We start from the raw sequence: 144,179 nt of genomic DNA on the forward strand, positions 1-144,179 counted from the left end.
GGGACTTAACTTCTGAGGTCATCAGTCCCCTAGAAATTAGAACTACTTAAACCTAAATAACGTAAGGGCATCACACCTGTCCATGCCCGAGGCAGAATTCGAACCTGCGACCGTAGCGGTCGCGCGGTTCCAGACTAAAGCGCCTAGAACCGCTCGGCCACATCGGCCGGCACAGTTATTCTTTTCTAGTCCGTTTTTGATCAATTGCGAATTGTTACACAGCTGGAGAATTTGTACCTGAACATGTCTGTAAATCCGGGGATTGGCGCCAAACAGCACTCATTAGGACAGGCTCTAGTGTTTCCAACAAACAAAGGTAATCAATTGTTACAATAGGTTATCTGATCTGTTAATTATGAAAATTTCACCATGGTGTCTTGTTTCCAGACCAGCATTATGGACAAAGTTGACGTTCCATCCACTGTGCATAATTGTCGCCAATGTATTACCCTCAGACTCGTGCAACATCAAAATGATGAGGGCAGTTTTTGTTCTACCATGTCTGCTTCCAGCTATGAGATTTCACGCAATACACGGTGCACAAATTTTACTCTAGTACATTCGTGTAAGGGTATGCGTTACGTCGAAACATTAATTAAGCACATCGATGATGGTGAAGGTCCAACTCGCTTTCAGGACACCTCTAATAATGGACCACTGCTATGGTTTCTCTGTGTCGTGAAAATCTTTTCATTCATTCTCCAATGCTGTCATTCAACAGCTCTGACATTCAATGGATTGTCACAGTCCCTGATGAGTGTCACGTTTTGTAAGCTTTACAGTTACAGAGACCAAAAACCAGCTGCCCCTTCATTTCAGTATCAATGAGTTACGCCGTGATCATTGTGTCCATTTAATATAAGCAGAGAATCGACAACGTTATGAACTATACTAGACAAAGTTCAGAATGATACTCAATGCGTCGAACAAAAGAGGTATCGATAAATCAAATCTATGAGAAGAGGGTATTTATGTTGGGAATAATTCATATAGAAATAAGTATAGTCAATATCTGTAATTGTGATACAAGCAACAGATAGTACGTGATTACGATATTACACAGGGCGAAGAAATAATGCCGCACTTGTCGGTCGGCATGCGATTCCTCATCCCAGTTTAGGACAAAACGGTATAGCGAAGTCTAGTCCCCTCTGTAAGATTTTTAGAAATGGAATTTAAAAACGAGGATCTAGCAACACTGTAACAGCGTGCAGCCCGGCCAAGAACAGGTAGCATGAACCCCGCGCTGGGCTGGAGCTTCCCCGTTCGCTCAGTCAGACGAGGCAGTGCCACGGGGAATGGATACGAGGACTCGCCGATGTTCAAGCCGCGTCCATTCTAAACAAATTTTTAATTTTTATTTAGAGCATCACATTATACCCTGTATCTTTCTGTTACTGTCACATTTATTTAAACATTAAGAGGAAACGTGAACGTATTAAAGAGGTCTGGTTGCGTTCCGACCAATAAATGCTGTTGTGGACGCTGAACATATCTTCGAGAGTGAAGCTAGATTCGTCAGTCCTTATCACGTTATTTATAAAATGTTCGTTATCTTCCACTTGATGCTAAAGCTATTCACAAAACTATAGTGGGGGCCGGTGTGGGCGAGCTGTTCTAGGCGCTTCAGTCTGGAACAGCGCGACCGCTACGGTCGCAGGTTCGAACCCTGCCTCGGGCATGGACGCGTGTGATCTTCTTAGGTTACTTTGGTTTAACTAGTTCTACGTTCTAGGGGACTGATGACCTCAGATGTTAAGTCCCATAGCGCTCAGAGCCATTGGAACCATTTGAAAACGTAATACTTTGAACATAGCTGCTAAGGTTCAGTGACCGTGTCAGAATTATATTAGAACAAATAAGCCCTCGGTCACAAATATTAAGTCAAAATTGACCATGTTCCGACGCTACAATGAGCGTAGTCTTCAAAATTAGACTAACTGTTCTAAAACATATTAGGCAAATAATAGATTAATGTTCTAGAACAATTAGTATAATTCTGAAGACGACGCTCATAGTAGCGTCGAAACCTGGTCAATGTTGACTTAATATTTGTGACCGGGGGCTTATTTGTTTTAATACCATTTGAAAACTATACTCGTCGAATGCGGTCATTTGGCCGCTGGAGTTCAGTAGTAATGGTATGGATGCAGTCCTTCATCGCGGAACACTTCAACGGTCAGTCTTTGAGATATCTGGAACGACGTTGTAATATAATGTATACTTCGCTAAGGTGACTGGCGGAAGGCTTCAAGCATCGAGTCTTCTGTTTGTGGAGTGCGTAAAGTCCTCGGACGACCTCTCTCCATTACTTGTGAACGAAGAATACTATCTTCCGGAAGCCGTTGCTCCATGCGACGAAACATATTCTTATCGGGATGACGCCTTTGAGTGTTTTGCAGCATATGCACGAGTAGCAGGAGGAGCTTGATTATCATACGCACCCAGTGCCAAAAGCATCTCGACGTATTCGTCATTTGTATACTCCACGGGGAAGCCACTCTACACGAACTTGACAGTACCTGTTATGGTCATGGACCGTGCTGTTATTACACACATGAATTCAGTTTAATGGATTCCACTGTCATATGACAGACTCTTCTGTTGTAGCAAAATGATGTTCTGCTTACAAGCGAAGAGAATTAGGGAACGGACGTCTACTCAATGACCTACGATACCCAGTACGGTCGGGAAGGTAATACAAGTTCCTCTGTACTTTCCGATGCGCTACACGATACGAGAGTTTTGCCAGCTCACCATTTTCATGCAAGTGTTTTCAAAATGCTCCCGATCTGATTTTGCTAGATCAGCTTTTGTCTTGGATCTGAATGAAGAATCACATGCCGACCTCCAAGTGTGGAATTTCTTCTTCACCCTGCATAGTGTGCGAAGTAATGTTGAAACACTGTCGATGTAGTATTATGACTATTGTTGCGGATCATTCTGCTTATTAAATCTGATGATAAGTGCGCATCTATATCGTTAAGGCTTCTGCGTACACACTGTAGCAACAAACCGATGACACACTTATTTTACCACGCGAGAGCTTTTAGTACATGTTTTCATTAATAACTAGAAACTCCTACGTAGGAATGTAAAGCGTGCAAATGTGCTAGTAGAAGAAAATGCTACACTGGGTGTTAAATGTGAAAAGCAAACGGACTCTGTAGGATGAAACTAAAAGTACTCCTACGCAGTGGCTCAGATGTCACTGAAAGCACCTGGGGGACGGCAGCGGTGGGATAGCTGCCTCCGGAAGCGTAATTAATGAGGTCGGCCGAGCCGGCGCCTTCCTCGAAGAGGTCGCTGGAAATGCTAGCGAGACAACGCCGCTCAGTGCCTGCAATATTGTTTAAAGTTGCTCCGGTAAGCCGCCAAGTGGTATAAAGCTGCTTTGTCTCTTGCAGGAAATGATTAAACTGTGGGCCGAGACCCTTTCAGAAAACTGCTTTTGAAGCGCTAAATTTCTAATTTCGAAGGAACGTTCTTTCTGCCTCTGGCCTTAGTAAGTTTTCGATGGTACCCTGCAGCAAGGGCGATCCTGAAAGCGAAGCCACAAATTACGTCTACACAAAGATAACATTCAAGCTTAAGTTTTAATATTTTCAGTGGTAAATCCTTCGACCTTCTTCACTATAGCGAAGTATATCTCAGTCAGCTCATGTAAAGATTGTAAAATGCTTCCTTTTTAAAGTAAAGTTGTTCCATTTTTTATATTAAATTGTGTGTATTAATGTTATTAGTGAGAGTATGTCTCTGAATTACAATATTTATATTCGTAAGAGAACACTTCCACTACTGACGAAACTTCAAACTGGCAGTTTATTCATATAACATGAGGAAATAGTGAAAAAAATTTCGAAAACAGGGTATCAACTCGCAGGAAGACGAAAGGTATTGCAACACTTTCCAGAACTCAATCGATATTTGTGCCATTGTTATTTGTTACAGATCCATGTTACAATGCGACCTGCCCTTTGTGTGGAAAACAGCAGATCGAAGGTAGAGAACAAATAATTCGTGTCAAAAATAAAATTTGTTGCCTCTCAGGCGCCTTTATGATCTCATACAGTCAGTTCTGTGATCTTCAAGTTTATGGGTGCTAACGCTACTTGGTATATGAAAACGCAAGTGCTCCTGAACGTACTGTGCAATGTACAGTTGTAGTTCTGTAAATTATTCGTAGCTTCCAACTATACTCAACAACCTAAATTATATTTTACGCACTGTAACGTTAGTCTGTGCTTTCTGATTTTCCCATCTATAATTAATCACCATTTCTCATTAAGTTTCCCTTAACGCCTTATGTTCGGAGGGATTCAGTTGAACTGATCACCTCTGATATTTCCTGTACGCCTAAAGAATCGTAAATTTGTTTTCACCCAAGTTACCTGCTTAAGGGACCTATCCAAATCACGTACAGCTTCTTTCTGTAGTAACAGACCAGCTTCATTTTTCATATGGAACTTTATTAATTTCTAACGCTGGTATCCTAATTCTCAAAGGGATGAATTCAGTGGCGTTTCAGTCTTTGAATTCAGAATTGTTGTTTAAGAGACATTACAGTACTTAGATTGAAGAATTTATCTACTCTAAACATGAAATTCATTGCTGACTTATGCAGAAGATTTGTTACACGGAACTGTCGCATCAGGCTGACACGGTATCTTAGCGTGAAGGAGCTAAAGTAGTTTAACTAAAAATGAGAATAATAGGGAGAGGGAATTTAATTTAAAACCAATTGGATAACTTGATATCATGAGGATAATGTTAAGATAGACAATTAAACTGCAAAAGTAAATTAAGAAAGAATGTGGCCATAAAAACGTCCTGAAAATTCCATTTACGTAAAAAGTATTCCAAATGCCCACCGACTATTGGAATACAATGCTGCAGTCGCTCCTACAAATCACGTGCACACCCATACAGCTTTATATTTATTCCTTTCAGGTTCTCGGTTCATCAGTAAAAACCTGGGAACACTTCTTGTTGCAAATTTTGCATGATATTTCTCGTAACGCTGTTTTTGACTTCTGCATTGCTTAGACAATGAGAGATTATCTTCTACAGGGCAAAAGCATTCTCTTCGATCAGCCATATAATGATACCACTGGAATGAACGTTTGTCGAATCACTGTAAATTATTTCTTGTAGTGTTTGATAATACTTAAATGAATAAAAAGTCTATACTACAAATAATGGGAGGGGGAAGGAATGGACCCTCTTGTCTCCCTCCCCCCTTCTTGCGGACGCCTATGATGCTTACATATTCGCTCGAAAGGATGCCAACTTTTAGCCCTGTGTGCATCGTGCGCGCAGTTGATCAGCAGCTACGGCATAAAGAACGACAAGGAAGGAAAATGATTTCGTGACAGCACCTTATGCAGACGTTCATGTTCAAAGACTCCTTATCTAATTTATTTCTCATTGACACACATAAGACGACACTTGGTCATCGGTGAGGTTGCCAGCTGACGCAAACAGAGGGCGTTATATAGCGATCACAAAGCCGGAACTTTTTTTACTTTGTGGGTTGGGGAGGTTGGGTAGGTAGTTCATCTACGGTAAACATCTAGGGAATCGATGGTGGGTCGTAATTTGGAAGATGTAGAACTTATGAGGGATACAAAGGCAGGGTTCGGAATGCAGAATGCGTTCGCCCTGGCTGGGATACTGGAGTACATAGTGCATTTTGAGTTGAAACTGAGGGAATCGTTGGTGGGGCATAATAGTAATAGCAGTGAAATGTTGTTGAGGTGGCAGTGGATAGGTCTGTTGTTGGAGATGGTATGGCGTTGATTGACTCTGTTTCTAGATGTGGCAAACGGATTGTGTGTGTCACTTTGATCGTGATGAAGCACAACCTTCTGATTCTTAATATTGGAAATCACTCTAAGAACTTCCATTTGAAGCTGTAGCCATTCATTATCATCAAACTTCTCAGTATGTGGTAGCAAACTGTGGTAGAAGAACATTTGGGAGTTTGGTTTCTCAGGTTATATTTTTTCCAGTGCCCTTCAAAAGCCTCAGATCTGTTTTGTCCATTTTCTTGTACTTCTTTCTATGTTGAGTGGCGGACAGAGGTTTTTCCTTTGTTCCAATTGTTACGTTCTGTGTTCTGATGAGGCTGCGAAGGGGCATCAGTTTCTTCCTTGTTCTTTTCTTCTACGCTGAAACTTTCTTTAGTGTCCGTAGTTTGGTATACTTTTTTTTAAAACTGGAGTTCGTCATGAAATATGTACTTTCTTTCTTTGTAGCTTGTGAGTAACTAGTTTTGCTTTCTTTATTGCCCTTTTTTCAGCCTTCGCGAAGGCGTCACAAAATGTTTCCCTCGTTTTATAACTTTCTTAGCTAAAAATGAAAATAATTAATGCCTAGGCCGGGGTGGCCGAGCGGTTCTAGGCGCTACAGTCTGGAACCGTGCGACCGCTACTGTCGCAGGTTCGAATCCTGCATCGGGCATGGATGAGTGTGTTGTCCTTAGGTTAGTTAGGTTTAAGTAGTTCTAAGTTCTAAGGGACTGATGACCTAAGATGTTAAGTCCCATAGTGCTCAGAGCCAGCCAATTAATGCCTACATTAGCTAAAATAAAATACACAATAGTTATTTTACATCACAAAAAATTGTGAATAATAATTCGTTAACTCTTTACATTTTAAATATTTTTTTTTTTTTCAGGTATTAAGCAAGTGGATGTAGTTTCACCGACCTTCATTATTCCTTCAGAGTAGGAATATCAAGGGTGAGATACGTTTGTCGAGAACTGTGGAGTGTTATGCAAAGCGAGTGCATACCTCCCCTTACAAATAAAATGTGACAGACAGAAGCAAATGGATTTGAGCACGCAGCAAACTTTCCTCATTGCATTGGGCAGTAGATGGAAAACATGTACGCATTGTGAGTTCAGTAGAAAGTGGATCTATGTATTTTAATTATAATTAATCAGTTGTGTTAATGGGCATTGCAGATAAGAAGTACCGATTTGTATATGTCCATGGTAGCTATGGAAAAGATTGTGACTCATCTATTTTTAAACAGACTCCGCTGTGGAAATCTGTTGAAAGCAGTTCAAAAAATCTACCTGATGAGAAGTGCCTACCAGGCACAGAAAGTCCGAAAGTGCCACATTTTTTTGTTGGTGATGCAGCATTTCGGCTACATAAACATCTGATAAGGCCTTATTCTGGAACACATTTAACAATCAACAAACGAATCTTCAACTATTGATTGAGCCGAGCAAGGAGGAGCATAGGATGTGCTTTCGGCATTCTTTCTAACAAATGGAGAATACTCCATCGACCATTAAATGTCGAACCACATTTTGCCAATGACATTGTTAGAGCCTGCATTATTCATCATAATTATGTTAGGGATAGAGATGGACACATTGTTGAGGATACAACGTCAGTTACAGGGCTGGAAGATATTCCGGCAGAAAATTCTGTAAGAGGAAGCCTCAAAGCAAACACTGTGAGACACATTCTGTGTAAATATTTTGTTTCAAGTGTAGGAAGCGTTTCCTGGCAGAAATCCATGATATAATGGCATTCCGAACGGCATGATGTCGAGAACAGATAACTGTGGAATAGACCGCCTTCACATTGAACACAAGTATTCCAGTACACGACTTATTTTTCTTTATTGCCTTGCTAGAAGTAAGTTGCAAAAATAATAGTACTTTCTGAAAATGTGATACTGTTACTGCTTTTCAATAACGTTCGTTTTTATAAAATAAAACATTTGATAATAATAGTCCACCATGGTTGTCACGATAATAAAAAAATAAACAATTAAGTCACGAAACGCCTGCAATGTGAAGATCCTGTTACACTGCAAAGAGTGAGCGCTATCACTTCTAGAATCCATAAATCGAGTTTCTTCTAGTACATATATGTGAAAATCCATGTACTTACCAAACTCATTCCCCTCCCTTTCGTCCAACACATTCCCTTTCAAATTTCATGCCAAGCGTTTCTGGTAGAATCTCGGTCTTAGCATTATTTTGTCCCACTGAACAGGCCTTTCTTGAATTAATGAAATTTCAATTTCATTATCTCTGTCTGGATTACTCACGTCTTAAAGAAGAAACCGGTTAACAACTGTGAACACCACGACTCGACTCTGTTGACACTGAACAAAACAGGTGTCGACGGTAGGGAAACCGTTACGTGTGTCAGCGTGCATTTGGTCAAGTGCGGCACTACTGTGGCCGTGGCGGTAGAATTGCCGTCGGCGCCAGTGGCAGCAGGCGGTCACACAGCTACCGCCGACGGCACATTTGCCGCTCATTTTTTCTTCCGCTTAATGCGCAAGCTCTGACTTACTCCTGTGCATCACTGCAGAAACGGCGGTGACGGTCAATTGACCGCTGCGAAAAATCCGCCGTGTGTACAACCGGCCTAAGGTCATGACGACTGTTTTCTGGGACCCTGAAGGGGTTAGTCTGATGATCTCCCTCATCGTGCAACGATCAACTCTGAAAGGAACTGTTCTACCCTCAAGAAATTGAAGAAACTACTTTAGCGTGTTCCTGGCTACAAAAATGTAAATGAAGTTCTACTTCTACATGACAACGCAGGGCCTCACATAAACCTACACAAGCAAGGGGAGCTCACAAAACTTCATTGGACTCTTCTTCACATACACCCAAAAGCCCGGACCTCGCACCCTCCGTCCCCCATATGAAGAATGTACTCCGAGGGTAGAAGCACGTGGATGATTGGAAGGTTTCTGGTGCAGCAAGATGTTGACACCGACGTCGACCACCAGAGTGGTGCCTTGGGGGCACACAGGCCCACGGAGTAAGGCCACGTAAGCCACCACACTGAACGGGAAAGGTATTGAGAAATAGGTTTTTGTAGCCCAAATATGGCGTATTGAAACCTTAATAAAACCTATTGCTTTCAGAAAGAAAAACGTATTGCATTACGTATTGAACGACCGTTGTACATTACTGCATGCTACACGTCTTTCCATATGCTGGTTGAATGTGATATTGTACCTTTTTTATGCTCAGACGCGTTTGCGTTCTACAAATAATCAACATTGTCAGACCACAGAGGTAAGTGAACACACACAAAAAAAACTACCCCGAAGATGAGACAACACGAACAGATATATTGTTATGACCGTGTTCTCTCGACCAAATGAGCGTCCGACGAATGTATCAAATACCGTAGAGTATTCCGAGCATTTGTCTTCAGCACGAAAATCTCTGAATAACATCTGCAGTGCGTACTTCCCACACAGAACCACAGACAAACTGTATTTTCCCTTCCCGTCACACTCAAAATTCTTCAGCTTTGCATGATATATTGCTGAACACATCTAAACCCAAAGACAAGAGCAGAAACAAGAAAGTTATTCACAAATAAAGGTTGCTATCTCGCAAATACACTCCTGGAAATTGAAATAAGAACACCGTGAATTCACTGTCCGAGGAAGGGGAAACTTTATTGACACATTCCTGGGGTCAGATACACCACATGATCACACTGACATAACCACAGGCACATAGACACCGGCAACAGAGCATGCACAATGTCGGCACTAGTACAGTGTATATCCACCTTTCGCAGCAATGCAGGCTGCTATTCTCCCATGGAGACGATCGTAGAGATGCTGGATGTAGTCCTGTGGAATGGCTTGCCATGCCATTTCCACCTGGCGCCTCAGTTGGGCCAGCGTTCGTGCTGGACGTGCAGACCGCGTGAGACGACGTTCCATCCAGTCCCAAACATGCTCAATTGGGGACAGATCTGGAGATCTTGCTCGCCAGGGTAGTTGACTTACACCTTCTAGAGCACGTTGGGTGGCACGGGATACATGCAAACGTGCATTGTCCTGTTGGAACAGCAAGTTCCCTTGCCGGTCTAGGAATGGTAGAACGATGGGTTCGATGATGGTTTGGATGTACCATGCACTATTCAGTGTCCCCTCAACGATCACCAGAGGTGTACGGCCAGTGTAGGAGATCGCTCCCCACACCATGATGCCGGGTGTTGGCCCTGTGTGCCTCGGTCGTATGCAGTCCTGATTGTGGCGCTCACCTGCACGGCGCCAAACACACATACGACCATCATTGGCACCAAGGCAGAAGCGACTCTCATCGCTGAAGACGACACGTCTCCATTCGTCCCTCCATTCACGCCTGTCGCGACACCACTGGAGGCGGGCTGCACGATGTTGGGGCGTGAGCGGAAGACGTCCTAGCGGTGTGCGGGACCGTAGCCCAGCATCATGGAGGCGGTTGCGAATGGTCCTCGCCGATACCCCAGGAGCAACAGTGTCCCTAATTTGCTGGGAAGTGGCGGTGCGGTCCCCTACGGCACTGCGTAGGATCCTACGGTCTTGGCGTGCATCCGTGCGTCGCTGCGGTCCGGTCCCAGGTCGACGGGCACGTGCACCTTCCGCCGACCACTGGCGACAACATCGATGTACTGTGGAGACCTCACGCCCCACGTGTTGAGCAATTCGGCGGTACGTCCTTCCGGGCTCCCGCATGCCCACTATACGCCCTCGCTCAAAGACCGTCAACTGCACATACGGTTGACGTCCACGCTGTCGCGGCATGCTATCAGTGTTAAAGACTGCGATGGAGCTCCGTATGCCACGGCAAACTGGCTGACACTGACAGCGGCGGTGCACAAATGCTGCGCAGCTAGCGCCATTCGACTGCCAACACCGCGTTTCCTGGTGTGTCCGCTGTGCCGTGCGTGTGCTCATTGCTTGTACAGCCCTCTCGCAGTGTCCGGAGCAAGTATGGTGGGTCTGACACACCGGTGTCAATGTGTTCTTTTTTCCATTTCCTGGAGTATATATAGCTTATTGTTTTAACAAAGTGTGTGTGTGTAGACAATCTTCTAGTGTTCTAGTCTGCCATCTTCATCCTCCTTGTTCCGTATAAACCAACAAAAAAAAAATATGCTCCTCACTTACTTTACCTCTTACCCACCAAAACTCCAATAATCATCAGCATCACATAATCTTAATACTTCAATAATATCTCTTCAATACGTCGATACATATAAACCTTATCACCAATATCATGTATCTTACCTCTTATCCAACAAAACTCCAATAATCATCAACATTACACAATCTCAATACTTCAATACTACCTCTTCAGTACGTCGATACATATACCAATATCATTTCACTTCCATAACAACTCTTTACTCTAGTCAGTCTCCTCGAACAAGTACAGATAAAATCCTAGTGCAAACTTCAATTCATCATCCCATACAATCCGAAGACACAATGTCCACACACAACCTCTGTGTAATCCACCTGATCCAAATCTTCCACTCATGATGAATTATAAAATACATTTTGGTTACCTTGTCCATAATTAAATAAAAGAAATACATACATGACCTCTAACAGCTTTTAGTTTGAATAAATTTCAGTAAGTAAGTACGAGTATGGAGTGTGAATGATCGTAATATTTCACAGTGCGTACACAACTTCAAGAATCATGGCAAAACAGAAGCAAACATGTGGAGTATTTCTTGTGTCAAGTGTCACTTCCTGTTTCAATTGCTCACGAAGAATGCAGTGTAATAACTGTCAGTGGTCTAAACCTAGTGTTGGTATGTCATGTCGTTAACTTCCTTCCTATTAGCATAAATTTGTACAGCTTCCATAAAACCTCCATTTCACGTGACTTCAATGACGTTTCTTGTACCAATGTCGTTCACAGAATTATAGAAGCTCATTTTCATATCTTAAAATATAAAGCACTGAGGAAAACATGCACTAGCGAGTAAATGTACCAGTAGAGAACAGAATGTCAACAAGTGGATGTAGCACAATCCCTACAACGAGGCTCTGTCCAGCGAATAATCTATAATTAATAGCATAGTGTGACCTAAACTCCATGTTCGTACACAGTATATCAGCATTTCTATATACCAAATTAAAGAGTTAATCATCTTGGTATTGAAGCTCTTTTTTTCCGTGTTTGCTTTAACAATATATATGTTTTTGTATAGGGTCCGCCTTTAGCAAAACACAGTCTTGTTTTATAACCCAAACATGTTTCACTGCCTCCCTCCCTTTCTCTCTCTGTCTCCCCCTTTTACATACACACACACACACACACACACACACACACACACACACACACACACACACACACACACTAAAAAAAATATATCTCAGTCACCTCTGATAGGTTCAAAACAACCGCCAGGAACACCTTCAACTGTTCCACTGTCAGCCATATTATTTTTACACCTCCAGCTGTTCCACTGCCAGCCATGTTTTGTTTTTATAGCTAATAAACAGTGTAACAGTGAGTGACAGTGACAGTGGCAGTGGCAACTCAATATTCAGTGTTTGACAGTGATGAAGACGAAAAAAGAGTAAGTGAAACACCATGTAAATAGACACTCGCACTCACACACACACACACACACACACACACAAACACATAGAATTAAATAATTTCAGGCATAATAATGACATAGTTCTTCAAATTGTAATTTTGGCTTAAACAATTTATCTACTTTAAGGTATAGGTGGTTGCAGATGACAAACTGTCGGTCACTGTAGAAACACAAGACGTCAGAAAAACCACACCATGTGGTAAAAAGGTATGGATTTTCATAATTTATGTGCTTTTTAAAATATCTATAATTACATTTTTTTGAAACTAATAGCTACATGTATACAAAACAACACAGAACGTTCTTTATCTTTAACAGATGGAAAATAAAAGCCCACTGAGGATGCTGCAACTGCAGTGAAACATGTTTGGGTTATAAAAGAAAACTGTGTTTTGCGAAAGGGGGACCCTATCCAAAAACATATATATTGTTAAAGCAAACACGGAAAAAAAGATCTTCAATACCAAGATGATTATTTCGACGCCCTGCCAGGCATTTCCGAGCAAGCTCTACAACAAATTCCGGAACACTACAGCAAAGTTACATCAAACTATTTTAAATATAAAATTCAATAGACTTTGTCTTTCATATAATGTAATACCTAACTATATACATGTAAATGTAAACAGTATGTCACCTGCAGCTAGTCATGCCAAACACAAAGCTGAAATTGAGTGGCTGAAGCAAGAAATTAGAAACCTACATACAAAAAAGCAACAACTCAATGTTGAACTATTCAAAATTCACCTGGAACTAGGAAACCACATTAAAGTCTCTGAAATATTCAACGATATCATGAATACAGTCAAACAAAACACAGAAACACAAATAAAATCAAAATGGAATAAACAACAACGAAAACTAAACACTCTTTTAAAACAAAACAAAGCTTTTGCACATAAAAATAGAAAGCAAGCAAACCACACATTCCACAAACGTCTGGTAAACCTTACTGACATACCGCTAACCAACCAAGAAATAAGTTTTCTGGAAAAAGGCCCAAAATACAATGTCAACACACACATCACACACAAGACAGTGGAGAATCTTATAACAGAAAGTGAGTACATCATAAATCAACAAGAAAGAAACAATAACCAAAACTTCAATGCAGGTCTGACAAGAGAATTAATCACAGAAGAAAATAATAAAATAATAAAAGAAAACAAAAACAACATATTGACAGGAACAAAAACTGAAGAAGAAAAAACCTCTGGAAAAATATAGGACAAACTTAAAAACAACGAGGCACTCATCACAAGATCAGACAAGGGCAGCACCATGATAATAATAAAACAGGATGAATACACCAAGAAACCTTAAAATTCCTGGAAGACAACAACATAACAAAGCTAACCAGTGACCCAACACAAAGATACCAGAAAAACACAATAACACTCCTAAAAAATATCTCACACATATTCACAAATCAGAAAGCAAAATGGTTGAAACAAAAGAACCCCCAAGCACCCACACTGAACAGCCTACTTAAGCTCCACAAGGATGGCATTCCTATACGCCCTGTAGTCAATTTCAGAAGTGCACCCACATACCACTTAGCCAGAGAAATTCACACATACATACAGAAACATTACATATACACAAATAACAGAAGCATACGCAACGCCGAAGAGCTGGTACAGCAAATCAAAGACATCAACATACCCACAATAGCCACACTAACATCATTTGACATCACATCCATGTACACAAATATCCCCACCACTGAAACCATCAACATCATCAGACAACAATTAGAAGAACAAGCCAAAATTCCCGAACCCCGCATAAAAGAAATAGCTAGCATCCTAAAACTTATCACATAACAAAACTACTTCTCCTTTGACAATCACTTTTACCCACAAGAAGATGGGCTTCCAATGGGGTCACCATTCAGTGGAGTCCTAGCCAACATCTTTCTCAATCACATTGAAAATAATATATTCGAAACAATAGTTAGACCCAAACAATACCGGATAATATATTGGTACCGCTATGTAGATGACATCATATGCCTTATAGATGAAACACCAAGTCGCATCCAACAATTCCACAGTGATATGAACAAAGTACACCCAAAAATAAAATTCACCATAGAAACAGAACACGACAAAAGGCTAAACTTCTTTGACCTCACAATATACAGACACAACAACCAACACCAATTTTCTATATTCACGAAAGCGACCACCACAAGCACAACCATTCACAAAGACTCTAATCATCCGATTACACACAAACTAGCTGGCTTCCAATATATGCTACACAGACTAAACAAAACCTCACTCACTGATAGCAACTACAAGAATGAATTGCAGACAATCAGACAAATAGCAGTGGAGAATGGATATGACACAAACACTATATATAAACTAAACTACAAAATTAAAGCAAAATTAAAAAGGACACCCAACATACAACATCAAAAACAAAAGCCTCAACCTACAAACACACAGAACCCACCAATGAACACACATGAACAGGAAACACCCACAATGACAAACAGATGGTTCACTCTCACCTATAACAACAAAACAGTACACAGAATAGGCAACATACTCAACAAACAAGGGATAAAAATAGCCTACAGGACAGACAACTCAACACAGAAAAAACTAAGGACAACCAACACGAGCACAGACAAACACAACACATCTGGTATTTACCAATTAACATGCCAGGATTGCAAAGCAGTTTATATAGGACAGACAACCAGAAACTTTAATACCAGATATACAGAACACAAAAGAGCATTAAAAAGTAACAGCTGTCATTCCACATTTGCTGAACACCTCATGGACAAGAAACATAGCCCAACAAACATCAACACGGATTTGAAAATTCTCAAATGCAGCAACAGCCCCTCACAAAAACTGATAATGGAAGAAAATTACCAGATACAAAAAGCCATAGTGGAAAGCAAACAAATGATAAATGAATACACAGCTCTCTGCAATGGCACTCTGTTCTCTGCCCTCAAAGAATTTACAGAGAAAACCAACCTATAGACATCTTAAACCCCTCCCCCACACACCACAAAAGAAAATCCTGGAACCTAAAATCTCTCTCTCCCTCCCTTCCTCTCTCCCTTTCTTTCTCTCTCTGTCTCCCCCTTTTACATACATACACACACACACACACACACACACACACACACACACACACACACACTAAAAAAAAATCTCAGTCACCTCTGAAAGGTTCAAAACAACCGCCAGGAACACCTTCAACTGTTCCATTATCAGCCATCTTGTTTTTACACCTCCAGCTGTTCCACTGCCAGCCATGTTTTGTTTTTATAGCTGATAAACAGTGAAACAGTGAGTGACAGTGACAGTGGCAGTGGCAACTCAATATTCAGTGTTTGACAGTGATGAAGACGAAAAAACATATATAAAATTAAAGAGTAGTTATGACAACAAAACAGAAATGTGTAAATATGCAATCAATAGGCAAAGCAGCAAATATATATCTTACGCAATAAACAGGTCATTAGCATCATGTCAGTATAAGCAAATAAATGTTCATATGTAATCTTAATAAGTAAACATGAAGGCGCAAGCAGATAAATCACAAAGTATAACTTACATATATAACCATATCCGCACAACTAATCAGGTGACAATTATAATTTAAATAAATAAGCACAGCAGGCACATAATAAAAAAATGATAATAGTGAAACAGCAGTGCAGCCAAGCGATGCATAATAAACATAATTAACAACGCTGTTCATTAATCAATCATTGTCAAAATCAGTTAACACAAAGTATAAATCACGTAATCGCGAGCAGCAAATTGCGTCTAAAGTACGTACCTAAGTGGAAATATGTTTCCTGAAAAATAAACTCAATTAATAGTTACCTTTTTAGTTTATTACTTTCTTCTTCGAAATTACATTCTTCCTGAAATTTTCTCGATAGCAAGTCCTCTTAACGTCGGACACACACAGAATTTACCTGATGTTCTTAAATATTTTATACAACCGTATCCTGAAAAATACTGAACGTTAATAACATAATTCATCAAGTCACTATAGCTTTATACTGAATTTATTCGGAGAAATTAGACTGTATATTTGTTTACGGTTGTCAGTGCATTCACACTGAGCGCTCGATCATCTGTAGGTACTCGTGATGTAGGAAGTAATTGTTTGCGGTCAACGACTGCCTTGTGCGGCGCGCAGACTTGACTGTTGCTTTGAGTGTGTGCCGCCGCAGGAACACGGCGCGGTATCCTTGTAGTCTCTGTGTGTTTAAGTATAACTGTTAGTTTCTCAAAAGTATGTCATTCCACAAAAATTTTAACGTTCGATATATGAAGTGTTCCCTTAGAGCGCCGAGATTTAAGGGTGTCTGCCCCCATGAACCATGGACCTTGCCGTTGGTGGGGAGGCTTGCGTGCCTCAGCGATACAGATGGCCGTACCGTAGGTGCAACCACAACGGAGGGGTATCTGTTGAGAGGCCAGACAAACGTGTGGTTCCTGAAGAGGGGCAGCAGCCTTTTCAGTAGTTGCAGGGGCAACAGTCTGGATGATTGACTGATCTGGCCTTGCAACATTAACCAAAACGGCCTTGCTGTGCTGGTACTGCGAACGGCTGAAAGCAAGGGGAAACTACAGCCGTAATTTTTCCCGAGGACATGCAGCTTTACTGTATGATTAAATGATGATGGCATCCTCTTGGGTAAAATATTCCGGAGGTAAAATAGTCCCCCATTCGGATCTCCGGGCGGGGACTACTCAGGAGGATGTCGTTATCAGGAGAAAGAAAACTGGCGTTCTACGGATCGGAGCGTGGAATGTCAGATCCCTTAATCGGGAAGGTAGGTTAGAAAATTTAAAAAGGGAAATGGATAGGTTGAAGTTAGATATAGTGGGAATTAGTGAAGTTCGGTGGCAGGAGGAACAAGACTTCTGGTCAGGTGACTACAGGGTTATAAACACAAAATCAAATAGGGGTGATGCAGGAGTAGGTTTAATAATGAATAGGAAAATAGGAATGCGGGTAAGCTACTACAAACAGCATAGTGAACGCATTATTGTGGCCAAGATAGATACGAAGCCCACACCTACTACAGTAGTACAAGTTTATATGCCAACTAGCTCTGCAGATGATGAAGAAATTGATGAAATGTACTATGAAATAAAAGAAATTATTCAGATAGTGAAGGGAGACCAAAATTTAATAGTAATGGGTGACTGGAATTCGAGTGTAGGAAAAGGGAGAGAAGGAAACATAGTAGGTGAATATGGATTAGGGCTAAGAAATGAAAGAGGAAGCCGCCTAGTAGAATTTTGCACAGAGCACAACTTAATCATAGCTAACACTTGGTTTAAGAATCATGAAAGAAGGTTGTATACGTGGAAGAACCCTGGAGATACTAAAAGGTATCAGATAGATTATATAATGGTAAGACAGAGATTTAGGAACCAGGTTTTAAGTTGTAAGACATTTCCAGGGGCAGATGTGGACTCTGACCACAATCTATTGGTTATGACCTGTAGATTAAAACTGAAGAAACTGCAAAAATGTGGGAAATTAAGGAGATGGGACCTGGATAAACTGAAAGAACCAGAGGTTGTACAGAGTTTCAGAGAGAGCATAAGGGAACAATTGACAGGAATAGGGGAAAGAAATACAGTAGAAGAAGAATGGGTAGCTCTGAGGGATGTAGTAGTGAAGGCAGCAGAGGATAAAGTAGGTACAAAGACGAGGGCTGCTAGAAATCCTTGGGTAACAGAAGAAATATCGAATTTAATTGATGAAAGGAGAAAATATAAAAATGCAGTAAAAGAAGCAGGCAAAAAGGAATACAAACGTCTCAAAAATGAGATCGAAAGGAAGTGCAAAATGGCTAAACAGGGATGGCTAGAGGACAAATGTAAGGATGTAGAAGCTTATCTCACTAGGGGTAAGATAGATACTGCCTACAGGAAAATTAAAGAGACCTTTGGAGAGAAGAGAACCACGTGTATGAATATCAAGAGCTCAGATGGCAGCCCAGTTCTAAGCAAAGAAGGGAAGGCAGAAAGGTGGAAGGAGTATATAGAAGGTTTATACAAGGGCGATGTACTTGAGGACAATATTATGGAAATAGAAGAGGATGTAGATGAAGACGAAATGGGAGATACGATACTGCGTGAAGAGTTTGACAGAGCACTGAAAGACCTGAGTCGAAACAAGGCCCCCGGAGTAGACAACATTCCATTGGAACTACTGACGGCCTTGGGAGAGCCAGTCATGACAAAACTCTACCAGCTGGTGAGCAAGATGTATGAGACAGGCGAAATACCCTCAGACTTCAAGAAGAATATAATAATTCCAATCCCAAAGAAAGCAGGTGCTGACAGATGTGAAAATTACCGAACTATCAGTTTAATAAGCCACGGCTGCAAAATACTAACGCGAATTCTTTACAGACGAATGGAAAAACTGGTAGATGCAGACCTCGGGGAGGATCAGTTTGGATTCCGTCGAAATGTTGGAACACGTGAGGCAATACTGAGATTACGACTTATCTTAGAAGCTAGATTAAGGAAAGGCAAACCTACGTTTCTAGCATTTGTAGATTTAGAGAAAGCTTTTGACAATGTTGACTGGAATACTCTTTTTAAAATTCTAAAGGTGGCAGGGGTAAAATACAGGGAGCGAAAGGCTATTTACAATTTGTACAGAAACCAGATGGCAGTAATAAGAGTCGAGGGGCATGAAAGGGAAGCAGTGGTTGGGAAAGGAGTGAGACAGGGTTGTAGCCTCTCCCCGATGTTATTCAATCTGTATATTGAGCAAGCAGTAAAGGAAACAAAAGAAAAATTTGGAGTAGGTATTAAAATTCATGGAGACGAAGTAAAAACTTTGAGGTTCGCCGATGACATTGTAATTCTGTCAGAGACGGCAAAGGACTTGGAAGAGCAGTTGAACGGAATGGACAGTGTCTTGAAAGGAGGATATAAGATGAACATTAACAAAAGCAAAACGAGGATAATGGAATGTAGTCAAATTAAATCGGGTGATGCTGAGGGAATTAGATTAGGAAATGAGACACTTAAAGTAGTAAAGGAGTTTTGCTATTTAGGAAGTAAAATAACTGATGATGGTCGAAGTAGAGAGGATATAAAATGTAGACTGGCAATGGCAAGGAAAGCATTTCTGAAGAAGAGAAATTTGTTAACATCGAATATAGATTTATGTATCAGGAAGTCGTTTCTGAAAGTATTTGTTTGGAGTGTAGCCATGTATGGAAGTGAAACATGGACGATAACTAGTTTGGACAAGAAGAGAATAGAAGCTTTCGAAATGTGGTGCTACAGAAGAATACTGAAGATAAGGTGGATAGATCACGTAACTAATGAGGAGGTATTGAATAGGATTGGGGAGAAGAGAAGTTTGTGGCACAACTTGACTAGAAGAAGGGATCGGTTGGTAGGATATGTTTTGTGGCATCAAGGGATCACAAATTTAGTATTGGAGGGCAGCGTGGAGGGTAAAAATCGTAGAGGGAGACCGAGAGATGAGTACACTAAGCAGATTCAGAAGGATGTAGGTTGCAGTAGGTACTGGGAGATGAAGCAGCTTGCACAGGATAGAGTAGCATGGAGAGCTGCATCAAACCAGTCTCAGGACTGAAGACAACAACAACAACAACTTCGACAGTGTTATCATGAATAATTTTGCGAACCCTATATGGACCGTTATAAAGCAGAAAAAATTTGCGACACAAGCCCTTTCCTTTTTGAGACAAACGATGACACTTAATTAACACCTTTTAACCAACTGACAAGGTTTTTAAACGACCAGGACGTTTAGCTGAGTTCTCTCTTCTAGCAGCCACAGATGCAATATTTTGTAGAGCCAGATTGACAACTTCAGAATGCCGCAGTTTCCGTGAAGGCGGAAAAGGAACGACTTCAGAAATGCGACTTGTCGGTGCTTTATTTTTTAATATCAATATATGCGGCAAAAAAGTTGAATCATTAGGGAGTTCATTCAGAATGTTTGGAGAAATATGAAGATAATGATCCCACGTTCTGTGATTCTGATGACAATAAAGTCGACACAATTTATTGATTTCCTTCATACATCTCTCTGAAGCGTTAGATTGAGGGTGAAAAAGTGAAATGAAAATTGGTTTAATCTTACGCCGCCGTAGAGTACGAAGCCAAATTTTACAGAGAAACTGTGATCCATTATCTGATATAACCTTATCAACATGTCCCACTTTTTTAAGAAAATGTTTGATGATCGCATTAGATACTGAACGAGCTGTTGCTTTGCGTAAAGGTGTAAAGCACACATATTTTGATGTCAATTCCACTGCTACCAAAATGTACGCAAAACCATTAGTAGAACGAACCACTGGACCGAACAAATCGACTGCAGCCATCTCCTTCATTTTCGCTGGAATGATAAGAAACAACGGTGCTCTGTGAGAAATAGTTGGCGGCTTAGCATTTTGACATAATTTGCATTTGGCAAGAACAGTTCGAATACGTTTCTCCATATTACTGAAGTAGCAATTTTCTCGTAATTTATGAAAGCATTTTCTGGGACCAAAGTGTGCATAACTGAAATGTGTATACCAAATCACTTTATTAACCCACTCATCAGGAATGTAAACTAACCAAACAGAGTTGTTGACCAACTTTCGTTTCAAAAGAATATAATTGCGAACTAAATAATACTGTCTAATCGCTACGCTTTCCTTTCTCCTCCATTTCTGCTTAATGTCCTTCCAAATTGGATCCTTGTTTTGCTTCTTAGAGATGTCCTGGAGCGAAGACGAAATAAAATTTTCAAACGCAACACCTTGAATATACATTAAACAAAAATTGTTTTCTTTGCAGTTCTTCTCAGCACTTTGTTTCAAACACATAGGTGCACGTGATAAAGCATCAGCAATAATGTTTAAAGAACCCTGGATGTAAACAACACTAAAATCAAATTCCTGTAGATACAGCGCCCATCGTGACAATCTTCCATGTGTTAATTCTGTTGGCATAAGAAATTCCAGAGCTCCATGATCGGCGTAAACCTCAGTATGTCTGCCATACAAAAATATGAGAAATTTTGTGAAAGCCCATACAACAGCCAAAGCCTCACGTTCCGTAATCGAATAATTCTTTTCTGATTTAGAGGGAACACGACTTCCAAATGCAATAGTTTTCTGTACTACAACGCCGCTTTCTTCTATAAGTGTGCACCTAGGCCTTTGTATGATGGGCCCGTCGCCAAACAAAAATCTTTAGATAAATCCGGATGTGAAAGAAGTGGAGCGGCAACTAAAGCATCACGAAGTTGTTCAAATTCTGACTGAGCTTCCTCATCCCAACACCAGTTAGAATTCTTTCCAGATAGTTCTCATAAACGATTTGTGGCCAAATCGTCCAATCTACCAAAGCGTCTAAGAAAATTACAGACATCAAGGAAACTACGAACACAACGTTTTGTAGTAGGAACAGAATAATTATGAATAGCGTTTAGTTTCTCTGGATCAGGAAGAATACCTTCTGTAGAAATAATATGACCAAGAAATTTCAGCTGAGAACGACCAAATTCAGACTTCTTCCAAGTTCACTGTAATGCCAACTCTTGCTAAAATACGTAATAATGAATCCAAAATTTTGTTGTGCTCACTCCAAGAACGTTTAGCAATAAGAATATCGTCAACATTTGAAGTAATATTGTTACGAAGATAAACAGGTAAAATGTCGTGTAAACTAGGAATGAATGCTGCTGAAGATACAGTAACTATAAACGGTAATAGTCATACCCGGTTATTCTTTACCGACTCTCTAGATAGATTGATAGTTGAAAAGTTGTTTTGATAGACACAAAGAATAGTAAAAGAGTATGCAGCGGTGCAGAAAACTACAAGGGAAATAGCTCCACTATAGCTCGGGGCCCCGTGCACGCTACGGCACATATTCACTTAGTGCAGCGAATCCCCTGAGGACTTTTACATCTTCCGGCTAAAGCAATGTGTCTTATTGATTGTGGCAGCTTAATTAAACAAATGCGAATTAGTTCAGTCGGGCTATAAGGGTTGGAAAGGTACTGATTCTTTCGAATCATGTCTTCAAAGTATTCTGCTGGCGTGCGGAACTCAGACTGTTTAAAATTACGCTACATAATATGACTATGTTTGACTCTGTCTTGGGTGTTTTCGGACCTATATGCCGATAGAAATGCATGATAAAAATCATTTAAATTATTGCAATCTCTAATAAGTGCGCGCATCTCCGTCGCCGGTTCGTTTTCTAAATACCCACACATAAATTCCAGTTTTTGACTTCGTGGCCAATTTGGTGGAAGTGCGTACAAAAATTGGTCTAACCATGAACATGGATGAATGTCATGCTTAGAATTGCGAAAGATCTTAAATTTGCGAACAGTTAAGCAGTGTTTATAGTCAAAGCTTTCGCCTCGTGGCGCCAAAGACCTACCGCGTCTGTCCCCGTCCCAATGTCGATGATTGTCAATTTCGCGCGCCTGGCGCTCTCTTGTTGCTTCTCGTAAATGAAATAAATTGTTTTCTTCAAAGTCCTCTGATATCTGTGATTCTAAATTTCTTCTGCTGTCTTTTCCTACGATGTCGCTTTCAATTTGTTTGACTTGCTTTCGTAACACCTCAAATTCCCTTTTAACGCGTTCATTAAATTTTCCCTGATATTCAACTTGTTTATTTATGTTCTGGTACTCTTCGGTTTCTGCAAATGGCAATGGAGCTGTATCGTCTGAATCTCTGTCCCCATTTAAATTAAGACTTGTCAATTTATCTGAAATCTCCTCAACTCTTTCAGATAAGTCACCTATTTGTTCTTTCTGTTTATTTACGTCTTCCGTAAGTGTCAAGAGTTGGGTTTCGTTATTGACACATTTACTAGTTACCTGTTCATACTGTTGCGTTCGGTTATTTAGTCTTTCATTTGGTACCGATTCTTCGATTCTTTCAATTATTTCTTCCTTATCGCGTGCACGTTGTAAATTTAACTCTGAAAACTTTTGTACCATCACGCGATCTCTTTCTTCCTGTTCTCTATCCTGTTCCTATCGTCTGATTTCTATTGAAATGAATCTATTATTGTGAGCATTCAAAATTGGTGTACTTCTTCTCTAATTTCTCTCTTCAATTCATCTTTCATGTTTTTAAAACATGTCCCTATTCGTGAGTCTAACCGTGTTGCCAATGTTCCCAACTCTGTTTTTAATTCAGATCTTAACTGTGTTTCTATTGTTCCCATATCAGTTCCTAACCGTGTTGCTACTGCTTTTAAGTCAGATCCTAACTGTGATCCCAGTGAGTCTAACCGTGTTTCCATTGTTCCCATACCAGTTGTAATTGTTCCTATTTGTGATCCCAAATTTAATATTGCACTCATCAACTGCTCCAAATTAACTGGTTCGAAACTCTTTTCACCCCTAACATTTCCCTCAAAACCAACTTCTTTCGTCATAGCTGTAAAGCTATCTGTGTTCGATACTATTTCAGAATCTTCTATCGTTAATCTCGTATTCTGTGAATTTTTTGATTGAGGAAAATTTTGAACTGGTTCCGGACTATTTTCCCGATTTATTAAAATGTTTACTACTTTATTATTCATCATACTGTTCTCCTGTGTTGGCGAGTTCGCCAGGTTAACAATTTCGTCATTCTCACTACCGATCATTTTTGCCTTTATCATCGATCGCGTAATCATTTACGAAACATACAAAACTCGTCACTACACGAAAATTACACACAAAATGACACTTTATCACCAACAATACCATTCACTCGAAATGCTTCCTGACAAACACGCCTAACGAACAATTGAAATCCTCATAACTGCACAAAATTGTCCAACCCATATACAAGACATAAAAAATTAAATTCTGCAAACATACCATTAGAAGAGAGACAAGGCAACTACAAATGTTCATTACCAAATCTACACATGCAATATAGACTACAGTTACTAAACTACAAATTACCACAACAATACTACTGTTTGTTACTTTTACTATCAAAAGAATTCCAAGGGACGATCCGAAGCAGCTGTCGCCACGTGCATGGGGGCTTAAATAAATAGAATGCAAATAATTTTAATTTTAGTAGCTGTTTGTCCGGTTACGCATTCTCATACATAACCGGTTGGCCCTGACTAATATTACTCCGCAATCTGGCTGTATAGAATAACAACAAAGAATGAAAGGATCTTTGTGTTAACACAATTAATTAAATTAAGTCCACAGCAACTATAAAAGTTACGAAACAACAAGGCATAAGTATAACTGTTCTGTGTGTGGAAGTGTGATTCAACGTACACATCTGGCACGGTTCTTCCTCAATACGACAAGATGCTTTAAACGCCATTTACAATGCAGTAATTCAAAAACTCAGAAATACTATGATTGCACATAGAAACCAGAATTACAGTCAGATACAAGAACACGAGCCAGATGCTTTGCTGACTGAACCTGTGACCAAGAGGTATTGTTATTTAGGATGTCTAAAATAAAAAAAATTCTTTACCTTCATATATATTGACGAAAAATACGCTTTGATCATTACAACATCCCCAATCGAATAACATATGGTGTCTTGCCCAACAGAACAACTAGTACTCTATCGACGTCTCAACAAGCACAGATCAGGCCTACCTCGAAACTACTACTGCCCTCAGCAACTCCTCAGCGGCTACTGCCAGTGGAGGCGGCTGTGAGTCAGTGTAGCCACCTTTCACAAGTTAAGGTACTAATGGTTCAAATGTCTCTGAGCACTATGAGTCTTAACATCTGAGGTCATCAGTCCCCTAGAACGTAGAACTACTTAAACCTAACTAACCTAAGGCCACCACACACATCCATGCCCGAGGCAGGATTCGAACCTGCGACCGTAGCGGTTACGCGGTTCCAGACTGTAGCGCCTAGAACCGCTCGGCCACTCATGCCGGCTAGGTAAGGTATTTGCGTAACCTTTTTCCCCCTTGGGAAAGGCATGGTTGCTTCCCTTCAGAAAATGGCTCACTTGTGAGAAGTCATCCGGGCTAGCAATATTCCCTTAGTATTCATGTCAGCCTCAGTGGCGAATGGGTTCTTCATATCTTCCGTCAGAGAGACGGCTGCTACAAAGATCTGCACAAACGTATAGTAACCACAAAAGACAAGTCAACTCGAACCCACTAGCCCCTCCCACTAACCGCCCCCCCCCCCCCTCCCACACACAAGAACCGTTATTTAGCTCCTCCAGTGGTCCATACGGGCCACTTCCCAGATGAGCCCTATCCTCGTCGTCCCTTTGTCTATTATCTTTCCATTTAATATCCAACTGCTCTTATTACTGTCTCTAATGATCACATTTTGTCATTGATTCTTCCGTGAGTTTCCGTAGCGATTCCTATCGATAACACTTAATACCAGCTTAAACACCTCCCGGTCAGTCTTCTCACAGCAAAACAATGATCATTTGTGCTCAGGTGACATTGAGCTAATGTACAACTGTGTAAGTTCTCTCGAGCTCTATGGGTGGTTCAGGTGCTCATTCCTCTTCAAGATATCGCCAAAATAATAAGAATATGAATGGAAGCGTGTTGCTACCAGTGGTGGGGCTTTTCTTATATGCCAATGCATCCAATTTTAGAAATTGTTCAGAACATTTCCCTTAGAGAACAGCGGTATGGCAAAAAGTACTTTAAAAATGAGCAATTGATGTTCGAAGCGTTAAACATCTGCTCTGTCCAACGCCACCGCCAACCGTCATGGTATCAGATCGGAAGATGCTCAAACACTGACCCAAACCGGTTACCACAAAATATTTATTTTTTGCTCTAGTGACTGTGTGTACTCATTTTTAACCGTCCTATTTTGCTCCACGGAAAATGAACATATTTTCATAATTTCTGCCTTGAACTGCATGAAAGTGACACATTGTCTTGCGATACGTAACACTTTCGCTATAACCACTCCATTCGGATTGGCCAAGAGTACAGCGCACTGTCTTTAAATTGTGCTACCCAGGCTGTTACGTACAAGTCTTCACGTACGAAGTAGATGAAGAATTTCCTCATCGAGAAAAAAATGCGTCACATCATTGTCCCGACCGTTGATTTACAGGAATCTCGAGGATTGGCATGATTCTCTTGTCATTGTCCCGTCCCTCATCTCCAACGGTGTGCCGCAAGGTTCTGAAGTCACACAAAAACGCCGATATTATCCTACCGTATCCTACTCTCTGCTAAAGGCACCAATGGCTCCATGGCTCACGACCACCTTATATCTTTCCTTAGACTTGCATTGTCGACACTGAGTTTTAGTAACGCAGACTCCTCAATTTCGGAGAATTGTAACAGTTCCATACTACCAGACTTACGAAGGAACTGCCTAATCTGACACGTCGAAATATGCCCCGAAATTTTTTATACAAGAAGAATACACGGAATGAAAGACAATGTCATAATTTTAACTACTAAGACACACTACGAGTATTTAAAAAAATGTTGAAATTTACCAAATTCGTAACTCGCCAGGCGGCTAGAGAAATGTATACCGCCATGGTAGCAGCAGCGGACAGCACATGAGCTATACGGTGGGCACATATCCTTGGGTGATGGCACCTCGGTAAACAGATAAAACACCACAACGCGATCGTAATTTCTAAGGCAAACTTCAGTTCCCAGTGACAGTTTCCCTGGAACAAATGTTCACAGTTATTATTTTCTCCAATTTTCCAATAATTTAATACACATAATAAATATCAGTTACCTTTGCAGTATCAAAGGTTTTTGTTCAGGTCTCAGAATTTTACAGTAATGTGGAATACAATTAACTCTTTTAATCCTACATAGACAAAATATGAGGAACGTGATAAGCATTCGTGATCACCTACTTCTCCTGAAGACCTTTATAAGATTTCTTCATTAGATAATTACTCGGACATTCATTTGAACGATGCCGACATTTCGTTAGAAACTAAGAATCATTAGAAGAAAGAGGAAATAGCCCGAACCATTCCTCGAATCGTGGTTCGAACGATGATTACTGAGTTAATTAAAGTCCAGAACAAAAACAGAGTACCTGTCAAGGCCAAAGAAAACATGTACAGTAATAGCTTTCAGTGAGACAGAAAAAGCTATAAATCTTGTAGTTGCACGAAGGAAGCAGAAAATGCGCGTACTTAGGTAGTTTGAGTAGGCAGTTTCGTTTTATAAAACCTGAACGTGAATTGTTTTAATAGAAGGAAGGTTTACACGAAATACGACAGAAGCACCAAAATGGAACTTGCAAAAGTGTGAAAGAAAAGCTATTCAAAAGATCTAGAACTGGTCACGGGAGATAATGAACCGTTACCGAAATAAATCTACGAAACTGGACGTTCTAAACTGTATATAAAATGAACATTACTGATATCCAGGCTTCTTTCACCTGGTTAAACAGTTTCAGAAAATTATACGAAAAATTATGTCGCAATGTGTAGAGGCTTGTCATAAAAAAGTGATACTACACAGTAATACGTAGCTGACTTGATGACGAAACACTTTTTCATCTTCTAAAATGCTGGGTATAATTATAGCAGTTTTGGGGGTGTATAGGGTACAAAAAGTATACACAGAGCTACCACATCTGGCAGAAACAATAGCTCTAATCTGGTTGCGCATCGAGTTCAACAGAATTTAGATAACAGATTTATGTAGATTATTCCATTCTGCTTCAACTTAATGCCATTGTTTATCAGCGTAAGTGGCTGACAATTGGTGCTGCGCAGTGTCTTAGAAAACCATGACCTTATGGTTTCTGTGGGTGATGTATCTGGAGAGCTTGCTGCTCGAAATAACAGTCGGATTCCATCTATACCGAGGTAGATCAGTACAGCATAAGCAACATGCAGTCTTCAGTTATCTTGTTGAAAGACAAGGTCATGGAGACCTAGAAAAGAATGCAAAGCCACTGGTCTTAGTACCTCAGAAATGTAATGGAAACGACTCCAGTTGGGCGCATAGTTGATGACGAATGCAATCTGCCAATTTTCGTTTCCCTCAGAGCCTCACAGTGGATACGTCCACCGTGGTGCTTCACACAGACCTTTAGATGGGTGTGCCACTGTCAGCGCAGCTCTGTGTACCCACTTCAAGGGAATCCGCAACAATGGTCGCCGTTCTGAGTGTCCACGGGTTCCAGACATCGTCGTCTTGTTGGTGCCAATACCTTGCTGCTAGTTGGGGTATTTCGTTACTCATGTTACGTGACATGGTTCTAGTATTCTGTGTAGCCAAGGGAATAATGTGCCCATGTTCTAGAGGGCTAATCATGTAGGGCGTTTGTGACCCTGTACGACGATGATTACGGGTGTCCTGAACCCATGGACTGACATGACGGTCAGAGGATTCCAAGCAATGTGAGCAACAACATCGTGGAACAAAAAACCGCATTCTGGGTAGGCCATGATAGCGGCTGTCGCTTGTTGCGGCTTCCCTTGAAATTGGAAGTACACAGAGGTGCGCTGACAGTGGCACGTCCAGCTAAAGGTCTGGAACAGGAGTGGTACTACATCGTCTCACCAGACTAGTCCCGGTTCTGTGTTAAACACCACGATGCTGGTGTTTTTCTTACAATGGCTGTATCACGATTTTCTCGCAAATAACCAAAATTAAAATTCTATTTCGGATTGAGAAACCAACTGAGTGCTCTTTCCTTATATACTGAAACTGGTTTGCATTACTTCTAACTACTTGGTGCGATTGCTCTGAGAATGACTCAAATGGTTCTGATCACTATAGGACTTAACTTCTGAGGTCATTAGTCCCATAGAACTTAGAACTACTTAAACATAACTAACCTAAGGACATCACATACATCATGCCCGAGGCAGGATTCGAACCTGCGATCGCAGACTGTAGCGCCTAGAACCGCTCGGCCACTCCGACCGTCTGCTCTGAGAAGCTAATCACTTGTACACTGCTCAAAGAAAGTTTGGAATTCTATCGTAAAATGTAGTCTTCGCTACAGAAGGTCTCACTGACCGAGGCACTTCATGCATTACCTGATTATATACCACAACTGGAAGGTGTTTACTATTGGCAAGCTTTGCGAACGTTTACCAGTCATGTAAACATACCGCTGCCGCAGCAGCGTTCAGCGAGCAACAGCTTCATTCAGTTTGTGTTCAGGAGTGCTTAACATGCCACTTAGAGTCATATAATACTTTGTCAGTCAGGATAGCGGCTTTGCTTTCAGCAAGTCATATAAATCAAGATGTTGCCGATCAGTTACATGCCACTCAATGTGGTGTGTATAATGTGTGGCGAAAATGCAGGGAGACGGTAAATGTGAACGTAGGCGCCAGAAACCAACTGCCAGAGATATTGGAAATGACTCCTCCAGAGGAGCTACACGGATTCTTATCGCAGACCAAACGGTACGTAGAAGATTGTATCTGGGTGGTGTTCATGTCAGAATTTTACACTGAACCAAAGGTACCGATGCTGTCGAAGGACCTGGGACCTTGGAAATAAACATTGGACGATACTAGAATGGAATATTATCATGTTTGCTGACGAGACCAGGATTGATTTGCGACCGGACACTATATATGTTAGGGTTTGTAGAAGCGGTAGACCCCATTATTCGTTTCGGACCTTTTGATATGTATGGAAGCTTACGCATGTCAGTCACATCGCGATTACGGGCAGCTTGGGTTTCACGCCTGAGCCTCAGGACGTGCGCTAGCAGCGCATGTCGCGTCTTAATATCTCGGGATGTAATGGGAACATTGCGATGCAATCAACGCCATTGTGTATGTGCTTTGTCATGCTATGGATTGCTGAAGAAAAAATATAGGAGGTCCATTTAAAAAAAACATAAGTTTGTGGTAAAAAACACATATGCTTTCGTTTTAGAATATTTCCAAATATGTACATTCATGGGCCCCAGCCATACATTGATACCGGTGAAAATCGTTTTCCAATAGCTGTTATTGTTACACGGATATTTTGGGTGAACAAGATAGCTGGGACACCCTGTATATAGAGAAGGAAATTTTCCGTACTAACTATGGACGAAATATAGTATAAAAAGTCAATTCAGCATAGACTGGGAAGCATACACCTCGAGATCAGAATGTTTATGCAACCACAGCCAGAACGTCAAGCAGTACATATACACGCCATTGTCTCGTAGCAAAGACAAAAAAGAGATTTGCACAGATGATGATCTTCATGACATAATAAAACACCAGAACATGTTGGAAGGGCCACCTGCAATTTCACAACGTTCCACAGTAAGGAATTTCGTTCCGTGTCGAGAAACTATAGGACAACAGCAAATAGTTTACATCTCCATTTTCTTTCTTGTGATAGTCGCCTATGGATGGTACGCATTCGTACCAAGTTAATTTTCGTCTCACTGTTCGCCTCAGATTTTCGATATCAGGGGGTGCTTCTGATTACTGGATAGCAGTGTAGTGCTGACCTTTATGACAGATTGGAAAATACCTATCATGTGCCCATTCTTAATCGACCAGTTCACACGCCAATAACTTGAAATCAAAGAATCGTACACTGACATTCATTACAAGGATAGAGGCACTCGCTTCCTTCACCTGTTGTTCTGTCATTGAAGACCGATCCCATATGTGTTGGGGCCCACAGAAACATTTTTCATACCAGCAGTGATTCTTGTATTATTTTAAATACTTTCATTTCGGGTATCCAATAGATTTCCATCCGCTTTTTGAGTCTCACACTATCACCACATTCTGGAGCCACATAAGACAGCCAAATCGGAGCGCCTCTAGAGTCGTTCTTGCTTCCGCGGTAAGAAATTGAACAATATGTGACAAGTCGTAACTACTGCAATATTTCATCTTGGGCACGTAATATGCGCTACCTACTATTGAAATCTCTTGATGGTACAGCCAATTCGATTTTTGTATGTACTGAAATTTGAACTGCTTGTGCCGAGGCAGTTTTTCATAAAACCGTAGCTGTGTAGGTTGTGATGACGAAATTCTAGTTGTCATAATGAGGACGGCTTCCCACCTGTGGACTGTGGTTTCGATGAATTTGCAAGGGCTGCTGGTGACCAGCGTGAGAATGTCACGTGACTGCAGCAAGACAGACGTTGTGCATGAGAACACTTTATTGTTAGAGTCACAATCAGCCTTTATTGTTAGAATCACAATCAGCAGCACCGCCTAGGGCGTCAAGTTGCAAAATTTGTATACAGCGCATATCACCATTAGTAGAGAAAACTAACGAGGGAGAAAGTGTACGTTAGAAAAGGGGGGAGGAAGAAGGTGCCAAATTAAGAGTCGCCTGTACGGGAAAATGGTCTCGAATTAACGCTGTCTTACAGAATTACAGAGAGAATATTCTGCCATGTGCTCAGTTTAGCGTAGTTTATGCCCTAGGGGTATGGAGTGCTGTAGGTTTGGTTTTGCCTAGGATCTGTGAGCGCTCCGTTGGGCTGAAGACAGCTGGAAGGTGGCGGCCTAGGCGATAGAATGTTTTGGGCCCCATCATTCTGGTTGGAGTTTAATTGTCAGGTACTCGACTATGGAATAAAGCGAGCTTGCTTGGAGAACCACTGCGTACCTATATTGTGGACATCATGCTGGAACCTTTCCTGTACGGCTAGTAATATTCTTACCTGACGTTTGACTCACTCCATGCTGGTTTCTTTCGGATCTAGCTGGTGTTCGTGGTCTTCCGTGGTACACTGTTGTGAAAGAAGGCGTTCGTTTGTAATCTTCTGACAGACTGTGCTCAGCTAATTTTCTGGATACGTATTTGCGATTTTTTGTGAATCTAGATTCTAATGTGAGTTTTCATTCCAACTTGCCGCGTTACTGGAGAGCTTGGCTTGTTTGATTCGGCATACAAACCTGCATTTCCTCTTAACACTTTTGTGTAAGCTACTTGTCTGATGTATTATCTGTTCTGTGCTTCTCAGCTTTGTTTCATTTGTTGCCGGCCGGTGTGGCCCAGCGGTTGTAGGCGCTTCAGTCTGGAACCGCACGACCGTTACGGTAGCAGGTTCGAATCCTGCCTCGAACATGGATGTGTGTGTGATGTCCTTAGGCTAGTTAAGTTTAAGTAGTTCCAAGTTCTAGGGGACTGATGACCTCAGCTGTTAAGTCCCTAGTGCTCAGAGCCATTTGAACCATTGATGTTTTGGATTTTATTAGAATAGTGTTTAATTTTGATTATCTGCGTGCGTTAAGGAAAGATTAGCTGTATTTAATAGCTTGTCTACCGATTCCAGGTCGAACCCGGGAAGGGGCCTCAGCCTACGTTTTTGTTGGTCTTGTGACTTTGATCATGTAATTTTTGGTACTTTGTACATATAGGAAGGTGTCTGTTTTTGTAAGAAAGCTGGCCAGCTGATTCTCGTTACTTGTTATCAGCTGTTTTCCGAACTAGCCACCAGTGTAATAATTATCTTGTGGACTTGATGGAATTACACTTTTCTTGAGGCATACGAGTGTCTACTTTATCATTTTCAAACATAAAGTTAAGACTCATATGTCTCAAGGAAAATGTAATTGCTTGAGATCAGCACATCACCTAAGCCTGATGTACAGGCGGGATTTCCCCATTATGTACATAGCTGAGGTGGCATTCCAGTTCTGGAAAACTTCGGCAAGACTGATAATCTAAGAAAGTGTAAATGGGCTGAAGGTGTGAAATGAAGTTTGTATTATGAAGGGCATTGGAATAGGGTAGTCACGCAGCGGTGTTAGCACACTGTTACGGTTGTGTAATGGTTAGCACATCTACCTCATAACAGCTGACCCCGGTTCAGGTCCTGGTTGTGACTCAAATTTCAGATTTAATCAGCTTCTGTCATTATCGAAAGTTATTTTGTGATTTGTTTGTCTCCCGTTGCTGTCCGACGGGCTCACATGATTCTCTGTGTATATTTGTTCAGCTACGGCCATTGTTGGCTTGCCAGTAATTCCCTTCGCCCCCTCACGCCCCTCACCCCCTTCACGGAGATTGTTTGCCCACTTTGGCGATCTATATTTCTCTCTATAACTCCTCTGCTGATATCCATATCTGTTCTAGACAGTGCTTAAATCGTAACAAGCAAAGCTTCTCCTACTTCCAGAAAATAATCTCTGCGTAGGGGAGTAAGAGACAGAGCAGCTGTCATAGGACAGTTCAAATATATTCCCAGGCAAAGTATTGGCGTTGGAAGGGGGGAGGTTGGAGATGGGACGAAAGTGGCAAATTACTGCAGGAGGAGCACTTCTCGCCTCCTTCACTCGACAGGGGCGTGCCGCTTGTTGGCGAGGGCCTGGAGAAGCCGGGGGAATCCAGCGTGTCAGACAAATTGTCGGCTGGAACTCGGCGCGTCGCGGCAGACGCACAATCAGGCGGCGTCGCCGCAGCTATTCGAGGCAGCGAGCCAAATCTGCGGCGGCCCCAACCTCAACCTCAGCCTCAACCTCGCCCTGCCGCGCACGGCCCTCTGTTTCTTGTCGGTGCGGTCGGCGTAACCGGATTGTTTCTTGCAACGGGCCAGAAGTTCGCCCAACTCTCGCGAACAAGATTTGAATCAATCGCCGTCTCCGAGCGCGGCTGGAGGCGCAGCCGGTCCCGCCTGATGGAGTAAAGTTTAAACTCTGTCTCGGCCACTTAACTACCTCCAATTGGGAGACATTACCTTCGCTCGCGGGATTCAATTCGCCCGCTCTGTGTCTGATGTCCGTTTTGCGGAGGGGAATCTGTCTGCGGTCGTCTACTGGCGCCTAACGCCAGCAGCCGTACAGAACTCTGCGCGCGAAATGCGTCTCTCACTGCTGCGAAGTTACAAATCCGCAAGTATTTTTTCCATATATAATCCATCTTACGGTTTCATTTCAGTAAGAGAGACTAGCACAGTTTATCACTATAATAAAAATGGCTGTCCTCTGGCCGCAAATTAACTATTATTTTCTACTATATGATTATTGATTAGGTAGGTGATGCAGCGAAATGCGGTTGGCATACCTGAACACGCCTGTGTTTAATATGTAACTGCCGAAAGTTTCATTATTTGAAAGGTGGCTACACTGAATCACAGCGCCAGAGATTGCGCCAAAGATTATTGTTCCTCCACCTCCACTGGGCGCGGCAGTAGCAGTTCAGCTGATATAGAGTGCAGTTGTTGTTCTGTTGGGCGAGGGAGTAGATGCTGTTCGGTTGGTGTAATGTATAGATGGAAGATTTTGTAATTATCACAGTGTATTTGTGAAAGGAGATGGGCTTTGATTTATGATGCTGGTGTAATGGAAAATTTTCTTCAATTTATAACGAAGCAAAAAGGTATTACAGATTTCTTTAGTGACAATGCCTCTTTGTCACAGATACAGTCAACAAAGCATCTGGCTTGTGTTCATGTATTAGACTTGTAATTCTGGTTTCTATGTGCAATTATAGTATTTCTGGTTTTTCAGTTAGTTCATTGTAAATGGTGTTTAAAATATTTTGTCGTTTTGAGAAAGAAGACGAGCCAGATACATGTACGTTGAGTCACACTACCACACACAGAACAGTTACACTTGTGATTTGTTGTTTCTTAACTTTTATAGTTGCAGGGGACTTAATTAATCAATTGTGTTGATCGAAATTCCTTGTCATTATTTATTTTTACTTTATGCAGTCAGATTGCGTGCTAATACTAATCAGGGCCAACCGGTTATGAGACTTGGTAACCGGTCACACAGCTACTAAAATTATTGCATTTATCCTTTTTCTTTTTAATTAAGCCCCCATGCACATTGTATGTCTGTTATTTATTGTTCACTGCTGTATTAAGTAGAAAGTTGTGTCGGACAGTTTGCGAATTGCGAGATGTCGCAGTTAGATGAGCAAAGTGTCTCCATTACATTTTGCGTAAAACTCAAGAAAACCACCAAATTACGTACGCAGCCTACGACGATGAGTGCTTAAGGCGAACGCAGTGTTGCGAGTGGTTCACACGGCTTAGAAATTGCCGGACGAAAGTTGAAGATAATTCCCGTTCAGGTCACCCTTCCACGTCTACCGAAGATCCTCATCTCAAGAGCGCCAACAAAACTGTGCGTGTCAATCGAAGGCTGACTATCGGAGAGATTGCAGCAGACTGTAACATTTCAGCTGGATCATGTCATGAAATCGTCACACGGAAAACTTGGTGGCAACACTTTGGGTTCCAAGAATGTATCGCGTTGCCGCCAAGTTTGTCCACGGCTCACGACTCAACAACAGAGAGACCTGCGCCACACAATCTGTGAAGTACTTTTGGATGGCACAAAACAGAACGAGATGTTCCTTAAGAAAATCATAACTGGTGATGAGACGTGGATTACGGTTATGACGCTAGGACCAAGCTTCAGTCTTCACAATGGTTCGAGAAAGGCTCTCCAAGACAAAAAACAGCTCGTCAGGTTAGGTCAGATGTCAAAGCCATGCTGAGAGTTTTCTTTGACGTCATGAATTCGTGCCACAAGAGCAAACTGCTAATCGATAGTACTATCGGGACGTGTGACGCCTGCAAGGAAAAAACGAATGAAATGTCGCGAGACAATTCACGGCTCTTACATCACAATAACGCACCTGCACACTCATCCATCTTGGTGCGTGACTAGTCCATAAAAAACGTATTCACTGTGCTGTCTCATCCTCCGTACTCTCAAACCTGGTCCCTGCGGACTTCTTTTTAATTTCGATTGAAAGGACGATGATTTGCATCGGCAGGCGAGATAAGAAAAAAACTGCAGACGGTGTTGCGCGCGGTCCAGCAAGAGGTGTGCTAAGACTGATTCCGGAAGTGGGAACGGCGTTGGCAGCGGTGTATTAATTGTGGTTGAGATTATTTCGAAGGACACCGTGCACTGTAAGTAACAACTAAGTGCATAAAAAAGTTTGGACAAATTTCCGGAATTTTTTGAACAGACATCGTATTGTTGTTATAGCTTAATGAAGTACAGTTAAACTTGAAGTCTTTCTTCTTATTTATCAGTCGTTAAGATTAGTTCCCCATTTTCATTTATTTTTCACGACTCAGTTGGTACACTGGCACTGCACATCGCGAGCTATGTACTGAGAATCATTTATGAAAATTTGTAAGATACCGTCTTGCATTGCACGTCGCACGTACGGCATACGAAATTTGATTTTTGACAGTCACATCTTATTCCTAATAGCAAAGAGTCGCAGAGAAGACGAGCGTTCCGTGCACACAGTTAGGCCAATAAATTTAATTACCATCAAAGTTCGTGTGTACTGTAAGGCACAGCGAATAGCAGAGTGTATGTGTGAAAATATAATCAGCATCAGTTGAGAGGCTTAATACCAGTAAAACGTTTCAGAACTGCTGTCTTGTGAATTTTCAAGCAATTCTATCACAAGGTCATATGCTTTAATTTTTGTGTTATTTGTTTTGTAACAGGTCTTGTATAGCGTTTGTTAGCAGTGCCAAAGATAAAGATTAGCAATAATCAGAGTCAAATTTTAAACTGAGTCATTTTGTTTTGTAGGCAGATGGTGTACCGGTACGTTAATTTCATAGAAAACGGATTGCTTTCTCGCGAATGAATTGTTTGATCTACCGGCTAGTCTAGATTTCGTATAGTATAGCGTGAGGTGCACGTATTTCTGTTCAAAAATAAATATACGCATACATCTATTGCTTTGCACTGAGATTTAGGTATTCCGATTTCTAAAATAAGTTTTACAAATTTCTGAGATAGCAACTTGACATTTACGAACACGATTTTAGATTTATAAATAGCTTTCACCTGTCGACCTTTTCTGCCGAGTTCCGTTAATGCATGGCTGTCCACTGAATTTTTTCAGTCATATAAAGTTTTAAATTTTAATTATAGGCTGTGACTTTAATTTCAAGATTTTTGATGCAACAATTGAAGTAGTCATACATTGTACACCCTTATAGCAACACAGTTTGTTTAGAATAATTAACGCCAGGCAACACTATAGTTAAATTTTCCGGTAACAGTTAAGGTCTGTTTGAGCAGGAATAGATTTCTGTGTATTTTATACAGTTCTGAACATCGCTTTGTGAGAAGTACCTTGCTTAGTGTAGTGCAACTAAGATTACTTCATTTTCGTACATTTTTACTGTCGAATTTGTGCTTAAAATAACTGATTATGATTTAGATTGTTTTTCCTTTCGCTGATGATATATTTCCGTTTATAGTGTTATTGGTTAGTGAGTCTTCAGTTATTATTTGATCCGATAGAAAGTGATTATTTGTGGGGTGTACTACTGTGTGTTCGTTGCTGAATTATACACATTTTACTGTACAGCAATACTATCAGGAGATTAGCTCTGTCGGTAATTTAAACAATTTTCTGCGATCATTGCTACTTATAGAAACTGATTTCAGTAGTTACTTGTGTAGTGTAGATTTTCAGTGTTTTCTGTATTAGTGTAATTGCATTGAAATGTCAAAAGCTACCAGAACCAGTTCAAATGCTATAGCTGCAGCTGATATAACTTTTGGTAATTCTGTACACAGGGAAGGGACAACTGAACATGGATCCCCTCACAATACTGATTTAACTGAGACAGACAGCACAGTGCCGGACTGGATTGATCAGAGTAGTTCTTCGTTACGAAACGGGGAAGAAGAAAGTGTAGTTGGAGATTCTGCTTTAGGCAGCGAGTCAGTAGGATGTAATTTGTCACAGCAGTCCGCTCAGATTCAGGTTTTGCACCTACAGCTGCTAATAAAACTGAGCCAGTCTCTACTCTTTCCGGTAATAGTACCAAAGATAACGACAGTGATCATTTTATATGGTAATTCCGGTGCCATTGTCTCAGTACAATGAGCGCATGCAATGGGTCGCGTTGGAATATGCAATTAATGAACTAATAACATAAGCAAAATCCCACTTTAGAAACCAGTGGAATCTACCAACAAAACGCCTCTTGACGGACAGTTCAGGCCTCTACAAGAAATTGGACTGTGGAATGAACGATTGTTCTAACCAACAAATGGTTCTCGCCTACAACTATGTCATTTGGCAACCGTTCCCAACTGCAACTGTTTCACTTGTGCAGCATTTCAGACTATGGATTACCGCAGAAGAAATTGTCAGCCTTGATACGAACCGCTAGACAGCAGGGTTCTCGCATATTGCTTGCGACATTCAAAGCTCATACTGACAGCTAAGAGTGAATATTTCTTCTGTACACCTTCGAGTGTGGCCTGTCGTACATCGGCAGAAGATGAAAAGGATCGTTAAACAGGTACTGAGTATTGACCATTTAGCCGTTCCGTATAACTCGATAAATCAGCTTTGACAGTACACTAAGTAGATATTGGCAATACTACTGTCAATGATCACAACAGAAATACGGCCTCCCCATTGGGGCTCAGCTGTGAAAGTAAGGTGAAAGAAGTTTGGGGTTTAATGCTCCTTCGACGGCGGTTTCTTTAAAGACGGAGCTCAGGTTCTTGCATTACTGGGAGGGATATCGGCTGTGTTATCTTTAAGGGAGCCATCTCGACATTTGGCAAAGGCATTCAGGGAAACCACACAGAACAATTATCTGTACGGCCCAAGGGGATCTGAATCATTCATTAAGCGTGTCTGTGTGTAAGACGCCAATCAATTGCTTTGAACGTCTTCCTGTCGGGACACCTTCGTTCTAGAAATCTGTACCACGCCACGGCTATTGCCCCGTGCTAATCCATACATCAAATGAGCATCTACCAACTCCTCATTTGTAAACATTTGCACTGACTGCAAAACCACGTTCGTGATGATCACTAACCTGTTGATGCTACGTACTGATGTGCTTGATGCTAGTACTGTAGAGCAATGAGTCCCATGCCAACACAAGCACCGAAGTCAACATTACCTTCCTTCAGTTGGGCCAACTGGCGGTGAAAGGAGGAAGTACAGTACATACTGACGAAACTAAAATGAGCTCTAACATGGAAATTAAGCGTTTCTGGACACATGTCCACATAATATCTTTTCTTTTTTTGTGTGTGAGGAAAGTTAGGCCGCAACTTTTTGTAACACCCTGTATAGGGTGCTTCACGTCTGCTGTTGAGGCAGCTTTTCTCGGAAACACTGCGTTCGACTATCTGCTGTTAGATAGAGGAAACAATGTCAGCTTCAGAATTTCAGGTGAGAACATGGGAAAAATAATCTTCTCAAAACTTAACAGCTTTCATCAACAAGTTCTCGTGATGTGCGGTATTTCAGTGACTTTATGAATAAACTGTTCCTGGCAACCATGAAACGCCACGCCCCTCAACCAACATGAAGGAGACATATTGACTCGTAAATTTCATTACCTTACTCGTAATAACATTTTTCTCATCTAAAAAGAGGTTTTTTGCCGTGGTCTGTAGTTTGGTCACGTTATTGATTCATTAACGGCGAACGTAAACGATGGGTCTCTTATTGTCCTTATGGTATAATGACCACGACGCCGACCTCACCTTCAAGCAGAGCGCTCTAATATAGAGAGAGATACCAGAATCGTCGACGCACTGATAAGCAGCTTTTTGGCGACTGGATGTTAGATTTCTAGAACTGCGTATGTTCTTAGTACAATGCATCTTGACCCACATCTTTGTACAAAAAGCACAACATTCTGTAGTGAGGAAAAGTACCGTCTTCAGAATTATATAAGGTAATTGTTAACATGTTTAGTATCATCCATGTTATTCACGCATTAACGGAAGATGATCTGCAGAAAAAATTGCGTTCTACTTCTGGTTTCTAAATCTCGCACAGTAGACTGATTAATCCACTTTCAAATCTAATGCCGACCTCAATATTCACAATGCTAACTATGTGTCAAATAGACAGGTCTTCATCGTAAGTAGCTGGTATGTACTCAGTCATGATAAGATTATACCCCTATTTTCATGAACAATTTAATGGTGAGCTGGTGTTTTGAGTTCATGCAACATGCGCTGGCAGAATTCCTAGAAAACATTTTACTGGCAACATCATTATTAATGTGACTGCAGCAATATGTGTGGCCAGTACGTCTGTATCGTCACCAGGGTGTCACAAATCAAATTTTTTCAGGTCGATGGGTTATTAGAGGAAGGTCAGGGACTTGGCCAGCACAGCCTCGAAATTTCTCTGCTTGACTGTTTCTTTACGGGCGCTTGTAGTGACCTGTAATTCAAGAAGATATGAAGCATGCCAGGAGCAACGATAATCTGGAGGTCAGATCCCAAGAGGGCGAGCAGTAGTGTTCTTAGGTCAAAGCAGAAACTATTTCGACCACCTATTCCTGTAAACTGAGATAAATAACTTTTTCTAGTTATTTTTTAATTGTTAAAACTGAAAATCAAGCCTTTGGAAGTTAAGGCCGTTCCCTCCTTATTACAATAGGCAGCATTTCTTGTCCAATCGGAGCCCAGAAATGCCAAAGTGGCATAGCTTCTGAGAGATGATCCCTGCAAACGAGGGATGTTGACCATGACAACAATAATTCTGTGCTAGTCACCTGGAAGGATTACGCCAGGTGAGAGCAAGCAGAGGAAGGAAGGAGTGAAGCTGGTTAAACGTGACCTGATGAGCTCGAGGTCACAGACTTGTGTTTGTTTGTGTGTGTGTGTGTGTGTGTGTGTGTGTGTGTGTGTGTGTGTGTGTGTGCGTGTGTGTGTGCGCGCGCGCATGTAATATGATGATGTTACAGTTAATTGTGTATGGCTTGTGACATCATGGATAGTTTACTATCATGTGTACTTGGTGTACGAATCCAACTAATCATTTTGATTCCTGGAGCAAATCTTGAATTGCTGACATTAATAAAAATGAACTTGTGAACTAATCACTATTGCTTGTTGGAACAATAATGGGTGAACCATCCCCAAAGCAAATAAATTTACAATCCAAGGACAACGCCGCTTGTAAAATTGGGCAAGATATAAACCTGCCACAACTGACAACTTAAAGTAGGCACTGGCATTCGAAAATTGGTTCAAATGGCTCTGAGAATTTTGGGACTAAACATCTGAGGTCATCTGTCCCCTAGAAATTAGAACTACTTAAACCTAACTAACCTAAAGACATCACACACATCCATGCCCGAGGCAAGATTCGAACCTGCGACCGTAGCGCTCGTGCGTTTCCAAACTTAAGCGCCTAGAATCACTCGGCCACCACGGCCGTCCATTGGCCTTCGACTGAAAGTTTGTTATTCTACGTTAATGTGCTATTCTTTTTGAGCTTGTGTCTATAGTCCAGCATAAAACCCTTTATTTTCATTAATATTAACATGCAATTCGTCAATTTCTTTTCAGTGCTATTTCCAAAGAACCCTGGTAGTTGATCCTGGGTCTCCCACATGGCAGTCAGCCATACTGACAACTCAGCTATGTACAGGTGACTGCGATACATCTCTACTTTCTAACTAATCATTTTTGCATGTTGGATCAAGTTGCAAATTAGGGGAAAAAATCTCAGTTTCCTTGGTAAACGTCTTGATTGGACTCGCTGAAGTCTTGGCTTGCGCACTGACGCAATCTCCAAGCATGTCGAGTCGAGATAAGTGGATGTGCTAGGTACTGACAGTCATATCAACTGATCGTCATTGCCCCACCGTATACTGTGAGTAATGGTCGTCACTATGTTGGACATGCAGGGTAAGACAGTCACCATGTCCACTTTCCACAAACAGTGTCGCATAAGTTGAGTAACGACAATCACCACATTAAGTGGCCTTGTTTGGCCTACCCAACAGCACTTAAAACACTTACAAAGGAAAATGGTTATAGTGGATAACTGTTACACTGGAAAAGTGTTACACTAGGAAACAATTAAACTCAAAAATTGTAATGCTACAAAAAGTTTACACCGGAAAATTGTTACCGAGGGAAACGATTACAGGTGGAAGACAAGTGCACTGAAAATCATTGCAATATAGGACAACTTGTTATAGTACTGATGTAACATACAGGGAAAATTTTAGTGTTTCAGCGTAATGGGGATGGCAAGTTGTTTTGCTATGACATGGGGTAACTTAGTACAGTTGCACTATAACTTGGAGGGAAACTTGTAATGGTTTTTGCGTCTTGGTGGGCAACTTGTTACAGTGTCACAGTAACATCGAGAGGTGCTTATTTCAGATTCACTGCTACATCGGGTACCTTTCCACAACTGTTTTATAACATAGAGGGCTATTTAATACAGGTGAACAGTAACATGGAGCGCCGGCCAGAGTGGCCGAACGGTTCTAGGCGCTTCAGTCTGGAGCCGCGCGACAGCTACGGTCGCAGGTGTGAATCCTGCCTAGGGCATGGATATGTTTGATGTCCTTAGGTTAGGTAGGTTTAAGTAGCTCTAAGTTCTAGGGGACTGATGATCTCAGCACTTAAGTCCCATAGTGTTCAGAGCCATTTGAATCATGTGAAATAACATGGAGCAGCATCTTACAGTTTTTCTATACTGTGGTGGGCAACGCCAGTAGCAGACACTGGGAGTAGGTGACACCCACTGCACATTGTACATACACACTACAAGTAGGTAAAACCCGATGTCTGTACACACTTTCAGCTACTTCTGAAAGAGTATAGTATTAAAATCCACTATCTAACTCGTGCTGTCAAGTGATGACACATACATGGTCAACTTATGAGACATGCACTGTGAGACTGTGGTTTGAAAATACTGTTTCAGATCTGTTTGTGTCAGCTATTACTGTTTTGCCTGATTAGCATTTTAATCTGAATGTAAAAAAATATGTTGAACTGCAGAATAAAACCAAATACCGTAGCATGGAGCTGGTGTAATATTTATAATATTTATGAGAATTTGATAAAGGGTAGTTGAAAATATGGCAGTCCCAGATATCTATAATATCGCTGTTCATCATGCAATTTCATCAAAGTATCATATAGCCTCTACTTTGTAACAGAGCCTGTTAGCATGAAGAGCAGCTCGTCTCTTTTCATTCAGATTTGATAAGTAATTCTACTGTACAACAACTGATTTAGACAGGGTATTATAGTGTAATTTTTGATACGATGTTACGTCGATACAGTATTTGTATGCGCTGGCTTTATCACCTCTGTTTAATATTCTTTATTTTAGCATCGTGCTTGCTATTTCAGTTTCTTTTTTGGGTGAGGTTTAGCCTTATGATGTGATGAGGATACGGGACTGGAGAGCCATAAGAGCGCCATGAAGAAATCGTCCTCCTGAGGACCAAGGGAGCATATCCTCCGCAGTAGCGAGGGTATCGACAAGTAGAAGCAGCTACTCGACAAGTAGAAGCTATCCTAGCGTTGTCCTGGGTGAAGTTGCCTCATCTGGCATCATACTGGCGCCGAGCCTATTGTACGGTTTATTGCAAGTACTCGATTTTGACAGTCAAGCAGAAACCATTCACTCTGCATGACGGAACTCTGCTTAGCAGGAGGCAAGTGTCCAGACCATCGTAAGATAATACATTCAGCTCATAATCTTGCAGCTGACCTACAAATATCTCTGACATGTTACAGATTCGGAACATACTGCAGAGTTGATGGAACGGTTCAGTCACAGTATTTTAGCTTTACCTAAGGTCTGTGATGCGAATAGCGGCTGGTGAAATTAATGTGACGTCAGAAGGACGTAACGTGCTGTGCGAAGGTTTTAGATTGTTGGTTTTTATAATTTCGCCTGTTCTGGTGGAAGAAAACACTTACGCCATTGGTAGACTAGTATAAATTTAAGAGGACTGGTTTCCGAGACTTTTTCGTGGGAGTAAGTGAGCAGTCAGTCCTTAAATAACTAGAAATTGGGTCTTCGTCCCTGGATTTCGTGCTGAATGCTTTAGTACTCAAAGACTTCAACGTCAAGTGGAACAGCAATCTCCATTAGCTATGTCTGAGTCTATGTCGGAGAGGTATCACCGAAGTTTTTGATAGCAGCCAGACACTCTGTCACTGATGTGCTCATATAGCATGAATGAAAATAGTGAGCAAAACTTACCACTTCGGCATGTTAGTATCATATCAAACTAAGAAGTAAGTATCATGTCTGGATCCATTTCATTCTTCAATGAATTCTCAATTGCATGTGCTTCTTGGTTTCTATAATCAGACAGTCAATCACTGTAAATGATGTGCAGACAGGGCGAGTTAAATTTCAAAATGCGAGGTATATTATCTTGAGCTAATTCTGGCCCCCACCAGATATTTTCGCCAACTTCTCTCAGTAAACATTATAGGTTTGTATTTTCGTTATTTAATGATTGATTTAGATGGTTGCTCATTCTCATGTCATTTTGTAATAACGTAAAGACTTCGCGAAAATAACATCTTTGATTCTAGTAGACTGTCTGTGGCCATATTTATTATTTTTCAATGGTAAATTCGTGTTTCCCACCTTACAGTTCACTACTAGGGCCACGATCTCTCATAGTGTAATTCATTGTTGTGTGAATTTATTGTCGCTCAGGATCTTAAGGGAGTGTCCGGATCATGATTTTTTTTCATTTAGTTATTATCAGCAGAAGTTGACTAGCATTTGTACTGCGAGATAAAGTTAGCACCTATCATTAGGGTTAGTACAATATTTGGCATTATCAGTAGAAGATGGAGAACGTTTTGTAGTTAATGACAAAGTTATTACCCTTCTATTATCAGCAGAAGATGAGCAAGGTTTTGTATTGAATGATGACGTGAACATCCCCGATAGGGATCACTATAACGTTTGGCTGCCTTAACTTAACTTAGGCGTTTTTCGTAGATATGTGCACTTCAAGCTGCAAGATCAGTAGTAGGGGTCGTGTGTGTTTGGTAATGCCATAGAAACGACTTTTACGTACTTTGATGAATTTTAGCTTTGTACAAAGTTCGAACTACATTCACCTATCATCATACAATTTACTTCAGTAGTCACAATAAGCGTGTTGTATGTATCCTGATAAGTAATAGAGGGAATTTGGATGTAGACATATTTAATTCGAAGATCCACTGTGCTTATATAGTGGGATAAAGCTATCTATACAACTGCTGCCTAAAATGCTGTTTAACAGTAGCGCCAATTTGCAAGACATACCAATATATTTAATCTTACAGAAAGTGCCACATGTGTTTTGGACTCGGTATCTTACATATTTTGAGAAGGAATTCAATATAACTTTGTGTAGTTTTGTGTGTGTTTCATCTCTCCCTTGTTCCGCCACTTTCTTTGGTAATGTTGGGTACTAAGCAAATATTTCGTATTATGAAGTTCTCGTTGCGTATTACGTAAACGTGCAGCTGGATCGCAATGGAGATCACATTGAAACACCTTCCTTCATTCGTTCCTGATATGTTACGGCCAGTTCACTTGCTCTTGACTATGTTGAGTGTTGTTACGTCACATATATTGATCGGATTTTTGGCGTTCTTATGTAGTTGGTTATCAAGAATACAGTCTTTAAGTATTTTTAGGAGGTACGTAGCCATAATTCCAATTGGCAAATATTGTATCGTTCCTCCAAAGGTGTTTTTGGACATAACACTGAGTGGGTCTGAAATATTTGCAATAAAACGAAATAATGACCAATCAATATCATCGACTATATTTCTTTGGTGTAGAACATGGCGCATTACCTTCCTCCACCCCTAAAATGGTCTGATGTGAAAAACTACAGTAAACCTTGTAAGAACCTCAGGCGAAAACTGTTCGTTCTACAAACCATCAAGAACTAGTCTCAGATATAAGTGCCAAGATCCATTACCTGTTTTGGATGTGGATCTACCATTTTATCACTTGACAAGCATCATAGCATAATATACAAGCAGAAATATTTATTTATTACACCAAATGTAGGCCTGAAATGGAATGAATTACAATCTTCCAGTAGCTGAGAGTAATTCAGTATGTCTGTTTGTATCCGTGCTTGCCTGCTTATCTAAGTGTTTCAGCTGCCATATGTTTTCAACAGTTACAAACTTTTTCAGATTACTTCTGCTACATTTTCTCGCTTAGGCCTAACACGGAATGGAATCTCAGCTGTCAGTTAGAATTTTACTCATTAGCCACTAGTGTTTTCTAACTACTGAAGCATGAAAATAACATTGGGGCAATCAATTTGAGAGATCAAAATCATGTTGTAGGCAGCAATTTTACATATAGATGTGTGTGTTGGGCTTGAAAAGAACTTAGTGATCCTTATCAAGCATCACAGAACAGTTAATATGTGGGAAATATTTAATTTGAGGGTCGGTTATACCTTCCAGCAAGTAGAGTATAGTAATCGAACTTCGGACAGCCACAAGTTTATGGCATAATCATCTTGTTTGCACGTGTGTGTGAATGTGTGCTGCTGACAGTTGTGAGGGAAGCCAGGATGACTGCCATGAGACTACATTATGGTGGGCTGTTTCATTTCAATGACCTGTATAGTACTGGGATGCGATTGGCCGTTTACTGTTGATGGCTGCCAGCGTAGAAGAAGTGAGTCGTGATTGAGACCATAGATAAAGGTGACATGGCCTGTAACGTGGTCATAATGACGTCATAGATAAGGAGGTGTGACTTGTCATGTGATATATAAGGGCGACTAGAACCTGAACTATGGACCATGTCTGCCAAAGATACAATAATTTGATCTGTGAATGTTAGTAAGCATAAACACTAGCTTATGTTATTATTTATAAATTAATTTACTACATTTACAACATTTTCGCGCCCATTGTGAGCGATTTAGTTTCTTATTAATCAGTTAATTTATTATGATATTGTAGGAAACTGCTTAGTAGATCTGCAACAAGGAAGAACAGTGCTAGTTAAAGCATTCAGAAGTTCAACAGAGAAGAACTCGCAGGACAACTGGATATAATGACATATTTGAAGGCTAAATGAAAGACTTCCTCACAAATGCGATGGTCAGAGTCTCTTGTGACAGGTAAAATGTTTTCATAGAAAGTCAAGTAGAGTGTCCCTAAGGAAACTAAAAATTTTAACGCAAGAGCTACTTATTTGAGCTGACCTGAACGAGCTTTCTTGTGCCCATGGATACGTATAAGTGGGTTTGGATCTGATAAGGGAAAGAAAATGCAGAATATAAACTGATAGTTTCCCTAGTACATCTCGGTATTGGGTACATGTGGGGGAATATGATGTATAAAGGTATTGTCTCAGCTATTGAAATATCGAAAGGAAGTTAGAGAGATTTATGATGTCTTTGGAACGAGTGATATGCACTCTCCTACATTGTGTTTGTCAGATTTTGACTTCTCTACCAGCCGATTACCTCTGTAATCGTGGAACACTAGCGGACGTTAGATGTATGGAACAATCTCGACTCCATGTTGTCTTGCATACCGCTTTCATAACTGAGGGAAGGCTGACGGTTAATGACTTTCACAAAAATGACAAAACCGACTGTACCATCTTGAAGGAAGTCCCTACGAGCAGGAGTTAATAGATTATTGTCACTGATGTCAGACACTAACACAGTAGTACAGGGATACACCGTCAAAGTAAATATAATTGCCGCCTTAATACATTCAAAGAAAGAAAGTGAAATTAATAATAGCAAACACATATGGAACGAGAAAGAGCCTAATATTTCAGAAATCAAAACGCGAAATATGAAATTCATTCAGTCGTCCCTCTTGCAGCCATTTGTTCGCTGTTGTGAACCTTCCTGTCAGATTAAATCTGAAGCTATGATTCGAACCAGGACCCACTGTTTCGCTGTTAACACTCTTACCAAGTAGGCTGTACAGGGATGACTAATGAACAGGTTTCGCTGTTTCGTGACTGAGCCATATTTTCGGAGGAGTATTGGCCCAACGAGACATATTGGATGGAACCTGCAAATTTTGGAAAAAGAAAGTAGGAGCGATTCACTCTCACCAGCTTGACACTTTTACGTAACCTAGTCTCCACACATTGCGCAGCAGACAAAATGTCTATCACGGGTAGAGAGCAAACATCTGCCGATTGAAAATGGATCTCACTATTATCGGCAAGCTATTTAATTTAGTACAAAACACATTAGAGAAAAGTCAGCGATGCTGACGAATGTGCTGCAGCTAAGCTCCTCCACATAAAGGAATGTAATTTTTGTCTCACTTTTAACACAGTGTGTGTTCGCTGATTCATTCCTTAGAATTGTGAATTTAATGTATCAGTTAAACAATGAAACACTGAAACTGCGATAATTACAGTAAAGCAGCGCAGTAGAAACCACACAAACATCCCCTTCTGATTACTCCTGACCAGTTAGCGGTTTGTGCCGTCCAGTAAGTAAAGTTACATGGGATGAAATACAACAGCCTAAGGGAATGAGAGTGTTACACATTCATCTAGTCGCTAACGATATTAGTTTTCGTCGCAAATACAAGCCGTGTTGAAAAATAATGCCTCCGAATTTTTACGTGAAAGCTCTTAAAGCTTTTTAAGGAAAATAAACGTTATTAACATTACTCATCTTCATTCTTCATGTCAAAATATTTATATGTCAACATAGTCACTCGGCCAATGAACATATTTCTCCCAGCGAGATGCCAGTTTTGTTGACACCATCGCTGTACACTCTTTGACATTGTTGACGGAGCCACGCCTTTGCCCCTGCTTGCACGTTTACGCTATTATCAGTGAAGTCTTCGAAGGTGTTCTTTACGTTTTAGAAACAGATAACAATCAGATGGGGCCGAGACGAGACTTCATGGAGGATGATCTATGACAATGAATCCAAGGAGTCGGATTGTTGCAGATGTCGCAGCGTTTGTATATGGTCAGGCATTGTCATGCTGAAAGAGGGGGTACTCCATGTGTGGACGATCTCTTCGGATTCGAAACTGTATTGCAGCACGCTGCGTCTCACATACCGACGTAGTTAGATTATCCACCGCGACTTTACGCGGTACAATTCTGAGCCCCCTAACGCAGAGGTCTGAAAATAAGTAGATGTGAAAAAGTAGAATGTGGATAACGTTTGTTGTATTTAAAAATATTTAAGAGTTTTCACGCAAAAAATAGAGGTCATTAATTTTTAGATTCCCTCGTGGGCCAGTTTAGAGAGTTTTTTAAAATCACAATCCCCCTCATACTTTGTCTCATCCGTAGTTCACCGTTGTCGTTTGCCAGTCAAAAACGATCTCACGCTTTCTGTATGTATCATAGCGCTCCTATACGCTCGTGGCAACGTAGTGACGCCGTTTGAATGCAACGAACCTCAATCGATTACCAAAATCAAGCGGCCGTCACGAGCCGGGGCCTTTAATTACGCCCAGACGGGGAGCTCGGCGAACGTCGCCGACACGCGGGGCAGCGCGCCCTAATCCATTCATTAGCGGCACGGCCTGGCGGCCGCGGCAGGTGGAGGAGGGTGCTGGCAGCGCGGTGTGCGCGTGAAAGGCGAGCCTGCGGCGCCGGAAGCGGGCAGACAACTGTGCGGTGTGCGGCCGCAGCCACGGCCGCTCGGGTAGATCAAAGGGGAGGCCGGCGCAACGCGACCCGCCGCCCGAGCCAGGCGACAGGTAGGCCAGACTGCCACGCCCACCTCTCTGGCTCTCTGTCACTCAGCGGACTCACCGTCACGGCTCAGGCTGAACCACTGAGCGCGTCGCGAATCCAACAGCATTTGCTGCGGAGATCCAGTCTGAGAGAACGATGAGGAATTACGTTGAAGAAGATAATATTTGTAAACAAATTGGGCAATGCACCGATCACAAACTGTTATACAGGGTGTTACAAAAAGGTGCCGCCAAACTTTCAGGAAATATTCCTCACACACAAAGAAAGAAAATATGTTATGTGGACATGTGTCCGCAAACGCTTACTTTCCATGTTAGAGCTCACCAGCGTGATTCAAACACTTTGTTACAGGAAAAGTTCAAAATGTCCACCGTTAGAAAGGATACATGCATCCACCCACCGTCGCATTGAATCCCTGATGCGCTGATGCAGCCTTGGAGAATGGTGTATTGTATCACAGCCGTCCACAATACGAACACGAAGAGTCTCTACATTTGGTACGGGGTTGCGTAGACACGAGCTTTCAAACGCCCCAATAAATCAAAGTCAAGAGGGTTGAGGTCGGCAGAGCGTGGAGGCCATGGAATTGGTCCGCCTCTACTAATCCAACAGTAACCGTATCTGTTGTTGAGAAGCGTTCGAACACTTCGACTGAAATGTGCAGGATCTCCAGCGTGCATGAACAACATGTTGTGTCGTATTTGTAAAGGCACGTATTCTAGCAGCACAGGTAGAGTATCCCGTATGAAATCATGATAACGTGTTCCATTGAGCGTAGGTGGAAGAACATGGGGCCCAATCAAGACATCACCAACAATGCCTGCCCAAACGTTCACAGAAAATCTGTGTTGATGACGTGATTGCACAATTGCGTGCAGATTCTCGTCAGCCCACACACGTTGATTGTGAAAATTTACAATTTGATCAAGTTGGAATGAAGCCTCATCCGTAAAGAGAACATTTGCACTGAAATGAGGACTGACTCATTGTCGGATGAACCATTCGCAGAAGTGTACCCGTGGAGGGCAATCAGCTGCTGATAGTGCCAGCACGCACTGTACATGGTACGGAAACAGCTGGTTCTCCCGTAGCACTTTCCATACAGTGACGTGGTCAACGTTACCTTGTACAGCACCAACTTCTCTGACGCTGACATTAGGGTTATCGTCAACTGCACGAAGAATTGCCTCGTCCATTGTAGGTGTCCTCGTCGTTCTAGGTCTTCCCAGTCGCAAGTCATAGGCTGGAATGTTCCGTGTTCCCTAAGACGCCAATCAGTTGCTTTGAACATCTTCCTGTCGGGACACCTTCGTTCTGGAAATCTGTCTCGATACAAACGTACCGCGCCACGGCTATTGCCCCGTGCTAATCCATACATCAAATGGGCATCTGCCAACTCCGCATTTGTAAACATTGCAATGACTGCAAAACCACGTACGTGATGAACACTAAACTGTTGATGGTACGTACTGATGTGCTTGATGCTAGTACTGTAGAGCAATGAGTCGCATGTCAATACAAGCACCGAAGTCAACATTACCTTCCTTCAATTGGGCCAACTGGCGGTGAACCGACGAAGTACAGTACATACTGACGAAACTACAATGAGCTCTAACATGGAAATTAAGCGTTTCCGGACACATGTCCGCATAACATGCTTTCTTTTTTTGTGTGTGAGGAATGTTTCCTGAAAGTTAGGCCGTACCTTTTTGTAACACCCTGTATAGAACAGCTTCAGTCGCATGAAAAACACTTTTATTCACAAGTGGTGAACGACGACTTGATACCAATGCAAATGCGAAAGCCATACAAGACCTAATCGAATGCAGTACAGCAGTAGCTTAAGACACTCTATCGCTATCAGTAAGTCGTGCCTATCTGCTCTACAGGCTAATTCAGTTGCCCCTATATCCGCTTCAAATATCACACGCTAGATTTTCGTTTACTTCCGTCTGATAAGCCTGAACTATCTGTCCTACACAAAAATGAACACTAACTTGTTGTAGGAAATTTAATTTAGCTAAATTTTGTAGCGGTATAATTTTCGGTAGAGGCTGCAGTTTTCGAATTATTCAAGAAAAACGTAAAAAATGACCTACAAACGGGGTATTCTTGAATAACTCATCTATGGCCTCCAGGAAAAAGTATTCCAGTACAAAATTTAACTATATTAAATTTCCTACAAAGGTCATATTAATTTTTTTCTGTAGCACTAACAATTTACTACATGTACTGAGTGAGATATTATGAAACTCTTGTGCTTGGTATTTGAAGGCACTGCTCATTGCATGAATGTCAACAGTAGGGGCAGGTGAATACATCCTCTGTATCTGATCTTCAATTAATAAAATTTTTTCAAACAGCTTTTTGTAACGAAACACAAAAAAGTGGCTGTACAATAGTCTGTACGTATTACTAAGATGTCTACATTACTGATACTGATCGACAATAGTTGTCTATGTTTTCTACGGTATAACAATATTATGACTTGGGAAGTTGCTGCTCTCCGTATAGCGGAGATGCTGAGTCGCAGATAGGCACAACAAACAGACTGTCACAATGAAAGCTTTCGGCCATTGAAGCCTTCGTCATCAATACACACATGCGCACACACGGAGACACACAACACAAACGCAACTCTCACACGTGACTGCACTGTCAGGCAACTGAAACCACACTGTGACCAGCAGCAGTGGTGGCGACTGGGTGAGCGTGAGAGGGAGGCTGGGGTGGGGAGGAGGAGCAATAGTATGGTAGGGGTGGCGGACAGCGAAGTGCTGCAGGTTAGACGGAGGACAGGGCGGGAGATGGGGATGGCGGCGGAAGTAGCGCTAAAGGAGAGAAATAAAACACTGAGTGTGGTGGTGGAATGATGGCCGTTAGTGCTGGAATATGAACAGCGAAGGGGCAGGATAGGTGAGGACAGTGGCTAACGAAGGTGTAGACCAGGAGGGCTACGGCAATGTAGGATGTATTGCAGGGAAAGTTCCCACCTTCGCAATTCAGAAAATCTTGTGTTGCTGGGAAGGATCCATATGACACAGGCTGTGAAGCTGTCTTTGAAACAAAGGATATCATGTTTGGTAGCATGTTCAGCAACTTGTTTCTTGGCTGCAGTTTGTCAGTGGCTATTCATGAGGACAGACAGCTTGTTGCTTGTCATCCCTACCCAGCACAGTGACCAAAAATTATCCTCCCAACCTTGAACAATAACAAATCTCCCATGCCATATCTTTCCACCACCTCCCAAAGTCCCACTGTCTGACCGTAGAGGAGCATTTACTCATAACTCAGTACCACTGAGGACAGGATCGACTGAATTACTTTCTCCGCCAGGATTTCGGTTATGTCTCGTCATGTCCTGAAATCAGAAATGTCCTACCCCACCCCTCTCACTGTGGTATTCCGCTGTACACTGAACCTAAACAATATACTTGTCCATCCTCAATCCCTTTCCTCATGGCACAAAACCTTGTAATAGACCTAGATGCAATATCTGACCCATACATCCTCCCACTATCATCTACTCCAGTCTGGTCACTAATATCACCAATCCCATCAAATGTCATGTGGTCTACAAACAAAGCTGCAACAATTGTGCTGCATTCTATGTAGGAATGACAACAAACAAACTGACTGTCCTCATGAATGGCCACTGGCAAACTGTGGCCAAGAAACAAGTGGACCACTCCCTTGCTGAACATGTTGCCAAACATGATATCCTTAATTTCAATGACTACTTGACAGGCTGTGCCATATGGATGCTTCCCACCAACACCAGCTTTTCTGAACTGCACAAGTGGAATATTTCCCTGCAATACATCCTACATTGCCGTAACCCTTCTGGCATCAAACTTCGTAAGTCACTGTCCTCACCCATCCAGCCTCTTCCCAGTTCCAATTCCAGCACAACACAGCCATCATTCCACCACCACACCCAGTCGTTTTATTTCTCTCCTTTTCCACTACTTCTGCCCTGCCCTCTGTCTAACCTGCAGCACTTCAATGTGTGCCACCCCCACCATATAATCCCTCTCCGTCCCCACCCCAGCCTCCTCCTTCCCCCACCCTGTAGCCACTCGCATCACGCACTAGTGCTGCTGCACACAGTATGGTTTCAGTTGCCTGAGACTACTGTCAAGTGTGTGAGTTGAGTTCGCGTGAGTGTGTGCGTGTGTGAATACGTGTTTCTATCGTTGACGAAGGCCTTAATAGCCTAAAGCTTTTATTGTGAGTGGCTATTTGTTGTGCCAATCTGCGACTCAGCATCTCTGCATAATATTGTTACATTTCATCCTGGATTTTCCATTGTTTTCTATAGTGTGTAACACAGCATGCAATTTTAAAGCGCTGAAGGATGATTTGCTATCAACGCAAATATGAATAGAATAAGAGGTCGAATCGAACGCAGGTCGACAGTGGCATAGCATGCTTAATCGCTTTCGATAAATTGTTCGCAACTCTAGGAAAACCAACGGCGTCCTGTAGCCCATTTTTGGTGTACGCAAAATCCTGCAGAAGAGTGCCCACTGACGTGTTAACTGATGCTATTGGCTGCTCAAATAACTTCGTCACGATACATAACGTAAAACCTTAATTCGATAACACATAAATCAATATTTACGGATTACTAAACGGTAATATTTTGCATTGTATTGTGGTTAATTTTTGTGCTGTCTGAAATATAACTCTTATGTTGTATGGTCTTTGCTAAAAAATTTGTATTTGTAGGAATCCACCGCCTCCAGATGCGTAATAAATTGAAACATGATACGTAGTAGGCTGTAATGCGATGTTTATTTAATAATGCGATTTGATAATTTCATAAAATGACGGAACATGGCTGCTTTTTACTTGTAATTAAGAGTGATTTGAAAATGACATAAAATACAGATGTTACAAATGTGCTCGACAACGACGCTTCGCCGAAATTAGCTAATCGCACGATTAAATAAACATCGCATTGCAGCTTTCTACGAACAGTGTTTACGTTTATTAACTATTTGCTGAAAGTGCCATAGGGTGACAGGCAAGGGCCGGAGCATCTGCTGTTTAACCACATGACACCGCGACTTAGCCAGTGATTTACAACACTGGCTAATATCCAAATTTTCTGCAGCGTGCCATCGTCCCCACACGTCATCACTTGGTGTAATATCGTATACTTTGTCTTCAACTTATTGTCTGTTATATTTCTATTCATTAGTACTCTAAATTACAGAGTATGGTCCAAAGAAGGCATACATCAAGTCGAAACCGGTCACCACTTGTGATTAAAAGTGTTTTTATGCGATAAAAACTGTTCTGTTTAATGTTTTATTTTAAAGGACAAATCAAGTTTATCATCAAACCGCCGTGACTATTAACCAGCGTAATCGAAATGCTAAAATGAAAGGAGATGCCGATTCTGGTTAAGGCAACTATTTTCACACTGATTTTACGATGCCACTGATACCAACAGAACCAAGCATAATGCTGTGCGTCTGTAGGAGGCTGCCCTAAGAAAGGGGAAGCAGACCCAGAAGGACGCCACAACATTGTTCTGTATCTAAAAGGGCAGCGTGTTGTATGCCTGCGAGGCTAGCAGATATCGCTAAAGCATTTCTCTAAATGGATATTTGTGTCAAGTGCATGTTTCCTTTTCCTTTGAAAAGGCGGGCATTACACAACTGCAACGAATACTGCGAAGAAAATATGCGTTAGCGAATTGGAGAATGCAAGCAAACCCAACATTTGAAAGGACACATCAGGACAAAGTTTTCAGATATCTAGGGAAGTGAGGTACTTCTTTTGTGATACATTGCTGATAGATCAACGTCCGCTGAGAGGTCGCTAGGTTGCACAAGACATTCGTGATGTGTGCAAGCGGTAACAGTCATTGAGCGTCGCTGTCACTAACATCGGGCATCTGGTCACCTGAAACACAGCAGACTTTATATATTAACCACAAAGAACAAACATATGGAAGTCTGGGTATTTTGACATTGGCCTCTCAGTATATATATCCCTCACTGTCATTTCTTGTTAACAATATCATCTTGTTCCCGAAAATAAGTAGCTTCCACTCAGTTAATACTCGACAGAAATGAAACCTGCATTTTCATCGGACTACCTTAACTATTATGCAGAAAGGTGTGGAGTGTGCTACATCCATCTTCAATAAACTACCACTCGAATTCAAAAATCGTAGCAGTAAACCAAACGCTTTCAAATGAAACTGAAGAGTTTTCTCATGAGTTACTCCTTCTATTGTGTCGAGGATTTCCTTGAAAAGTTAATTTTATTTTTATCTCTTATTACAGTTATGTTGTAATTTCATGAACTGACAAGTTCCATGACCTTGGAGATTTGCTCCTCAGCTTGGTCCTACGGAACTTGACACGTAAAAAAATAAATAAATAAATCAGAAAGGGTGGTGGACCATCGGAATCACGAAACTGTATTAGCAAAATCTACATACGTACTCCGCAAGCCACTGTATGGTGCGCGGCCGGGTTATCCTACATATCACTACTAGCCATTTCCTTTGCTATTCCACTCGCGAATAGAGATAGGCAAAGATGACCACCTATATGCCCCGTAGGAGCACTGCATTCTCTTATATTGGTGGTCTTTACGCGTTGTCACCAGTAGAATCATTTTGTATTCATCTTCAAATGCCCGTTCTCTAAATTTTATCAGTAGTTTTCCTCGAAATGAACGTGGCCTTCCCTCCTGGTATTCCCATTTTAATTCCCAAAGCATATCTGTAATGTTTTTGTGTTGTTTAAACCTACTAGTAACAAACCCAGCAGTCCGCCTCTGAATTTCTTCGATATATTCCTTTGAACCTACTTCGTGCGAATTCCAAACACTCGAGCAGAGCTCAAGGATAGGTCGCACTGGTGTCCTGTACTGGTATGTGGTCTTCTTTAATGATGATCTACACTTCCCTAAAATTCTCTCAATAAATCGAAGTCGACCGTTCCCTTTCCTACTGCTTTTAATCAACTTGACAGTGTCAATCAGCACACTAACAGTGCTGTATTCGAACAGTACCGGTTACGCTTTCCTACTCATCTGCATTAGCTTACATTTTTCTACATTTAACGTTAGCTGTCATTCAAAACACCACTTAGAAATATTGTGTAAGCCATGGTGTCTCATTGTATCTTCACTCAACGACGACACCTTCCCGTACGCTGGGCGTGGTGACCGAGCGGTTCTAGGCCCTTCAGTCCGGAGCCCCGCGACTGCTACAGTTGCAGGTTCGAATCCTGCCTCGGGCATGGATGTGTGTGATGTCCTTAGGTTATTTAGGTTCAAGTAGTACTAAGTGCTAGGGGACTAATGACCTCAGATGTTAAGTCCCATAGTGCTCAGAGACATTTTTGAACCTTCCCGTACAGTAGAGCGTCATCTGCAACTCAGATTACTGCCCACCCCATCGTTTATGTATGTAGAAAATAACAGCCATGCTATCGCACATCGCTGGGACACTCCTGACGATAACATTGTCTCTGATGACAACTTGTCGCTGAGAACAATGCACTGGAACATATTGCGTATGCCTGTCTCTTCGTCAACAGTATCTAGGAGTAAGGAATAGAACGTAAGATATCACATGAGAAAAGAGCAAGCTGAGTTTCGCACGAGCGATGCTTTCTAAAACCGTGCAGATTCGTGGGTAGAAGCTTTTCCATCCCAAGGAAATTTGTTATATTCGAAGTGAGAATATTTTCAACAATTACGCAGCAAAGAGATGTTAAAGATATTGGTCTGTAATTCTGCAGATCCGTTCTTTCATCCCGCTTGTGTACTGAGGTCACCTGCGCTTTTTCCAATTACTTAGGACTTTTCTCTGGGCGAGATATTCGCGATACAAAGAGGGGTCAATGATGTAGAGCACGGTTCTCCAAATTGGTGGACCATGACGGCCACACATGAAGTTTTAAATCTAAATGAGGTTCAAAAGGCTCTGAGCACTATGTGACTTAACTATTGTGGTCATCAGTCCCCTAGAACTTTGGACTACTTAAACCCAACTAACCTAAGGACATCAACCTAAGGACATCACACACATCCATGACCGAGGCAGGATTCGAACCTGCGACCGTAGCAGTCGCGCGGTTCCGGACTGCGCGCCTAGAACCGCGAGACCACCGCGGCCGGCATCTAAATGAGGGCCGAATAACACATTTTCTCGGAAATTAAAAAAACAAATTATAACAAAAGACGTTGACGGTTAATGCAAACACAGTATTCAGCGAAAACGTATGGTACTTAGGTTCTCTTCGGTAAACATAGTGAGATGTGTGAAATTTGTCTTCTGAATCCAGAATTTTCTCAGGCATTGTCTCTAACTTCATCAATTGTACGAGTAAAATATTTCGCCCATCGTTATTAGTTACTTTAGTTATTTATATACTTAGGTTTTGTAAATTTCAGCAAAGATAATGTTTGTTCACACCTGCAGTTAGCGCCAAATACAGAAAATAAATCTCAGTTACATTGTGGTAATTTAGCTCTGGAGGAAAATTGTAAAATGGGATAAGGCATTCTTCTTTCAATTAATCGTTCATGTTGTCATCATCTTAAACATCAGTTATTTCCATTTGTAGTGCTGTCTGAACATCTCCCACTTCACAAGAAAAGAGATTCTCGAAAGTTAGGTTCTCCTTGTAATGGGCACCTTGATCTGAAAACTACAAGAGAAGTCATTCTTCTCTTCACCAAGAGACCCCATTGAAAAAGGAGTGGAAAACTTGAACTAAGTTCACCTTTCAAAGTCTGGCAATTGGCGAAGTGTAAAATTTATAAATTTGTGGTAAGATCTTATGGAACCAAACTGCTTAAGTCATCGGTCCCTAAGCTTACACACTACTTAACCTAAATGATACTATCTTACGCTATGGACACCACATACAACCATGCCCGAGGGAAGACTGGAACCTCAAACGGGGGGAGTCAATCGGACCGTGACCAGACGCCTGAGACCGCGTAGCTACCCCGCGCGGTGCACAAATTGTGAGAAAATTTCCCAACTGATGCTGGGCTAAAAAGTATTAGTTCTTGTCTGATAGCATTCACACGTGTGTAAAGGCCTTAAATAGTATTCTTACTCTCCTGAAGCGGTTTTTTATTCGGTTCTTTCCAATGGAGAGCAACATAAGCTACGACAGCTAGATTCCTTAGACATTCTTTGTGCGACATGACTTCCAAAGGATTGTTTATTTATATTTATTTATTTATTTATATTTATTTATTTATTTATATTTATTTATATTTCAGTTTCTGTTCCCTGTAAAACGAAGCATGGCCACAATTTACCACAGGTCTTACTGGCGTATTGTGAGGAGGATCACTTGATAAAGATTCAGATTTTTCTATGGAAGAGTTTAACTGACGGTGCTTGAGCACATGACATCGAATGAAACTGAAGAAGAAGGTTCACCACACAGGGCATATCGACTGACATTGTGTAAAGAACTTTCCGATGAAGGATCAGTGTATTGTAGAGGTGACACCACTAGCTTCACCTTCCGAGATTCCCTTTCACAGAAACTGCATATTTGTTGTACATTTCAGCTAAGAACGAGGAAGGTTGTACTTCTCAGATAAAGTGAGCTGGACTCCTTGTGAGATATTGTCGCTTTTTGTTGCACTATGCAAGAAACCAGATCTGCTAGTTCTTCAGTAACTTCGAAGTCTATGTTAATATCTCTAAAAACAACAGGAATCGAGCAGTATCAGGTGTGTCTATAGATTTTTACATGTCTTTTCTTGCAACTTTCTGATAAATTACAAGCAGTGTCTCCAATCCCACCAGCTGCTGCGTTTATTCAAAAGTTCAATGCTTTACAGTGTCAGATTTTCTCAGGAAACGGGCCTTCAGCTGTCATTAAAACACACCTGTTTACGTAAACGCCGTCAGTGAATGGCTGGCCTCGTTCGGCGATTTTATTATTAAGTCGTTAACTTACCTTGGTAATGAATTCACTTTCTTGGACACGTTTCCTAAAAATGTTTTGTTCAAAACGAATTCCACGTTTGAAGTTTATTTTATGTACCTTCTGTTGCTTAACAAAGTGTGCACCATACGTTTTATCGTAGTGGCGACGAATATTGTATACTTTGAAAACAGCAAATCTTCGTTGCAGGCTACACACATTCGTTTGTTGCCTTTCTCCACAACGAAATATTTCACGGACCACGTTATACTGATGATACGACACTCACATTCCACTTTTATCTTTTCAAGTGTCTATGGGTGTTCGTAATTGAGTGTGTTGTCCAGAAACACGTTATAGTTCATGCATGTCAGAAGGAGCATTGCACCGTGTTTCTAAACAACACAGACACTACAAAGTCGTATTTATTTGCCGACGCCAGGTAAGCAAATTTCAATGAAAGTGTCACCCTGTGTTGGAATATACTTTATGAGTAATCGATGTTGACACGTGGTTGACGACATTTGGAAGCTTAGGTCTGGCCGTGGGTCGTGATCGGATAGCCTAATGATAAGGTGACTGCTCGCCTAAGCGGGAAATCCGGTTTCGAGTCTCGGTTCAGCACAAATTTTCACTGTCGTCATTCCATTATACAACATATGGTTTCTATACTCGCAACAACGAATACATTTTATATATTTCTCTCTCACGTTGTAAAAACGTGGTGCCCTGTGACGTCACCTTCGGACTCGACGCTTCAAATCAGCAAGGTTTAGACACATTCGAAAGGAAGGCCGTAGCATGGAGCGTTACGCAACGTGTAAAATGGGTTAATGATGACACATTGGCCCAAACTTCACCACAATTCGCCACAACACCACTGTGGACTTGTCACACGTTGGGAAGGTCGTCAAAACCCCTCCTACCCATTCTTCATCCTTTCTTTTTACCTCTCTCCTGTGGTGGTTGAAACCGCGACGCCCATTGTTGAAATCTTGATGTTTTCTTAAGAGTGACCGAGAAAAATATTACGGCACTCTACTCGTACCTCTCGGAATCCGCACGAAAGGTCCTGAGGGGTTGGCGGGCGTCAACCCTGATTCCCACACATGCCGGAAACCACAGTTCGCAGTGCCATGACCAACAGAAGACGTTTTTCACAACCTGACACTGCTGACATCTTCGGACGTTTTAAGACATTTTAGGGATATTGTGGAGCTCTATCCCCCTTAAACATGACCCCGCCCGTTTGGCGGGACCGTGAATTTGGCTGTTGGGCGCAGGTTGGAACCACTTGGTACCGCTCAAAAGCATTCGACGAGATATGAACGTGATCTGTGGCAGGAAAGTTTACTTATGAATTAGCAGCCCTCTATCGCGCCCTTCTACGGAGTGATCACGTGAGGTGGTGGTGGGGGGGGGGGTGGTGCAAAATTATGATTTGCATGAATAGAATGACAAAGGTTTCCTCTAAGCCCGTCAGTTCGGCAACACCCTGGGTGCCCGCTCACCCTTCTCCACCTTGAGGACCTCGAATGAACACGTTACAAATAAATGTACCTGACTGAAACTTCGACACACATTCTGCCTTGCGGTTACTCTAATGCCTGAAGGCAAGCAAAAAGCGCATGAGACGTTTCGAAGGTATTGCTGAACGATCAGGCACTAGAGCAGCCACGACGTTTAATTTCTGTCGAAGTTTCAGACATGTACATTTGTAGCGTGCTCACCTATGGTGCGCGTGGGTGGTAACCAGGGTATTGCCGAACCGGAAAGTCTAATCTGCGGTCACGGTGCCCACCAAATGGGTCAGATCACATTTAATGGGAATGCAGCCCACAATGAGCTTACAGAAGGACTGAAACGTCTGAGGATGTCAGAAAAGACAATTGGTGTCAAGAATGCTTTCCTGTGGCTCATCACACTGAGAACTGTGGTTTCCGAGAGCGAAATGTGTGGGAATCAACGCCCTAGGGAACGGGGTGATTTCATCGACGCCATTTACGCCACTCCATAAGACGTTTTAGTGCTGATTCTAAACGGCGATGTGTCTAGAATGTATTCGTCGGCAATTCAGAAGACAACCACTTGATTTTAACGGTGACGTCGTGGTTGTAACCTACGTAGCAGACGCGTCAACAGAAAGGTTGAAATATGGTTAAGAGGAGTTGTAACGACCTTTCCATCGTGTGACACGTCCGCGGTAGTGCTGGAAAGAACTACGTCGAAGTTTTATGCCAATGTGGTGTCCTTAACCCATCTTACACGTCACATGAACTTACGAGATGTAGCCTTTTCTCACATTGAAACGTGCGCCACTACTGCCAGCTAAATAAAAGATTCAAACTACTGAAGGCACTAACTACTGATAGGCATAGTTAGCAAATGAAAGATTTTAATAGAGAACAAACAATGTATTTACCTTAATATCATCAAAAGTGATAATATATATAGCAGTTCATGACATCCAGTCTCACAAATTTCAAAACTCCGCCGTCTCTCTCCCCACATCCACCACTGCTGGCGGCTCACCTCCAACTGCGCAACGCTACGCGCCGCTAACAGCCAGCTGCCGCTGCCCAACACTACAATGGCGAGCATTACAACAATGCCAGCCTAGCCACAGACTGCGCACAGCACAGCCAGTGATTTTTCATACAGAGCGCTATGTGGCGTTACCAATAAGAAAACCTAAACAGCCTACTTACAACATGTATGGACTCCTTGCTGTTTGAACCGTCGTTGTGTCCGAAGGTGACGTCACATGGCACCACGCTTTTGCACCATTAGATACGAAGGTCGTAAGCACCATTGAGCGAAATTTCAAGCTTATGCGTCGGAATGGGTGGTATTTGCGGGTTTCAAAATAATGATCTATTAATTATGTTGCGCGACGTAGAAACGTGTGACTTACGTCAGCCCCTCGTCCTGATGGTATCTCCAGTGAACAACTGAAAAACTTAGCAAGAAAACACATAGTGTTGCTAACACGGACATTTAATAACTGTCTCCTACGACAATATTTTCCATTTCTGTGGAAAATCGCCGATACTGGAACCAGAGACATACCTCTAAATTCCACAAAATGACCGAACCATAGATCCCTGCCACCTTCACCAAAAGTCTTTGAGAGGATAATATCTCACATAGACAACCGCTTGCAGAACGTGGAATTATAGGACTAGAAGAGATCGCATTTCAGACAATACTTGCGGCAGAAATGAAATTAGTTATAATATCCGAAAGCATCGCATACAACATGATCTGGACGAAACCGCTGCGGTTTTCCTGGATTAAGAAAAGCTTATGATAAAATTTGAAAAGATCGACTAACAGTACACGATTTCGTAAGAATAACAGACTATTACATAAAACTAATTGACAATTTTCTTAAAGATAGCATAATAGTTCGTCAAAAGTTGATTTACACGATGTCAGAAGGAATGCCACAAGGATTGGTACTCTCTCCAGGACTGTAGTTCATGTATGTAAATCACATTTCCATATTACCGCACATAGTCGTGGTTGTGTTTAAGGATGACACTGCCGTACTCAGACACAGCACAACGCCCAACGCTGCAGTCATACTCATGAAAGTCAACTTGATCTTACCGAATAATGGGCGAAAGACAATGATATGAAATTAAATGATACAAAAAAGCGAACACTGTATAAATCAACTCTCCAGTTGTGTTGTCCGGTTGTTCCTAATGGTGTGTGACATATTATTCCTATATCAATATATTGTAAACGATACAGAATCATTATAAAAGCACCTTGCTGGACCAGATAATACGAGATGCATCAAGAACTGGAAATCCGAACCATCCAACCACGAATCAAAGAAAGAACACGGAAATTATTAAAAAAGATAGAGAGGAAAAGATCAGCCACATGATACCTCAAATATGCCAGCACTGTGGACCCAGAAGCGTGGCACAGCATAAAAAACCCCAGAGATATCTTAGGGAACTAATAAGCAACGAGAGACAATTAAATGGAAATTACTAGAGGAAGCGAAAAAGACATTACCTCGACAATCAGGTGAAGCAAAAAAATAAATTAATTAATTAATTAAATTAAATAAGAAAAGGAAATGTTAACAACTATAAAAACAGGAAGTCCAGCCACTAAAGGTAACACGTCTTCTGAAGAGAGAGTCAGAGAGCGGGAGAGAGGGGGAAGGAGGGAGAAAGAGAAAGAGAGAGAGAGAGAGAGAGAGAAAGGAAGCTCGGTTGCCACGTCTTGCATGTTCCGTCTCGGCGGTGCACCGAATTTTTCAGCTGCTCTCCTCGGCGCCCCAGAGAAGGCACCCATTTGACGTTGCTGCTTCAGCTCTGTATGCTAATGTGTAATCTGCTAACAACTCTGAAGCAACTCCGCTTCTAGCCTCGGCGACTAGCTGATACGCTGGCCGTCTGGCAGACCTGGCGACACTACTAGACGCGGTGGGACTTCAAATGTGCCATAAAGTAGATAATTCACGGCACAGCGTGAAACAAATACATTAAGGCACACTTCATCAACTACAAGGAATAGAAAACGACAGTTTGTCTATGAAAGACATAACTGAAAAATTCCATTAATGAGTAGCAATGTGACTCATCCAACCGAAATTAACTGATTGGTTTGGATATTTCATGCGAAAGAGTGAAAGGAATGACATAAAGTCTGAAGGAACTAGCGACCGATAAGATCTTCACAAAAAATCGTGAAGAGTAAGAGATGTCTACTTTGAAGCTTCATGAAACGGTTGTGAAAAGTAACAAACGCTCCAATAAGAACACATTACTGTAATTGCAACAGTAGGACCTGCCAATGTACATGAAATTTGGGAAGTTTATCTGCGCTTTTGTCCATTAATACATTATGGGACACAAAACACTCTCCCTCTTTCTGTACTTTGAGGAAGACAGAAATTACGTAGTGTACTCTGCAATATTCACGGTACGTATGTATTCTGTACAGTAACCCAAACACACCGATGGAGCCAAGCCGTTTTTCTTCTTTCTATACTTTGATGTAGACAGATATGTACTGGTGATATATTCAAGGTGACAAACTATGAGTTCAGTCCAGTAATCCAATACTGGTACGACAGTTTTTTAATGTTCACTTAACTTCGCAGGCATCAAGTCTCAGTGCTACATCCGACCCGTCTTGCCTTACGAGGCACAGTCTCCCCAAATGTGTGTAAAAGAGATAAATAAGTCTACATATACTCGAGCTGTAGATAGGTGCATACTTGTACACTGCTAGGCACAAACGAGCAACTCTAATGAGAGGAAATAACGAAATTTTACTTATTGTTCATGTATATCATACTACAAAAATTTTTTTTACATCTGCATGACTACAGTTCACACGTGACTGACAGAGTGTTCATCGCACCACATTCACACTTTACCGTTTCATTCTCTGAAAGTCCATGGAGAAAAGCGAACATTTAAAGCTTTCTGTGCGAGCACTGATTATGATGTTATTACAGTAATCGGTTTTCGTATGGGTATCAAGAAAAGATTACCGCATTCGGGTAAGAACTTTGGAGAAAATAGATCTCGCCGCAACGGAAAACGCCTTTTGTTTTAATGATTACCACCCGTACTCTCATATAATATCGTTGACACTTCCAACTCTATTTTGGTATAACACCCAACGAACTGCTCTTCTTTGAAATTTTTCGATGTCCTCTGTCTCAAAATCGTGTATGCTAAGGATCCCATAGTGCACAACATTACTCCAGCAGAGGACGAACAAGTGTAGTGTACGCAGTCTCTTTAGTAAAGCTGTTGCATCTTCGAAGTGTTCTGCCAGTACAACCCAATCTTTGGTTTTCCTTCCCCATCAACGTCATCTACGTGATCGATCCTGTTTAAGCTGACCACCGTTCTAATTCATAGGTACTTAGAAGAAAAGACAGCCTTCAGATTAACATGTAACCAAAATTTAACGGACTCATTTTAACACCCACGTGGTTGATCTCACATTTTTCATTACATTGTGTCAATTACCAGCTTTGGCACCACTCACGTATCTTGTTTGAATCATTTTGCAATTCGTTGTGAACTTCTGATGACTTTAGTAAACGGCAAACAATCTAAGATGCTTGCTCAGATTTCCTCCGAAATCCTTTATATATATTAGGAAATGCAGCGGGGTCTATAACACTTGTTTGCGAAATACCAGGTATCACTTATATTTACTCGATTACATGCCATCAGTTACTAAGAACTGTGAACTTTATGACAGTAAATCATGACGACTGAAACGATATTCCACAGGAACGTAACTTGATTATAAGCCTATTTATGAAGGGTGTTATAAAAACGTTTTCGAAATCTAGAAATAATAAATCAGTTTGAGAGCCCCTCGTTAATTTGTGAGAACAAAGTGCTATTTGTGCTTGAAAAGAACGATATTTTCTAATTAGTGGTAACTGTGTGTCAACAGATCGTTTTCGGCGGAATAATCCATAATGTTCGAAGACAATGTAAGTTCCAAAATCGTAGTACAAATCGACGTCAGTGATATGGGTCTATAATTAATCGGATAACTCCTACTTCCATTCTTGAGCATTCGTGTGATATTCAGGTTCGAATCTTTCGTCGAGCGAGTGGCTGTACATGATTGTTAACTACGGGGCTATTGCATAAGCATACTCTAAAATAAATGTAACAGGTGTACAATATGGATCGGAGATTTCGCCTTTATTAGATGTTTGAAGCTACTTTGCTACACCGAGCATACCCGCTTTTATGTTACGTCGGCAGTAGTTCTTGGTTAAAATTCTTCGACTTCTTTAGTGAAGAAATTTCCGAAAATAGTTTTAGTAAATACGCTTTAGCATCACTGTCATCGGTAACATTACTTTCACCATTACGCAGTGAAGGTACTGATCGTGTTGCAGCTGGTGTAATTTACATAAGAACAAAATTTCTTTGGATTTCATGATAGATTTTGAGACAGAGTTTCTTTGAGGAAACTATTAAAAGAATACCTCACTGAAGTTCGAGCTAAACTTTTGGCTTTTGTAGAGATTCGCCAATATTGAGAGTGTGGCGTTCTTTTTAAGTTGGCATTTTTTTCGTTGTTTCTGAAACATGTTTTGACTTGTTTTGTGTACCATAAAGTGTCAGTTTATAAGGTGGCTATAATTTCGTACTTTACAAGCGCTCAACTACATACTGTGCCGTGATTCACAATCGGAATTAAGTATCATTTGATAGGTTGTACATTGTATATATGAATATTTAAAGAAGACTGACATTGTCACGAAAACCTATTAAATGGTTGTTAACGTTTTTGCAAGAAAGATGATGGGTTGTCTTTATTATGAAACGGCGTAATGAATGATTGCCTATACTAGTAGAGGCTGGAATGCCAGTGGGAATGAAACTTCAGGCGTAACTCAGGCCCTGGGTGGAAAAGCCTGCACAGGTGTGTTGATCCTGCTTAACAGAGGAAGTAGCCCTAGCCGGACGGTCGGGGAACCTGAGCGCTGAAGCCGATATTGTAAATAGGCCGTAAGTATAACCGGAAACCCTGAAAATCTTGGACACCACAGAGAGGGATGAACAAGCGTTACCTCGGAAATCACCCAGGCTAGGTTATTTCAAAGGATTTTTACTCTAACAAGCGTACCTTTGTTAGAATTCCTAATTAATGGGTACAAGTATTTCCTCGCATACTTTCCGCACTGGATGACGAAAGTCCAAAATGGGGTTGGTTGGCTTTCGGGAGAATCTGTAGAGTGGGAGAATATTCCGTGATTTCGAGAATATGATTCGCCTTCTGCAGTCACGAGGGAGGGGAGCCGAGCTTTGATGGGAAGCCAGCAGTGGAGAGAAAGAGGTTTTCAGCGCCCATTTTTCACGGTAGTTCAGTATCACCTTTCGTCGGTACAGACGGACTTGCTGTCTTTTGCTTTATAGTTACAACCGTTAGACAGTGTACTGTTGCGAATTTAAACGAATCTGGACTTCGCCTCCAGATAGGGAGCCGTCGTTGAGTATCCAGCGTACAGTGATTGAGGGCACTTCTTTGTCTATAGCATCTGAATTCCGTCCTCGTGGCTTGGAGTTGGCTTGTCTTGTCTGTAGAACACAGAGAGGAGAAAACAGTATTAGATTATACTAGTCAGAGGACCGCCTTCTGCCGTCCTAGTGTTTGAAAGAGTTTATTTTGTGGCAGGAGTTCTTCCACCGTCACAGACATGTACGAGAACCATCACTCCGATGCACCGGACGAAGTTCATATAGTTATTTAATAACTGCTTTGGCTTATTAGGGCCATAAAGCTAAAAAGCTGTGATCACGTAAGTTTTATTTCCACTGAGGTTGCATGCCACTGTAGATCACCTTTGAAAGTAATATCTTCTAGTGTTTGGTATACAGATGATGTCAGTAATCTCACCTTATTTACATTACATCGCATAGCCATAAAAAGGCACATTTGTAATATATACATGTCTTCTTAATCTACAATAAATATATACGCAGAAACAACATTTATCGTTTAGTAGCTACTAGTTTCCTTAAACATTCATTTATGTTTATGTTGTAATTTATATGTTAAATAGCAAGAAGGAGGAAATAATATCGCAATTAAGAGACCCTACGATCTTCTTCAGGGGGTAGTCAGACAGGGCCAAATCTGTATTTTTGCGTTCAGTATTTTCCGTTGTTCACATTTAATATACACCTGCCAGGAGTAGCATCTTGGAAGTCATTTAAATATTGAAAGGTGTGGAAGCACACATGGGAAGGAATTGAGTGCAGAGGCTGCAACCCTTGGCAGTAAGTGCTCCATGGCCATGAGCTTGGTTGACGGATGTGGGTGTATCATTCCATGCTACTTCAGCTCTATGCCACAGTTGTAGTACCTGGCAGCAACTCACGACCAAAAGTTTTAAGTGGGCGTGAGATATAATAAAACGCTGACCACAGCAGAAGGCCGACAGCTGTGTCCGAGCGGTTCTAGGCGCTTCAGTCCGGAACCGTGCTGCTGCTACGGTCGCAGGTTCAAATTCTGCTTCGGGCATCGGTGTGTGTGATGTCCTTAGGTTAGTTGGGTTTAAGTAGTTCTAAGTCTAGGGGACTGATGACCTCAGATGTTAAGTCCCAAAGTGCTTAGAGCAATTTGAACCATTTCAACCACAGCAGAAGTCTCGAGTTGGGTCAAGACAGTTCTGGCAACATAAGATCTTGCGTTATATTTTTGAAAGATAATGTTATGGAGACCTCGAGGATAGCGCAAAGCTACTAGCCTACCCACGCCAGAAATGTAACGGCTGTTGTCCAAATTACCAGATATATGTGACCTAGGCTTGATCACGTTGAGTAGCTAACGCTACTCGGAGATGAAGAGGTTGGGACAGAAGAGGAATTGGCAGAAGGCTGATGAATTCGGACTGTCCATATGGACAGATGTCTTTCTGCTAACAATGCGTTCTCTGACTCAAGGTACGCAATGTGACTATTTGAACCTACACAGCCGAGTAATATGCCTTCTAAGGCAGTAGCAGCGTAGTATAGTCGACATTCTGTGTAGGGGTGATTGAGGCCCCTCTGAGCCCCTCAGCTATACATTCATTTGACAGTCGTGGTACCTCGATTACCAAAAGCAGCTATATCGTGGTCGGATAAAGCACAGTTACCATCCAACCGAAATCAAATGTGTGTTAACATAGTGCTTCCGTGATTCGCGAATGACATGTGCTGATTAGCAGACCGAAATGGTTGTGGTTTTTATGCAGTTCCCCAAACCAATTTAGATAAGTACTGGACCAGTACATTGCGTCTCAGATATACACATGATAAAGATTCATGAAATGCTCTCACATTGGCACACGAAATTTACTCTAGACGCAGACAGGAGGAGTACACAAATTCGTCCCTGGCGGTGGGGAGAAGGGGAAGGGTGGAGGGGGCCAGTCGTGGCCTGAATAAGAGCATGTGACCACCAAGATTTGGCAAGTTATTTTGCAATGTGGTAGGGACCGGGTGTTGAGTGGAAGGATCTGGCCCACAAATTAATTGACACATTTATAAAAAACACAAACGAATTTATTAAATCACAGATAATGATGCAAGTCAATCTGAGCAGCTACTACGGAATTAATTTAATTAATTTCCAACAACATAGCTGTTGGTATATATTTCCTAACTTTCAGAAATGACAGGATGAAACAAAAAAATTATTTTATCAGAAAAACATTGGGTTGGAAAAAATTTGTAAGGGTTTTTTACAAATTACCGCTACCAGTCACAAACTTTGTCAACTATTGTATTACTTATTTATTTAGCGACATGTTTGGAGGTAAACCCCTTCTTCAGGCTAAATGGCGTCATAAAAACAACTTTAAATGTGGCCATACTGACGTTACATAGTCTTTTCGTAAATGTCGTGGTCATCCTGTGGAAGAAGAGAAAACTTAGTAAGAGGTGCTGTCAGTTTGGAAGCTAGACTGATGTTTGCAGGAAAATGTTTTGTAACGGTCACTCACTTTTTTTCTTCTGGCGTGGCAGTCTCGTAGTGATGTACTGGGGTGCCTCCATTTAAGTGCATCTCCTGGACACTGTTCACAAATTCCCACTAACATAGCAGTAACTTAGTAACACGATCACAAACAGTTCTGTAGTGCAGTGGACCAGAAGGAGGTCGAAATACAGCTGGTTGCGATTTGACTATCGATTTGTCGTCTGTGTGGTGTCAGATGTTTACCTGTCTTCTGCACGTCTTGTTATCGTATTACAGACGGAATACATTACAAATTGAGCACCTGTTACAATATTATTGAACACATCATGATATAAACTATTTATTTTACTTATTTCCAAACTGTTGCTGGGGCTACAGTCAAACGACTTTGTCAGTAACATAGCAGTCACTTGGAAACACGATCACAAAAAGCTCTGTAGTTCAGTGAACAGATGCCGGTCGAAATACGCCTGGTTTCGAGTTGACTATCGATTTGTGGTCTCAGATGTTTACATGTCTTCTGCACGTCTTGTTATCGCATTACATGCAGTCGTTGCATCACATATTACATTGGCCAAATAGGAAGAAATTTTAGAACCCATTTTAAAGAACACACAGAGTGTTTCGGACTTGGCAATCCGAATAAATCAGCTATAGCGAAACAAATAAATGAAACAGCACACAGTGTTACATTATACAACGACCTCAAAGTACTACATAACTTAGAAAAGAGCTGAAAAATGGAAATCTTGGAAGAAATGTAAATATTTATCAATGGCCACATGAGGAATAACGAGATCCAGAATGAAATGACAGACTTCAAAAATTCACATTTCTTTTCCAATTTCAATGCAGCACTCCTAGAATAAAAGATACGTAACATGACAGTCGTTTGACTGTAGCCCCAGCAATAGCTTAAAAAAATGTAAAATAAATTAGTTTATATCATGATGTGTTCAATAATATTGTTACAAGTGTTCAATTCGTAATGTATTTCATCAACCTATATCTGTAATACGATAATGAGACTTGCAGAAAACATGTAAACATTTAACACCGCATAGATCGATAAATCGATACTCAAATCGCAACCAGCTGTATTTCGACCGCTAGCTTGTCCACCGCAATACAGAACTGTTTGCGATCGTGTTTCTAAGTTACTGCTATGTTAGTGGCAATTTTTGAATAGTGACCAGGAGGGGCAATTAAATGGAGGCACCCCAGCGCATCACTACGAGACTGCTACGCCAGAAGAAAAAAGTGAGTCATCGTTACAAAACATTTTCCTGCAAACATCAGTCCAGCTTCCAAAGTGACAGCACCTCTTATTAAGTTTCCTCTTCTTCCACAGGAGTAGTTTTTGTAATTCAATTAAGCCTGAAGAAGAGGTTTACCTCCTAACATGTCGCTAAATAAATAAGTAATGAAATAGTTGACAAAATTTGTGACCTTGTAGAGGTAATTTATAAAAAACGTTTCCATATTTCTTGAGACAGTCACGGTCGAAAAAATAGTCAAAATGGCTTCAAATTCTAGAAAAAAATTGATTAACGAATAGCGGTGAGGTCTAATCAGATCACAAGTCTATAAAACTAACCTCCACATTCCACATTATAGTCTTTAAAAACATATTGAAAATAGCTAACAGGTCATTAACATGAGCCATCCACTATTAAGTAACTGTTATCAGATATGTAGAAGGTAGCCACTGGTTCCATGCAAGCGGAATAACCTGATAACATTAAATTCGAAGTGTTATAAAAGTGGGAAGTGCAAAGCGTATCAATTTTTAAGTGTGCATGGCGATCGCCACCAGAGAGTTAGATAGTAAAGGCATTTATTGTACCCAGGCGTCCTTTGCTATACCCAGAACGTAAACAACAGATACGTCAAGCTATTCTCTCAGATAAAAACTACTACCTAACAATTTGTATTTACAGCACAAAGAGACAATGTAAATACTCCTGGAAAAGGTGAACGATGCGGGCGTAGCACCTGAACCCAAAATAAAAAATAAAAAAAATTATTTACAGGTGCGCCCAAACTTGCAGCCAGACAGCTCGAGCACAGAAAAGTAACTTGAGTGAGGTCATTTAAAGTATTCGCCAATGAATATGTTTACATGTCACGATCGATAATCATGATAGCGAGTTAGAATAACCTCTACGCGGCGTAGCATAATCGTGCAAATGGTAACCTTACGCTCCCCATAATTTCTTGCAGATCGATGCGTAAGTTGAGTACCGGTCGACCACGGGTCGGCATCAAGTAGGTGTTATGACGAGTCTGCTAAAAATCAGGAACCAATGGATGCTAGCACCAGATTCCCCCTTCACCCTGTTCTTTAAACTGGTAGACAGGAAACTCGGTACCACAGTGTACAGAGACTTCTTACAAATTCAGACGTCGAGAACACGTCGGGTTCCGTGCGTTGGGCAGAGATAGCTTTTTAAAAGAGGAATCTTCACAGCCCCAGCGGACAGTCAATTCCATCGAATCTGCAGTGACCAAAACCGATATTTTTAGCAGCGGACGAAGGATACTGTCGGCCATGCCACCACGGCTTTTACTCCAGCTGCTGTCAAAAACACCGCTCAACCTGCCATCACTTCGAGAGCGCTTGCTGGCCGCGACAGCTCTTGATGCCGGCGAGTAATTGCTCGACAAGCCTATTGCGGCCAGACAGACTAGTAACGAGCGGAAACTGTCGATATGAAGACATTCCCGCACGGTACCACCTTATAACAATGACGATCTGTGAAGTCTTGGGAAAATGCAAAGAAGAAGATGTAGAATTGAAATGCGTGGGCTAGCAGGCCAGAGCGGATGAGGTTGTGGAAAGGGGCCAAAATGAGGTTGCTGTCAGTTGAACTCAAGATACAAACTTTATTTGTCGACGCGCATAATTACAACATGGATGCAGACACTCAAAACCTTAATTGACCTCCTTTTATTAACTTTAGATCGGCCGGAAGCCACACTCAAAATCCAGGACACGAGGTCTAAGCAAGGAATTGAAATACGAGGTTACTCTGTAGGATTTTACAAAAATATTTTCTAAATCTTCAATCTAAACAGGCTGAAGGCCTTAGTAATTTAGTTTTAATGGAACTTGGCTGGAAGCCGCATATTAAGCAATAAGAAGAGTTTCAATCCAACGGCAGAAGGCCTTATCTAAGAACAATAGAAGCAAATTCGGCTGAAGGCCCCATACAAAACATCAAAATCGTATGCCTTAAGGGCAAGACAAGAACATTAATTTAAGAGATATTAAAACTCAGCTGAAGGCCACACATCAATACAATAATTTAATGGCTAAGGCCTTAAAAGATTTGATGTAAAATTCGGATGAAGGCCCCTAAAGAATAACAATCTCATGCCTTAAGGGCAAGACAAGAACATTTATTCAGGATACATAAAACTAGGCAGAAACAACACATCAACCAAATAGCTAAAACTCAAACACGGTTCAAAAAATGGGTCAAATGGCTCTGAGAACTACGGGACTTAACATCTGAGGTCATCAGTCCCCTAGAACTTACAACTACATAAATCTTACTAACCTAAGAACATCACCCACATTCATGTCCGAGGCTGGAACAGAACCTGCGACCGTAGCGATTCCAGACTGAGGAGCCTAGAACCGCTTGGCCACAACGGCCAGCCTCATACACGGAAGTTAATATGTAACAGACAGGGAACGGAGCTCAGAAGTTCAAAGGGGCTGGAATTGTAGCACTAACGTCCGTTTGGGCGAGACAGGCAGCCTGACCAACAACCTTTTCCAACAGCCTCTTAATCGGAAGGCAACTCAACCGAGAGACAGCCGACCGACCAATCAAACAAATCAGTTCCGCTCCGCGCAACCAGCTAAACGACAAGATTTCAATACAACGACACACAGAATATTGGCACCCACATCGACCAACAACACCTCAGCTGTCGAATTAAACAAAAAAATGTAAACTGTTGGGTCTGGATAGTTCGTTAAGTGAGGACTCAACTTTCATGTCCACGATCGGTGGGCGACGAACTTCGTAGCACTTGCAAGGAGCACCTGACACGCCTACAGCACGTCCAAGCCGCCAGCCTCTCCAGCCCGACTCTGCGCAATAGGGGCTTGCTTTCTGATCCACGCCAACTGACCAACTGGACCGCTGGTCCGTGCGCAACTGCTGCTCTGCTGCGATTGCACTGCTGGTGCGTCTCGCACTCACTGACTTCCTTCGGACGAACGACGTCCCGGAGACACTGGCTCAGACCCAACCATACAGAGAGAACACAACTGACATTTCTGACAGTAAGGGACCGACCCAAATAACGTCGTCGATGCGACGACCGACCGAACGACCAACCAACGGTCATCCCCACCGGCACTGCTGTGCGAACCTCTCTGGGGCTCCATCTCCGACTGCACTGCTGCTGCGTTCCGACCGCATTCCTCGTCCGTCTCCGTCGCTTCAGAGTTGGTACGACAGTGCACTTATCGATACGCGCTGCTGCTGCCGCTCACGGGCAATAAGGCAGGTAGTTAGTAACGCCAGTAAATGGAATAAGAAACCGAGGCGACATTACCGTAATAGAAGATGACAAACAATAAATGGCATGAACATGAGCCGTGCACAGCTCAAGAATGTTACTGCCGTTACGTTCTTACAATGAAACGCTAATCATTTGGGTGTTGAAGCATCTAGTATCTCTCATGTCAGGTACACGTTAGCTGTATGCCACCGTCACGGTGATGCAGCATTAAGGACTATCAGTGTTGCGTCAGAATACGTTACCGTGGTATTTGTCCGGTCAGAGCAAAATTGCTTCGCACCCCTGAAAGGTCGGAGATCTGTATTACGAGTCGTAGCTGATTTAAAGTCGACGACCAGAGCAAATTTTGTAGCACCGGTTGGAGCCGTATGCTAATATTGTGCATCTCATCGGCCGAGTGATCTGCGGGACTGAGCCCTCCGGTCGGCGTGTCGAATATTCTGTAGAGCGCAGACAATGGCGCAGCGGCGGCTGTGCGGCCCGCCCTCTGCTGCTGCGCCGGGAGGCAAGTTTCCGGCGCCGAGTGGCTCTCGAAACTCGCGCGCGCGCCCGCCTGCCCGCCTGGCTCTGTTTGACGAGGCCGGCCGGATATGAAGGGACGGCGCGTGCCGGCCGGCTCTGCGCGAGGGCCGCGGGCGGCAGCCGCCGGCGGGCAGCGCGCGATGCTGTGCGTCTGCTCCCGACCACTCTGCGCTCCGCGTGGCCCACTTCCAGTATTTATTTTAGGCACGAACCGTTACTTTTTAAATCTGTAACACACGCTTGGCTATTAAAATTTGCAGCACCATCAAGACAGACAGGAACAAAAGTCACATTGGCCTGAGGTTCAGTTGCAAGTTAACCTCTTAATGTTAGCGTTTTGTACCATTTCCATCCCTCCTACGGGATGTTTATGTGCTTGTGTGAGTTATTAAAACTTTTAGTAAAGTAATCTGGTGTGTTGCAGATTTGCTCCAGTGTAGTCTTTCAGAGGTTGTTGTGAGTGGTCGTGACTACGGCCGTGTCAAAAGGGAGCGGCACGGTTCTCAGCCAGAAGACTCATACTGCAAAAAATTTGTTCTTTCTGCCTCTGAATAACTTACAACTTGATATTTAGAGGGTGATTTTTGACTTCCTGATTATAATTTTAAATCTGTTTCAAAAAGAAAAGTTTTTAGGAATAAAATTTACGTTTGTTGAAAGAAATTTGATTTGTTTCCATCAGTTACCCACTGGCAACTTCTTCCACATAGTGTGATTAAAAGTGTTAATGTTCTTGACGAATCGCTAGTGAATAAAGTAAATTCTTAAGAAAAGGTTTAGAAAGTAAATTCACAGTTCAGTGTACTACACGTCTGGAAATGCAAATCGTTAGCATCTCAGTATTCCCACAGAACGCGGGCAGAAGTAACGCCATACACATGTTGTTCGCACAGTCTCTCAAACCTTTTGGGTCAGACTGAAACAGATGATAGGGGGTACACAACCGATTGTGTTGAGACAGGAAAATGAGTATTTCTTGTGTGATGACAAAACACAGCGTACACCGCATAACAGTAACGTAGCTAACAGTAACTGTTAAAAGTGACGACAGCCTGACTCAAAGCATGTACTGCAACGACACGTGCAGTTATGTCTCACTGTCTGTTGTACTCTGGAACAGGCAGCGGGTAGTAAACACCATACACATCTCATCATCAAACATTACTGTACACAACTTAGCTCATAGAACGTGTGACATGTGAAGATCGCATACATCGCACAGGCGCATTGACCAGTGCCGCACTATCTCTGCTGGCAGTTGTCCACTGAATCACACGGCTTGTGAAATTCCATGGTGATGTTCGTTATTATGTAGAGTGCGCGACACGCAGTCAGAAATGAGACGTTACTTGTGACGAGAGTGGGACGACATACAGTTGACCACCCAGTATTAGGCACCCGTTAACTCGCCCATGAAACGCACGCTTCGAAGGGTACAGTGGGGTGAGTACCGGTGGTACAGCTACTTCACCTGCGGCTATATCATAAAGAAAGTGTGCAAGCACTGGGACCAACGGATTCTGAGCGCCGTCTTTATTTCTGTCAGCGAAAATTCAACTGAAAATCTGCAATGCCGAAATGATTCATCCGCAACATCCCCGTGTGGAGTGAAGATAACTGCCACGCCTCCCACATCAGTGGCCACACCAACGGTCCTGTTTCAATGTATGGGCGAGCATTGTCCAAGATCATCTTCTAGTACCTTATTGACTGGCTCCCCGTTTGACTGGTCTACATTCCCTGGTGTTCCTGTGCCGTATACTACCACAATTGATGGAAACTATACCCCTTAATGTCCGCGAAAGGATCGGCTTTCTTCTCGACGGTGCACCATTTCACTTAGATGTTAATGTCCAAGAGTACCTGAACAACCTGTAATACTTCTGGCTTTAAAGCCATAATATTCGGCTACAAGAAGCTCTCCTTAGAGCAGGTTGGAAGGCAGCTGACGTAATGTGGTGTGTTGTACCGGTGACAGATGTGTTATCCGGTATCGTGAGAAAACCGGCCAAATGGTGTTCCTTCTCCGCGATTGGCTGCTTCATTCGGAATTTGCGCCCAGAAAGACAATCTTCTGTTATCATTATTAGACAAACTAAACAGTGTATTTGCTTGCATTTCAAATTAAAGCACCTCTCAATAGCGTACTATCATTCCATTTTTTCAGAAGTATTAATAGGCAGCAGAATAACAATCAACCGCTAAACAAAAGGCAGACGTAGCACTTCGGTGATCTTCAGATCGCGCCTAGCTTGGATGGCGGGTGAAGTGGTTCGGCTGTAAGGTCGTAGCTGGTTCAGCAATGTCGGAGGATAAACATGTTGTCTGCCGCAGTTGGTGTCAGTTAAGGCTTTGTTAGCAGTATGGTTATTTGAACATGCAGTTAAGAACGGTGTGACAGTAACTATTTAAATATGTAGCATAGTATTCTGTTGAAGAACAGAAATTATTAGAGACTCTAAAGCGGAATTCAACTGAGAAGTTTCTCTTGATGCGCTAGTAAAGGGCGAGTGGCATCTCGCATATTTCAACTGTTTTTTTGTTCAGAGGACAACAACTGTAGAAGACTCCACATGGGTGAACATTTATTAGAAATTATCCATTACACACAGGGAGGTGGGAGCAAATAGGCACCTCGGGTGTAGTGCAATCTTAGTACAAATGAGATCAGTGACACATGACACTTCATCATGAATAACATAGAGGATGTATGAAGGAGATAAATTTTCGAGGGAAGGGGTTTATCATACGCACGTATAAATACCTATCACATCCCTCTCTTGCTCTCATTTTCAACTTGCCGTACATGGCATCGCTGACCGGAATAAACTCTGAAATCGCAGTTCTTTTGAATCATGTGGCTAAATTTTATTATGGAGAACCACGACCTGTAACCGACCAGCGAACTGTGTAAGGACTGTAATGCTGGTGAACTGTAAATGAGCGAGAACTGCATGATAAGTAGGTTGTAAACTGTGTTTGATCTGTTTTTAAACTTTAGTTGAACTAAAATTTTTGATGCCGTAAAACAAAATTTTCGGTTACAATGAAAGTAGTATCCGTAATTGAGTAACAAGAAATGCTGAAGATCCAAGATGCTACTCCAGGCGGGTGTAAAAATGAATGTGCGCAACGGAAAATAATACACGCTAAAAAGACGATTTGGCCCTGTCTGAATACCCCCTGAAGCAGATCTTAGGACCTCTTAATGCTCCTTTTTTTACATATAAATTACAATCTAAACACAAGTAGTTAATACTACTAAATCAGAGACGTTACTGTTAAATATATTTTTATTTTAGATTGAAATCAACCCTTCAAGTACAATTCTCTGTATTTCCTAACTAAAATTATTAATCAATTGCCCAACTCTGCCCCTTATTATGACTGAACGGTCTCATATCACTAACGCGAAATTACTGGCATCATCTACGTACGAAACACTAGAAGACACTACTTTCAAAGATGATCTACGTTGGTGTGGAACCTCAGTGGAAATAAACTAGCGTGATCACAGCTGTTTAGCTTTATAGCCCTAATAAGCCGAAGCATTTTGCAATATCACCGTGTGTACTGTTTCCGGTGCATCGAAGTGATCATTCTCGTACTCGCCTGCGAAGATGGAAGAACTCCAGAGACAAAATAAGCTCTTTCAAACCCTAGGATGGCAAAATGCGATCCTCTGACTAATAAACTCTAATACTGTCTGCTACTCTCTGTGTTCTACAGATGAGAAACGCAAACTACCAGCCACAAGGACGGAGTTCAGATAGAGTCTCAACGTAAGTATAGGCAGAAGAAGTGCTTCCAATTACTGAACGTTGCATACTCAACGACGACTTCCGACACGGAGGTGAAGTCCAGAACCGTATAGGTTCGCAACAGTACAGTGCCTAACTGCTATAACTATAAACTCTCCTGAGAGCAAAGACAGCAAGTCCGTCCGTAGCAACAAAGGTGATACCGAGCGACTGTCACACACGGGTGCTCACAACCAAAGACCTCATCTCTCCACCGTTGGCTTCCCAGCACGGAATATTGTGCCTCTCTACACATTCCTCCAAATGCCGACCAATCGTATTTCAGACGTTTGTCGTCCAGCGCGGAAAGTGTGTAAGGAAAAACCTATACTCGTACAATGCTACGTTTCTGAGAAAAACACCTTGGAAACAACCCAGCCTGCGTGGTTTCCGAGGTTCCGCTTCTTCCTTCCTCTCACCTGCGTCCAAAATTAGCAGACTTTCCGGTTATCCTTCCGGTCGTGCTAGAATAGTCCGTCTAGCTACTTCCTCTTTTTAAGAAGGACCAACATCTAAGCGGGTCTTCCACCCAGAGCTTGAGTTGTGCCTGCCGTTTTATCTCCACTGGCGTTGCAACCTCTACTAGTATAGGCAATCATTCATTACACCGTTGTGTTAATAAAGACACTTCATTACCTTTCATGCCATAGGCGTTAACAATTATTTACAAGGCACAGGTGACAATGTCAGTCTCCTTTAAATATTCATATATACGATGTACAACCTATCAAATGATACCTAATTGTGGTTGCAGTTCACTGCAAAGTTTGCAGATGAGTGCTTGTAAGGTGTGAAATTATAGGCACCTAACAAAGTGATATCAGAATGGAAGTTAACGTTGTGTGCGCGGTCCATGGGAATACGTTATTAATTATTACCATAAGATTTTTAACGCAACAGGACGGTGCAGCGTGCAGAGCAGCGCGAGGCAGCCACAGAAAACAGTTGCGGCGGCAGTAAGCAGCTGCTCACGCAGTTAGCAGTGCGGGACGCGTTTGAAGTTGCAGTTTCAACACACGCCGACAGCGAAGTTGCAGCCAGCGGTGGAGCCTATATCTACGAGAATCAGCAGCAGTGCGCTAAGGAAGAAAAGTGGTGTGAATGTTGCGCTTGCATGTAGTTTTCTGAGACTTGTATTTCGAACATTTTCATAAAATGTGTGGGTGAAAGAAGTAAGTCATGGTACAGCATCAGTTGACACTTTACCAACTCTGGATGATCAGGATAGAAGGCCCATGCTAAAATTAATTTTGCAAGAAGAAAGAGTCGCACAAAAGAAAACAGATAGGGGATTAAAGGAAAATAAGGGGAATTAAGAAAAGCAAGAAAACAAAATAAGGAGGGGTTTTAAAAAGGTAAGGTAGAAATAGCTAAAGTTATCGCTAATTTCGATGTTTTGGAACAAAATGTTACAAATCTTGACGCTAAACCTGAGGGATGTTGCAAGAAAATAGATTATAAAACAAAAGAATGGAGTAAAAATTAGAAGTTCCTAAGACAGGAATGAATCAAAAGATCGACCATGAAACCAAAAAGATAGATAAAATTTTGCAGGATCAAATTGGGATGATAGAAATAACAGTTGATGAAATTAGTAGAGAAGCTATCAAAGCATGTCAGGATGGAATAATTTACAGAGTATCAAAAATGACCATAAAATACATATCTCTAACATTTCACATGTAGTATGCTCTTGTAAAGACAACACAAGTGCGTTTCGGGGCAAACTCAGAGAAATGGAGCGAAAAATACCTACTGAAATGTAACACAAAATAGAAAATAAAGTTAAACAAAAAGTAATAATTTGATGTGAACAAGAAAGAAAGAGAAGTGCGGTTCATGGAAGTGACGTAACAAATTACGCTGATGTGTATATTCCGCCATTTCTCTAGTAAGGGAACTGTACGTAACACAGAGAAAAAAAAAATAAGCTGAAGGCTGCAGAAGAAGTGGACGGCACTAAACCAGCTAAGTGAATACGGCAATGTACAATATAAGCTGCTCTGGTGGCAAAAATAATGGAAATAGTTAAATGTTGTCTTGATGACATAGAGGGCGTGTCAAAATACATGAATCGTTACTCTTTAGTGTGAACTGAAACGGCGAAATGGTTTCCGCTGTAGTGAATTGTGATCTAGTGTTAGGCTAGGAATAGTCCTGCCAACGAGATTAATGGCAAATGGAGAGTTATGATTAAAGAAGACTGAAAAATAGCCAACTGTTTACGAAAAGAAAAAAGAGGTAAATGGAGGGTTATAGATTACGCGACAGTGAAGTCGGCCAGAGAGAGAAAGGTGAAGTTTTGTTATTAGGCGACGAGAAATTCGACCAGTCACTTATGAAGAGTAAGGGACGAAAGGCAATAGGCGGCGTGTAAGTCGGCCGTTACGTAGTATTTATGGGCGAAGTGTTTTCCGCTAGCTGTTTTGTGAAGTACAAGGAAGAAGACTTATTGGCAACATGACACAACACTGCCATGGAAATCTCATAAAAGACGTAAATAAGAATTAAACAGAACGCCACGTAATATGAAGTACAGAGAGTAAAACATGCACTGGTTTTAAATATGAGAGAACGGTTGAATAACTGTCTAGCTAAGAATAATTAGCGCTTACACATTGCAAAGTTGTCGTATATGAACGTTAGTAGAAAATAAACTGCAATTATGTGAATAGAGTTCTGCTAGTACTTTTTGCAGCAACAGTGACACTCATATACAGAAGGAATGATGTCTCATGTTGTGGAATGAAGCAAATAATTGATAAATGAATGTTAGGGCATTATGTTTGAAGCAAGATTCTAAAATTTTCTCTCCAACGAATCCGCGAATCGCAACTGTAATCCTCCGTAAGTAAGATTTAAAGAGCATAGCAGGTGAAGCCGGCCAGCAGCGTGAGTCATTAGTGAAGCAGATTCTGCAGCAGGCAAGCACAGAGCTCTTAAGAGTGCGAAGGGCAATGCCTCAGGTGAATGTAGCAACAGCCGTGAGCAATATAAAACAAAATACCATTGATGAACCACTGCAATAGTGAGACGTAAACATTGGATTTGTTTATAAACACCCTAAATCAAAACAAAGCATTACGTAATAAATTGTAATAGTGTATGAAAACATGTTTATTTAAAATTTGCTTAAAATTATTAGAAATCTAATTTAAGGCATTTTTCATTGTTTCGTGGAATCCAACTGGAGCTGTATGCTAAAGTTAGAGCTGGGAGAATGGACTGACAGTTACTAAACTCAGCATCGCTTTGGAGAGTCTGGAGTTCTACAACGCAAGACCACACACGGACAACAGAATTATCAGTATGGGTTGCTGTTGTAAGCCTCTTGCGTATGTTCTAGTAAAAGGTGTGAGTGTAATGTTCTTCCGTCTCCAGGCATTTGTGAAATGTATATGTGTTTTGTTTTATTTACAACCATGTGAAGTGGACGTCACAGCAGAACGGAACAGTGCAGATGTAATAGTGAGGAAAAGTGGAAAATGCAAAGGATGTTTTATCGAATTGAAAGGACGGCAGTGCTTCAATAGTAGTTCTATAACAGGGTAACTTATGAAAAATAATTGGTCAATTTAAGAAACGGCCGTGCGCCGATAGTAGTGGCATAGCAATTTAAGTTCCTGTGAGAAATCCTCTGTTGAATTTAATGGACAGCAATTCGCGGATAGTAGTTTAACAGATGAATAATATATTTATTGAAATTGGCTAGGAGATAGCGGACTGCTCTAGAATATTCTATCAGAAATAGTAGACCGTAAATTAACAAAAAGACTGTCAACAACAAAAAGAAGCTCGATAATACTGGTTTGAAAATCGTTACTATTAGAAGTATAATGTAATTACTATAGATATAAAACTGTACAGGAATTTATTCAAATTAAACATTAGTTTTCTTTAATCACAAAATAATTAAGTCTATGACTATGTATGTAAATTAATAATCTGACAATGAAAAAATATAAAGTACATTCTACTTTTGAAAAAAAATAGAACTTACAAGTATAGTGGAATGGTGTGGCCCTTGAGATATGATACCTGAAAAATTTAAAAAAATTCAAATCAAAATTTCTTCATTTCCAAAATTGTTTGTTGCCTGCGAGAACCTCCCAAGTTTTGGAAATCTCAGAAGGGGGATGTGTAATACTTACGGCTTTACATCCATCATATTCGGCTACAAGAAGTTGTTCTTAGAGCAGTGGAGATGGCAATATGAAGTAATGTGGTGTGAGGTATCGGTGATAGATGGTTCATTCGGTACCATTATCGTGAGAAAACCGGCCTAAATTGTGGTCCTTCTTGGCGATTGGCCGCTGCATTCGAAAGCTGCGTGCGAAAATGAAAATTTTCTGTTATTCAAAAATAGCTCTAAGCACTATGGGACTTAACATCTGAGGTCATCAGTCCCCTAGACTTAGAAATACTTAAACCTAACTAACCTAAGGACATCACACACATCAATGCCCGAGGCAGGATTAGAACCTGCGACCGTAGCAGCAGCGCGGTTCCGGACTGAAGCGCCTAGAACCGCTCGGCCACTGCGGCCAACTTTCTGTTATTAATATTAGATAGACACCTTATTGCTTGCATTTCAAATTAAAGCATCTCTCAATAGCGTGCTATCATTCCATTATTTCACAAGTATTAATAACCAAGAGAATAATAAATAACTGATAAACGAAAAGGCAGACGATGCGAGAGGCACACCGTATAATTAAAATAATTGGATATTTAATCATTCCCTTATAGTTACTTACAGTCTCAAGATAACGGATTCACGACCGAAGTGTTGTTTTCTGCGCAGGGGACAACAACTGTTGAAGACACCAGGTTGGTGAACATTTATTAGAACTTACGCATTCCACTCAGCGCGGTGGAAGCAAATAGGCGCGGCGCGTCTGCTGCAGCCTGAGTGCAAATGTGATCAGTGACCCTTCATCTGTGGTAACACGGAGGAGGTGCGAAGGAGAGAAATTTCCGAGAGAAGGGCTTTATTATTGCACGTGTGTATCACCCTGTGCCTCCTCCGTGACTCTCTCTTTCAACTTGCTTAAACCGTGTCCTCATCGGCGGATATGAAGGGGAGGTCCCGTCCCATGGACCGTGCGATAGCCGGATCTCACACAACTGGACTTTCTCCTCTGGGCCTACGTCAGGACGTTCGTTTATGAAAACCCAGTAGAAACGACCTGCTTATCAAGGTCCAAGTTGCCTGTCTCTTGGTACAACAGACACCAGGAATCTTTGAGAGAGTGTGATAGAACTCAATGGCGCCGTTTCCATGGATGGACTGATCGGCAGTCGTCACTTTGAACATGTACTACGAGCTTTACTATTTTCACGTGGTGTCCTATGGACCCACAATACCTGTTTAAATTGACCAAAAAATTTGAGATATCCCGTATAAGGAAAAGATGTCGCTATGGGTTTCTTTGAACAATGTTTGTTGGTGAGGAGCTCCAGTTTTAGTGTGAGCAGGAGAAACATTCCAAAGCTGTGGTGGTTCTTTTATGTTTCTCGGGTGCAAGTGTTGGATCAACTGGCTGGACTCAAGAAACCTGAGTGGTGCTTCGAGATGTAGTCATGCTCAGAGAGGTGCCACACAAAACGGGGATTTAATATAAATCCCTATAACTAGCACGTTTTATTAGTCATTACTAAGGCATAACTGGCGTCACTTACACCTGACTAATCAGAAGACGTAAAAGAGGGGAAAAATTCATAACCTTGACAATGCGCGGAAACTTGACCAGAGTCAAAGAGTAATCTCACAGCCATCGAGTAACTGAAAGTGTCATTGGCTCAAACATTTCTCAGTTCTATATCAAGAAGGTTTATAATTAAGTTGGAATTCAAATAAAGACATTGTACCTCGTAACAATTCTACAAAGAAGTCATCCAAGTCCAAAATGCTAATCATTTGCAGTAGAGTTCCAGATCAACATCTCTTTAATTTCTGGTAATGTATAGATCTAAGCGCCCCTTAAAATCGCTAGCTATATTTCAGTATCAATGCAACAATCCAGAAGAAATTCACAATTATAGCATTTTGCTGTATAAGTTATTGCATGACCTAAAGTGACACGCATCAAACAGCTCATAATCGGATCGGTCGAAGACAGAGAAGAATAAAATATAAAAGCAGTGTTACGTTGTATCAGGTCATGTACGAATCTATACAGTGACATCGCAGAATTGTGAATTTGGAAATTTGTGGTAAGGTCTTATGGGACCAAACTGCTGAGGTCATCGGTCCCTAAGCTTACACACTACTTAATCTAACTTAAATTAACTTTCGCTAAGGACGGCACACACATACCCATCATGCCCGTGGGAGGACATCAACCGCCAAGTGTAGGAGGACGGGGGGGGGGGGGGGGGGGGGGGGGCGTGACAAGATACCCCTGACCGCGCGGCGGCTAGCCCCCGCGGCCTTGTGAACAACGTCTTCTTGAATGTTATATTGTAATTGAGATCTGGTTACAGGTCTTAATTGGTGCGTTGATGTTTTCATTCCCAGAAAACATAGCTACAGTGATATTCAATTCTGTTGCAAGTGACAAGTGGTTTGGAGTTAGGTGCCTTCTTGTTTTGAATGGTTACGAGGTCGTGATTTTAACTCAAGCTTAATTTGAAACCTTATTGATATAGAATTAAGAGCACTTTACGCTAGTGACTGTTTACTTACTCGAAGACTGTGAGTTATTCTTTGACTGGTGAATTTTTTCGCGTATTGTTATAGCTATGAATTTTCCCCTGGATTTCTTCTGTTTGGTCTCATTTAACTGACAGAAGTCACAACTTATTAACGATTATTAAAGTAGTTATTGTTACGGGGATTTATAATAAAGACCGATTCTGGATGACTTCTACTTAAGTCGCTGACTCCACCTCGAATCACTCAGGTTTCCTCTGGCCAGTCAGTTGATCGAACATCTTCAACATGGAATATAAGTGTCTGCAGGACAAGAGAACCGCCATACTCGTAATCCTGATAATATCGGATATTTTCTTGAGGTGAAGAGAGAGGTGTGACGCAGCGAGTCTAGTCGGTGACTGGTGGCGACGCGGGTCAACGCCCATCGCGGCCTAACCATTGTGATGTGCGTCTGCGGTTTCGTTGTTGAGCTCCCAAGGGAAGTCGGCTGCGCGGATGGTCGACCGTGAGGGTCCGAACGCTGCAGCAGCAGCGAGGGAGAGTTAGACAGAGGTTACTCGGGCCATCCTATATCCAAATCGCTGCTCAGCATTGTGCCATGCCACGACGAGTAATTTAGTCCGAGTCAGCGCTGAACGTCAGAGGTGGGAGCAGCCATCGCGGGTAGTTACAGTCGTCGGCAGCTTGAGGAACATTGTGCCGGCCACCAATGCGAGTAGTCACCGAGAGGGGCTGGTCGCAGCTCGACCCTCTGCGGTTCCTTCGGCATCCCAGCGAGCACCGTCGGCAGACCTCATCGCCACTGACACTGCACCGCGTGCGGCTCAGTGCAATCTAAGTACCGGTATTGTCATATTACTGGACGATACATTACGACATAACGGAGAAGGACAAAGGTTAAGGAGATGACATTGCAGTAGTCAGGGCTGGGATTGGCAGTGAATGGAGAAGCGACGAAATGGTAGTAAATGCCAGAGTTCTTGAAACTGGTGACACTGTGTCCACGGGAGCACAAGTAGACTAGAAAAGAGAATTAACTCTAAGGTATGGAGAGCTTCACAGTTGCGAGAGCCGCTCAGAGACTGTGGAAAGCAGGAGTGAAGTACACTTAACAGATAAGAATTCAGTGGACTCCAAAAAAGAGGAATCGGTAATCAGTAAGAGAAGTGACTGAACGAGAGAGTACGAGACTGTTTAGCGCACTTTGTAATATCTTGAGAGAATCATAATTTTAATCAACAGTGTGAAGCTATAACACTACTTTCCGTTACTGCTAGACCATAACCTTAAAGTTGTAGGCAGGTCGTGAAACCAAACTATCTTGTAAAACCTATTATGGTATAAGGCAACAGAGCAGTGATACCCTCTCAGAGGAATTTTGTTATGTTTACGTGTTGCACCTAACGTAGGTGGTTTATCGGAAGTGAAAGTCAGAATTACAAACAATGTTTTACCTATCGACACTGTTCAAAGAGTAAGGAAAACGGTCGCCAGCCTAATTAGGCAAGAGAATTGTTGACATTCTTGTTTAAGGTCTCTGTTGGATTCCTTTCATGATAATTTCTTAAATCTGTTGTCATTTACGGCATAAATTCCTCTTCTACATTTACTGTGGTGTTTCTGACTATCTGGGAGGAGACTGAGCAGTGAAACGTGTTACTTTTACACATAAACAAGAACGATCTGTCACACTACTACACTTTAAAACACAGTTTATATGTAATTCATGTCACATAGTCTCATACGGAATCTACATCCGCTTTCTTTTATATAGTATATATGATAAGATACTGTCATCCCCCTTCCCTTCTGTGTGAGAGGATGAATGAGCAAATGTATTTCTAGTTGCATGCTGGATGGTAGCAGACAAGCCTGTCTGCTAGAGAACAGTAGGACCAACGTCGGAACAGGTAGCTACGCTTTCTAAAAGCAGAGAGGTTTCTATTCTTAGTATGGTCCTGTCCGTCCCTTGTCATGTTGGTATAGGAAGCTGCCTGTCTGGTCACTTCGGTTTGTATCTGTGAGGCACCTTCAGGAAGGAACCACGGCCAATGGCTCTGAGCACTATGGGACTCAACTGCTGTGGTCATCAGTCCCCTAGAACGTAGAACTACTTAAACCTAACTAACCTAAGGACATCACACACATCCATGCCCGAGGCAGGATTCGAACCTGCGACCGTAGCGGGACCACGGCAGTCTGTCCGCGGCGAGCGTCGGAAGTGGTAAGATCTCCGGCTAATCGTGTGTCTGCTAAGTCCGTAGAACAATGGATTTCTTAAGTTCAACCTAACTCAAAATTTTATCACCTTTATTTCAGGTTTAGAACTAAAATATCTAATGTTATCTTAAATTGCAACGCAGTGTAATTCGAGTGTGAAGTTCAGAATATCTTCCAGTAGTTTTTTGTCAATACTTTGTGAGTAAAGTGGAACCACATGTGGATGATCCATAACTCTAACTAAGATCTTAAATGCGAATGTGCGTCAGATTATGGCGTCTCGTCTTGTCAATATTATTCAACATAGCAACTTTTCTTTATGTTCAACCCACGTGGGGTGTACTTTGTGAGACCAGTACCACGTGCTTATACAATTGTTTGACCCATCAGGTTAATAGTAAGATGATAGTAACCAGTTCGAGGTTTTTCTTTTGTAAATTGCGTTTCGATGTAATTTATTTTAATTATCAAATTTATTGTGGAGTTACACTCTTTCTGTAAACCAAGTTGACCACGTGAAGCATGTGGTGTAAGCCTCAAAGTAGCCTTCAGCTATTCTTTTGTGGAAGGTTTCACAGAGAGTTAGTATGAATTTAGTACACCAGTGTGTGGTAATGTCATGACGGACAGGATTGCGCTACGAACGTTACTTCTTTGGGTGAAAATTTAATCGGTTGGTTGTGGTTAATTTCCTCTTGGAATGCTTTAACGTTCTTCGTGTGTTATTTTATGAATGCAGTGTTGCATGTAGTCTCCCAATCTTGGCTCCTTATTTGATGCATTCTGTAAGATTACAAACTCACATTTTCACAATCATAAATAAGGCAGATGTTTAGTTATGAATCAGGTTTAATATGCTGAAATTTCAATGACCAATTATAAAATAAATTTCCAAATATATACTGATTTATTTCGTTTTATTTAAATTCTCTCACCGATTGTCGTATGACTTTTAAAAGATTATTATTAATGTTAGTCTGGTTGGGAATTTGGTAAACTAGATTGGATACCTGGTGAAACAGTTGCTCAGTAATACGAGGTTAATTTCCCCAGACAGCTCACAGCTTTTAACCCACTTTTATGGTCTTGAATTTCTGCACCGCAAACACCACAAATTAATGCAACAACGTTACAACAAAACTTATATTTTGCTGCACGCGAGTGCAATGAAATCTGACACCTGCATATGTTCACGTTAAAGAAATTGCTAACAGTTATAAGATAACATGGCTATTTGCATAATGGTAACAGAAAACGACATATACTTTTCCCTTCAAGGCTTGTTCAAACTGAATGGTCTCATTAATATTACTATTAATATTCACTGTAGGATAATAAAATAATTTGAGTACACTAAACATCCAATGCTCTCATCCTTCACTGTACATTACTGTAGTGTTCCGTTACAGTGATTGCGCAATTTGGTGGCAATTGCATGTTGGTAGATGGCTTTGCAGGTAGAATTGCCCGACTCAGTCATTTCTTGGCAGCGATGATAGGCTCCAATTCCTGAATAATTCCAGCTCTTTATCCATCCATCCGAGGCATTGGAAAGGGCCAGGAAAATCCTCTCTCAGAACCAACGCAATACCCAACTTTTACATGAGCAGTTGGCTGTTTTGTAGCTCGTCTCCGACTGACTGTAGGTTCCACCTTTTCTACCTAGGCCAACCACAATTTGCCCGCACTACACAGTTCCGTTCCCGAGGGGAAGCACAACACCTTTTACGTACAAAATAACTAAGAACCCTAAGTGAAGGTCGGCAGTTTACATAACAGCAAACAAACATTTTAAATAAAACAGAACATTCGCATATATAGGTAGTTCTACACAAAATTATTTAAATAAAAATATTTAATTTCAAATATAACCAAATAGATTATATGAGGAACACAAACCATATAATTTGCTCATAAATTACACTTCCTACACTCTAAAAAAACATCACATTTTGTGTTATCGATTCAATCAACCACATTTACAGAAGCTCAAAGATGTAACATTAAATAGAACAAGAGGCAAAATAAATCAGTAGAGCATTAAAGCTATTGTGTTACAAGGCGGCAACAGCCATCTGTTCTGGAAAATCAGTTAGTAAAAGCAGTCAAGATGGGAGAATATTTAATTTATTAAAATGGCAGTTTATGAGCACCATATGGCTGAACCTGGTGTGGTAGTGAACAGCTGCTTGTGGTCACAACGTTACAGCCAGCTCCGGCGAAATGGTGTTCATAATCTGAAGATGGCTAATTAAAAGTGCCGAAACAGACCATTTTAGTAAATGAAATATTCTCCTATCTTGAATGTTTCTACTAATTTGGGGTTCAAAGGATTAGACATCAGAATTATGAGTTGGATGCTAAACAGCTCCGTCGAAATGGTGTTAATAATCTGAAGATGACTAATTAAAAGTGCCGAAACAGACCATTTTAGTAAATGAGATATTCTCCTATCTTTAATGTTTCTACTAATTTGGGGTTCAAAGGATTAGACATCAGAATTATGAGTTAGATGCTAAACTGAAAATTCGTATAGATGAATGGCATCCAAGTTTGAATCTGGTATCAGTCTATAAAAGTCAAATTTGAAATCTAGGATTAACAAGCTGAGATATCATGGTAGGGAATTGTGAACCACGATAGAATCTGAAAATTTCTAAATTAGAAAATCATAAACCAATCCATGTCATTTTAAGACCTGGCCTTCAGAACCAAATCCCGGAAGTCAGGAGAGAGGTCAATGTCGAATTAAATTCGATACAACTCATGATTCAGGGAAACCAAACAGAAGTATTCGATTGAAGACTAAAGAATCCTAAAATAAGACAGAATTGTCCGAGTTGATGATTATATGAGGAGACTAAACAACTGATAAAGAAATGTCAGATACAGCGGAACTGCCTGAACTACAGTCTGAAGTAACTAAACAAACACAGCTTTGCACCTTAGGTTAAGTTTAAGGTATCTTCAAAAAATTCTACACTCCTGGAAATGGAAAAAAGAACACATTGACACCGGTTTGTCAGACCCACCATACTTGCTCCGGACACTGCGAGAGGGCTGTACAAGCAATGATCACACGCACGGCACAGCGGACACACCAGGAACCGCGGTATTGGCCGTCGAATGGCGCTAGCTGCGCAGCATTTGTGCACCGCCGCCGTCAGTGTCAGCCAGTTTGCCGTGGCATACGGAGCTCCATCGCAGGCTTTAACACTGGTAGCATGCCGCGACAGCGTGGACGTGAACCGTATGTGCAGCTGACGGACTTTGAGCGAGGGCGTATAGTGGGCATGCGGGAGGCCGGGTGGACGTACCGCCGAATTGCTCAACACGTGGGGCGTGAGGTATCCACAGTACATCGATGTTGTCGCCAGTGGTCGGCGGAAGGTGCACGTGCCCGTCGACCTGGGACCGGACCGCAACGACGCACGGATGCACGCCAAGACCGTAGGATCCTACGCAGTGCCGTAGGGGACCACACCGCCACTTCCCATCAAATTAGGGACACTGTTGCTCCTGGGGTATCGGCGAGGACCATTCGCAACCGTCTCCATGAAGCTGGGCTACGGTCCGACACACCATTAGGCCGTCTTCCGCTCACGCCCCAACATCGTGCAGCCCGCCTCCAGTGGTGTCGCGACAGGCGTGAATGGAGGGACGAATGGAGACGTGTCGTCTTCAGCGATGAGAGTCGCTTGTGCCTTGGTGCCAATGATGGTCGTATGCGTGTTTGGCGCCGTGCAGGTGAGCGCCACAATCAGGACTGCATACGACCGAGGCACACAGGGCCAACACCCGGCATCATGGTGTGGGGAGCGATCTCCTACACTGGCCGCACACCTCTGGTGATCGTCGAGGGGACACTGAATAGTGCACGGTGCATCCAAACCATCATCGAACCCATCGTTCTACCATTCCTAGACCGGCAAGGGAACTTGCTGTTCCAACAGGACAATGCACGTCCGCATGTATCCCGTGCCACCCAACGTGCTCTAGAAGGTGTAAGTCAACTACCCTGGCCAGCAAGATCTCCGGATCTGTCCCCCATTGAGCATGTTTGGGACTGGATGAAGCGTCGTCTCACGCGGTCTGCACGTCCAGCACGAACGCTGGTCCAACTGGGGCGCCAGGTGGAAATGGCATGGCAAGCCGTTCCACAGGACTACATCCAGTATCTCTACGATCGTCTCCATGGGAGAATAGCAGCCTGCATTGCTGCGAAAGGTGGATATACACTGTACTAGTGCCGACATTGTGCATGCTCTGTTGTCGGTGTCTATGTGCCTGTGGTTCTGTCAGTGTGATCATGTGATGTATCTGACCCCAGGAATGTGTCAATAAAGTTTCCCCTTCCTGGGACAATGAATTCACGGTGTTCTTATTTCAATTCCAGGAGTGTATGTCGAGGTGGATATACGATGGTATATGACACTAAAACGAAGTCATGAAAAATGTTTGTCATGAACAAGAGGCTGAAGATTTAAACAGTGGACTTGTATGTAAAGGAAATCAGAGTCCACTTAGCGACACTAATGTGTTAAGTCTTATCACATTAAGTTTATGAGCACCAAAGGTTATTTGAGGAAAACCTTGAGTAATGACTATGTATTGCATAAGTTTTTAGCTGTATTATTCTCTGTGAGAGGAATAAAGTTTGGTTGTAGTAGAATTGGCAGTGTATACGCATGTCATGATTTGTAGATGCGGTGTATCCTCTAACGAACAACGTATTATTTAAAGAAAACGTAGGACGAGAAGATGGGTTTCCACTTCTGATCCCGGGAAGGCGTATGAGGTTTAGTTAACTGAAGATATCAGTGAGCAGTAGTGAAAAGATGTCTATCATGTGACGTCGTACCCGACTGTATGGACACTGTAAAAGGCCAGTTGAGATTTTAGCGTAGTGGTACTGTTAATGAGATTTGGTTATCAAGTTCAATTCTGTCTTTACTACTTATTAGTAGTCGGTAAAGGGAATCGTATCGGTGATATGTCTGTAACGTAATGCAGACGGGTTCCATTGATGATGCTACGGGGCTAATCCTGCTTGGCTATCAGCCTTAAGAAGTGTGGGGCGGAGGGAAAATGTTTCATAATGAATTCGTCCCCGTCTTTTACAGGAGCCATAAAACTATTTTTGCGGTTTGCCGGAAAGCGATGGAAAATAAACAGACCATAATTTCAATTCTGTAAGTCCACGTTTTTCTTGTTGTCACTGAAGTACACGTTTCTATGTCTCTCTACTCAGTGGGACCAGGAACTACGATAATTAATAAAAATTTCTAGTTCTTACTGATTCATATATTCAGTGAATGTAGCAATATTCCTGATAATAATAATGTTCCTATCGTCAACAGCACTATGAGTAGTTCAGAGGCGACATCTAGCTTCAAATGGCTCTAAGCACTGTGGGACTTAACATCTGATGTCATCAGACCCCAACTACTTAAACCTGACTAACCTAAGGACATCACACACATCCATGCCCGAGGCAGGATTCGAACCTGCGACCGTAGCAGCAGCACGGGTCCGGACTGAAGCGCCTAGAACCGCTCGGCCACAACGGCCGGCCGACATCTAGGGTAAGTTCCAATTAAATGGTCCTTCGCCCTGACTTCTAAGCATCAAAGTTAATTGGTCGCCACAAAAGTGAAGAATAACCTCACCACTTGCCAAAAGGTTTTGTCAACATTACGGGCGGCACACAAACAGTTACTTCCGTGAAATATAAGTGATCCAGAGCGGTATATAGTCCTCGTGAGCTCTCTACATATTTGTACCGAAAACGTTTTTAGTAGCAGCCCTAGCTGTGACGTCATCCGAGGCAGAGCGTAAACTGACGTTAGACTGACGCGGACAGAGTTACAGTTCGATGCGTAGTTATGTCCCATATTGCCTCTCCGGCCGTTTTAATATATTGGCGAAGCGGACGGCCGCCTGGAACATCCGCTGTCAACCGTTTATGTCCATGTAGTAGCACCTAAATGGCCGCTTCCTCGAACGTATACTATATAGTAACTCCGTTATGAATCAGTTTACAGTCTTCATAAATTTTGTATAGTGAAGTTGAGCTGGCTTTAGTTACTGAAAAACTTTTAGCTGTACAGCATTTAAACTTTTCCGGCTAGAAGTTTTAAAACGGAACCGACAGTAGAAAATGGCCTCTGAACTACATATTTAAGACACCTTGTATTTATTGTTATTTAAATTAAAGTCTTGAAACTTGTTATAGCTTTATTATTTAATGAATGTAATCATGTACCGTAATCAGAATTTTCTATTATTATTATAAATGATACTTAATCTATTACAAATAAGAACGTTTTTGTTGCAAACTTAGTTTTCAGTAAATTATTTGGAAACTATTAGAGATAGCTTAATGGGGTCGCATGTTTAATGTTTTCAAATCAAACTGAAGCATTATATGAATTTTCATCTTTCTGAGCGTAATATTTAGCGCCTTCAATTTTTCGTAAAAACGCCGATTTTGCCCAAAATATTTGTCCGTTCAAGTTGAGAATTGTAACAGTTGATTGTGACATACATTTGCACATTGTGAATTTTTTTGGCTTTCTAACTTTATTATTTAGCGCTAGTTGTTTCTTTCTTAAAACAATGTATTTGTTGAAACAAGTTAATCTCATCATTCTGAGATTTAACAATTTTGACAGTAATAGACTGAAGCCATATATTGCCAAAATTTTGGGAAAGCTATTTCAATTTTTGATTTCATTGTTAGATTATGGCGCAATACTTTGTATGCTACCCAGAGGCGGGTTATGAAGACGTGGCGCTAGTAGCAGTAAACTGGCGTTATGTCCCGAAACACTCGATCACCTGTCTATCTATCAAATGATGCAGCACTTATTTCGCCACAAAAGGAGCTCTGCCTAAGACCTGAAGAGAGAAAAAACATTAATAGAAAAAAATGTGCTTCGCTAGTAGCGAAAACTCAGCACATTATCATGCTTCACACTGTGCAGGACGAGCGATGGCATTCAAAAAGCTTGCTGTCGTGTCGGAGTGGATAAATTCAGGCCCGTGTGGTTTTCAAGGGAATTTATACCATTCTTCAGCATCACCGCTCAGCAACAAACATTATACTTTGGGATATACCTGATTAGCCAAAATTGTCGCATAGTACTTGACAGTAATGTGACCTTGCAGAGTAACCATGGAGCCTGTCCAGTACCAGGATATAACAGCCGAAAGCATCACCGACCTCCCGCCATTTTTATTCTGAAGTCTGACAGAATTTGAAAACGGTGCCATTGCTCAACAGTACAGGTTTTATGGTTTCAGCACTACGATTAGCGGGTATGGACACTTGAATCACTGATGAGTGGTTCTGGAACACCACATCGCCTTGCTATTCCCTGCTCATGCATCTCTCTTCGTGTTGTTTTGGTACTGACAGGGTTCACGAGTGCGACATTCAGTTCTGCAGTAATTTATGCAGCTGTCGTCCTTTCATTCTTTATCACACCCTCCTTCAATAGCCGTACGTTATGACCACTCAACATACCCTTTTATCCGCTTTGTGACTTAGCGGATGATTTTGAGACGTGGTAGTCAGGGAGAGGCAGGATAAGGCAACGACTGTGGATGGGACCGTAATCAGCTACCGTTGGTAAACACATACAATTTATTTGAGGAAAAAATTTCAACAATCATTTTAAAGGAATTTACTAAGCTGTTGGCTGAAGACCTTACTAAGAAAGAATTCAAAGTTACTTGTCGGTTGAAGGCCACAAGCAACTTTAAAACACACAACAGCTGAAGACCTGAATTACAAGTGAGGAAAACATATACAAATTAACAAATACTAAGATATTTTCCTCTTAAACTATCAAAAAACTGCAAAAAGTTGTAGTAACGGCTTAAGGCCTTGTTAAGAAAGAATTGAAAATTAATTGTCGGCTGACGGCCACAAGCAATGTTACACACAATCAACGGCTGAAGTCCTGATTAAGAAAACATTCCAAATTATTCGTCGGCTTAATGCCACAAGCAATTTCAGAATACTCAATGGCTGAAGGAATGAATTACAAGTGACGACTGCAATTACACGTTAAAATTACAAAAACTATTTTTAAACAAACTCAATAATCTGTTACAAGCTATAGTGACGCTGAAGACAGGATTGAAAAGTCTTTGTCGGCTGAAAGAAACAAACAATGTTGCAAACAATTAATGGCTGAAAGCCTGATTAAGAAAGAATTGTAGATTATTTGTCGGCTGAAGGCCACAAGCAATTACGGAAATATTCAACGGCTTAAGGCCTGAATTGCAAATAAGGTAGTCAATTACACGTTAAAAATATTAAAACCTTTTTAAACAATCTCAATAAACTGTAACAGGCTATAGTGACGGCTGAAGGCCTTATTGAGACAGAATTGAAAATTATTTATCGGCTGAAAACCACAAGCAATGTTGCAAACAATTAACGGCTGAAGGCCTGATTAAGGAAGAATTCAAGATTAAATGTCGGCTGAAGGTCACAAGCAGTTTCAGAAATACTCAATGGCTGAAAGCCTGAATTAAAGTGAGGGAGGCAATTACACGTTAAAACATGAAGGTAAATTTTAAACAATTACAACAACTTCTCGAGCGTTTGGGATCCCTATCAGGTCGGATTGAGGGAGGACATGGAATCAATTCAGAGGCGGGCTGCTAGATTTGTTGCTGGTAGTTTTGATCATCGCGCGAGTGACGGGTGGGAGTCTCTAGAGGAAAGGAGACGTTCTTTTCGTTAACCGCTACTGAGTAAATTTTGAGAATTAGCATTTGAGCCTGACTGGAGTACAATTTTACTGCCGCCAACTTACATTTCGCGAAAAGACCACAAAGATAAGATAATAGAGATTAGGGCTCGTACAGAGGCATATAGGCAGTCATTTTTCCCTCGTTCTATTTGGGTGTGGAAGGGGAAGAGAAGATGCTAGTTGTGGTACGAGGTACCCTCCGCCACGCACCGTATGGTGGACTGCGGAGTATGTATGTAGATGCATGTAGATGTAGAACTTGACCAAGTAAGACGGAGTGATCCCCAGACAGTGCTCCAACGATCGACCTTAGGAAGGTCACTACAGCTTTGCAAGCAGTGAGACTGCCAGCCAAGAGTAATGTTCACATAAGCTGGGCAACTGGAACTAGAGACGGTTTAAATTCCGATCAAACCTCTTACCAAATCCACCTAACGCCAGATAACCAGTACAATGATGGACTAATTCAGGCAAAGACAAAGTGATAGACAGCACTGAGTCTCCAGAATCCAGTGATTAAAACACCAAAAGGCAGAAGGGATCACTATAACCAAGGTAGACAAGGAAAACAATTATCCATACCCCAATCAAGGAAGCTGTCAAATTACAATTCATGCCGGACAGCATTGGCAAGACGAGGAAACGTTCACTGCCGCAAATTACGCTAACCTCCAGGGAAGGTAACTGGAGCATTAACGGCCATTAGGCAGTAAGATACCGCTGGTTGCACTTCACCAATAGCAACACCAAGTTCAAACTAATATCAAACAGTAGAAGGCAGCTAATAGCTTCTGCCAACCTGACAGTCTCCACTCGGTCTCACTGACCATGGGAGCAGCAACATGCAAACAACAGAGAGATCTCAAACAGTGGAGATTTTACTACTGGATAAGTAGGACTCAACTTCAAACATCCTGGATTCTCTCTCTGGCTACAGCCCCTCGGTCCGACAGTGCCTGCACTCCACCAGTAGTTCTGGCCTTCCCGCACGCTACGAACCTCCTCGCTGCTCTGTCCGAAGCTGAACTGCCTGACACACACGACGACCTGGAAATACAAGCGGTCTATAACCCCTCTGCTGCCACTCATGGACAAACAGTACTAGCAAACTCAGTGGCGTCTTTAACACGAGAAAGAAACGAGATGCTGCTACCACTATTACAAGACGCCAAGTTATGAACGGCAAAAACCACGCAAATCACACGGCTCAGATTTTTTTTCCGCTCTCCATGTATGCTTTATAAATCTTGGGCGAGGTGCCTCTTGAAACACCAAACACTTCGGCTACCTTGATTGCGGAGGCAGCCACTGTATGAGCAGCAGCCATCTGCTCACGTTCGAACTCACTCAGCTCCGACAAAATGCACCTACAACTAAACAGAACACTTCTGACCACGACTGACACTGACAACTTTTTGTGAACATGGAACAGATGCCGTCGTGGTCAAATAGAGCAGCGCAACCTGCAGATTTGGCTAGCAAAAAAAAAAAAAAAAAAGGATTCCAATGGCTCTAAGCACTATGTGTCTTAACATCAGAGGTCGTCAGTACCCTAGACTTAGAACTACTTAAACCTAACTAACCTAAGGACATCACACACGTCCGTGCCTGAGGCAGGATTCGAACGTGCGACCGTTGCAGCAGCACGGTTCCGGACTGAAGCGCCTAGAACCACTCGGTCACAACGGTCGGCCCTTGGCCAGCATCAGCATTTGTGTTGAAGCATGTGCTTCTCCCAGGGTTTCCGTATTGTTGTCTAGTCCCTGTCTATTGTAAGCAGTAACGTCACTATAGTACTCCCTTGGTGTACCCCTGAAATTACCTTTAGTTGTGTCGGTTACGTTGTCTTCACTTAAGAAAATGCGCAAGTACACTACAGCACCAAGTGTACCCCATTCCTGGTTAGAGCTACCCGTAGGACTATAGCTCTTTATCGTCATAAAATATTGGCTGTTTTGCCTGATTTCAGTCTGAGACACATCACCTAGATCCCATTTGTCGTTTTGCGTATGTAAATTTGGAGCAATTCAAATAATGTGGACGTTATTCTCTGACTACATAGATTTTATCTACTTGTCGTCATTGGAACATTGCTTACAGACTAAATAAGTAACGACTGTGCAATCCCGTCAGTGAACGTAGGATGCAATACGATTTCATCAAATGCGAGTGAAATATTAATGTCATAATAATAGACATTATAAATAACTCAAATACTGAAAATGCGTTTATGTTAGTAACAACACTATTCCTGCGATATATATTACTGTTATCTGCAAAGCATTGGTTGAATAAACTATAAATCTGTTCTCAACCGGAAAATTGGTTCAAACATCGCAGTGGTTTAGTGGGCATGGTCCAATCAAAGGTGGTATGCCCCAGCTTACTTCGCTCTTAGAAATGACTTCCGCAGCGAGCTACAGGCGGTCCTACTTAACATACTTCACATCAAAATAGCGTTTCCAAGTGTGAGAGAAGCTATGAGTTGAAAAAGTATATAAATTAAAAATGTCAGGCTGTCCAAACTTTGAGCCTATGTACTCTTACAGCAGAAACAACATTCTTTTTTTAAAAAAAATAATACAACAAGAGCGCTAATTCAGCACAGTGTGGTAGCCAAGCCTGCTACATTACTTCTCTCTTTCGCGTTCCAGACACAGAACCATAAAAACCTTTCTTGCACAACTTATTGACAGGCATCCAATGGAGAATGTATATGAATAGTTTACCGGATTATCTAATTTCTATATCTGCCTTTCGGACCCATAGTCGGGAAACGAGTTTTGCCAAAATGATATCTGTACTGTAGTGTACTACTTGCTGTCGGAATGCACGGAGAGTTGCCCGGTAAATGCCAAAGATCTTCGTTCCTACCTTGGTTTGATACGAGGCTCAGAGCTGTCAGTAAGTTTCGTAACTCAAGTAATTTATCAGCAGAAAGCTACAAAGAAACTCGACATGCTGACAGCGTCATCGGTCAATATTTAATCGCACCGCAGCGCCCGACGCCATTGTCGCCTGGTGCGTTGGCGTGACACTGGTGTGGACACACAAAGCGAGCTCTCCCTGGGACGGGGGATCCCCGCTGCCGCCGCTGGCCGCCAGTAACGCGTGCCGGGGGATCCCCTGGCCATCCGCATGCAGCCAACGCCGCCTGCGCGCCCTCTGGGTAAATAACGCCCCGGCTTTAACTGTCACGGCTGTCACTCGCTGATACGGCGCTGCGTGTCGGGGGACCCCCACGCCGCGCGTCGCGTGAGGAGCTGCCTGCCTACGTAACGTCACACCCAGGAGGAGGATAGGGGGAGGAGGACAATGTGTGGCACTCTAGTTATTGTCATCTGAATAAGGGCCAGCGGCCGGGTCCTGCACCCAGAAATCAATCACCATCGATCGTTGGATCCCCTCAAGTACTATGAGGCGACACCTAGGACAACATTTGAGAAGCAGAAGCGGCGCGGAATTACTTATGTGTACACGGTGAGTCATCTCAGTTATTAATACCAAATATTTAGGGAATTGTTGACTGGCCTTTTTACTGTATGCTCCGAAATTTCTGAAATACTGAGACTTGGATGCCATTGTTCATTTATAAATGTAACTTTTTACGATATTTGATACCTGTCGACAACGGAAATAGATTGCCGTAAGAAAAGGATGCTGAAAGAGCTAAAAACTAACAAACAAGCACTTGTCCTGCGACGCCGTGAGATGAAATGAGCTGCTGTCCAGCTTTATCACTTCTTATATATGCAAATAGTTTCATTAAAAAACACAACGTTAAGTCATATGTTGTGTATACTTAGAAATAACTCTGGAAGTTTTTAAATTAGATGCATAATTCAATTTGAAAACACCTTGGTAATTATTGTGGCAGATTAAAATGGTGGGACAGTTACCCACATCCACCCACATAGATAGACTATCATGCCGTTCATTACGATGCATTACTACATGATTTCTTTTTGCAGATGTGCGATAAGTATTGGATAGCAACAGCTTACACGACTGTTCGCTATGTAGTTAGTTTCAAGTTATAATTTTAATAGCTTTCTTTGTTTTTCGTTATTTGGCGTGTAACAATAAACATTTGTTCCAAAAATACGCCGGTGTCAAAAATTAAAGCAACAAATCGCCATTTTCATGTATTGTTTCTAATTCGCGGTATAATCATACAAAATATCAACACAAATCCGCACAACAGTGTGCTTCACGGAAGATGGCATTCCGGTCAGTGGACAACCAAGTCAACGATGACGTCAGGCACATGTCAAACGGGGTACTGTGTCCTGGGGAGCCCCACACCCACAATAGCTGTGAATACAGTCACAGACAGTGCATTGTGGGACAAATGAGACGCCTACCAGACTGTGGTGGAGGGCCATAAGAAGAATGGAAGCAGGACAGTCGCAAACTAACGTGGCCCGAAGGCTTTATGTGAATCTTTCTGTTGTTTCTCGGATGTGGTGAGAATTTATAGAGGTGAAACGGTATGCCAAAGACCAAGGCAGGGCTGACCACTTGCTGTATCAAAAAGAGAAGACCGTTACTTGGAAGTAAGAAAACGACGGTACAGCCTTAGTACCGCACGGCACGTGTCATCTGACCTCGCAGCATCCACTGGACGTGTTGTATCGAGGCTAATGGTGTACGGAAGTCTTCATCAGAGTAGCTTTACTGTCGGAGACCTTCAGTATGTGTACTCCTGATGCGTCTTCACAGAAGGGAAAGTCTAGAATGGAGTCGTCAACACGCCACCTGGACGGTCGAACAGTGGGCCAATGGTTTTTTTCGCAGATGAGTCCCGATTTGGTCTGGAGAGAGATTCTCGCATCTGGAGGGAACGTGGAACTCGATTTCTGAGTCGAAACATTGTGGAAAAAGACTGATATCAAGTAGGATCCTTAATGGTGTGGATAGGAATTATCTTGACCAGTCGAACAACTCTTCATCAAATTGTACGGGTGAATCGGCAAGTTTAACTGCTGTCAGGTAACGCGACGAGATGTTGTGACCTCATGTCTTGTCGTTGCGCGGTGGTGTGGGCCCAGATTTCGTACTGATGACGATAATGCTCGACCTCACAGAGCACAAGTAGCTGACCTTTACTTTGAAATGGAAGATACTGAACGTATGGGGTGGCATGCTGGTTCTTCCGATTTGAATCCCATAGAGTGTGTCTGGGATGAGCTAGAGAGACGGCTTACATCACCTCAGCATCCACCGACAACTGTCCAAGACTTGCGAGCAGCTCTGAACGAAGAATGAGCGTTATTGCCTGAGCATGAGACTGATGACATCACTCTCAGCGTGCCCCGTCGTTGTCAGGTCTGTATTTGCAGCCAGATTTGGTAACACCCCATGCTGAGCACATTAACCAGATGTCGGAATGTATGTGCAAATCGGTTAAGTTGGAAAAAACGTAGAATATTTTTGTCTACCCTTATGCACGTTGCAGCTGTTTACGTTATGTGTTCTTTACGTTGTTTCTGCTTCACTATCACCCGTTTACACTGTTTTGTGGTAAAACAAACGCAACCTTGCAAACGTTCCGTTTGTTGCTTCAATTTTGGACATGAATGTATATACGCAATACTCAGGAATGCCCAGAAAACGAGGTCTGTAAGATGGAAGGAATTTACCTGTGCACTTTTCACATAGATTATAAAAGATATTCGATACACTTATACACTTGTTTACACACATGATGCTCTTTAGCCAGTATGTTGTGCCTGGTATATTGCAGACTGATTTCGTGGTATGCAGCTTCTTAAGCCGTCAATTGCCGTCTGATATTAACACAACTATATCGTGAGTAAAATCATAGTGATATTGTATTTCCCAGAATAATACTGATTCTAAGTAATAAGACTGGACGCATATTCACATTACAGCACGACAAATGTACTCGCAACTTGGTGGTGATTATGGTAGAAAAGACAGAAAGAAAAATTTGACTCTATGTAAACGGCATTTTCTGACGAGCCGCACCAATTCAGCAAGATTATGAGTACCAATTTTTTTAAAGGTTACAGCATCATTCGAAAAGGAAGCAGATGGTTTAGTGTTTTCAGAGTAGTATTCATTGATGTAAAAAATGGTTCAAATGGCTCTGAGCACTATGGGACTTATCAGCTGAGGTCATCAGTCCCCTAGAACTTCGAACTGCTTAAACCTAACTAACCTAAGGACGTCACACTCATCCATGCTCGAGGCAAGATTCGAACCTTCGACAGTAGCAGCAGTGCGTTTCCGGACTGAAGCGCCTAGAACCACTCAGCCAACGAGGCATTAACGGAAACAATTATAATATCTTGAAGGACGAAGTCGATTTCGTTCCAAAGACACTTATTGTAATGTGGACCTTGTGATGATTTCAAACTCGTCCACCAGCAGACGGAGCCGAGAATCATTCGTTTCTAGCCTTTAAAATTATTTCCGCTGTTCTAAAGTTCGGTGTTGTGCAAAGGCATACAGCGAACAGTCACCTCAATGTCATAAAGACGCATTCGTGCTTCCCACAGCCAATCGAACAAGTTAGATAGAGATCTTTCGAGTGGCGGGATCGTTCTTCCGGACAGTCGTCACCCAAGTTCGTCGTACTGAATCAGTTGTGCAGCGATGCTGGCAACAACACTTAGACATTCTCACACTTGTAGAATAGGTTATGGACATCCACTAAGTGCAGACGCCCGTCAAGATAGTCGTACTGTATGATCACAAGTTACCAACCACCCACCTTCTGTAGCACAGTTAAGAACGAGTGTGCTCCCTAAAGTGCCATCATGATGAGCAGCGGAAGGGTTACTGGCAGTGGAGGTACGGGTAGGTTCTTCTGTATCTCGTCTTCCTCTCACTCCATTGCGTCGTCGAACCCCCCGACTTGTACCGACTTAGGGTGGAGTACGGAGGTTGGAATGGTGGAAGCAGATTACTCATGCATGCCATTGATAGTTGTTCTTACATACAAACTAGACTTGCTAGTCTTTATAACGTCGTCGTTCTTTTCAGAGTTCTGTACCTGAAACGGTAAAAAGGAACCCTTATAGAATAACTTTATATCCGTTTGTCTGTCTGTCCGACTCCTAAGACCCCGCTTTCCAAGGAACCGGTGGAAGTATCACGTTACAATTTATGTCACGTAGTAAGGACTACGGCTCCTTGACCGAGTGGAAAATTTGGGCTTCCAAGTCTATACAATCAAATGATACGGATTTTATATCTCGTTTTTCGATAGTCGCAACCTCATTCCGATCGTTGACCCACAATTGCGAAACGCGACGTGGAGCAATGTAAAGTACAAGTTAAGGAAATGACACGAAAATTGGTAATTTGTAAATGTATCACGTGAAAAAAATATTTTTTGACATTTGTTTTTCGTCTGTCTGTATTCTCGCTGTTAAGATCCCATAGTCTCAGGAACGGGTAAAAGGTATCAGGCTGAAATTTATGTCAAATACTAAGGTTTATAGTTCCTAGGCGGTGCAAGAAATTTAAGCTGGTTTGTCAAAGCATCCAAAAAATGCGGCCATATGTTTACTCGCAAACTCACTCATCAAAACCTGTATATGAACTATATGTAAACATGTCGTGCCAGATGGTAAAGCGGTAAAGCCCGTACCTGGAAATCGTGATGTCACGGGATCGATTAACGGCGGGCCACGGATATTTTAAGCTTTGTTTTAACCTACTAGCATTCACCTCTCAATTCAATTCAGTTCAATTCAATTCATTGTTACGAATTTTAGGTCTGTTATCTGAAAACTCTGAACAGGTGGTACACATTCGTTAACCTTGGTGACATACAATGTTTTATATTATGTATGTAGTAGTAAATCATGTCAACAGTAACCATTGTTAATATTCATGTAGAACTAAAACAAAGCACTGAAAAATAGTATCTGTTAAAAAACATAAAATAAAGGAATTAACGGAAGTTACAGGTGAATAAGTCCCACCTTAAATTAGTAGATATGTTACTGGAACTTAAGGTTTGCCGCCTAACTACAACTATACCTACTTCTAAACCGATCGTTGCTATACTAGTCTGCATCATACTCAGTGGTATGTGCATCCCTCGGCAATCCACGTATATATATATACAATGAAGAGCCAAAGAAACTGTTACACCTGCCTGACATCGTGTAGGGACCCCGCAAGCTCTCAGGAGTGTCGCAAGACGACGTGGCAAGGATTCAACTAATGTCTGAAGTAGTGCTGGAGGGAACTGAGAAGAATCCTGCGGGGATATCCATGAATCCGTAAGACTACAAAGGGTGGAGATCTCTTCTGAACAGCACGTCGCAAGGCATCCCAGTTATGCTGAATAATGTTCATATCTGGGGAGTTTCGTGTCCAGCGGAAGTGTGTAAACTGAAGAATGTTCCTGGAGCCACTCTTTAGTAACTCTGGACGCATGAGGTGTCGCATTGTTCTATTGGGATTGCGAAGTCGTCGGAATGCACAATGGGCATGAATGGATGCAGGTGATCAGACAGGATGCTTATGTACGTGTCACCTGTCAGAGTCGTATCTTGGCGTGTCAGGGGTCCCACATCACTCCAGCTGCACACGCCTCACACCACTATAGAGTTCCCACCAGCTTGAACAGTCCCCTGCTGACATGCAGGGTCTATAGATTCATGAGGTTGTCTCCATACCGTATGCGTCCATCTACTGGATACAATTTGAAAAGAGAGTCGTCCGATCATGCAACATATTTCCAGTCATCAACAGTCCAATGTCGATGTTGATGGGTCCAGGCGAGGCGTAAGGCTTTGTGTCGTGCAGTCATCAAGGGCCCACGAGCGGGCCTTTGGCTCCGAAAGCCGATGCCGATGATGTTTCGTTGAATGGTTCGCACGCTGAAACTTGTTGATAGCCCAGCACAGAAACCTGCAGCAACTTGAAGAACGGTTGCACGTGTGTCAGGTTGAACGGCTCTCTTCAATTGCCGTTGATCCCGTTCCTGCAGGATCTTTTTCAGGCCGCGAATTCCTGATATTTATGGTACACCCAAGAGATTGATCGTATGGGAAAAACCCCGTTGCATTGCCTACCTCGGGGGTGCAATGTCCCATCGGTCGTGCACCGGCTACAATACCACGTTCAGACTCACTTAAATCTCGATAACCTGCCATTGTAGGAGCAGTAACTGATCTAGCAGTACAGGGTGAGTCACCCAACATTACCGCTGGATATATTTCGTAAACCACATCAAATACTGACGAATCGATTCCACACCAAACGTAAGGAGAGGGGCTAGTGTAATTGGTTAATACAAACCATAAAAAAATGTACAGAGGTTTGTTTTTTTATCACAAACCTACGTTTTTTAAAATGGGACCCCGTTAGTTTTGTTAGCATATCTGAACATATAAACAAATATGTAATCAGTGCCGTTTGTTGCATTGTAAAATGTTAATAACATCCGGAGATATTGTAACCTAAAGTTGACGCTTGAGTACCACTCCTTCGCTGTTCGATCGTGTGTATCGGAAAGCACTGAATTACATAGGGATCCAAAGGGAACGGTGATGGACCTTAGATACAGAAGAGACTGGAACAGCACATTATGTCCACATGCTAACACCTTTTTATTGGTCTTTTTCACTGACCCACATGTACATTTCATAGGACGTGGAGGACGCATAAATTGGCCAGCCTGTTCTCCTGATCTTACACCTCTGGACTTCTTTCTGTGGGGTACGTTAAAGGAAAATGTGTACAGTGATGTGCCTACAACCCCAGAGGATATGAAACAATGTATTGTGGTAGCCTGCGGCGACATTACACCAAATGTACTGCGGCGTGCACGACATTCATTACGCCAGAGATTGCAATTGTGTGCAGCAAATGATGGCCACCACATTGAACATCTATTGGCCTGACATGTCGGGACACACTCTATTCCAATCCGTAATTGAAAATGGAAACCACATGTGTATGTGTACCTCACCCCTCATGGTAATGTACACTCGACAGCAAAAAAAGTGGGTCACCCCTGAATTCCAACGTGTAGGCTGCACCTGAATGTATGCAACCAACATTGCATATCTGTGTTGCACGTCGTCGTGACCCTCCACAGTACAGTCGTTATAAGATACACAATGGGTACCGCTAGAGACTACTAGAGAACATTGGTCTTTATGACAGTCCGTCCAGATTTAAAGTAATACCATGATAGTACAGAAGAGATCAGACAGTCCTTAACGTTTCAAAATAAACTTAATTACAATATGTGACATTTCAAATGTTATGGGACAACTAGTTTTGTCACATAAATCGTTCACTAATCCTTAGGCACAATTAAATATTTGAGAAAGTATATGGATTTATAAACTAGTATGGCAATTGGAAACAAAGTTCTTTGCTGTCTGAAAGGTTTACGCAACACATGCTGAACGTCGTTCAATGTTCAATGGGGAGTGGATTCGCATCAACTTTATGTAATACTAAGCAGTTAATAGAAAACGTGATTAACGGCGGCAAGCACTCTACGGAAATCCCAAAATTTACAGCGAATCACAAGTAATATCATTGTTCACATAACTCATCAACAGTTACTTGTATACGAAGTTCTACTTTAAATGACATGACCAACGTCTTTGTTCTGGATCCGGATGCGAACCCAGAACGTGAAGCCATTGTTAACCAAGCAAAGCTTTGTGACTTATCGAGACTCGATCACTAGGCAGAAAGAGATCTCAAATACTGACGTTTGCACCAATATCAGTAATCAATTCTCAACTTGAATGCAAATGACGATAAATTTTGTACAGAAGCAGGAACCCTAACATCACAATTACCTTTTTGGTAATTGACCTCGAAAGACGTTGTATAGTGTTGCATTGTCAAGGAATAAAGGATGCACATGTTTAAAATTTAAATGCCATCATGTAATGCTGGGGACAAGGATGTTACTCCAGCACCTAATCGGATTGTTGAATAAGTACGTAAAATCAGAATGTAGATATCACAGTTTGTCACCAGCAGTGGGGTTGGAACCTTGAATAAGTACGTAAAATCAGAATGTAGATATCACAGTTTGTCACCAGCAGTGGGGTTGGAACCTTAAATGACGACTGAAGTTGTATTGCCTGACCGGGATTCGAACCCGGCGCATAACGCCGTCGTTGTCTAACCAGGAACAGACGAGAAATGTCCAATGTTGGTCCACCATCAGCAAGATGTGCGCACGTTTAACTAGAAATAAAGTGACAAAAACGTCTAGGCTGACTGAAAGTCGAACGCCGCACACATGGTTATGAATACACATGAACAATCCACTTCATATTCAGTAGTAGCTAGGAGTAGCATGTTTAGTTGCAAACCTTAAGGCCTTACTCATCACTAGTAACGTGTTGCCTAATATCTGCGTTATCATGATGTTAATTTACAAGTGGATTGACTGCCGTAAAGAGCAATGTTCTCTAGTAGTCTTGTATCATTGAGATGTAAATGAAGTGCCTGAGCAGAAAGTAATTTCCGTCGTATTGTTTCTGAGACACTGAGTACATGTTATAAGTGCACAAAACGTGTATTATATAATAAGTATATACTATTATTTGGAGGAGATGTCGCCAAACGTGTACTTTTACATTCCGCTTAGTTGTCGTGTTTGAATACAGGTTTTCTTAAGGCTACATCTAAAGCACAGCGCTTACAAGAAAGTATAATTTCCTGCATCATGAAATATTTTGTGGTAGCTATGTTTAAAATGAATGTGTTTTTGGAAGTATTGTTTGTCAAATACTTGAATAAATCGCCAACTGTAGGTGTGCCTGCACATTTTATAGCATAATAGCTGTAGCTGCGTTAGTTTGTACTACAGACGGGTAGGTTAGGTGTAACTTTTGATCCTTCAAGGGGTGATTGTGGCCATACGGCCCGGGTCTGTAGTAGCTGCGGCTCGCGAGCTACGGGCCAGCCATGCTGAAGCCGAGGCCAGACGCAAGTGAGCGAGCTGGCGGTGGCGTTGGTGGGCCAACGTCTATTCGAGGTAGAGTCAAATAATTGTTCAAATAGTTCTGAGCACTATGAGACTTAACATCTGAGGTCATCAGCCCCCTAGAACTTGGAACTACTTAAACCTAACTAACCTAAGGACATCACAAACATCCATGCCCGAGGCAGGATTAGAACCTGCGTCCGTAGCGGTCACGCAGTTCCAGACAGAAGCGCCTAGAACCACTCGGCCACTCCGGTTGGCCGAGGTAGAGTCGTCGCTCTCATTGAGGAAGAAGGATGTTCCGTCAGAGAAGCTGGCAGACGGTATGGCGTACCACACACCACTGAAACGAGATGGTGGAGGATCTGCCTTGAAAGAGGCACCACCAACAGGGCTCCTGCCTCAGGCAGGAACAGAGTGAGCTCACAGCAGGAGGACCGGGACCTAGTGTCTAGGAGCAAAGAAAATCCCTTTCTGAATGCGAAGCAGTTGCGGCCGGAGACCAACTTCTCTGGCTACAGTGACACGATTCGCCGAAGCCTGAGGGTTGCTGGACTGCATGCACGACGATCCGCTGTGAAAAAAGAACTCAGCGAAGACGACGTTTTATATCTGCTAGCATTTGCGGAGCTCCATCTCAGGGGGTCGTGGGACAACGTCATTTTCACTGATGAGAAGGTGTTATCCACCAATAACGACGGTCCACGAATCGTTTACAGGCCGCAAGGGACTCGCCATCGACGCGAATATGTAACCACGACGAGAAGAAGTGGCCAGCTGTCTGTTACCTGCTGGGGTTGGAATTTTGCGAGAGGGGCGGGAATTCTTCACAGGATAGAAGGAACTCTGGACAGCGCGCAGTATGCCCACATATTGGAAAATGTGGTGCTTCCGTCAGTGCGAATGTTGTACGTATAAGGGGACGTCACATTGGAAGAGGACCATTCTCCCATTCGCAAGTCTGCATTTGTTCAGCACCCGCTCTCCACGACTGGCGTCAACGTCATGGACTGGCCGCCACGGGCGGCTGATATGAACTCCATGGAAAACATGTGAGCTGAGGTCGCCAGAACATTAACAGAGAACTCGCCACGAAACCAACCAACTACTGCGGACGCTCTTTTGGACTGCGTCCTGGAAGCCTGGGAGGAAGTTGCTTCTTCAGGCTGTTACGCCCGTCGGGTTATACATTCTATGCCAAGACGCGTGATAGAAGTACAAAATAATGAAGGATTCTGGATAAAATATTAGAGTTCTTAAAATCTTTTGTATGTCTTCTTTTTCGTCACTTTTCCTGATTGGGAGCTAGTGGAAGATAGCGTGGCAACAGAAAAGATACAATATGGGTTAGCTTTCCTCTGAGTTGCTCTTTTAATTCAAGTGGGTTAAATATTCTATTTTGATTTCATTTATACTGTGTCTACATACTTACAAACTAATCAGCCTAGATGGACTCTGTCACAATAGTTTTTGTTATTTCAAATACGTCTTTCTCATCCCCTCCATCCTCCACGCAATACGCCAACGATTTCATATTATATTTACTCGCCACGCGCTATTAGCCGAGCGGTCTTAGGCGCTGCAGTCATGGACTGTGAGGCTGGTCCCAGCGGAGGTTCGAGACCTCCCTCGGGCATGGGTGTGTATGTTTGTCCTTAGGATAATTTAGGTTAAGTAGTGTATAAGATTAGGGACAGATGACCTTAGCAGTTAAGTCCCATAAGATTTCACACACATCTGAACATTTATGTTTACTCGTTGTTCATATCTCTTCTATTCTCTCTCACACTCTACCTCTCTGACACTATCGCCACAAGTGCCCTTCTCTTACACTCCTCCAAAACTTTGTAAACAAATCTTGCGGTTTCCAGTGACGCTACATTGTCTCTTTTAATTGCTATGAAACCCTATTCTTTGATCTTCCCTTCCCTGTAACCAATTCTTCGTTCTGAGAACAGTCATTCCTTATCTCTCGGTCCTAATGTAAAACGAACTGTGGCACACATCTAAGTAAGCAATACTTTGCAAGCATTTCACGCTTATATTTTGCACTTCTGCACTTCTGTCCATTCCCAGATCCCGCCCTTCTTCCTGTTATGCGTCCCTTGACATCTGCATCTACATATAAATGAATACTCTGCAATTGATAATTATGTGCTTGACAGGGGGTTCTGTGGTCTGATGAATTAATCTTGCATTGATGTGTAAAACGTGTAGGTTCATATCTCACGTCAGTCGTAGATTTTTAACACACACAAGTATCTCTCCTTCACCCCGAGTAACGCCAAGTGCAGAACGCCAGTAAGCTCCGTAGTTCAATATCCGCAGTAAAGATAACATCCCTTCGCTGCCGACTGGAGCAGAGTGGCATTCGTTTGAGCTGTGACAGATGGAGAAACCCCGTAAGGCAAAGACTGTCACCAGCAAGCCGTAGTAAACTAGAAAACGTATTTCATTTAATGAAACAATGGCCATGTAAGTTCACAAGGCTCTTACTTTATTTGAAACTGAGGCGTTGAAAATTGAAGTGCTGGACTGGGATTAGAATTCGATTTCACTGTGTTCCCGAAGATTGCAAACTCTTCTAAGCGTCCTCGAAAGTCATCTATCTGTTTTCGAATCCTGATCAGCACAAAATATTCATTATTTCATTTCAAGCCCTAGCATGTGCACTCCGAACTACTGGTGAAAAATAGTTGCATTTTCAACGTCTCTTGGTTCGTTGTCAGCTGTAACGTGTTCGTTTCAACTCACAGCCACATGATGAGCTTTTTATCATAACATTACAAGTTAAAACGTTTCCTTACATCTTTTCAAGTCCAATCCTCTCCATCCTACTGCTGAAAACAGATTTGGGTTTGACGTTGTGTTCGGTGTGATCACCAACGACGACATGTTGTGGATTCAACGTCCAGCCAGCAGAGTATTTTCCATCACGTCATTGAAAGTACAAACATGCCCACTCCTAGCTATTATTGGAAAAGAATTTGATAGTTGAAGTTTCTTCATGACCACGTGTGCGGGGTTTGAATTCCATTCAGCACAGAACTTTTGGTCGCCTGATGTCTAGCTAAAAATGCGCCCATCTAGCTACTGGTGAACCAACAATAGCTATTTATCGTCTGTTCCTGGCTAGAAAACGACGGTGCCAGATGCTGGGTTCGAATCCCAGTCAGTCAAAAACAGTTCTATCGTCAATTAAGGTTCCGGCATTTCGCTATTGGTGAAAACATTTGGTATTTAACTTCTGATTTTATGCACAGTCATGCTCAACAGTATGCGAACGACTAGAATTGCATTTCACCTGATTCCCATGCAAGCTTCATAACGCAGCTGTCTAGCAGGTCTTCAAATCACTCCTTGGTACAGTCGTTTGACTATTTAAAATGGTTCCAACAAATTACAACTAGAAAACACAGCTCCGTTTCGCAATAACTGAAGATGTAAAGTAATACCATGATACTACAAATATCAGGGAACATCTCATCACAGATAAGACTGTCCTTAAGGCTTGTAAGCTCACATTTATTGCAATAAATGACATACCTGAAATGTTAGCACTCTCATTATTATGTGAGATAGGTAATGCACGTAGTACGTTCGTCGTATTCATGATTTCCTCTTCAAAGTAACATACCATACTTGTAATTTTAAACAAAATGTCATAAAAAATTTACGTTATTCACGAGCAGCTAGCTGAGAATATGTATGAACTTCAAATGACACGACGAACCGACTCGTTCTGCATATGGATTCAAACCCAGGTCATGCAGGTTACGCCGCGGTTGCCGTGCGGTTCTAGTCACTTCAGTCCGGAACCGCGTGACTGCCACGGTCGCAGGTTCGAATCCTGACTTGGGCATGGGTGTGGTGATGTCCTTAGGTTAGTTAGGTATAAGTTGTTCTGGGTTTTAGGGGGCTCACATCCTCAGATGTAGAGTCCCATAGTGCTCAGAGCCATTTGAACCAATCATGCAGGCTAAGATTTCGTGGCTGACGGAAATTAACTCTCATTCCTGACTAGGCATAAAGTGAGTGATATATCTCATTTTTGGATAGTATCAGTTAGCAAATATCAACTTTAAATTACATAAGGTAACATTGTTAACGGACGCGAATTCCTACCCAGCATCTATTGTCCCTGTTAACGAACTACGAGAGATGTTAAATATTGCTTCTTCACAAGTAACGTACTTGAAATGCAGTGAGGTAAAGCTTTGTGTTGGACAGGGACTCGAACCCAGAACCTAATCGGTTTGTTATCGAAGCACAATCAACTTTCACATATCGGTTTTTCTCAGCAGTAACTAGATGTATTAAATGATATGACGAGACGAAACATTAACTTTTCCTTCCCGGGACTCCAACGCGGCACATATCGCTGTTATATTCTATAGAAAAGGAACGTTAAGTATGGGTGTGTTACACCAGCAGCGACATGTGAGCATGTTTGAACTAGAAATAATATGACATAGTTATCAGTGCTGACTGAGAATCGAACCCCAAACATATCGTTGTTGACTACACACAAACAGACGTCAGCTACCGAATTTTTCTCCACCAGCAGCTCGCAATAACATCCTTGAACTTACAGTGATATTGCAAATAGTTCTGCGTCTCACTGAGAGTCAAAAACGTCAGATATCGTTAGTGCTCACCACGAATGAAAATGTATTACAAATAAAAATTATTAGCCGCCAGCAGATAGGAGTTCTCATGCTAGAGCTTGATAATACATAGTGAAAAGTTTGGTGCTGGGCCAGCATTCCGACCCATTCATGCGCAATATATTAGGAATGTTGAGGAATCTGCAGTTTTGAACAAACAACAAGTTGTAGTCGAGCTGTATTGTCACGAAGGGATCAAATTCCGCGTTAAGGGTGGTCTGAGTTGCATTACGAGTTAAGAACCAGTTTTATCGCCATACATAAGCTGAAATAAAAGATGGAATATGTGTCCTGTGACCATACACAGGGTTTGTTTCGTCACTAGCAATAAATACTAGTATAAGAAAGGTTACTGGTGATGGAGTTTCTACATGCCGCCACTCCTTACTTCATCATAGTTACACCTAACGTCTACTTGGTAGAGAAGGAATATCATGTTCAATGTGATTTTCAGACCACAATGCCATTATACCTTCTTCACTTGGAGTAGCCAAAAGAGAATAGAATCTGCCCCCGCCAAAAAAAAAAAAAAAAAAAAAAAAAAAAAAACATAAGCTGGAATCGAACCGAGACCATCATCATATGAAACTATCATCAGTGCACCAGACCAACAAAGCCTTTTTGCTATGAACGACTTCTCTATCATAGCACCGTTGCAGCACACAAGATGAGAATTCTGACACACAGGCTCCCTGTAGTGGTTTGCAGGATGTTCAGTACATTCATTTACTTGGTTGACCGAATCGCCGTGAGCTAGCTGCCTTGGCTACCCAGTGCATACATTCGACTCTATTTTGTAATCACCGAAATAAAATAACGTAACTGCCACCTACACAGAACTGCCAACAGTGTAGGATGCAGAAATTTAAATAGGAAATATTCCTTTCCATTTGAGCTACTCTGTTGCACTATCTGTTTGTTGAAACCATCGTGCAGTGCAAAAGAAATGCTGTAAATGACTTTCTCTCAGAAGTCTAAATCCGGCTATATGCATTATCTCACACCAGTGTGGAATGCCGAAGTTCTGGAGGAACTGTTGTTCACTTCCAGAGGTGGTGTAGCTACGTCACAGCTAGTATCGTAACTGTAAGTGTCGCGCACTGTTGGTAAGACGTCGTGTGTTCTATTATATTCGCTAGTATATATATATATATATATATATATATATATATATATATATATATATATATAAACGCATTTCTGGTATCTGCTGAAGTTATCAATTTAATGGAACTTTGAACATAATTTTTTTCACTTGTCAACCCAAAATAGACGCATGTGGAAAAAAGGCTAACTTCTGCGTCATTTTGTTCTTTGCAGGTTTAATAGACGGCCAGGCAGCAGATGCGTCTCGAAGCTTTTGTATTTTGCATGAGGAGAGCGCATCGAGCCAAAATAGTCAGAAAAGTATTTTCTAACTTCTCTGTCGTCTGGTTGTGGCATTTTATTCTTCTTCAAACCTTGTTTGACAGCTTTAACTCAGAACAAGTTTTCTACATGCATGTAATCAATAAACTGCTTGTGCACTGTCAGACTGTTATAGATAACATCAGAGAATTCGCATACTTCATTGATGATTAATTTCTCTCTAATGTTTAATATTGTTTTAACAACACTAAAAGAGACCTTACGAAAACTGTGCACTGTAGTATAAGAAACAAAAAGCAGTTACCCACGATAACTTTACGACGAAAGTTTGTTTTAACAAAACTGGGTATCTGTACACAAGAGTGCCTCTATCTGCACGAATTAGTAAAATACTACTCACTTAGATTTCGATTGGGTCTGTGTTTAAATGCTATGCTGTGTCATACTCAACAGGTATGCAAATGTGACATTTCATAAATAAAGTTACGTGTTCCTAGAAACCCAAAATTTGCTTGTCAGCAGCGGGAAGAGGCGTTACCTGTTGTGCAGCATTATAAGTTTTCCACCATTGCAGTCTGAGGTGAAATTATTTTCTTGCGATTTGCTAATCAATTTTTTTCCTCCATACTTATCACCCTGACATGGGAGTCTTAAGTGAAGAACATTACTGAATTTCGTATCGTTGACGGTCGATTCGAATTTCTCGGAGACGCTTGTATTGTATAGCAGCTTGGCAGTCAGAAAGCCGAGATCTACGACCATTAACACAAATTACTGAGTCGAGCTGCGAAGAGGATTTATGTGTAAAGGTTTTCTTCTGATTTTGTTACAGAATTTTTTCGGGGATTTGCAGCTCCATGAAGTAATACACAAAAAAACTCGCACGCGCTGCCCACACCACGGTTAGAACTGACGATTCTCTTCACCATTGGAACACGAGGCACAGGCACACTGGTGCCAGTCTGCCCCTCTCGTCATGGTATTTGCCGCTCAGTCTCATAACACGTCGTGAAAGATATTTAAGGTTGTCACTTATGTGAAGAATAGCATTTTTTTAGCGAAAAAATTTAAATTTCTGTGTCAGTGTCTTAGTTTACGTAAGGATTATATACCACGAGTCATTCAAATGGAAAGGGAATTTAGCAAGTCAGTTCAGCACCATACGCGGAAGTGATTGCACCGTCACAGTGTTGCCGAATGTTTGTGACGATGTTGCCAATTCTCAGCTGTACTAGGAACAGCTCTGTAACATTATAGGAGAAGAATCCTGTTCTCGTGTCATAGAAGGATACGGTGAGGAGGCGCGGGGTTTGGTTAATATGCAGCTTTATCTCCTACCAGTTGTGTCAAAAATTCAGGTGTGTAATCTTACATCACGATTACAGTTTCCCACAAAATATATACGAATAGAACACTTACCTTGTTACTTTGTTAAAAAGATTATTTCAGTAGAATAAAAAATCTTGGGAAATCAACTTTGCCAACCTGTCACGAAAAGTAAGACAACAAACACTTTGCACCTCGAAATCGATTGCATCTATGTGCAGTTTTGTGATCATGCAAGTAGAATTTCATGAATTCCACGAGAATGTAGAAAAATGTTGGTGCGAATGGAAGCTGTAAGAAACACAGTTACCTAATAATTCTGTACCACGTAATAATAAATTCATTTGATAAAATTCAGAGGAGAACAAACTAAAAATTATGCCCATTAAGACAGAAACTAAAGTGCAGATGCGGGCACTGTGCAGATGTGCGCTTTTTCATCTTCAGATCTATACAAATAATGTATACTAACCAGCGTATTCATTGCTTTCGTAATGTTTCCCTCTTGTTTAGTCTTCTTATGATGAACTGGATCCACACCTATGAGTCTGATTTTTTCTTTGTACCCTTCCATCTACTATCTTTGTGTACTATTGTCGGTGTTCAAAAAGCAAAATATTATGCCTGCTCCCACGAGGTATTAAAATGAGGTCGCAAAAAGGCTAACGAATTATAATCAAAATACAGTGAGACGCCAATTTGTCTGTCGTCATGGTGTTAAGAGGACAGAAATAGTTGGGTGTTATTGTCGTCTTTTCTTATTGAGATTTTCATATTACTCTAACACAAGACGCCGAGATAAATGTGTATATTCTCCGTGACGAAACATCCCACACTCCATTCATCCTGATCCATTCGTTACGTGCATCGGCGGCAATGAGTGATAGGAAAGCTGTTGTGGGGTGACGAATAACAATAACGATGGTAGTAATTACAAATCAATAATCAAGGATGTTTACTGCATTACAGACGATTAACAGAATAACCAAGAATGGCTGAGTGTTTAATTGGAGCACTGAGTAGTTGTTCTTACCACTTTGTTACTGAATTCTGTTCTAGTTGTATGCAGAGAGAAAACAAAGAACCCCGAAGCCACACATATCGCTAGTACAACGAGATATTACCTATCAATTATCCTTGCTTTGCATCACGAGACGAACATGGCGTCACTGGGCTGATATTTGAAATACATTTCTGTTTTCTCTCACTGTCTCTCTTTCTCTCTCTCTCTCTTTATTTTTGTTTTAAATTTTTGAGGAAAACATCGAGAAGCGCGATAGTAAGCAAGTAGGCATATAACATGTTTACAGTTTTTTCATCGGGATACATAAGGCAAAAATACAACTTTTAAGTGTGTTATTGCGTAATTCCAGTTATTGACAGTCTTTTCGTGAGCTTTCTCGCATTCAGTGGGGTGAAACATTTGACAGAAGCAAGCAAAACACAAATATTTCTCGCAACATGCGCAACACACAAACGAAATCTCGCTGCACTGACGTGTTGTCCGATGTATTGCATGGAAAACATATCTGATTCATGTTGCTGAATACAGCTCTATCAGATATCAATTTTGAAGCGTACCAAGTGTATAAAAGTATTTCTTGAAATAGGCAAAAAGGCCCATAGAGGTATTCGACTGAAACATAGCCATGACCAAAATTGCAACTGGGGTCGACAACATCGTCGTCTACCACCTTGACAACTCGAACGGTGACAATGCTCGGCCGGTTACTTACGTTTACTGGTATCAAAGCTACAGCATGAAAACAAAAAATTGTTAATAACCCGAAGATCATTAGTTTTGGAACCCATAGAAAGTAAAGCAGTCATCAGGGGCAAGAGTGGTTTGAACACCACAGTGCTTTAATAGGCACGGTCTTGTTGGAGGTGGTACGCTGTTGCTTTCAACCGACCTTTGAGTCGACTTACCTAGCCAGTTAATAGGGGAACCTACAGTTTTACTTGGCTTTCGGACCACTGTGCAACTCGGCATTTTTCACATCAACAAACACTGCCCCATGGGAAATATGTGTAAAACGGCACATAAAAATCGTGGGACTGGTGATGGATCGAACCTGAGACCTTCGTATCCACACTCTTGCTCTTTATCACCTTGCCACCATGTAACCAACTCTATGGTTTCTGCTTGCCATTAAAATTAAGTATCACTCGTTTGTGCCTGCGTTGGCAGTTGCGTGTGCCTTAGGAGACCTTACCTTTGGGATTACCCTCGTATACGTGTGTGTAAACGCCTTCCAATGCCCACTCAAGGAAGACAAGGATACCTAGTCTAGCTTCAATATTACAAATACGCCGCAGTTTGTGGATTAACGCAGACTTAGGTTGATAATCATTTCGAATATTTATCAGTACTGTACCCATTGGTGTGAAACTCGTTTTCTAACAATGATTCCCACAGCTACAGGAACACTACTTTAATACCTCTTACACAAAATACTTAGGCAGTGCTATCAGACGAAAAGATGAACCTGACGCAAACTGTGGCAAGATTGTTTTACAATCTTCGTAGCTGGATAAAGTGCTTTTCCTATTTGAGATATCTGTGAACGTTGCTGCATAAAACGATTTAAGAAGAAACTAAATTCCTTCAGCTACGCCAATGTTTAAAGAAATAGTGTTAACGGCACTAAATCGTGGTATGGAAATTGTTTCCCAGCCGTACTCTGCCGTATTTCGCTGGTTCGAAGGCAAAAAGCTTACTGACAAATTTCACAGAAGGAATAAGGGGACGAGATGTCACCCACTGGAAGATCGTGTTATTTTATTTCAATGATTACAAAACCAGGTAAAACAAACAGTGAGCCGGCCGCGGTGGTCTCGCCGTTCTAGGCGCGCAGTCCGGAGCCGTGCGACTGCTACGGTCGCAGGTTCGAATCCTGCCTCGGGCATGGATATGTGTGATGTCCTTAGGTTAGTTAGGTTTAAGTAGTTCTAAGTTCTAGGGGACTGATGACCACGGCAGTTGAGTCCCATAGTGCTCAGAGCCATTTGAACCATTTTTTTAAACCAATCAGTGAGGTTGTCTGTACAAGCACATTACTGTTGTGAATATGATGTTGCACTGCCCAGGGCCTGTAATGATAAATGACCCGTTTAAATCAGGCATAATGTATACAGAAGTGAAACAGAGGGCACCACGATATTCAACAATCCGTATGCACTGCACACACACAGAAATTGCTGTTACAGTGTACTTATGGAGCCCAATGGGTTAATAGCGTATTTTCCGGTGAGAAAGAGAACTGGCAAACAGTATTCGCTACATTAGGTTACTTAAAACTGGTGTCACTCTGAGCTAGAATTTATGGTCAGCGTAATGTCAATGGGTCGGATGCGCGTTTTGCAACTGTGAAATACTTTTCCACATTACAGATGCGAATATTAAATGTGAACTAATACTGCGAAAATTTTGAACTTTCTAAGCTTAGAGTGAAGATCTTTCTGTTTATAGCAAAAGAAAACAATTGATTTTCTAAAACATTCTCTGTCATGGACAACTTGAAACAGGCCACGTCGACCAAATCATATGGAAGAACTGACAGCGACGTATATCGGAAGGCAGTAAGATCCCTTGGATTTTGGTTAGCAGTATTCGACAGCCATTTCTAGGCGCAGGTAAATGAAGAAAGACAGTGCGTTTTTGTTATCAAGTGATCTTCATCAATTACTTCAGTTATAATGTAATCTACGAGTGATTGCTGATGTTTGATATTAACATGAAAAGAATTCCGTAGACAGGGAAAGAACCTGTTCTTGGACAACTACTTCTATAATGACCATAAGGATTTAAATTATCTTCAAGCTCATATGTTCCAGCAGCGGTATGAAGAAAATGATAGTAATAATGACGGTGATAATCGAATTATCCGGTAACTTCACACTTCACAGTGGATTTTCTTGAACTAAGACATTTCCTGAATTAGTTAAAATTACAAAATGGCTTCAAATCGAGGCTATGAATCCTAGATAAGTCTTTACATCCTATTGGCATGAGAACAGCATAATCTCCACGTCAGAAGCTTGCTTCAACTTAACCATTTAATAGACTCGCGTTTTTTCCCCCCTTGACTAGTTTAGTGAGCTAAGCACACTGTGGTGTCACCGTCAGACACCACACTTGCTAGGTGGTAGCCTTTACATCGGCCGCGGTCCGTTAGTATACGTCGGACCCGCGTGTCGCCACTTTCAGTGATTGCAGACCGAGCGCCGCCACACGGAGGTCTAGAGAGACTTCCTAGCACTCGCCCCAGTTGTACAACCGACTTTGCTAGCGATGGTTCACTGATTTCCACGCTTTCATTTGCCATGACGATAGTTAGCATAGCCTTCAGCTACGTTATTTGCTACGACCTAGCAAGGCGCCATAATCCGTTACTATTGATATTGTGAAATATGTACCGTCCAGACCGACGTTCGTCATTAATGGATTAAAATTAAGTACTCCACCAGCTACGTCCGTTGTTTCTAAATTCTAATTTCCTGGTGATGTTCCAGACCTCACGCCAGCCTGCGTGAGCTAAAACGCGTGCCTTTCGGCCTCCTCTAGGAACACGGTGTTGGCTCTCCTGCCAACCACAACATTGGCGACGAGGCAAAACCGCGTCCTTATCGATATTGCCTGATTTACTTGTGTAATGGCTTCGTCACAATCTCCCGATGTACTGTCCGAATTATATCGCTTGCAGAATCAGCAGACGTAGGCCTTACTGGATGCCCTTGGACAGCTCGTCCAGGGTCAACGTGCATTGCAAAACGATGCGGCAGCCGCCGCTCCACCGCTGAAGCAGCCGCAACACGCTGTTGCCCCAACTTTTCGTCCTTTTGATGGTGCAACTGGAAAGCTGGACGGAGTGGTCACGCCATTCGGATTCCATCTCGCCGCCTACAGAATTCAAGGTAAGAGCGGCCGCCCTTTCTCCTTTCTTCAGTAGGGGTGACCACGTACCGTGTGACAGTCAAATTATTTCCCCGACGCGATGTAGCAACTCTGTTCTACGAAGAAACTTCGTCTGCATTAGATGCATATTTCAAAGAATCAGTCAATGTAGTGGCGAAAAGGTATACCTTCTTTTGTACAAAACGTACGGCAGGTCAGACTAATCGGGAGTGGGTTGCAACCTAGCAAGGCCTTACTAGGGATTGTGCTTTGGAGTGTCAATGTGGACTCCCTTATTCAGATACTATGGTACGTGATGCAATTGCACAGAGCGTTTCTGATGTTCGTATAAGGGAACAGATTTTGAAACTAGTAAATCCCTCCCTTCGACAAGTGATGGACATATTGGATCGGCAGGACACACTTGACTTTGCTCAGGAATCATTTGAAACTTCGCCAGGAGGTGTCAGGTTCACCCGCCGCGCCGCTGCGGCCTGGCTCTCAGCCGCGTGTGCCGCGTCGGAAAGCAAATGCAGTGATCAAATCATGCCCGCGGTGTGGTACTAAACATTCCCGTGAGAATTGCCCGTCACGCCAAGCTATTTGCTTTTATTGTAATAAAACAGGACATGTTCAGAGTGTTTGCTAGAAAAAGCTCAGATCGGAGCCAGGCCCTTTGCTTCGCGCCGGGATCGGAATCGAACCAAGGATACTCAGGCTCGCGAAACTTCGCCCATAGAAATTCATGTAGTTCATTCCATTCCGCCCAGTGCCACTCTAACAGTGACGGTGTTCGGCCCAAAAATAGTGTGCGTCGACATCGCCGGAACTCCCGTCAAGTCGCAAGTGATTATGTACCAGTGTCAGTTCACGTTGCACGAGACAGTCGCTCTTGTCGTCAGCAGGACAATAAACTTATGTAGACTTGGACGTTAACGGCAAAGTGATACCATTCCAGCTCGATACCAGAGCTGCAGTTTCACTGATCAATCAAGACACTTAAAAACTGCTGGGCACACCTCCGTTGCGTGCCGCAAATGTTAAGTTAACTAGTAATTCCGGTCAAGATATCCCTGTGTTAGGTCAGTGCACCTTCTTGCAACATACAAAGGACACACGTCCTTCGTTCTTCTTCTGCAGTGAACTTGTTTGGTTTCGATTTATTTCAGTTGTTTAACTTGTCTATAGTAAATGAGGTCCTATCAGTGAACCAGACTGTGCCCTCAGACAGTGTTTCTCGTCAATGTGAAGAATTTGCAGACATTTTTGCACCAGGCCTTGGTTGCGCTAAGAACTATACAGCAAAATGGGAACTGAAAGGAAACGCGCAACCGAAATTTTTCAGAGCGCGCAATGTTCCCCACGCATTGCGTGATGAGGTCGCAAAAACATTACACGATTTGGAATCACAAGGTGTAATTGAATGTGTGCAGGCTTCTCTCTGGGCATCACCCTTAGTAATTTTGCCAAAACCTTCCGGAAAGTTGAGACTTTGTGTGGACTTCAGTGAATCCACCAATAGTGATTGCAACTTTTCCTTTACCCCCCCCCCCCCCCCGAAAGTCTTTTTGACAAACTGTGCCCGGGTAAATATTTTTCGAAGTTGGACCTAGCCGATGCGTACTTGCAAATACCGGTGGACGAAGAATCCCAGCGCGTTTTGGTGGTCAACACGCATTTTGGGTTGTATAAATTCAAACGACTGCCATTCGGTCGTGCATCCACCCCTGCATTGTTTCAGCAATATCTACAAACTGTTTGTGCGTCGATCCCTACTGCAGTTAATTATCTGGACGATATTGTGATCTCTGGAAAGACGGAAGAGAGCATTTGGCCAATCTCAGAACATTATTTCAGGTCTTGCGACAAGATGGTCTTCGCTTGCGGAAGGACAAATGTGTGTTTTTTGCACGGGACTTGCCATACTTGGGACATGTACGCAATGCCCAAGGCATACATCCCAGTCCCACGCACCTTCGTGCCATACAAGACTTACCGTCGCCGCAGAATTTGAAGCAGCTACAGAGTGTACTGGGAAAAATCAACTGTTATCATAAATATGTGCCGCATTCCTCTTCCAATTCAACTCCGCTTCATCGCTTACGCCGTAAGGGTGTTCCGTTCGTCTGGACGACGGAATGCGACCGCGCCTTTCGCCGGTTGAAATCGGCGTTGCTTTTCAATACTTGCTTTACGCCATCGATCTCCAGAAGCCCCTTTTGTTGATGGTGGATGTATCGGTATTCGGGATCGGTGCTGTGCTTGCGAACAAAGATGGATCGCACGATCGCCCTATTGCCTTTGCGTCCAAATTGCTCTCGTCTGCGCAAATAAATTATTCACAGATCGAGAAAGAAGCATTGGCTCTCGTATTTGGTATTACAAAGTTTCATGATTTCTTGCATGGTCGTCACTTCACTATAATCACAGACCACAAACCTTTGACATAGCTTTCTAAACATTCATGGTGGTGTCTGTTTGTTCTATATAGTGTCTCCCTACCACTTTCGCGCATCGACGCTCTGAACGTGTTTTTTTAGGGAATTGACTAGTTTGAACCTGGGACCTGTTGCTGGGAAGGAAACGCCAGACCACACATGACATATAGGGTTCAGAAGAGTTCGGTGAGACTAGCGATGATATAACCAAATACTTAATGATTTCAGCGTCAGCTCCACTGCACTCCCTGTAAAAGAATCTTAATTCTAATTTAGTGGAAGGGGTTCAAGGCTTTCCTATTTTTAGTTAGGTCGTAAAATAACGTCGAAAAAGCAGTTAATTTTACCATTGGAAATTTTATTCTACTCACAAAACATTGTTTATAAATTGCAGTATTGATAAAAGGAAGTGTTTTAATACAGGATGGCAAAAACCAACTGCGTTCAACAAAAATGTGAACGAATATTCCCTGAATTGGTTTCCAAGTTCTACAATGGATCGAAGGATGACCTATGCCATATCACATCTATAATCTAGGTTTAAATTAAGTTTCACAAAAGAGCAAACTATCAAAATTGTCTACAGTGACCCTCAATTATCTTAAATTACTTATATAACTTGTCGTAAATTACAGTGGCTGATGTGGCTTCTCAATAATTATGTAACAGAGAAATCGTAGCGTTTCAGATTTTTACTTCAAGTGGCAAATGTGAACACCATGAGCTTTAATTTACGATCGCCACTAGTGTTACGCAAAAATGCGGTGTAATAGATGAGACTTCTGCAGTTCTGAGTGAAGCTTTATGCGCTGTTATGCGGCATCGCGTGCGTCCATTACCTTGTCGTTGGTTAGGCAGCTTTAGGGGGGCAGCGGCCGGCGCTGCAGCCATCCAGCTCGCCGTCTCGGAACTAACTCTCCATAACTTCTCCTTACTACAATTTACCGAAGTTGGTTTAAAAAACTATCAGGTTGTGTATTAATCTGACCAATCAGGGTCTCAATGTTAACCTTAAGTTCTGCCTACAAAAATTCTGTCTATCCAATGAGAAACGTTATACTTTTCGTGGTGGGGCAATGGCTTTAAAGTTTGCAACGTAACAGAGACGCGAAAAAGTCTCATGCTAAAACCTGCAGCTGGTGTGGTCGTTTTAGCGTTATCGTGAGATCTATACTGTTCTTCTGGAGGGCTCTATCTTTTAACATGGGCTGGTCGGTGGTCCTAATGTAACAGAGACGCGTAAAAGTCTCACTCCAAACTTGCGGGTGGTAGTGGCCCTTTTTGTGTTATCGTAAGATCTATACTGTTTTTCTGGAGGGCTCTAGCTTTTAACATGGGCTGGGGGGTGGTCCTTGACGTAACAGAGACGCGAAAAGTCTCACGCTGAAACGTGCGGGTGGTGTGGCCCTAGTGGTTAGCTCGCGATGTGGGTATCCAGTCCGTCCTTATCGTAGGGCCTTGTAGCTTAACACGGTTCTGCTCTCGGCTTCTGTTCTCGTTTCTCCGATCAGAACTGGGTCGGTCTCACGGTGTGAAGGTACGACATACATTTAGGCATTCTTGTGTTAGTCTGTGGTATTCCATTGCTCACTCGTTACTCGTATTACTTTGGTTAATTTAATGTCACGATTGATTCGGAGCTATGTGACATACTACTGGATTTGCTTATCATGTTAGGGTTTTCATGGAAGGTGTTGGATTTGCCAGACACCTTTCAGCTTTTTCATCCGACCAAGGCTGTACCTCCACGTACAGCGCTGAAATTCATGGTTTATTTTCCTCTCGCAGTACCGCTACGATATCGATTCTAAATTCTAATTTCCTGGTCCTGTTCCAGACCTCACGCCAGCCTGCGTGAGCTAAAACGCTTGCCTTTCGGCCTCCTCTAGGAACACGGTGTTGGCTCTCCTGCCAACCACAACACACACCATCCGTTATAGCACACTCCTGGGGCTGGGAAATGTGGCCACAATGGTCTGGTGGAACGAACTACCGCAAGTGCAATGCATGGGTTCAGGCATTTACTTTTAAGAGGCACACACAGATTTACTTCACCTCTGGTAACCTCAAGATAAAGCTGTTATAATCCAGAATCCGCATTAAACATCACATTCCTTCATTCCAAACTGGGCAGAGCCGGTTTACGTTGGAAAAGGACATAGGTGGAGGTCAGGGTAAACAGAAATACTGTCACCACTAAACATACTTACATTAGAAAATTTTATTTTATTTGATGAACTGATAGCCATCTAAAGCAACAGGGCTCTCATTTTAGTTGTACTTGATTGAACTAGAGACGTTGAATAATTTGTTGCTGGACTGTATCTCGAATTCGTATCTCCTCTTTCGAGAAACTGAATTTCTCGGAACAGTATAGTTCAATCATTTCATTCCTTTTCCCAAGACTGCTGTTTTCTCTAGGTCTCCTCCACAGGTAAATATGTGGGTCCGAATCCTGCTACAGTACTAAAATATTCATAATTTCATTTCAAGCCCTATCACGTGCACACTGGCCTGATAGTGAAAATTAACGTGAATTTTTAATCTTTGCTCATGTTGCCAACAATTTCTGGAGAAACACACACACACCTTACTGTTGGTGAGTAAGCAATTGATACTTAAGCAATATTCGTGAACAATAAAGAAGAAAGATAGGAGTGCGGTTCGATTGTCGCTCAGGCACGAAAATTTGTGTCCTTATTTTAGATTCAAACACCTAGCAGCTGGCAAGAAAAACCGATACGTAACATTTGATTATACTAAGTTAACAATCCGATTACTTCTTAGGTTCGTATCTCCGTCGCAGAACTTCACATCATGCGCTTCATCTTTCAATGCATACACACTTCGTTACCTCTGAATTGAGGTATATCAGACATCATTCATGGTTAGTTAATAGGGATGAAAACGTCTTGGTAGGAGTCCCGGTTTATTACAAAAACTGTCGTCTTTTATTTTCAATTTCAGATTTGGTTACTGATATAGGCGAAAATTTCGGTACTTCATGACTCTTCATGGATAGGCAGCAATATGACATGATTAGATTAGATTAGATTAATACTTGTTCCATAGATCATGAATACGACATTTCGTAATGATGTGGAACGAGTCATTTTAATGAATGACTTCTCTACATACCAGTATTCAATTTCTTAGTAGCACTCAGTTCTGAGTATTACTAGTAACTAAGATCCAGTCCCTAAACCTAGTTACAGAAATGCGAATGAGACGCATTACGTATCCCAAGCCGTAGCAGCCGCGTTATTGAGGCGCCAGCTATGGTCACTTCCCAGCCCGCTGTAGGATCACGTCGTTTCGTCTTCTTCCTGCTGGTAATGTAACTGAGATTTGGCAACAACGCAAGGTACGTTTGGCAACTCTGTGATCGACGAGTTACTTCCTGGTGTGCACGAAATTAAGCCTCAAAGTTTACTTGATGTCTCGTGTCATTTCCATTGAATAACCAGAGTTGTGATCGCTCAGGTAAATTGTAAATTTACGGTTTTCAGCCCAGTAAAGTCATTGAACTTGGCAATCGCAACTAATCTCGTCCTGTAAATAGCGGTTTACGAGTTCTAGCCACTACTAGACTCGTAAGAGGAAGGCGCAAACCATGTCTATCCGCTAGCTGTGTGTTGACGTGCTGACCTGTGGAAACGCGACTATTATGGTTCGCGGTTCTAGTCACGCAGAGTGTAACTTTTTTTACCCTTCTGTGTAAGAGCTGCAAGCAGTCAGATCAAACAGCGATTAGCAAATGGTAAGAAAATGTTTTAAGCACATAGTGCAATGGTGAAAATCTTACAATGCTCTACAACAGGTAACGCCTCTTCCTGCTGCTGACAAGCAAATTTTGGGTTTCTAGGAATACGTAACTTTATTTATGAAATGCCACGTTCGCATACCTGTTGAGTATGACACAGCATAGCATTTAAACACAGAGCCAATCGAAACTTTAGTGAGAAGTATTTTACAAATTCGTGCAGATATAGGCACGCTTGTGTACAGATACCCAGTTCTGTTAAAACAGACTTTCGTCGTAATACAGTGCTCAGTTTTCGTAAGGTTTCTTTTAGTGTTGTTAAAACAATACTAAACATGAGAGAGAAATTAATCATCAACGATATATGCGAATTCTCTGATGTTATCTATAACAGTCTGACAATGGACATGCAGTTTATTGATTACATGCATGTAGAAAACTTGTTCTGAGTTAAAGTTGCCAAACAAGGTTTGTGAGAAGAATAAAATGCCACAACCAGACGACAGAGAATGCAGAAAATACTTTTGTGACTATTTTGGCACGATGCGCTCTACCCATACATAATACAAAAGCTTCGAGACGCATCTGCTGCCTGGCCGTCCATTAAACCTGAAAAGAACAAAATGACGCAGAAGTTAGCGTTTTTTCCACATGCGACTATTTTGGGTTCAGAAGTGAAGAGGATTATGTTCAAAGTTCCATTAAACTGATAACTTCAGCAGATACCAGAACTGCGTTTTAAAAAAAATGTAGTTGCAAATGTAACAGAACACGCGACATTTTATCAACAGTGCGCGACGCTTACCGTTAGCTGCTAGTTGTGATGTAGCTACAGCACCTCTGGAAGTGAACAACAGTTCTTCCAGAACTTCGGCATTCCCCAGTGGTGTGAGATAATGCATATGGCCGGATCTATACTTCTGAGAGAAAGTAATTTACAGCATTTATTTTGCACTGCACGATGGTTTCAACAAACAGATAGTGTAATGGAGTAGCTCAAATGGAAAGGAACACTTCCTATTTAAATTTCTGCATCCTACACTGTTGACAGTTCTGTGTAGGTGGCAGTTACGTTATTTTATTTCGGTGATTACAAAATAGAGTCGAATGTATGCACTGGGTAGCCAAGGCAGCTAGTTCATGGCGATTCGGTCAACCAAGTAAATGAATGTACTGAACATCCTTCAAACCAGTACAGGGAGCTCGTGTGTCAGAATCCTCATCTTGTGTGCCCCAAAGGTGCTGTGATAGAGAAATGAGTCGTAGCGAAGAGGATTTGGTGGTCTGTTGGATTGATGATAATTTCATATGATGGTGGTCTCTGTTCGATTCCAACTTCTGCAGATTTTTTTTGATAGGGAGAGGCAAATTCTCTTCTCTTCTGGCTACGCCAAGTGAAGAAGGTATAATGGCATTGTGATCTGAAATTCACATTAAACTTCATATTGCTTCTCTACCAAGTAGACGTTATGTGGAAACACAATAAAATAAGGAGTGGCGACATGTAGAAACCTTTATTATACTAGTTATTTATTGCATGTGACGAAACAAACCCTTTGTATGGTCACAGGACACATATTCCATCTTTTATTTGAGCTTCTGTATGGCGATAAAACTGGTTCTTAACTGGCAATGCAACTCAGACCACCCTTAACGCAGAATTTGATCCCTTCGTATTTTGATTCCTCAACATCTCCACATATTGCTCATGAATGGGTTGGAATGCTGGTCCAGCACTAAACTTTTCACTATGTATTTTAAGCTCTAGCATGAGATCACCTATCTGCTGGTGGATAATATTTTTGTTTGTAATACATCTTCATTCGTTGTGAGCCTAACGATATCAGACGTTTTTGGCTCCCAGTGAGACGCAGAACTATTTGCAATATCACTTTAAGCTCAAGGATGTTATTACGAGCTGCTGGTGGAGAAAAATTCGGTAGCTGACGTCTCTTTGTGTGTAGTCAACAACGACATGTATGGGGTTCGATTCCTAGTCAGCACTGAACTCTTTGTCAGACATGCTCACATGTTGCTGCTGGTGTAACAAACCCATACTTAACGTTCCTTTTCTTTAGAATATAACAGCGATATGTGCCGGGTTGGAGTCCTGGGAAGGAAAAAATTAATGTTTCGTCTCGTCATTTCAGTTAATACATCGAGCTACCGCTGAGATAATCCGATATGTCAAAGTTGATACTGCTTCGATAACAAACCGATTAGGTTCTGGGTTCGAATCCCTGTCAAACACAAAGCCTTAACTCACTGCATTTCTAGTAAGTTACATGTGAAGAAGCATTATTTAACATCTCTCGTAGTTCGTTAACAGGGACAATAGATGCTGGGTAGGAATTCGCGATCGTTATAAATGTTTACGTTAGGTAATTTCAAGTTGATATTTGTTAACTAATACTGTCTAAAATCGAGGTGTATCACTCTCTTTATGCCTAGTCAGGAGTGACTGTTAATTTCCGTCAGTCATGAAATCTTAGTTTGAATGACCTGGGTTTGAATGCATATACAGAACGAGTCGGTTCGTCGTGTCATTTGAAGTTCATACATATTTTCAACTAGCTGCTCGTGAATAACGTAAATTTTTAATGACATGTTGTGTTTAATAACAAGTATGGTATGTTACTTTGAAGAGGAAATCATGAATACGACGAACTTCCTACGTGCATTACCTATCTGACGTAATAATGAGAGTGCTGAAATTTCAGGTATGTCAGTTATTGCAATAAGTGCGAGTTCACAAGCTTTAAGGGCAGTCGTATCTGTGATGAGGTGCTCCCTGATATTTGTAGTATCGTGGTATTACTTTATATCTTGAGTTATTTGCGATACATAGCAGTGTTTTCTAGTGGTGACTTGATGGAACCTTTTTCAATAGTCAAATGACTATATCAAGGATCGGTTAGAGGACCTGCTAGTCAGCCGCGTTATGTGGGTTGCATGGGAATGAGGCGAAATGCAATCCAGGTCGTTCGGATGCTTTTGAGCATGACTGTTCTTCCTTAACAGTCCGATTACGTGCTGGGTTCGCATCCCTGTCACAAGCTTTATATTATGGCATTTCAATTTTAAACATGAGCATACCTTGTTCCTTGTGAATGACACCATATTAAATGCGCGAACATCGTAGGCCACTAGAGATTGTCGAATTCACATGTGATGTCAATCAGGAGCGCGGCTGCCTACTTCGTTCCTGAATTTTCTACAAACTGAAGACATTATTAACCCCGTCATCTATATACCCGTCGACGATGTAAGGAGTTGCCAGAATCAAAGCGTTGTTCGGATTCTCATTTTCCCGGCAGGATAACTCGGGTGGGACGCGCAAGTTGCCGAAGTGGCGCCCAAACGACAGACTTGTACCAGGACACTAAGCCTCACTAAATTATCATTATTATCTGCAAACATAATGAAGTTTGTAGGGAGTTCTCAGAGCGCAAGTCCTACTCGCATTTGACCTTTCTTTCTTTCTACTTTTGTTTTATTTGCACTAATATTCTCCGGCTTCTTCTCCGTACTTCGGCGGCAAAATCGCCTTCACGTCACGCTTATACACGCTTATGCACAAAGTAGGACACCTGTAAACCTTACGAAGTGTGATAGTCATTAAAACTTAAAATTCTAATATGATACCCTGTTAGTTAATTTACTACTGTTTCTAAACTATTTTAAACATTAATGTAACGCTTGTTACTACGTACTGTGCAAGTTATAGATTGTTACTTTTTAAACACCTTTGCACCGGCACAGTGAAGTAGAAACGTCAACAGTACAGTAATTTCACTTGATAGTTTGCTCCTGAAAAAAATATTTGTTACATAAGAGAAGAATGTCGTTAAACAGTCTGTTGACACTTGTTGTGTACATGTTACACTTTATGCTTGGTATATTTTTGCTGTAAATGTTTCTCGGTGGTCAAAGATACCTACAATCATGCCCAAAATCAACCGTACGACGGGAACTGCCTTCGTCCTGATTTGCAGGTAGCCTACATTATATATCTCCCTTGAAAGTACTCTAATCTCTTTACAGCAAAGTCGTTTGATATAAAAAATGGATACCGCCAGAAATCACTAGAGAACACTGTTTTTTAAGGTAATGAGACCAGATGTAAATCAAAACCACGAGTTTACAAATACTAAGAAACGTGTCATTAGAGATGAGAGAGTCTTTAACACTTGTATACTCAATTTTATTACAGTACGTGATATTTCAAGAGCACTGTCACTCTCATTAGAATTTAATTGAACTAAATCCGTCACATAATTCAATCCAGCGATCTTAAAGCGAAATTAAATATTTTTGTGAACAAGATATTTTGATTCACCATCTGGACTCATAATGTTCTCTGACATTTCGAAGTATTTTAGCACTTTAAGAGGTTTCCCCACACCTGTGAAACGTCGGTTCTGATACAAGTGGTTTATTATAAACTGGATGTTGAACTAACAATTTAAAACAACACGATTAACAGCGGTAAGCGCCCTATAGAAACCTGAAAATTAAGTATCACTAGTAATTTTGCTGTACTCATGACATGACCAGTTATATGATTACATTTCCGAATGTTAAACGACATGACAAAATTTATTCTAAATCTATATTGAAACCACGCACCCATAGACATTGTAACTAAACATATCTTTTATGCCTGATCGACGCGCTATTACTGCAACGTTCGTCACTGGTGACGAAGCATAAAGAGCTGTGAAATATCGAAGTTTTCAGTAGTCTCAGTTACCAAACCTGAACTTGAAAATTTTTGTGCGCTGCGTGAAATCCTGTCAAGACCCTTACCCCCCCTGTTAACCTAGCCACGGGAAACGTTTAATCTAAATTCAGGTAAAAAGTTTTTCAGGCGTTTGAAATCAAATGCCATGATGTAAAGTTTGCAGACGGGGACTCGAACCCAGTACGTAATTGGACGGCTAACGAAATGAAATCAGATGGAAGATACCGAATTTTGTCACGAGCACCGAGATGTTTGAATCTCAGCTTGACCGTGACTCGAATCCGGCTTCTACCGATATTGTTTTCTGTCCACGAATTAATTTCTGGCCACTAATGAGATGTATGTGTTTTTGATTAGAAATAACGGCGCCCATCGTTATTATTGACAACACACGATCTAACATTAAAAAATGAAAATTATTAATCAATAATAGTTCGGTGTGCATATGCTAGCGGTTCAGATGAAACCGAGACTATTTTTGTTCTGGACCAGAGTTCCAACCCCCATACGTGTCTTTCGTGGAGACCTAGAACAGCTGCTAATCTTGTGGAAAACAACGAAATGATCGTAATACCGTATATTGTTCAGCGTAGGCCAGATACCATGAAAGTGGAGATCCGAATTCGAGACCCAATCCAGCACTAAATTTGTCATCGACTCATGTTCAAACTAGATAAGAACGCTGTGATCTGAAGCTAACATTGGGACATTAAATAAAATTAAGTTCATAGCGTGCAGAAGCTCTCTGGCGATAGAGTTTCTGTTTGCTGCGACTTCCGCCTGTGCCATGGCCCTTCGTAAAGTGTCTCTGCTCCATTTGGTAGCGAAGGGATATCGTGTTTATCACTGAGATTCTCAACTAATGCGCAAACTGATGTTCTTGACTTGTCATCACTAGACGAGAAGTTTGTTTAAAATGTAAAACGGAAGTTGAAATCGAAGCAATACCTCGCAAGTAAGAAATTAGGATCAATCCACGAGATCACTGAAGCACAGGTTTGCTATGTTCATTATTGCATAATAATGTATATTGCACGTAGCTTATAAGGTAGGCACGGTGAAATAATTGAGTTATCTTTTAACTGGTTTACTATCAACAGGCTTCTGACACAGAAGTTATGCTAATCCCATGTCAGCTGGATCTAAAGACGCTTTCAGTCGTCATTAGCCTAGACTCGAAGCTCTTTTGAAATTTTCGCTATTTCAAAACGTTTCTTAGATTGAGAAATACGATTGCAGAGTATGAAGTTACCAAATATTTCGGTTTTTACTGCCAGTATCGCTATTAACTTCCTCATTGTGCTGTCTCTACACGCATGCTTAAAACAAGCATTTAATGTTTCTTCTTCATTTTACAAGCAGTTGCCCAAACACTGGTATATATTTAGTTCGCAGGAATAGCTTGCGACGTTCTGCGGGAAGTGGATTGTAATGGGTAGTTATTTAGCTAGTTTCATGTCTAGGGGATAGTTTTCAAGTTGATGTCGGACATCTCCAGTTATTCGTAGATTACGATAAAACTGAATATACCGATAAAGACAATACTTCGTAAAAGAAATATCTTGCACTGTTTCTATTACGTCTGCTTACCAACGGCGCTTGTAAAGTTCTAAAACTGACGGTAAACACCCCTTTCAAAGCCATAGTACTGTATGCTAATGTCTCCTGTTAAATGTCATGATCATTCTCTCTCGTTCACCTGGTCGACGTTACCGATTTAAAGTAGTACAAGGACGAAAATGTTCCATAAGATCAACTGTTTTCCGTTGCAATAAACTCATTTTACGAGTTCCAAGTTCACTTTTCTGAGGAATCAATCCAACTGGAGTATGCCCTTCAATAATGTGGAAAACTATTTCAGTGTCGCAAAAGTGACATCCAACTCAGAGGCCTTAAAGTTAACTGCAAACCACAATTTCTGTCTCTCTAGAACACCAATTTCCTTATTATGATACAGTGAAGACTATCATAACTCATTCTCAGTGAAAGGAGGCAGTTCACTTATTGGGCTCTATAACTATCCTGCGACAGTACTTACGTGTGCAAGAAATACATTCGAATTGTAGAATTTAAGTGCCGTGGATTCCAGTTCCGTATACTCATGACCTAAACTGACTCTGCATTATTTCATGCCCCACGAACTGGAAATTCATACTGACACCAACAGTATGCTCTTACTGCAAGCTCACTTCTAGTTTCACTTGATTTTGTAAGCACTGAAATGAAAGTCACATGACTCCCAATATGAGAGGTTTCATTTTGTTCCTCCTTTCCTTCTGGGAAATTAGTTTTCTGGTGAGTAAGGTTTTCCATTGTAATCCGTGGAATGCTCGAAATGCAGCCAGTAATCGGTTCCAGAATGATTTAATGCTGTTAAGATGTTTTCTTTCAACGTAGTAGTACGTGAAGGAATTTAGTTCAATCTTAAAACATCGTAAGCGGCATCTTTTTAAAATTTACCGTAAATGATAAGCTTATTCTCAGTTAAGGAAATATGCACACTCTGGGCCAGGTCGATCTTTTCGTTTGATAACACTGCAATATAGAATGCCCAAGAGGCATCACACGTTGTATTTCTCTAACTGTGGAAGTCATTAGTTGAGACCGAGTTTAACAGTAAGGGTATAATAATACTAAAAATACAAAACGATTAACAACCGAAGGCTGAGTTCACCCTCACACTAAGGGGTATTTATAATAGGGAAATCAGATAAGATTATTTGTCCTCGCCTTCGTCCAATGGCCACTTGAAGACATATACGCAAATTTCTACAATACTAAAATTACTTTGAACGTTTCACTTGATGGTGTCTTCCTAAACTAACAATTCTTTGTTTACAAAGAATTAACATTCGTAGGAGAGGCATAATACGAATCCGATAACAAGAGACTACAAACTCATCGTTTTAACCACTCCACTATCCTCCCACTTGTATGAAGCACGGTCTTCTGTGTGCATATGTGAGGTAATACAGTTGTTTAAAATACGATAGCTGGAGCAGCATGACATACATCATAACTTGACTAAATTTTACCTTTAATCTCTGATAACGGTGTCATTATTATTACTACGTATGACGTTCAGTGACAAAATACATTTACAAAAAACTGTAAATAAGTTACAAAGAATTAGTTTATTAATTTTTTCAGAGCTTGTAATTGGAAATTAATTTGGCTTCTGGGGCGGTGGAAATGCTCTCCACCTTGTATGTCATTTCGTATTTTCCTGCCTTGTCCATTACTTAAAAAATATCACAGCGCAAAGATCTGATAAAGGTCGTATTCTTGAGGTTTATGAAGATTGTTACTGTACTAGCGTCGTTTCCCACGCCGAAGGGTACAGATAATCTACGTTACATGTAGAGATGAAGAGGATGGTGAAGGAAGGCCACGTCAGCTGCCGTCGTTCTCCTGAGAGCCCACGGGCTACCACTGAATATCTTTACAATAATGAAGACCCTTTCAGGACTAGGGCAGGAACTAGGAACATCTTCTTGATAAGTGTTGGCAGGTCGACAATTCGTCATCATCTTAACGAGAAACTAAGGTATGGACAAGAAATCAGCTGTTAAGGAGATGTTGCGGGAGCAACATAAGGCTGCCAATACAAATCACTTTCCTACCGGGAAAAAGTTATATTTACAGTCTAAAAGGTATTTCCTACTTCATCACATACTTGAGTCCATGTATATCCTCCAAGTGTAGCGTATTTCGACAGGCAAAACGATCGTCAGAGGCAAAGGTGTGGCCGAACTGCATTCACAGTTTGGGGATGGGTATCAGTAAATGGCCGCGGCGTTCTGTGGCAACTGGACCGCCGTTATCTCGTCACTACTACTGCGAAATAATGGATAACGTAATGCTCCTTTCTGTTCGTCTGAGATTTTCCGGAGGTAGAATAATCTTCCAACGTGACTGTTTTCCTGTCGATACAGTGAACTGTGTATAGCACTTGTTTCAAACGAACAGAGACGTTGTGCTGTGGGACTTGCCTCCCAAAGGTGCCGACCTCAGTTCCATGCAACACGTATGGGCCAAAATAGAGAAAATTATTAGGCATACCAACAACAACCAAGGCAGCACTGTCCGAAGCAGTTCTCGACCAATGGGAATTACACATTCATTCGGAAATTTGTTGCGTCTGCTCCCCGGCTGCTAAAAGCAGCTGTAGAGGACACTTTCCTGAATTATTGTGTTTGTTTGTGACAAATACAGTTTTGCTTTCCCAGAAGAAGAAGAAAATTCATTTCTCATACCTCTGTTTTAAGGGGAGCCGTCTGTCTCTTTCACTCTTTTCTGGCGCTAAATAGACTCATTTCACATAACGAATAACATGAGTGCCAATGTCGGCATCGAAGAGGTATTTAGTTTTTTTTTTAAGTCGACCAAAAGCATTATATTGATTTTTGTTCTCTTTATTTACCCGTAGATAGTAAGCCAGTACCGACGAAAAGACATTGGAGATATAATTAGTTTTAATATAAGCCGATATCACAATATACACACGACAATATTAGTTTTGCATCACCTCGGTTCTGAGAGTTTCGCAACCTGTACGGAAAGTTGGCTTAGAGATCAACTTAAACATCATTTCCAACCCTTTTTTTGCTCATGAAAACCAAACATTGCCTGTTGTACCACCGTACACCGAGACCTTCAGAGGTGGTAGTCCAGACAGTTGTACACATCGCTACCTCTAATATGCAGTAGCAGGTCCACTTGCATTGATGCATGCCTGTATTCGTCGTGGCATACTGTGAACAAGTTCATCAAGGCGCTGAGGGCCAGGTTGTCCCACTCCTCACCGGCGATTCGGCGAAGATCCCTCAGAGTGGTTGGTGGGTCACGTCGTCCATAAACAGCCCTTTGCAATCTATCCCAGGCAGGTTCGATAGGGTTCATGTCTGGACAACATGCTGGCCACTCTAGTCGAGCGATGTCGTTATCCTGAAGGAAGTCATTTACAAGATGTGCACGATGGGGGACGAATTGTCGTCCATGAACACGAATACCTCGCCAATATGCTGCCAATATGGTTGCACTATCGGTCGGAGGCTGGCATTTACGTATCGAATAGCCATTACGGCTCCTTTCATGACCACCAGCGGTGTACGTCGATCCCACATAATGCCACCCCAAAACAGCAGGGAACCTCCACTTTGCTGCACTCGGTGGACAGTGTGTCTAAGGCGTTCAGCCTGACTGCGTTGCCTCCATGCCTCGAAACACGTCTCCGACGACTGTTTTGTTGAACGCTTATGCGACACTCATCGGTGAAGAAAACGTGATGCGGTCCATTCGGAATGTTGTTGGGCCCATCTATACAGCGCTGGATTTTGTCGTGGTTGCGAAGATGGAGCTAGCCATCGACGACGGGAGTGGAGTTGCGCATCATGCAGCCTATTGGGCATTGTTTGAGTCGTAACACGACGTCCCTTGGCTGCACGAAAAGCATTATTCAACATGGTGACGTTGCTGTCAGGGTTCCTCCGAGCCATAATCCGTAGGTAGCGGTCAACCACTGCCGAAGTAGACCTTGGTTAGCCTGAGCGAGGCATCGATAATTCCTGTTTCCCTGTATCTCCTCCATGTCTGAACAACATTGCTTCGGTTCACTCCGAGATGCCTCGACATTTCACGTGTAGAGAGCTCTTCCTGGCACAAAGTAACAACGTGGACGCGATCGAACAGTGGTATAGACCGTCTAGGCATGGTTGAACTGTAGACAACACGAGCCGTGTACCTCCTTCCTGGGAGAATGACTGGAACTGATCGGCTGTCAGACCCCCTCCGTCTAATAGGCGCTGCTCATGCAAGGTTGTTTACATCTATGGGCGGGTTTAGTGACGTCTCTGAACAGTCAAAGGGACTGTGTCTGTGACATGAATCCGCAGTCAACATCTATCTTCATGAGTTCTGGGAACCGAGTTAATGCAAAACATTTTTGATGTGTGTATGAAGAGAAAAAGTTGTGTAAGACAAGCGGTGTAGGCATAGTCAAGTGCTTCTGTCCACTACATCATCGGTTATATGCATGTGAATTCTGTAAGCTTATGGACACTTAGCAATTCTCGTCGTCCCCCAAAACTAATAACTCTTACCACGAATTGAAGTTCGTGGAGGTGATAGGATTCCAACTCCCCACCGGCGAATTAGAAATTGGCCGCCTTAATCACTACGCCGTTATACGCATTGCATAAGCCTTACTTGCGAAACGGTACGTTATGCTGTGTGATGTCTCACTTTTCCATGAAAAATAAGTGGTAAACCGAGTGAAAGTGGCGCAGTGCGTCTTCGACGGCAATGGAGACAGTTTATTTGACTTTGAATTCATGAATGCTACTATGAAGAACATAAGCTAAATAAAAGTGACACAGTAAGTATTCTGATAGGTTCTATAAGATTTCCTTGTTTTCGACATGCCATGTGTGCGAGAGTTGGTGTGTTAAGAGTTAAGAGCTGCTAATGCACGTGTCAAAAAATTTCGACATAGTGATAGTAAAGTTACTCACGTGGAAACTGCTCGTGCAGAAATGTATATTCTGTCGCCGTGATTGAAATGTGTTATAAAAATCAGTTAAATTATACACTTATCTTTTCTATCTCACAATTAAAGTTTGGTGTAATGGAAGAAAACTGTGTGCTTTAGTCACATGTGAAACGATTTAAATGTGTCACACATTAACCAAAATGTATATTTACTAGGAAAATTTATTTCTTCTGATAGAGATATAACAGAAAGATATGAAAAAGCGTACAAATCTACTATTCAGTACTTTTTCACCTCCAGATTTATCTCAGAAATTTGATTGCTTTCGTTACATTTGCCTCAGATGATGATTACTCGCCGGCCGTTGTGGCTGAGCGGTTCTAGGCGCTTCAGTCTGGAACCACGCGACCACTACGGGCGCAGGTTCGAATCCTGCCTCGGGCATGGATGTGTGTGTGATGTCCTTAGGTTAGTTAGGTTTAAGTAGTTCTAAGTTCTAGGGGACTGATGACCTCAGATGTTAAGTGCCATAGCGCTAAGAGCCATTTGAATTTTTGATGAGTACCCAAATAACAAACAACATCCCTTGAAGCCATTTCTGAACCATTCTTGTGAAGTAGCTCAATATTTCCAATACACACATCTGTTCACTCCTAGAGTGTACTGAATGGAGTTTTTGAGATGGCTTATGATTCAGCGGTTGTCTTCTTATTTAATCACGGAATACCTTTTGTCTGTTTGCAGATCGAACAAACAAAACGAGAGAAAGGCTTCCTAACTGCAGCGTTCCTCCACCGAGATTCGAACCAGCCTATAATGTCAACCAGCGGAATGGAAAACGAACGTGTTTCGGCTAAGCCAACCTGACATTGCTGTGGTCTAGGTTTTCCATTACGTCGGTGTATTTGGGGCTAGTGCTTTTGTTCAACACACAACAGAAGAAGATTTTTTTTTCGAGTAAGACCGTTCTGGAATGAATAATGTCGCACATTCAGCGAGCCTCGATAACACACATTAACAGACACATGTGGTGAAGTGCAGCCATTTAAGCGTAGTGCGGCATTTGCATTCAATATTCAACGTTCAGGATTCGGGAGCAGTAGTAATGCTTTTTATAATTTAAAACAGTAAAAATCAAAGGGGTTTGTATTAATGCATTTTGGCCTGATCGCCATCAGTGGCCTCATTAAGAATTCTATTGAAATATTCTTACTGGCAACTATTTACGATATCTCTATATTAACTTCTTCAGAAGAATTAATGGCTGAACCCTAACAGAAGGCAGTGCGAACATATTTTTTCTCTGCTGGATCAAAAAGTGTGTCATGTATTACGCACTACGCCGCTTTCTCTCGGAATATCACGTCATTTTCATGGAAATGTGACAGCACAAAGCACAACATACGGTCGCAGGTTCGAATCCTGCCTCGGTCATGGATGTGTGTGATGTCCTTAGGTTAGTTAGGTTTAAGTAGTTCTAAGTTCTAAGGGAGTGATGACCTAAGATGTTAAGTCCCACAGTGCTCAGAGCCATTTGAACCATTTGAACCAAAGCACAACATTCTATTTCGGAAGTATATCGCACGCATGGGGGTAGTGGTTAAGGCAGGCAGTTTGAATTGCACAAGTACCATATTGTAACCATCGTGGTAAGAGTTATTAGTTTAGGAGGACAACGAGAATTATTAAGTATCCATAATTTTAAAGAATTAATGAGTATATAACTGAGGATGTAGTGGACTCACGTCTACAAATAAAGAGAAAGGAAATTAATATGACGCTTTTCATCGATTAAAAAAAATTCCTCCTTCATACCTGTACTGGCATTCACGTCTTGCGCCATATGACACAAGTCTCTTTAGTGACTGAAAAGAAGTGGAATCGACAGCCTGACTTTTATATGTAATATGCTCCTCTTAAATAAATGAAGAGATAAGAGAAACCAGTTTCCTCTTCTGCTAGGGAAACCAAAACATGCACTTGTCATAAACAAAGATTTCTCCATAACAACACAACAGTTCAGTACCGCTTGCAGTTTCCGTCATCCTCTACAGTTGCATTTAAACGCCGGAGAGCCGAGGCAACATGTTTCCGAATGAATCTGTTACAGTGTTACAGCTCTTCCAATGCGTCATGAACTGCTTCGGACAGCGCTGACTTGGTTGTCACCGAATAATTTTCTCGATCTCGGCCCATACATGCACTATACAACTGAGGTCGGAACCTTTGGGAGACCAGTCCGAAAGCTCAATGTCTCCGTTTGTCTGGAACCAGTGTCTTACACAGTTCGCCATGTGTACACGAGAACGGTCTTCTTAGACAATTATTCTCCGTTCCGAGAATCTCAGACAACAGAAGGAATCATTGCGTTATCCAGTATTTCACAGTAGTAATGAGTAGAAAACCGTGGTCTAGTTGCCACAGTACACCGTATACACTTGCTGATACCCTCCCCCTAACTGTGACAGCAGTTCGGCCTCACTTTGCCTCTGATGGACGTATTTGCTAATTTTCGGTCGAAATACATTTTATCTCTAAACATCATACGTAATAATAATTAAAACACCGGATTCGGAAAATGAATATAAAATTTAGAATCACGTTGTCAATCATGTCACAGTGATCCGGCTATTCTGTTTTAGTCAACTCTGTTATTTCACATATTACACACAGAAGTCGGTGAGAGCGCTTCGTACAAGTGGGATGATAGTCAAGGGGTGAAAGTCAACTGTAACTCTCAAAGTATTCTTAGCAATGTCAACATTTGCACATATGGCATCCAATGCTCATTGGAGGTAGGCGTGGACAAAAGATCTCCGCTGGTTTCCTTATTACAAATAGACCTCAGTATTAGGATGAACTCAGTCTTAGGTTGTTAACCGTTTTGTATTTTTCGCAGTACCATACCCATAGATGTGAAACTCGGCGTCAGATAATGATTTTCACATTTACAGGAGTAAACGTGTGGTACCTCTTAGGGAAGGTATAATGCAGTGCCATCAGACGAAAAGATCGACATGACCCAGAATGTGCAGACTTTGTTTTCAAACCTTTTCCAACTTAGACAATAAGCTTTTCTTAATTGTTAAATTTTAAAAGTTGATAATTACTATGTTTCAAGACAGAACTACGTTCCTTTTCGTTCTACTGTGCTGAAATAAAAGGCCTGAACAGCTTTAAATAGTTTTGGAACTGGCTATTGGAGCATTTCGAACGTTAGAGGGGGAAAATCTTACTGACCAGAAAACTAATCTTCCAGAAGGGAATGAAGAACAAAATGAAACCTCTCATGTTGTGAGTTAATGTGGCTTTCATTTCAGTTATTAAAAAACCAAGTAAAACGAAAAATGAAGCTGGTACTACGAGCACACTGTTGGTGTTAGTATGACTTTACAGTACTTGTGCCGGAAACGATGCAGAGCCAGTTTAGGTGAGGAATATATATAACGGGAAGACCAGGGCGCTATGAAGTTCTGCGTTTCGTAAGCACTGCTTGCACTCGAAATTATTGTTGCAGAATAGTTATGGAGCCCAATAAGTCAACAGGGGGATTATCCGGTGGGAAATAGTTTACAGAGTTAGAAGTTGTGTTTGGCGAAGAGTTGGATGTCAGTTTTGCAACTTCGAAATATTTTTCTACATCGTTCAAGTGGATACTACAGTAAGAGTGATTCTGCGAAAATGTGAACCTGAACCCCGCAAAATGAGTTTATTGCAACGGAAAACAGCTGATCTTCTGCAACAATTTCTTCCTTCTACTACTTGGAATACGTCATGTCGGCCAAGTGATCTAGAGAGCATGATCATGACATTTACCATGAGACATTAACATGCTATGGCTTTCAAAGTGGACTTTTACCGCCAGTTCTAGTATTTTACAAAAATGGTTCAATGGCTCTGAGCACTATGGTACTTAACATCTCAGGTCTTCAATCGCCTAGAACTTAGAACTACTTAAACCTAACCAGCCTAAGGACATCACACACATCCGTGCCTGAGGCAGGATTCGAACCTAAGATCGTAGTTGTCGCGCAGTTCCAGACTGAAGCGCCTAGAACTGCTCGGCCACAACGGCTGGCAGTATGTTACAAGCTTCGTTACTAAATACAAGTAAAAGAAGTAGTGCAACGGTATTTCTATTACTTCGTCAGTTTATTTAGTTTTAATAACTCTATACGCCAGGCATCTACTTGAAGACTATTCCCTAGACAGAGAAAGAGCTAAATAACTACTTGAAACGGTCCACTTGCCACAGAACGCCTAAACCGTTTACTCGGAACTAAATTATAGCCAGCCGGAGTGTCCGAGCGTTTCTAGGCGCTTCAGTCTGGAACCGCGCGACCGCTACGGTCGCAGGTTCGAATCCTGCCTCGGACATGGATGTGTGTGATGTCCTCAGGTTAGTTAGGGTTAAGTAGTTTTAAGTTCGAGGGGACTGATGACCTCATATGTTGAGTCCCATAGTGCTCAAAGCAATTTGAACCATTTTTGAACTAAATATATACCAGTTTTAGGGCATCTGCTTCTAAAATGTAGAAGGAGCATTAAATGCTTTCTTCGAGCACGCTTGTAGCAGCAGCAGAATGAGGAAGTTAAAGTGTTTGGTAACTTCATACTCTGCAATGGTACTTCTCGATTTAAGAAATACTTCAAAGTAGCGAAAATTCCAAAATGTCTTCGAGTCTAGGCTATGGTGGCTAAAAGCGGCCTTACATCCTGCTGACACGAGACTAGCATAATTTCCGTGTCAGAAGCCTCCTGATAACTGACCGGTTAATATAGTACTGAATTTTCTTCAACTTATCAAATTTGTCAGCTAAGTGAATCATACATTATGACGCAGTCGTGAACGTAGCAGATGTGTGATTTAGTGGTCTCGTGGATTGATCCTAGTTTCTTAGTTGCCAGGTATTGCTTCGCGTCCGACTTCCGTCTTGAATTTTAAGCAAATAGCAACAGCGCTCTTTCTATTCTAGTGACGCCCAATGAAAAGCGCCAGTTTGCACCGTAGTTCAGAATCCGAGTTACTAACGTCATGTGTCGTCGCTACCAACAGGAACAGAGACGGTTTACGTTGGGCCAAGCAGAGGCGGAAGTCGCAGCAAACAGAAACTCGCTCGTCAGCCCCAGTGAGCCTCTTTACGCTACAAACTTTATATAATGTGTCATTGGTCACTTCTGCTAACAGAGCTTTAATTTTATTTGAACCTGATTGGGCTGCGGTAGAATCAGTATCAACTTCTAATTGTTCAAGTCCACTGATGACAGTTCGTTTGACTTCTTGGTGTTTTTCGTGTTGTTGGCTCAACCGAGTCTCTACTTGTTTTGTATGCTCTATAAGATCGCATTGAAGCTGTGTGTTCGTGTCTTTCACGGTCTTAAGATCACCGAAAACTTTGCTGCAGAAATTATCTATGTATTTTTCTGTGTGAGCTACTACATTTTTGCTGATTTCATTTTGCTCGTCAACGAAAGTTTCGCATATCTGTTCGCTCTTTTTGTTTTGCAGGTGAATGGCCTCATTTTAGGCTTGGATTGCAAGGGTAATTTGCTATTGAAATTGATTACATGCCTCTAAGTGCTGACTGAGCCGTCCATTAAGACGCATTTCTTGTTGTTCAGAACTTTCGTCAATTTTTTGTTCGATATTGCGTGTCAGTTCCTCTTGTTTTTATGTCAGTTGGTTCATCACGTCACTACTTTGAGTGAAACATTCGTCTTCTTTTTTTCTGCTGTGACCTTTTTTGCCATCCAAGTGCAATATGAACATTTGAAATAGGATTGAAATTACGTAACTGATAGTCTTAAACACAGCTGTTAGAA

Source organism: Schistocerca gregaria, chromosome 4 (genome assembly GCF_023897955.1).
Source record: "Schistocerca gregaria isolate iqSchGreg1 chromosome 4, iqSchGreg1.2, whole genome shotgun sequence".
In the NCBI taxonomy this organism is placed as follows: Eukaryota; Metazoa; Arthropoda; class Insecta; order Orthoptera; family Acrididae; genus Schistocerca; species Schistocerca gregaria.